Source organism: Ctenopharyngodon idella, chromosome 8 (genome assembly GCF_019924925.1).
Source record: "Ctenopharyngodon idella isolate HZGC_01 chromosome 8, HZGC01, whole genome shotgun sequence".
In the NCBI taxonomy this organism is placed as follows: Eukaryota; Metazoa; Chordata; class Actinopteri; order Cypriniformes; family Xenocyprididae; genus Ctenopharyngodon; species Ctenopharyngodon idella.
In genome coordinates this window covers 12642215-12786393 of record NC_067227.1, presented here as the reverse complement: position 1 = coordinate 12786393, position 144179 = coordinate 12642215, and the positions used below count along the sequence as shown (strand labels likewise).

The 144179-nt window shown below is 36.8% G+C and overlaps 6 protein-coding genes across 15 annotated transcripts; 3 read left to right on the top strand and 3 right to left on the bottom strand.

Annotated features, from left to right (window-relative positions):
- Window positions 1-8248: 8248 nt before the first annotated feature.
- On the top strand, window positions 8249-69588 carry gpat2 (glycerol-3-phosphate acyltransferase 2, mitochondrial). Of its 3 annotated transcripts, none has more exons than XM_051903974.1 (22): window positions 8249-8303; window positions 14399-14506; window positions 18319-18429; window positions 21900-21973; window positions 28811-28921; window positions 32780-32914; window positions 33536-33635; window positions 37011-37144; window positions 39586-39685; window positions 42532-42717; window positions 45878-45976; window positions 48211-48293; window positions 50075-50193; window positions 50298-50368; window positions 53408-53672; window positions 56674-56816; window positions 57234-57311; window positions 61507-61632; window positions 63281-63401; window positions 63558-63626; window positions 68066-68121; window positions 68318-69588. In XM_051903974.1, exons 2-22 carry the CDS (start codon window positions 14441-14443, stop codon window positions 68441-68443), a joined length of 2373 nt encoding a protein of 790 aa, XP_051759934.1. In that variant the 5' UTR covers window positions 8249-8303; window positions 14399-14440; the 3' UTR covers window positions 68444-69588. The 3 variants fall into 3 exon arrangements, with proteins under 3 accessions (XP_051759934.1, XP_051759933.1, XP_051759935.1); XM_051903973.1 differs by lacking the exon at window positions 8249-8303 and adding an exon at window positions 8319-8693; XM_051903975.1 differs by lacking the exons at window positions 8249-8303; window positions 18319-18429 and adding an exon at window positions 8319-8693.
- Window positions 69589-74123: 4535 nt separating this feature from the next.
- Window positions 74124-83941, bottom strand: fahd2a (fumarylacetoacetate hydrolase domain containing 2A). Of its 4 annotated transcripts, none has more exons than XM_051903968.1 (8): window positions 83831-83941; window positions 82529-82730; window positions 81247-81463; window positions 80918-80977; window positions 78390-78552; window positions 78160-78268; window positions 77669-77756; window positions 74124-74688 (listed from the first exon to the last, which is right to left on the bottom strand). In XM_051903968.1, the coding sequence occupies exons 2-8, from the start codon at window positions 82696-82698 to the stop codon at window positions 74626-74628; spliced, it is 870 nt and encodes a 289-aa protein (XP_051759928.1). In that variant the 5' UTR covers window positions 82699-82730; window positions 83831-83941; the 3' UTR covers window positions 74124-74625. The 4 variants fall into 4 exon arrangements, with proteins under 4 accessions (XP_051759928.1, XP_051759930.1, XP_051759929.1 ...); XM_051903970.1 differs by having other exon boundaries at window positions 82529-82791; window positions 83831-83933; XM_051903969.1 differs by having other exon boundaries at window positions 82529-82791; window positions 83740-83931.
- A 595-nt stretch (window positions 83942-84536) lies between these two features.
- Window positions 84537-95810, top strand: zgc:152830 (uncharacterized protein LOC767682 homolog). Its single transcript, XM_051902067.1, has 16 exons — window positions 84537-84739; window positions 85725-85766; window positions 87553-87643; window positions 87735-87883; window positions 88060-88168; window positions 89216-89337; window positions 89444-89543; window positions 89637-89712; window positions 90446-90531; window positions 90611-90715; window positions 90805-90880; window positions 90974-91092; window positions 93791-93874; window positions 93986-94043; window positions 94121-94302; window positions 95148-95810. The coding sequence occupies exons 1-16, from the start codon at window positions 84729-84731 to the stop codon at window positions 95274-95276; spliced, it is 1539 nt and encodes a 512-aa protein (XP_051758027.1). The 5' UTR covers window positions 84537-84728; the 3' UTR covers window positions 95277-95810.
- Window positions 95811-97995: 2185 nt separating this feature from the next.
- Window positions 97996-112187, bottom strand: rnf10 (ring finger protein 10). Its single transcript, XM_051902061.1, has 17 exons — window positions 111645-112187; window positions 109799-109989; window positions 109399-109604; window positions 107814-107904; window positions 107548-107732; window positions 104467-104603; window positions 104218-104375; window positions 102718-102852; window positions 101937-102135; window positions 101672-101805; window positions 101342-101459; window positions 100920-101021; window positions 100608-100745; window positions 100444-100535; window positions 100210-100267; window positions 99956-100120; window positions 97996-99185 (listed from the first exon to the last, which is right to left on the bottom strand). The coding sequence occupies exons 1-17, from the start codon at window positions 111787-111789 to the stop codon at window positions 99112-99114; spliced, it is 2328 nt and encodes a 775-aa protein (XP_051758021.1). The 5' UTR covers window positions 111790-112187; the 3' UTR covers window positions 97996-99111.
- A 195-nt stretch (window positions 112188-112382) lies between these two features.
- pop5 (POP5 homolog, ribonuclease P/MRP subunit) lies at window positions 112383-115444 on the bottom strand. The gene is made up of 5 exons (XM_051902068.1): window positions 115297-115444; window positions 115064-115206; window positions 114744-114893; window positions 114556-114639; window positions 112383-112801 (listed from the first exon to the last, which is right to left on the bottom strand). The coding sequence occupies exons 1-5, from the start codon at window positions 115425-115427 to the stop codon at window positions 112692-112694; spliced, it is 618 nt and encodes a 205-aa protein (XP_051758028.1). The 5' UTR covers window positions 115428-115444; the 3' UTR covers window positions 112383-112691.
- olfml2a (olfactomedin-like 2A) lies at window positions 115085-143628 on the top strand. 5 transcript variants are annotated; one of them, XM_051902063.1, is made up of 9 exons: window positions 115085-115223; window positions 118311-118332; window positions 135044-135307; window positions 137607-137714; window positions 137801-137980; window positions 138053-138320; window positions 139465-139698; window positions 140381-140566; window positions 142359-143628. In XM_051902063.1, the coding sequence occupies exons 2-9, from the start codon at window positions 118324-118326 to the stop codon at window positions 142961-142963; spliced, it is 1854 nt and encodes a 617-aa protein (XP_051758023.1). In that variant the 5' UTR covers window positions 115085-115223; window positions 118311-118323; the 3' UTR covers window positions 142964-143628. The 5 variants fall into 5 exon arrangements, with proteins under 5 accessions (XP_051758023.1, XP_051758026.1, XP_051758025.1 ...); XM_051902066.1 differs by lacking the exon at window positions 118311-118332; XM_051902065.1 differs by lacking the exon at window positions 118311-118332 and having other exon boundaries at window positions 115095-115233.
- The last annotated feature ends 551 nt before the right edge of the window (window positions 143629-144179 follow it).

Sequence of the window (144179 nt, the reverse complement as noted above, 5' to 3'; positions counted from 1 at the left end):
AGAGAATCATTCCTATTGTATTTGTAACTTTGCAGACTTTTTTCATGCTCAAACAGCAACATTACACACTAAAGAAATGTGAAAATGTAAAGCATAATAGGACTTCTTTAAGCTCTTTCTTGGTCATTCAAAACAATTAATCAAGAAAAAAAAAAGTGTTTTTATTGGAAAAGCATCTTGGTGCTATTCAGACACTATATGAATACTCTTCTATATGGCTACAATAAAACTTAATATAGATTCACACATGCACTAGACTATAAAGTGTTATGCTGCCAGAATATAAGATTAAAAGCTTCAAAGTAAACATAGACTACTATCAAGCCAGTGTTCAGATAAAACATCAGTTGAAAGTTGTCTTTATCTTATGCTGAATGTGATATCACTGGCATGCATACATTAGCAATCAGTATGACAGCATGACAGAAAGGCAAGACTGTTTCTTTACACTGCCTCTCATGGATGGCTGATTGTCAAGTGTTGCCCAGCTTATGCTATATGGCCAAAAGGTCACCCTTCAACCTCTGCATTCACATGAGCATAGTGCTTTAATCAGCGCTTGAAGAAGATCAGCAGGATCATAGATGATGTAAGAGGGAAGTAAATAGCAACGAGGAGAGGGGGTGGTGGGTGGGAATGTAATCAATTTATGAGATAAAGTTCGTTAAAGTAGGCTACCCGTGAAGTTAAGATCTGTGAAGTCTGTCTGTGCACAATCCACAATGAAAGACTTCCAAAGGTATTCAGCTCATGTGTGAAGCTCTTTGGCGCTTGCAAAAATCAAAGCTATTTTTTAAAAAAAGAAATTGTCCGTAAGACAGGGGTGTCCAAACTTGGTCCTGGAGGGCCACTGTCCTGCAGAGTTTAGCTCCAACCTTAATTAAACACACCTGAACCAGCTAATCAAGGTCTAACTAGGCATACTAGAAACTTATAGGCAGGTGTTTTGGAGCTGGTTGGAGCAAAACTCTGCAGGACAGTGGCCCTTCAGGACCAAGTCTGGACACCCCTGCCATAGGACAACATGACATTGCAGATTTAAAGGGTTAGTTCACCCAAAAATGAAAATAATGTAATTTATTACTCACCTTCATGCCGTTCCACACCCGTCCACTCCCTTCGTTCTTATATAGTGATGGCCGATTTCAAAACACTGCGTCAGGAAGCTTCGGAGCGTTATAAATCAGCGGTTCGGAGCGCCAAAGTCACGTGATTTCAGCAGTTTGGCGGTTTGACACGCGATCTGAATCATGATTCCATACGCTGATTCATTATGCTCCGAAGCTTCCTGAAGCAGTGTTTTGAAATCGGCCATCACTATATAAGACGTTATTTTGTTTTTTTTGCCGCACCAAAAATATTCTCGTCGCTTTATAATATTAATATTGAGCCACTGTACTCACATGAACTGATTTTAAATATGTTTTTAGTACATTAATGGATCTTGAGAGAGGAAATGTCGTTGCTGGCTATGCAGGCCTCACTGAGCCATCGGATTTCAACAAAAATATCTTAATTTGTGTTCTGAAGATTAACGAAGGCCTTACGGGTGTGGAATGGCATGAGGGTGAGTAATAAATGACATTATTTTCATTTTGGGGTGAACTAACCCTTTAAGTGGAAAAAGGGAAATGCTTTAGTTGCAAAAGCAATGTCTTGTCTAGATATTTGTTAGCTTGTTTTTCAAAAATTTTGTCATCACTTACCCTTAAGTTGTTCCAAACCTGTACAAGTCTCTTTCTGCTGTCAAACACAAAAGAAGATATTTTAAAGAATGTTGACGGTGGCCATTGACTACAGCAGTAGGAAAAAAAATGGAAGTCAATGGCTACCATCAACTGTCTGGTTAAGGAATTTCAGAAGACTGATTGGGAAGCAGTTGAAAGGAGTAGGCCAAGATCATTTAAAATGCATAAATGGAAAGTCCCCAATGCCTGTACATTGTGAAATCACCCAAGGAAAATCAATTGTGTGCAGGCTTAATCAAATTCCATGTACGTCTCTTGCTTTATTGGCTGAAATGTACAAATAGATATTTTTCCACAAGTCTCTTATTTAGATTTGAGCATTTGCCACTACAGACGTCTTGCTAGTTTGTAAAGTAGCATCTTGTGAAGTGCTGTGACCATGTAATGAATACATCAAATAGGCATGAGAAAAGGAGGTATTAAAATTATGGATGTGAATCATGTGATGTGGTTAGTGTTGATGGATAGGTGGAAGATTTGAATAAGACTATTTTGTTTTTTTCACCATTTTAAATGGAATTGATTCGTCAAGCCTCGTGACATGTAAACTTGTACTGTTGTGTGTGAGCCAGGGACATTTCTCAAGGAAAAAACCTACATGTACAACATATGAGCTACACACATTCTGTTGTTCATGACTTAGAGGAAATAGTGGACCTTATTCATGAAACATGAGAAAAATAAAGTTAATTCCTTCTTAAAAGCATTCGTTTGTAAGGTGGTGCATTCATTACTTAAGAAGGCTTTTATGATAGATTTACACAGAAATTTGTTCTGCTTTTGTGTTTCATGAATGAGGCCCAGTCTTTCCTTAAAGTCATGAACAACAGTGTGTGTAGCCTATAGACCTATCAGGCATATTATAACCACCTTCCTAATATTGTTTTATTGTGTTTTGCTGCCAAAACAAAACAGCCCTGACCCGTCGAGGCATGGACTCCACTAGACCCCTGAAGGTGTGCTGTGGTATCTGGCACCAAGATGTTAGCAGCAGATCCTTTAAGTCCTGTAAGTTGCGAGGTGGTGCCTCATGGATCAGACTTATTTGTTAAGCACATCTCACAGATGCTCGATTGGATTGAGATCGGGGGAATTTGTAGGCCAAGTCAACACCTCAAACTCGTTGTTGTGCTCCTCAAACCATTCCTGAACCATTTTTGCTTTGTGGCAGGGCGCATTATCCTGCTGAAAGAGGCCACAGCCACCAGGGAACAATGCTTAGGTAGGTGGTACGTGTCAAAGTAACATCCACATGGATGGCAGGACCCAAGGTTTTCCAGCAGAACATTGCCTAAAGCATCACAGTGCCTCTGCAGGCTTGCCTTCTTCCCATAGTGCATCCTGGTGTCATGTGTTCCCCAGGTAAGCGACGCACACGCACCCGGCCATCCACGTGATGTAAAAGAAAACATGATTCATCAGACCAGGCCACCTTCTTCCATTGCTCCGTGGTCCAGTTCTGATGCTGTTGGCGCTTTCGGTGGTGGACAGGGGTCAGCATGGGAACCCTGACTGGTCTGTGGCTATACAGCCCCATACGCAAACAAACTGCGATGTACTGTGTATTCTGACACCTTTCTATCAGAACCAGCATTAACTTCTTGAGCAATTTGAGCTACAGTAACTACAGTAGCTGTTGGATCGCATTTTAGTTTTGTATCAAAAATTGTGTATATGATTTCTATGTTAATTCCACATCTAGTTTAATAATTTATTAATATTTATTTTATTAATTTTATTAAATGGATTATCATGATGGATACTTTTGAATGAAGTTTTGCTGGAAATAGAAGAAATTTCTAAATATGATCCATCCTTTGGCGATCAATGCTGTGGGAAGTTTTTTCATGGACACATGAAATGCTCAACCCATCATTAAGCACTGACCATGTTTCAAAACAAAGCTGCTGTTTTTGACCCTGAGAGGAAGTTTGTTTAACACCGTGATTATATACAACATGAGACTTTGAGAACTCTGAAAACACTGCTGTAAAGCCATTCATTACATTCTGATGCAGTAAAATCAGTAACCCACTGGTCATTATCCCCTCATGTCATCTGCAGTAATTAGATCCCTCTTAGAGTGTCCCTTTAGCAATCCCTTCCAGTTATAGGGCTTCTCTCACCCTCTCTTTCCCACATTAATTACCACTGGTATACAATTAGCAACCCACCTTCCATGCCAGTGATTCCCATTCCCAATCTATTCCTGATTCTCAATGGTTCATCAGAGCCCACAGGAATTGTGGCTCAGGAAACAGTTGACTGGATAATGATGAATAGGGCTGGATTAGTTTGCTGATTTGGTATTAGTGGTGTCAGGAACTCTTATCTTCACACAGACATCCACAGACTCTGTTTATCGTCCTTTTGTCCCCCCACATATTTGCACTGAAACTTGTTCAATACTAATAGGGTTTGTAAGTATCCTGGGATGCCAGGAGCACTGTTTTAACCTACTGCTGTGTTTAGGGTAACGTGTAGACTTGCATATCACTGATTGTGTGGGTACTGCTCTACGTGTGCCAGTATATTACTGGCAAGTATATTATATATATTATATATTAAGTATGTTCTCACTGGAATTTGATCAACAAACACATTCTCTTCAGTATTAATGAGTTGCATGCGATTCTGTCTTTATTATAAGATGCAAGCTCACACTCATTAATCTCTGTGTCAGAAACACATCCTTAGCTCTCAGTAGACTTAAGATTAGCCTTTTTGTTGGTCTTACTATGAGTATTTCATCAGACTATATTGGAAATTCATTCACTAGGCGTCTACTCTGCAGTGTTTAATTTCATTAATTTAGTTTTTTATGGACAAATTTTGGACAAAAAGGGGGTGGGGGGCTTGACAGATGCAATTTAAAGGGATAGTTTACCCAAAAATGAAAATTCTGTCAGCATTTACTCACTCTCATTTCAAACCTGTATGACTTCCTTTCTTCTGCAGAACACAAATGAAGATATTTTGAAGAGCATTGATAACCAAACCATTTTGGATTTCAATATTGATACATTTTTCAAAATATCTACTTTTGTGTTTCACAGAAGAAATTTCCTGATAATTTACTCACCCCCATATGTCATCCAAGATGTTTATGTATTTCTTTCTTCAGTCGAAAAGAAATTAAGGTTTTTGAGAAAAACGGTCAAGGATTTTTCTCCATATAGTGGACTTAAACGGCTACCAACAGGTTGAAGGTCCAAATTGCAGCTTCAATACAGCTTCAAAGGGCTCTACATGATCCCAGCTGAGGAATAAGGGTCTTATCTTGCAAAACAATCTGTCATTTTCTAAAAAAATATATTTTTTTATACTTTTTAACTACAAATTGCACTAGCTCCAGGGTTGCCAGGTTTTCACAACAAAACTCGTCCAATTGCTAATCAAAACTAGCCCAATCGCGTTCCAGGGGGGTTCCCCGGTAAAAATTGTCTTCTGGGGGGTAAAATCCACGTTTTTGGCTATCCCAACGTTTTTGGATTCCCCTGGTGAAATTCACATTCCAGGGGTTAAATATCATGTTATTTGGGGTCGCTTCAACCCTTAGACATGAAAACAACCCACGACAACAGTATTAAAGTTGCAGAATTCCGCGGGAAAACAGCAGGACTTGTCAACACTGACTAGCTCTGCGATGCACTACGCATTACGTAATCACGTTGGAAAGGTCACGCTTGACGTAGTCGGAAGTACTGCGATAGGGCGAAAAACTCTGTCTCATTTTCTCCAACTTCAAAAACGACCGACATCATTGTTTTACCTTTTTTTTAAAGGCCATTTGACTTAGTCTTTGCACGTTTGCCTTGTAAACACTTGCTCGGTACTTCTGCTTACATCACGCGTGACCTTTCCAACGTGTTTATGTAATGCATTGCACATCATAGAGCTAGTGCAAGATGAGCATTTGTGGTTAAAAAGTATAATTTTTTTTTTTCTTTAGAAAATGACTGATCGTTTTGCTAGATAAGACACTTATTCCTCGTCTGGGATCGTGTAGAGCGCTTTGAAGCTGCACTGAAACTGCACTTTGGACCTTCAACCCGTTGGTAGCCGTTGAAGTCCACTATATGGAGAAAAATCCTGGAATGTTTTCCTCAAAAACCTTAATTTCATTTTGAATTAAGAAAGAAAGACAAACATCTTGCATGACATGGGGGTGAGTAAATTATCAGGAAATTTGAATTCTGAAGTGAACTAATCCTTTAAGATACTGCAGACTCAAATCAATTTGATTTTTATAATTTACTCAATATATTGTTTGAATTATGAGACTATAGCATTAGTCTTATTTAGGCTAATGCGCGTGTTATATTATTAATTATTAAATAATAATAATTAAAAATTCTCACCATAATGTAGTCAACAGCCCCCAGACCAAAACTAGCAGTGAAAATCATTGTTGAGAAACATTTTTTTTTCTTCCTGAATGTGTATATGTGTATATTTACAAATGTGGGCGATGATGAATGTTTTGGAGAGGGTGGAAAAACGGAAAAGTGCTTTTCTATACATAAAAACGCAAAAATCACTAAAAGGTCCAAGGGTGAGGAGAAAAAAAGAGAAAAGAGACAAAAGAGAGAACATACTGTATTGTTATTTTCAACAGACAGGGTCATATCTCATTTGTAAGCACCCACTTTTACACCTACATGGTGCACACACACACACACACACACACACACACACACACACACATGCACAACAGTGCGGTAATCACACACACGATGCGCAAGAGTACCTGCACTGTGCAAAAAATAAACCTCTTTGACAATGTCTGACATTGACGTCACACAATTTCCTTTCAGAATGAATGTTAATTGACAGTATCACCTATAAAAACATACATGTAGGCTACACTCACACCGTGTTATTCACAACACTTCAGCTATTTAGAGGCCTCTTCAGTCGATACTATCTGCACTAAGTATCTGTGTGCTGCTTTTGTCTTTTGAACCACAAATGCCTTTCGCCCTGTAAGCACCATTCAAAGCAACTGGCTATAGATTGGGTTTAGCTGTCGACTTTGTGTGAAGAAAATGAGTATGAATGCTTGAACTATATAGAAAAACAAGGGATGTACTTTAAAACAGGGGTTTTCAAACTGGGGTCTAGAGACCCCTAGGGGGCTGCAAGGGATGATCCGTGAAAAAGTCTACAGAAAAACTGATAAATAAAATAATAAAATATTGATTAAAAAAATCATTTTGTTTTAACAATTAAATAAATAAATAAACATTACATTTAAATAGATAATAAATCTCCAGTAAAGCACAGTAATATGGTGAGTAGAAAAAATGTAACATAATAGAAACTAAATATTTGGGGGTCCATGGCATCTAAAAGATCGAAAACCCCTGGTTTAAAAGGATTCTGAATGTGTTTAGGAGTTTATACTCTCAGTATCTTTATCTGCTGAAAATATTTTTGAAAATCCATTATTATTCATTTTTGACAAATCTGTATTAGTGCTGTTATGTAACCCCTTTGTTGTCTGTCTTTGTTTTATAACTGCCAAGATTCTTTTAAAATCTGTAGGATTTATGTAAATCTTATTTCAATTATGTTATGTCAGGAGATCTTAAAGTCTTTTTGAAAAAATCACCAGGTCTAATCCCTTATTACATCAACTTATTCATGTTTTGCCTGTAATAATAAATCCACTACGATGGAGTTTGTGCTTTTGGACTGAAATGAAACAGTGTTTGCTAATGCAATCAGCGAGCATCTCTTATTACCTAGGCAGCTGGCCTTTTATGTATCAGGTCACATTATCTTATGCCAAAGGATGGCACTGTATCAAAAGAAGAAAAAGACGTGGTGATATCTGCATGACGTGAAATCAAACATATCCAAAAACCTTTCAAAATGATTTCATTTTAAAAGTATTATAATGAAATTACCAGTTGGATTGTTGTGAGATGAAGTGACGGTAACCTTACAAACGTTTTCCAAGCCAGAACAAAGGTTATAAAATGGAGACCTGGGCTTCAAGAGGTCCTTTGAGCAAAAAGGGAACTTTTTACAATTTCCTGGAGAGGTAGGCAAACATGATGACTTATTCAACATCCGGACGTCTGTACCAGCATAAACCTGTTCAAATAAATAAGACAAGAGGCAGGGCAAATCAAAAATGTCAAAAAATAAAATAAATAAAAAGAAGACAATACAGCAGGGAGTGAAGAAGTTTTGGGGCTTGTCAAAATAAAGGAAATAAGAGAATAATAGAAACGCTGAATAGGCTACTGAAGGTCACGGTGGACCTAAAGTTAGGTGTGAGACTGACTGCAGAAAAATAATGCAGATGCTGGTTAACAACTGAAGCAAATAATAAACAGCATTTTAAATCAAATGTAATATAATTTATTCTTTTATCAATCCTATAACTCAGCAATATAATATAATATAATATAATATAATATAATATAATATAATATAATATAATATAATAATGAATGCAGAATAATCGTGAACTTTTACGTCCTCACCTGTAGGGGGCGATGAACGGATGAGCTGCATAAGTAACAGCAAGTTTAATTGCTGCAGGTGAGTGATGCATGTCAGTCATTCTTTCTTTACTTCTTCGAAATACCGATTTTATTTTGTAGCTTAACTCTTTTAATATGAGCAGTGTGAAATATTGGGTGATTTTGCTGAACTTTAACAAGCACCGGGTGATCAAGCCTCGTTTTGCGTGATTTCTTCCCATATTAATGCTGAGGCCTTTTTATATTATTAAATGCGCGTGGGTCGATTGGGAAGTGATTGTTGTTTTTCTCTTAGCCCTATTTCTGCATAATGGATAACCACATTTTAAAGGAGTTCGTACCCTTGAGCTGTTCTACTTTTGTCCGTCAAAGAATCAGACAGCTTTTGTAAGCTTCGTGCCCTGAATGTTTTTCTTAATACACTTCCATATGGAACTCTTGGGGCCGGGTGAGTAAATAATCTATATTATATTGTTCATTTTATAAATAAAATTATAATGACACACGGCAGTTTTTAAATGTGAGTCAGAGATCAAAAAGAAAAGAGCTGCACGTGTTGCTGCTGTGTTTTGATTGAGCGCATGCGCGTTGATGATCTGTGCGCGTGAAGCAGAGCTGACTCACGAGCTTCAGGTGCTCGCGGCTCATCAGTCTCGTGAGTGATGCGGGTTTGGTGAGTCACGCCACTTGCGTGGTAAACTAAAAAGACGCGGGTCATTACTGTCATGTAGTACGTTTTCATGTCAAATATTAAAGTCACCATGAAATCAAAATTGACAGTTATTATTTTTAAGTAATAATGCTGTGTTTATTACAAATTATTTACATCTTTATTATTATTTTTAAACTCATGTGCCTTCTTAATCTTTTAAGAGGCCGTTTTAATTTTGTTTTTGGGTCTACAAGAATAGGCTTTCATGCTTAAATTTTCAAAACACATTACTTTTCACATATTTTACATTGTTGCAGCACCAACACCCATAGATAACAATTCTGTCATTTACTCAATTGCTCACCCTCATGTTTTTCCAAACCTGTAAGACTTTCCTCTGTGGAACTTCTCAGTCACCACAATCATTTTTTGAAAAGTTATGAAAGTGAGTAGTGACTAAGATTTTCATCTTTCGTTTTCCATGTGAGAAAGAAAGTCTTTGAATTTGGAACAACATGAGAGCGAGTAAATTAGAGCATCATCCAGGAAGGATAATTATCCTAAACTAAAGCACAGTTATCAGTAAGTCTCAGTGATGCATTTGAGACATTTTGTGAAGTGATGTTTTACATTAAACTATTCTGTCCTGATAAATAATTTTGCGCAAATCTGAATTTCAAAAGATGATTAAAGGAAATCGATATGATACCCATAGAATTAATGAATTTAAATTCTACACAGTTGTTAGTATGGGTGTAAAGATACACTCGTCACGATTCAATACAAATCACCATACTGAACTCATGATACGATACTAATATATTCCAAAATTTTAAGCCAAAATAAAGAAGAGTTTATTATTATTATTATTATTATTATTATTACTTATATTGTAAAAAGTTAAAGGGATAGTTCACCCAAAAATGAAAATTTGATGTTTATCTGCTTACCCCCAGGGCATCCAAGATGTAGGTGACTTTGTTTCTTCAGTAGAACACAAATGATGATTTTTAACTCCAACCATTGCAGTCTGTCAGTCGTATAATGCATGGCAATGGTAACAAAATCTATGAGAGTAAAAAAAAACATGCAGACAAATCCAACTTAAACACTGCGGCTCGTGACGACACATTGATGTCCTAAGACACGAAACGATCAGTTTGTGCGAGAAACCGAACAGTATTTATATAATTTTTTACCTCTAATACACCACTATGTCCAACTGCCTTGAGCACGCGCACGGCACATGGTTTTATTACATCAAAACTTCATTTATTTTGTTACTTTTCGTAAGGGCAGCTTTACAAATAAAAAGGACACATACAAAGATCTTGTTCACATACCTCAGTTGGATGTGGAAAAACCATAGGCACAGCTGATGGTTTAAGTCGTACGTGATCCTCTCCTGGGTATGTAAAATCATCAGGGGAAAAATGATCACTGCAGACCCTCAACAACTTTAGTACGTTAATGGGTGTGTTGATATCCAGCCAAAGAGCAATCAACCATAACTTCAGGCGAGCAGGCTCAGAAGTTGGGAATACGTGGAAAGTCACCACTCCCGAATGAGTTCGCGTGAGAGAACATATTCTTTTAGTTTTAAGTTGGTTTGAACAATCCGGATAAGCGCAAGTAAGTACCATTTTGATTAGCCGTCGTACCTACAATGTTTGTGCACTGTGTAAACAATGAGCGATGTATACTTGCGAGAGATCACTGGATCACTGGATGCCGTGCGCGTGCTCAAGGCAGTTGGACATAATGGTGTATTAGAGGTAAAAAATGATATAAATACTGTTCGGTTTCTTGCACAAACCGATCGTTTTGTGTCTTAGGACATCAATGTGTCGTCACGAGCAGCAGGGTTTAATTTGGATTTGTCTGTGCATGTTTTTTTTACTCATAGATTTTGTTACCATTGACATGCATTATACGACTGACAGACTGCAACGGTTGGAGTTAAAAATCATAATTTGTGTTCTACTGAAGAAACAAAGTCACCTACATCTTGGATGCAGATAAACATCAAATTTTCATTTTTGGGTGAACTATCCCTTTAACAAAAAAATTAACTGTCGATTAAAATGCTACATTTGGTATGCACTTGGGGTGGTAGACTTGAACTTGGTCCTGGTCCCCAGTGCACTGGGCAATACCAGAATAAAGATATTCATGATTCTGAAGCTGAAAATACAGAATGTTAGACACACATGCTTGCACTCTCTCACTGACTACATATAAATAATGTAGGCCCCTTTTCACTTTTCACATTTGCCATTGTCAGGACCTACAGATATTCCCCCATTGTATTATTATACATTATATTCAACATTAGCTATATATAGTATTGTAATGTAGTACTGCCACTGTGAACATTCATTTTTTTTCTCACGCCGTACACTCGCGCTTTCAATGCAGACATTCGTTGAATCTCTTACACAGCCATGTGCTCACTATTTCCTGTCTTTCCCTGTATTAATGCACTTACATGGTAAGAATAATCCATCTAAAACACTTTTGATTATCATACTACTAAACCTAAATGCGATATGGTGATTAAAATGATGTTTGCGCTTTCACTGTGAGGAGAGCCGCTCCAGCGCGTATGAGCTACAGATGATCAGTACAAATTATCACAGTTATAATTGGAAAGCATGTCAAAATGACTATTCCCAAACTTTAAAGGGTTAGTTAATCCAAAAATTAAATTCCATTTACTCACTCTCAAGTTGTTCTGAAGTTCCATGTTTACTGCAGTATGTGCGTTGTAAGTCTGTTCCTGATCGGATTAGACCGCTCGACTGACTATTTTTAAGCTTTAGGGAAATTGACTTTAAATAAAGTGCCAGAAATCGCTCAGGTTTCATAAAAAATATATTCATTTGTGTTTGGAAGATGAACGAAAATTTTATAGGTTTGAAATGACATGAAGGTGAGTATATGATGACAGAATTTACATTTTTGGTGAATTATGCCTTATAAATACAGTGAGTCTTGGATAGAACTAATTCTCTGTTGTGAATCATATTGTTTACATCACCAAAACATATCGTCACATTTTTATATTGCAATATATCGATATAATGATATATTTTTACACCCCCAGTTAGTTGTAAGGTTTATGTAGCTTTATATAGATTCAGTAGTTTTTCAATATGTGTTCTTGTGAACTTATAAAGTGTCATCATTAGTAAATGTATTTCTGCTGCATACAAAGTGCTCATTAGTAGTGAAATGAGTGCTACTAATTAAATGGAATGTGAAAAACACAACTGAACAGCCACCGAGTTCAAAAGGTACTGCATTACAGCAATGACCCACAGACTTTTTTGTCCATATCAGTGCATAATTTTCAAATCAGGTTCCTGAAGGTTTTTTTTTTGGCAGTGTTGTTCCTCCCTTGGTTGGTTTTTAATGAAAATTGAATAATGAGAAAGAAACAAGGCCAGAAACATTTTAGTATGCAGATGCCAGGTCCCTTGAACATACTTAAAAGTGCACTCTTCTGTTGCTGTGGCGGAAACAAACTTTAGTACTCAGTGGGGTGATAGTTAGCTTCAAATGTCTGTGCCATTAAAGTGGATTTGTTATTATTCAGGTGGCTAGCTATAAACGTTGACTTTAAAAGGATAGTTCATCCAGAATAGAAGATTCTGTCATCATTTACTCACTCTCATGTCGTTCCAGAAGGTATTTTGAACAATGGTGTGAAGAAACCGTTTTGGTGACCCTTGAATGGCCAAAAAAGCAAAAAAAAACAAAGTATCTTAATGTTCCACAGAAAGAAAAAAAAAGTCATGCAGGTTTGGAAAACATATAAACTGGCCATAAATACAGTTTACACTAATGCTTGTTATAGCACTCCTTGTTTTGAGTTATGCTTTCTGACACGTTTCGTAATGCAACAATGCCCAAAATTAAACCAGCATAGTTGCGTCCATTTCGGTAACGCAGAGGCGGATGTGGAGAAAAGGAGTAAGAAATGAAAACAGGACTAACTAGAGATATGGAGATGGTTGGACATGAAATAATTGTAGCTACAGGGGCAAGGTTTGATGAACAGCGAGCAGGCCCGAATATTTTGCCAGAACACACTCTGCTTTGGAAAGAGATAGGGATAATGAAGTTTTTGAGGGTGCTGGGGAGAATGAGATTTTAGGCCTGGTCTTGTTTATGCTTGTTCTGTTATTATTGGAGAGAGGAAAGCTCATTGGATTTCAATATTTATGAAGACGCAGTGTTGAAAACTTCCAACATGTGTTCCCTTAATGTTCTAGAAGGAAACATTTCATGAAATAGATGCTGCTATGTAAATAAAAAAAATTGTAATCACCGTGAATTAAATATTACATTTCCTGTTGTGTTTTATGTTTGGTCAGCAGTTAGATGTCATCAGTAATTTTGCAGTCAACAGAACTGATGTTAAGCTTCATCTTTTTCAGATACAGTAATAGAGGTCATCCAATAATGAAAGTTATCATTATTTACTCCAAACAATCCAAACCCATATGATTTCGCAAAGCTCTTATATAGTGACCACAGCTACTATGCTTTAAAGGGATAGTTCACCCAAAAATGAAAATTATTCCATGATTTACTCACCCTCAAGTCATAGGTGTATATGATTATCTTCTTTCAGACGAACACAATCGGAGATATATTTAAAAATATCCTTAGTCCTCCAAGGTTTATAATGGTTGCGAATGGCTGCCCAGATTTTGAAGGCAAAAAAATGCATCTATCCATAAAAAAATGAATCCATATGACTCCAGGGGTTAATAAAGGTCTTCTGAAGTGAATCCATGCATTTGTGTAAGGCAAATATCCTTATTTAACAAGTTATAAAGTAAAATAATGAGCTTCCAGTGCGACAGCCATACGCATCCGATGTACGTCCAAAAAGCATTAACTTCCGCGACGTGACATAGTGTACAAGTTATGCTATAACGCGTAGTACGTCATGTCATTGTGTAGAACGAGTACATTGAATGCTTATGGCTGTTGCACCCGAAGCTTGTTATTTTACTTTATAAAGTTTAAAATATTAGCTTCAGAAATTAGCTTCAGAAGGCCTTTATTAACCCCCTGGAGTCATATGGATTCATTTTTTTTATGAATGGATGCATTTTTTTTTTTTTTTTTTTTTGTCTTCAAAATCTGGGCTATTCACAACCATTATAAACCTTGGAGGACTAAGGATATTTTTAAATATAACTCTGATTGTGTTCATCTGAAAGAATACACCTAGGATGGCTTGAGGGTGAGTAAATTATGGGATAATTTTAATTTTTGGGTGAACTATCCCTTTAAAAGGACAAAAAACACTCAAATATAAAAGGAGTATGGTCTTTTGCATTGTTTTCTTTCTCATTTAAAGATGTGCATTGCCTCTTCCTACTGGTTGCGGCAAGTGTGTCTTTGTTTAAGTGTCAGAGCTACTGAAACTCACCTCTTGATAAAACGGTATGCATTTTTAATGATCTATCATTTTATCTCTTCAGGATTTCTTCTGATGGTAAGGTAGCAGTTTGGTTCGAAGAATCATGGAGCCAGTCAGCGAAAATCCTTCCAGTGAAACTGCCATTTCTTTCCAGCCCAAACGCCCTGCGGTAAGACTTATCATTTCATATGACACATCTCACTGTTATATATGGGGTTATGTTATAAGATTGCAGAACATTTACAGTAGATTAAATTAACTTCAGGCTAAGAGGGGAAGTTAAAAGTTACTTTATCTCGGCTGTTCCTTACATTCAGCTGAATCTTTGTGTACTTTTCATCTCTTTGGAAATCTCTTTTTTTTTTTCTTCACACAATGCCATTAAAGGGATAGTTCACCCAAAAATTTAAATTCTGTCATCATTTACTCACCCTCAAGTTCTAAACCTGTAAAAATGTCTTTGTTCTGTTGAACACAAAGGAAGATATTTTGAAGAGCGTTTGTAACCAGGCCGCTTTGGGGCACCATTGACTTCCATAGTAGTAAAAAAAAAAAATAAAAATACTATGGAAGTCAATGGTTCCCCAGAATTGTTCATTTCCCCACATTCTTTAAAATATCTTCCTTTGTGTTCAACATAACAAAAAAATTTATATAGGTTTGAAACAACCTGAGAGTGTGTAAATGATGACAGAATTTTCATTTTTGGGTGAACTATCCCTTTAATGTATTGTCTCCCATGCAGTGGCAACTTAAAGGGATAGATCACCCAAAAATTTAAATTGTCATCATTTACTCACCCTCAAGTTGTTACAAACTTGTATGAATTTCTTTCTTCTGTTGAACACACAAAAAAAAAGATATTTTAAAGAATGTTGTTAACCAAACAGTTAATGGACCCCATTGACTTCCATAGTATTTTTTTTTTTTTTTCCATACTATGGAAGTCAATGGGGACCAGCAACTGACATTTTTCAAAGTATCTTCTTTTGTGAACTATCCCTTTAAGCCTCTGCACACTTGGGAATATATGTATATGTAAATATGTGCGTGTATGTGTGTATACACTCACTACCGTTCAAACGTTTTGGTTGGTATGTTTTTTTTTTTTTAGGTTTTTTTTTAGGTTTTTTTTTAGGTTTTTTAAATAAAGCCTCTTTTTTCAGGATTCTTCGATTAATGTAAAGTTCAAAAGCATTTATTTGAAATAGAAATCTTTTGTAACATTATAAATGTCTTTACTGTCTTACTTTTGGTCAATTTAATGTATCCAGTGTTAATATTGCCTGGTCAGTGCACAGTATACTCAACAAAGAAGCCATAATATCTATAAACGATAAAGGACTTTCACATTTTCACTCATCCCTCCTATCTGCAAATCCACCTACTTTCTAGAAGATAATTAAATTCATAACCCAGACCAGCTGCAGACGATTAGTCTAAACGCCATCCCATCTTCTCCCAGCTGTTGTTGGCAGTGTTGGTTTAGCCCTGAAGAGCTGCTGACTTTGAGTTCACCTGAACAGTGCTCATATGTAGATTATCTATGATTCAGTCCACTTGAGGGTTCTTTATTGGGTCTTTGATCATCTAGTAGTCCTTTATTCTAGGGCAGGTTGGATTTATAACACAAATAATGAGCTACTGTCAAGTCACCTTTATTTATATTGTGCTTTAAACTATACAGATTGTTTCAAAGCAGCTTTACAGTGATAAACAGAAAGATAATGATCACTGGTGCTAACAGAATTCAATTCTGCTGTAAAGCAACTTCAGTTCACACTGTCAGATTCAGTTCTGTTCAATAACTGTGTAAAGATAATCAAATATGGAATAAATTCAATTCAACTATAAAGCAGCTCTGTTGAAAACAGTGACGTCATCCAATAGTGTCAATACAGTCAAATCAATAATATTGCTGAATACTATATTATGTGTCCCCAACTATAAGCACTGTGTTATAAATTAGGAAAAATGTAAGAATGCACATGACATACGTCCTTGATGATTATACTAATGTTGACAATAAAAAGAACACCGAAGATGACAAAAGCTTTTAGATGGGCTTATTACTTTATTACTATGGCAACCTCTATAGATGATGACTGTCTAAATGAAAAAATCTGATTTCATCACTTGCAAAATTGTTTGAAAACAAGCTTAAATTGGATGCAGTGTGAACAAAGTCAAAAAGCTCTTTGATAAATTTCTCAGAAGCTGCTTCCCCTCAAACGCTGATGAAAATGAACTGAAATGTATTCCATTTTTGATTGGTTCATTAGCGTTGCTGTATCAGATTGAAAAATGTTATCTGTGTTTGTAATGATGGTGATTATCATAATCAGATTCAAAGCACAGCACCAGGTAAACGTAAGGTAACTCTTGCCGCCGTTAATGAATGCGTGCACACAGCCAAAAAGCTCACACACACGCGCTGTCATGAGTCAATCATCTGGAACCTTTGTGGGATCGTTATATCGTTTTTTTTTTTTTTGTTGTTTGTTTGTTTTGTTTTTATATATATAATTGATGCAAAATATACATGTACTCACCTGGTTGAAATCTTGTCAAATTAGAATATAGTTGTACAAGTAATAGCTCCACCAAATTATTGAATTACTCAGAAATGCACACAGTTTTCTGAGCAAGGGTTCAACAAGCAATTTTCCCCTTTTTTTTCCCCTGAGTCTGTTAGGTTGGAGAGAACATTTTCTGCACCGAGACATGACAATTCTAGGTAATGCAAGTGGGTTCAGAGCCTTGCAGACTTTTGCAGAAAGGATTCTTTAGAACAGTGTTTGAAGAAAGATACAAAAAGTGTAAAACTCTTGCAGTTCAAAAAGCTTACGCTACGTCAGAATTTCCCATCTCAGGGTAAGTCAACTCAAGAGTTCAAATTTTAACTCGGTGTTTGTTGAACGTCCTTTCTGAAATACACCCCTGATAGCAAAAGTGATTCCTTGCAGTTTTAAAAGTTGATCTGAGAAAGCAAATTTAAGAATTAGATTCCCATACAGTGTGAACAAAACCTTTTTTTTTTTTTTTCCTCATTCAGTCATTTAAATATTTAGTGACTTTGAATGATTTGCTTTCTAATTTATACTGTATATATATTATCTGTAAAATATTTCTCTTTTACTCTTAAAGCCAAAGCCTTTGATTCTTATCTGATCTGAAATTTGAGCTGAAGTAAATTTTAATAAAACATTACAGCCTAATGCAATTCTTCTGAATGTCAGACTATATTCTCTTCCTTTTATCACTCCAAAGACAGACACTATGGTGAGCCCAAGCTAATGAAACATTACCAGCAGAGATCATTTTCAGTTGAAAAGGCGATTAAAAGAATTAACCTGGGTGCTGGAGCCCCCTATCCATTATGCAGTCTTATTTAATAATTGATTGCTGTAAGTGATATTTCCCACACAGATGATTAGAGACTTTGTAATGGCGTCTGTTGTTGATACAGCTTTGATTGATGATAAATCAGTCCTACTGTCTTCAGCCATGTCTCTTATCCATCTGTGCTAAAATGTTATTATTAGTACCAATTTAAATTGATGTCATCTTCAGTGGAAATCTTTTAGGGGACGGCACTCTGTCACAAAGGCCCAAATTGATTGCGGTTCAATTGTTCCATCAATTGCGACACAGCTGTAGTAACTACTCATGAATAGATTTTATATTCCTTTCCTCTGTTTGCATTCAAACATTGATTCGTCTCACTTTGATGTTGGAAAATGTGAAACAAATGAAGTGATCATAGAAACGATAAAATTGGAACATGTTGCATCCCGGCGCAGAGAACAAGGGCAGCGCTATTGGCTACATCATTGTTTCTTATCTCCGCTTGAAATATGTGGAAAGTGCTGACACTTTTATCACGCTCAGTGCCGGTTTCAAATCCTCAGTTTATTCCTTTCTTTGTGTTTTCTGGCAAACCCTTTTATATGTTTCTGTGTGTGTTTCTCCTTTTGGTAGCTGTCATGGAGTGTGAAAATCAGGAGAAAGTTGAAAAGCGTGGCTCCTTTCCTGGGCAGGTTCAGGCCGCTGGTTGGACAGTGCTGTCACCAATGCACCCCAGAGAGTCTGGTGAGAAAACGTGAGGGATGAAAGGATTATTTGAACATAATAAAAGGACAAACAGCCAGAGGCAGATGGGGAAGTACACAGATTTAGGCTCACCTGAAAACCTCAGACACTGCTTTCACAAACCCATATCATGAGGGACGATCAAAGGGATTTCAGAGCGCCAGCAAACGTGTTACTTACGGTAGGAATAGCGAGGAAAAAAGGGATTAGTAGTGGAGAGAAAAATAATGAACACTCAAGAGCATAGTTCCCCACATGCTATGAAGGGCTTTTCAGAAAACTGCAGATGACTAAGCTTGTTTCCAGCAGCACTGGTCCCAGTGGGCACATCGTGCTGAGAGCTGGGATGTGAGGCTAATGGAGCAGTAATCAGAGGGCTATTGGATCGAACCTCTCCTGGACTAATCTATTAATCTCAGACCAGCCAGCCAGATAAATCATATTTGAGCTATCTGGTGTTTATATTAAAAGTCATTTAAAAAGCATGCATGGATTTTATTTAACAGCCCTGTCAAATAAATCTGTACAGAACTAGGGATGTAGCAGCCACCATAATTTTACTTATGAGTTGTCTGCATTTGCCCCCCTCTAGTTTTGCTGAGATAATTACTGACAATCAGTGCCTTTAAGGAATAGATATTTACTCACAGTCATGTCATTCTGTAGAGTGCAAAAGGAGATGATTAGCAGGATGTATCTCTTTTCTATGGATGCCTGTTTATGTCTTGAAGTAAACAAAAATACATATATATTTGCAACAAAGTTTAAAATAAGAAATAAAGGCCTGGTTTCACAGACAAGCTTAAGATTAAAGGTGCAATATGTAGAATTTTCTGTCCGCTAGAAGTCGCTAGAGGCCTATTCAAAACAAAGGCGTAGCTTGATGACGCCAAGTTTGAGCGCGGAATCTTGGGACATGTGGTCTATACCTCACAGGCGGTGGAAAACAATTGGGTTAGGACTCGGGAAGAAATCATGTTCATGGATGCAATTATTAACGTTACTGTAGTATGAAGCAGAGCAGGACCGAGTGTTGTGAAACTTTTTTTTTATGCCACAGTCGCCGGCGCCGCTTCCGCTTTTCAGGTCATGAGTATGAGGTAACGCAGCTCTGTTTATTATATTAGATACATTTGAGTGTGTTGAAAATGTTATAACGTTACTCTGAGCGTTCGCTCGGTGGCTGCTGTGAGACACTTGTTACACACTGCAGTAAGATAGATTGATTTTAGAATATCATATTAAATGCTGGATGGGCTGTGTTGATAAATGGCATGCAGTTACTTTTAAAACGTATTGTATGAGGGAGAAAATGCTGTATTACTGTTACTAAAAATATAACTGCATCTGATTATGCTATGTTAGCTACTTCACAAAATAGTGTTTTTCTCTGAGACATGGTAAAGCATGGTACTCACAAAAAATCAAGAAAATTAGATTTAAACAATAAGACTAAACGTGTTGAGCTATATAACAATAATTAGTTTTCTGTCTACAAATATATCAAAACAGTTGTTCCCTTGTCTATTAAAACGTAAATATTAAAGCGTCTTTGGTGTTTCCATGGTTTCTACAAAATAAAACCGGAAACCGAGGGTAACGCGGGTATGACGCAATTGACAGGCGACTCCTCACACGTCCCGGAGCCTTGGTTAAAATTGCAATTTTCTCACGATTTACAAATAGTTGTAAACATTTGGGATATTGTAAGTACTCAAGTGAACAAAATATATAACACTGGTCTAGTGGTTTTTGGATATTTTACTGCAAATTTCTTACATATTGCACCTTTAAGCCAGGATTAGGCCTTAGTTCAATTAGGACATTTAAGTAGCTTTTATAAATGTGCCTTAGAAAAAAAAAAAAAAAAGTGCATCTTGAGACAAAACAATGGCACTTACATATTTTATATGTCAGTGCTAGTTGCTTTCAGTTAAGACAGCTCAAAAATGCATTTTAGTCTGGGACTAGGCTTATGTCTTGTCTGTGAAACCTGGGGTAAGTTACATTGTGAGACAATCTGGTTTCAAAGACAGGGCTTAAATGAAGTCAGGAGTAGGTCTTAGTTAAATTAGGACATTTAATTAGCTTTTGTAAGCGTGCCTTAGAAAAAAAAAAAAACAGTAGTGGTGTGGATCTTGAGACAAAACAATGGCACTGACATATTTTAAGATAAAGTGCAAGTTGCTTTCAGTTAAGTCTAGGACTAGGCAAAAAAAACTCGCCATATTTGAATACCGATCAAAAGTTTGGGGTTAGTAAGATTTTTAATGTTTTTGAAGAAGTCTCTTTTGTTCACGAAGACTGCATTTATGGATTTAAAAAAAAACAGCAAAAACTGTAATAATGTGAAATATTATTAAAATTTTAAATAACTGTTTTCTCTTTGAATATATTTTAAAAATATAATTTATTCTGGTGATGGCAAAGTGAATTTTCAGCATCATTACTCCAGTCTTTAGTGTCACATGATCCATCAAAAATCATTCTAATATGCTGATTTGCTGTTCAAGAAACATTTCTTATTATCAGTTTTGAAAACTGTTCTACAGCTAAATATATTTGTGAAAACATTGATGATTCTTCAGGATTCTTTGCTGAACAGCGCAAGAACAGCACAAAAAAAAAAAAAAAAAAAAAAAATCTTACTGACCCCAAAATTTTAAACATATGTATGTGTATGCAAACACTCTTTCCCAAATAAGATTTTCAGTACATAGTTACCTAAATTTCAGTTTATTCTGTAAATAAACTAAAATAAAGAGTTTTAATTTGTTGAGGAAGAAACTTTTTAATTTCAAGTGCTTTCTATGCTGTTGCACAGAAAAGAATTTTTCAACAAACTTTTACAAATTAGTCTTTATTGCAGAAGTAGTTCGTTCGTTTGAAAGCTTTTAAGAACACTGATGGTGCAAGGGCTGTGATCATGTTAGTTATGGTTGACCTAAATGGCAGCAAAGCATTAAAATGACAGTACAAAAAATTCACATTATTCCAACTTCTATGTTCACAACCTTTCAAATATGTCTGTTCTAGATACTTTTTGGTGATGAATTGTTGAACTGTCATAGAGATTAAAAGACACTTTTTTTTTTTTTCTACTTTGTACAACTAAAATGTATTTTAAACAGATAAAAGGAGGCAAAAACAAAACAATCAGGAGCTAGCATTTTTAAACGTTTTATTGCATCATTTAGAAACTTGCATGATAGAATTACTTGCATGTCACCATATTTTGAGAAACATTTTATTTTGGAAGTATTTTATTTAGGCACAATTTTTGAACATCTTTCAGTCTATGATTTATAGTGGAACTAATAGGGTGCTATTTTGAACACTAAAAGGCTTCCCTAAAGTGTGTCATTATCTCAGCCTATATAGGACAGCAGAACAGACTCTCTGAACTGTGATGGAGGATGGTTAGCAAGCTTTCCATCAAGTTTGATCAAATATCCTCTTGCCGCTCTCAGGGTCTGAAGTTGCTGTGTAACACTCCTCCCCTGGGCTTTCAGAACCTGACGTGTGTGAACGAGACACACACCGGGTAAGTGCACATCCTTCACTCGACTCAAGCCCTCCCCATCCGGGCCATTAAAATAACAATGCACCTCTCAACTCCAGCTTCAAACTGCTCGAGTGTAATTACTGTTTGCGTTTCTGACTCGCGAGCCTGGCACATGTACTTCAGTTGCGAAATAAAGAGCTCTAGAATAACTTTCTTTTTTTTTTGTTTTTTTCATCGCAGACCCACAATCGAGTGCAGTTCTATAATCCCACTACCCTTTTGTAAAAGGGTTCCCTTTTTGTACACTTTCAGTCATGCACACACCAGAACTAGGGAAGATACTTTTAAGCTGCAGCTTTCAAAAGCACAAGCTACTTATTTAATGTAGTCAGCTAGTAAAACTACTGTTTTGAAAAATTACTTGGCTTCAAGCTACTAACAAAAAGTAGCTAACTACTGTACATTGAAGCTACTTAAAGGGTTAGTTCACCCAAAAATGAAATTTCTGTCATTAATTACCCTCATGCCTTTCCAAACTCGTAAGACCTTCGTTCATCTTCGGAACACAAATTATTTTTGATTAAATCCAAGATTTTTTTTTATTTTTATTTTATATCCCCCATAGAAAGCAACATAATTACCACATTCAAGGTCCAGAAAAGTAGTAAAGACATCAAATAGTCACATGACTACAGTGGTTCAACCTTAATGTTGCGAAGCGACGAGAATACTTTTGTATTCATACTTTTGCGCAAAAACAAAAATAACTTAAATTTCTTCTCTCCCGTCATTGTCCTATGCTGTTTACGTTGTATATAGACAGTGCAGGCTTCCGGGTTCTATGTCAGAATGCCGACTCAGTATTGGCCGCTCCTGCGTCAGTATCACCTGCATGCGTCATGCTGCTCATGTGAACAGCGTCAGTTGGCGTTCTGATGTAGAAACCAGAAGCCTGCACTGTCTTTGTGCTTTATTTAATATTAAAAGAATTTAATGTGAGTTTGAATATAATTTGGCATGATCTTTATAGTGAAAACGACAATAGATAATTCACCTCATATCTTGAAAATAAAGGAAACAAGAACGTTTAAACTGTAAACTCAGTATACAGTTATGGGCAATGTTACATTTAAAAGTAATGCATTGCTTAACTAGTTACTTGAAAAAAGCAATCTGATTACGTAACTAATGTGTATTCTATGACAAAGATTCTTTCACTCATGTATTTTAATAATGTTAAAAGCTGTAATATTTATGAATTTTATTATGTACTTACCCATTTTGTTGCGAGTGCAGTGCACGCCCACACATTCTTCTGATTGGTTGTGATTTTTGATTGATTGATTGATTGATTGATTTATTTCACATCTTATAGTCATGTCGCTTCTAAAGTAGACAGACAAATTGCTTGTCGTTGGAATCTTATCGCATTGCATAAGGTTAGGACACAGTGTAAAGCCTCATACAAAATGTAACCAACGATGGAGCATTTTGTTCTGCTGCAGTGATACTTTTTGAAATAATAGCTAATTACCAGAAAGCCTACATTATTTTGAAAAGAGCTACTGAAAAATGTAGTTTAAAAATACTTTTAGTTTTTCCCCAACAGTACACTTTTCAGCAAAATAGGTTTTGTGCATTTATGGGAGGGACTCCCTGTGGTGACCCGGGGTAGAATAGGTCCCTAGCACTCCCCTTGCTGTTTGTAAAAGGCGACGAATGGGGCAACTTGTTTGTCGTAAGTTGCAATTTGATATTTGATGTGGTAAGCTCTGACTTCATATAGACGGGAGGTTGGAAGGACCCAATCCAATCAAGCGGCTGGTCATGACATGCCCTTGGTAGTTTTTGGCAAAAAAAAAAAAAAAAATCATATAAACATGGCTAACAAACAAATGCCTAAAAAACAAATTTTGGATCAAAACTCAGATGATGATGAGATGCTAGATGCATGTTTGTCCAAAAAAATTACAATTGGTTAGATATATTCTTTTAGAGTCTTCATCGACTGTTATGGCCCTTACAAAGTGATCTCCTTTTTGTTGTAACCATGGAGAGGAAGGGCATGCAGAAACTTGTACAAAACCATCAAAATGCAGTAATTGCACAGGCTTCATCAAAAGACTGTCCTTCTTGGATCCAAAAAAAAAAAAAGAGGTGAGCTATTTGGAAGCAAGCAAAGAAGTTGAGAAGCTCCCTAACTTCAAATTTGAGAAATCCTTCGCCTCTGTAGTACAACCAACCATGCAACCATGTACCATGTCTCATTTCGTTCCACACCTGTAAGACCTTCGTTCATCTTCGGAACACAAATTAAGATATTTTTGATGAAATCTGAGAGGTATATGACTCTATAGACAGCAATATAATCAACAGAAAGGTACTAAAGACATCGTTAAAACCGTCAACGTGACTGTAGTGGTTCAAACTTAATTTTATGAAGCGATGAGAATACTTTTTCTGGTGCAACAATACTCTTTCTCTGCTGTATAAACAGCAATAACTCATTGAAGGCACAACAATGCTCTTTCTCAATGCTGCATGAACAGCAGGAAATGCTAAGAGATCGCGATCACCGCTGCCTCACCGTCACACCAACACTGGTAGAAGAGGCGTATTCCCGAAGAAAAAAATCATAGAATTAACACTCTCAGATGAATTGCAGAGCAGGAACAATTGAACCACTCGACTCCAAAGCCAAAAAGCTGAATGCGCATTGCAGAGCTCGCGATGCAAATCTTGCACGCCGATGTGCATTGGCTTGTTTGGTTTACACTTGAAGGTGATAGGGCTCTCAGGCGAGACCCCAATTTCGTCGGTACGTTCCGACTTGATGTCAGATGTGACCAAAGGGAAAGGAAGTAGGGGTTCCCCAATGAAGCATTCTTTTGGTCACTCTCTTCAGCATCAAAATAAAAAGTATACTTAAGTTTTATAGATCCTCATATTTTTCACAGTTTATATGTTGACGATTTGTCTATTTGTTATGGAAGAAAATATATGAATGTAATTGAAAGGTGAGTACAATTGTGCATAAATTTAAATGGCTAGTCAATTGAAGATGGGTTTACATTTTATAAAATTTAAATATAAAACAGTTTGTATGCATTTTTGCCTTCTCCAATCTCAACAACCTGATCCAAAACTATCCATAGAAGGAGAACCTGTCAAAACTGTTAAGGAAAGTTTTAAAACTTTGGATATTATAAAAGTACTGGCAAAATCAAAATGGGATGCAGATTTCACTGTACTTTTGCACTTTTACGAAGTGCTAGTCAGATCCCATTTAGATTATGGAAGCATTGTATATGGCTCAGCAATGAAATCTTACATAAGTTTGCTGGATACTATCAAGGGATACGTCTGGCCTTAGGAGCTTTTAGGACCTCTCCTGTTCATAGTCTTTATACAGAAGTCAGAGAACCTTCACTACAGAACATATGTCTGAAACTGACTTTAATAATATTCTGTCAAACTAAAAGCAAACAAAAGTAATCCAACTTTCTTACCAGTCTTTCTCTCGGATTATCTTTATTTATATGAAGCTAGACCTGGGTATATTAGACCTTTTGGAAGGAGGATAAACCTTACTTGGAGAACCTCCTCATCTTGACTCGGACTCTTTTTTTGCACTATTCCTTCCTGGGATCTGAATAGGCCAAATATTGTATCATCCCTGAATCAACACAAAAAGACAATAACACACTCTCATGAATATCAGAAGAAATTTCTGGAGTTAAAATGCTGTTTTCCTCTCCATAGACCTCTATTCACAGATGGGTACAAAGCGGATAATCGTGTATAGGCTGCAGCAATAATTGGAGATTGATGTCATGGCATGCGAATCCCAGGACAGAGTTCTGTCTTTACAGCTGAAGCTTGTGCTTTACTCCTAGCTGTAGAAAATATAGAAAATGGACAAGTAATTTCTTAATCTTCACCGACTCAAAATCCTGCCTTCAGGCACTTGAATCAGTAAAGAATGATCATCCCATAACTATATTAGCTAAAGTAGATCTTTTACACTAGAAAAACTTCATTATCTTTTTCTGCTGGGTTCCAGGTTATATTGGTAACGAGAAAGCAGATATCGCTGCAAAGGAGGCTCACAACTTGAATATTTCAGTGTCAAATTCTACCCTCTGATCTCAGACCAGTAATAATCTCTTATATTAATAACATGTGGCAGATAGAATGGGATGAAAGCCACGGAAATGAAATAAATACTTGGATAAGAAGTTTTCTTTTTTTTTTTTTTTTTTTACTCATTTCAAATCTAGCTATGATCAAGTTGTTTTTACTAGATGCTGTGTAGGTCATACAAGACTTACACGTGGCTATTTATTAAAAGGTGAAGAACCACCATTATGCCTTCCTTGTTAAACACATTTTCCTAAACTGCACTGTTTTTTTTAAATTAAAATAGATTCAGAGATGTCTATATATAAATATTATTCAGAGATGTTTAACCAATTTATTTAAAAAAGTATCACCTGATTGTATTTTAGAATTTCTGTCTAGTGTTAACCTTAAATGTCTTATATAGCATTTTGTTAATTGTACGACATGTTTGTTCTTTTTCGCCATGAAGATAGCCCTGCTGCTGACATGGCGTTAAAAACAAACAAACAAAGAATCAAACAAATAAACAAAAAAAATATATATTTATGGGAGTGACAATAACTGGGAAAAATGGCTTCAGTGTTTTTCTATTAAATTTTGTTAATTTGATATCAATAATCAATTTTTCTCTGGGTATAATCGAACAGACCCATCTATTTGTCCATGTTTCCATGCAAAACACACACACACACACGTTTGTTTTTGTGAATTGTGGGGACATTCCATAGGCATAATGGTTTTTATACTGTACAAACCGTATTTTCTATCACCCTACACCTAAACCTACCCATCACAGGAAACTGTGCCCATTTTTACTTTCTCAAAAAAAAAAAAAAAAAAACTCATTCTGTATGATTTCTAAGCCTTTTGAAAAATGGGGACATGGGGTAATGTCTTCATAAGTCACCCTCTCCTTGTAATACCCATGTCATACCCATGTCATTATACAAATTTGTGTCCTGATATGTCACAAAAACACACGCGCACACACACAGACAGAGAATGATAATTTAGGGAATTCACCCCTGCATTTAAAAACATATAACACTCTTAGGGGCCATTTACACAAAACAAGTTTTTGCATTCTGTTGCATTCCATTGCTTTTTATGTAAACATGCACTAGACCAGTGTTTCTCAAACTTTTTCTCACATTCCTCACTTTGGAGGTAGGGAAGGGTTCCGAGCCCCACCTGTCCCCAATCGCCCCAACAGAATGTTAATAAACTAGGCTTTAAGTTTAACTGTTAAAATGTATTAAAATTTATTTTATTAATGTCACATTTTAAAAGCATAACATCAAATAACGGCATTAAAAACTTTCAAATAGGGAAAATAAAAGTGCAATTATATTATCACTTTGCATTATAATTTATTATATATAAATTTTAAATTAATATTCTAGCTGAGTTTTTTTACACAACCGTTATTTTAGAACGTTTCCCCTTATTGTTTCCATGGCAACGCATCATGCTTGTCACACCGCAGCCACAATAACACTGTTTGACAGATGTAACGCTTTTATTTCCTTTCTCCTTGTTTTTTTTTTTTTTTTTTATTCAAAATATTCACAAACTTGCTTACCATGTCATCAACTATCTGATATTCCGATTCTCAAATATGTGTAAGTGAGTGTGTTTTGTCGTTTAAAAATGTTTATAAATGATCTTTGATCTATAATTCGATGTTTGTTTGCGCAGCTGTTCAGAGAGTCCTGTCAGTCGGATTTACAGCACGTGAATTCATCAGTTTCTCCCGAAATCCATGTAAGTGGCCAGTGATCTGGGAGAAAAATAGAGTAAACTTTATAGTTACTTACACTATGTGTATCTGATATGAATAAAAGACATCGGTAAATTATATTTGAATTGATTGTTATTGCTGCTTCCATAGACATCAGTGTGTACTTTACAAACTCTAAATGTATTGTTTTACTAGTACTTATGTATATTTAAATGTCTGAAACCTAAATTAAACATGTTGTTGAAAACACTGCATAATTGGGATAAATGACAAGCGCTGCTGAGCGCGTCCGTCTCTGGCTCTGCGCCAGCCAAAGCGCGAAAGCACAGTTTGAATCTGGCAGTTAAGTGACGTCTCTGAACTTTCTAAATCCCATATGTGGGACCGTGCCGCTCAAAAGGTTAATAGAGATAAGCACAAAAATGACGAACTTTCCTCTCATTTGTCATTTTTCATTCCACTGACTGCATCTCACGTTTTAACCACAAAAACGCATTCTGTGTGAATGGCCCCTCAAGCCATTGCTGATAAATCCTGACGTATGGTGATGCAGTCATTGTTTCTCTGAAAAGAAAGAGGGCTCTCATGAAGAAGCGTTTCTAACTTCATAGAAAACACTTTATTAGGCCAAATAAATGGGATTTGGCTCTCCTGCATCAAAACACACAGCGACAGACTCGGTGAGCACCCAGTTTATCTTCTTTTCAATCACCCCTCACTTTAAAATGTGTCAGAAGCTGAGCTCTGGAAATCCTGCCGAAGCGTTTAATTCGTCCTGAATTAATAGGCCCAAATCAGAGCCTGCTCTTTCGTTGGTTGAGCTAATTAACATTTTGGAGCCTGATTATGCTGAGAATATGATGTATTCACCTATTGCTGATTGGTCAGTGATTGTTTTCATTGTCCCAAGGTGAGTGAGACAATATCTGTTTACACAAGGGCTCCTTTTTATTTTGCTAATCGGGTAAAAGGGAGCGAGCGTACTTGAGTGAAGTGTGTATGTGTGTTTTCAGGTACCGTGGCTGGTTAGTAAGGAGGGTGTGCTGTTTGCTTTTTGTCTGTGGTCGTGAAGTTCACCCCAGTCCTGCTGGAGACAGACGACATAGAGTCCACGGCAGCGAGAGGTGCGGCTCGCTTGAGCACTCTTCTCTGATTAGATGACATGCCACGTGTAGTGAGAGAGAGTGAGAGAGGATGCAAGATTCATTTGAGGATTGAGAGGCACTCCCGTGAGGCTTCCATTGGGATTTAATTCGGTTGTCTTTCTCCTCTGTTAATATAGAAGATTGGTAGCCACTTAATCTGGCATTACATTAGCTCGCATGCAGAGATGAGAAAACCTACATATTTTCAATACCAACCAGTACAGGGGTTTTCAACCTTTTAGATTCCAGGGAGTTTCAAATATAATGATTCCCTTTGTGAGAGACCTTTCTAACATTTAAAAAAAAAAAAAAAAATGTAGGCCTAATATTTGGATTTATGTATTTAAATTGCATATCTCATCCATTTGAAATAAATTATTTTAATCCAATTATCAAGATTTTGAACGAGTTCATTTTTAAAATAAGATTACTTAAAGGGGTCATGAACTGCATTGTGTTATTGTTTTATAATGTTTCCTGGTGTGCACTTATAATGTTAGTATGCTTTTTGCATCAAAAATTGTCATAATTTAGAAATAAAAGGCATTTTTCCTACCCTGGTTTTAACCTTATTTGAACACTCTGTTTTAAGGGGCGTGTCTGCTGTGAGACTTCAGTGTAAACGCCCACTGCTGTGATTGGCTAACATCTTTGCAATATAAAATAAGTATTACTCTCTCAAACCTTTAGCATGTTTTTACTGTTACTGCTCTCAAGGTTAACTAATCGTGAAAAGTGTTGATTATAGCAGGGGTTCCCAAACACATTCCTGGAGCCTCCCCAACACTGCATGTTTTCCATGTCTCAAACACACCTAATTCAGATCATCAGCTCACTAGTCGAGACTCTTATATATCAAAAGCTCAAGGAAAAGTTGATTTCTCAATTCATGACCCCTTTAAATAAAATCAAACAGATGCAAATACTTAAATTATGCCATGATTATTTTAGAGTGTAAAATATAAAGGCAGCATAAAGACTAGTTTATACTATCTGAGACAAAATAGCAAACATGGTGTTGTAAAGACATGTTGTTTCCTAAGTTAACTAATTAACATTTATTTTATTATTGCTCTAAAACCAAAGCATATTATTAAAATATTATTTGTAAAATATTTAATAAATAATTAGGTAAAATAATTAAACATAACTTTATCTTTTGTCTACGGATTGCTAGTGTACATTTAGATAAAAACCATTTCCTTTTAATTCAAATGTAATTTGTATAATACTTATTACACATAATAACAGTTTTGACAGATCATATTAGTATAAAATACAAATACAACAAAACACTGCACTCACAAAACTGTCAGTTTACTGTCTTTTAAAAATGATGGCTGTCAACAAAATTAATTGCAATGGAATAAATACAGTATCTCACAGAAGTGAGTACACCCCTCACATTTTTGTAAATATTTTATTATATCTTTTCATGTGACAACACTGAAGAAATGACACTTTGCTACAATGTAAAGTAGTGAGTGTACAGCTTGTATAACAGTGTACATTTGCTGTCCCCTCAAAACTCAACACACAGCCATTAATGTCTAAACCGCTGGCCACAAAAGTGAGTACACCCCTAAGTGAAAATGTGCAAATCTGGCTCAAAGTGTCAATATTTTCTGTGATCACCATTATTTTCCAGCACTGCCTTAACCCTCTTGGGCATGGAGTTCACCAGAGCTTCACAGGTTGCCACTGGATTCCTCTTCCACTCCTCCATGACGACATCACGGAGCTGGTCGATGTTAGAGACCTTGTGCTCCTCCACCCTCCGTTTGAGGATGCCCCACAGATGCTCAATAGGGTTTAGGTCTGGAGACATTCTTTAGCAAGGCAGTGGTCGTCTTGGAGGTGTGTTTGGGGTCTTTATCATGTTGGAATACTGCCCTGCGGCCCAGTCTCCGAAGGGAGGGGATCATGCTCTGCTTCAGTATGTCACAGTACATGTTGGCATTCATGGTTCCCTCAATGAACTGTAGCTCCCCAGTGCCGGCAGCACTCATGCAGCCCCAGACCATGACACTCCCACCACCATGCTTGACTGTAGGCAAGACACACTTGTCTTTGTACTCCTCACCTGGTTGCCGCCACACACGCTTGACACCATCTGAACCAAATAGGTTTATCTTGGTCTCATCAGACCACAGGACATGGTTCCAGTAATCCATGTCCTTAGTCTGCTTGTCTTCAGCAAACTGTTTGTGGGCTTTCTTGTGCATCATCTTTAGAAGAGGCTTCCTTCTGGGACGACAGCCATGCAGACCAATTTGATGCAGTTTGCGGCGTATGGTCTGAGCACTGACAGGCTGACCCCCCACCCCTTCAACCTCTGCAGCAATGCTGGCAGCACTCATACATCTATTTCCCAAACACAACCTCTGGATATGACGCTGAGCACGTGCACTCAACTTCTTTGGTCAACCATGGCGAGGCCTGTTCTGAGTGGAAACTGTCCTGTTAAACCGCTGTATGGTCTTGGCCACCGTGCTGCAGCTCAGTTTCAGGGTCTTGGCAATCTTCTTATAGCCTACGCCATCTTTATGTAGAGCAACAATTCTTTTTTTTCAGATCCTCAGAGAGTTCTTTGCCATGAGGTGCCATGTTGAACTTCCAGTGACCAGTATGAGAGAGTGAGAGCGATTACACCAAATTTAACACACCTGCTCCCCATTCACACCTGAGACCTTGTAACACTAACGAGTCACATGACACCGGGGAGAGAAAATGGCTAATTGTGCCCAATTTGGACATTTTCACTTAGGGGTGTACTCACTTTTGTGGCCAGCAGTTTAGACATTAATGGGTGTGTGTTGAGTTATTTTGAGGGGACAGCAAATGTACACTGTTATACAAGCTGTACACTCACTACTTTACATTGTAGCAAAGTGTCATTTCTTCAGTGTTGTCACATGAAAAGATATAATAAAATATTTACAAAAATGTGAGGGGTGTACTCACTTCTGTGAGATACTGTAGGTGTTAATAAAATTAATTTCAGAATTCAAAATGTAGCAGAAATTTAAAGGTTCAAAAATTAACCTTTGGTAAGGTCTAAAAGTCCAAAGTTTTAGGATTTTGAAAAGTTCAAGAAAATGTCAAATGAAGAAATCACCCCATGCATTTCTTGGTTGCTAATCAAATAAGCAAACTTGGAACGGTGACCATGTGAACTAATTTTTATTTAAGTATTTTTTCACCATCCATTTAATTGTCCTTCTGACCCTTCCTGACCCAGAAAGCTGAATGAGTAAGTGTGTTAAAAAAATATAATGTTAAATTGAATGTCTCATTTCAACTTTGACAGCCCCAAAAATACATTTGGTGAAAGCTCTTTTTCTGGAGACTCGTAAAAGAGATGGACCCTAACTTGAAAACTTTTGGACTAGTTGGTAGGTTGCTTAAAAGACTAATCGGTCATAAAGCCCTGTATACAGTTACAGTCACCTGACCCTGACTGGATGCGTTTACATAAGATGCATTCTTGCATTCAAAAACAATTTAACAGAGCACTATTGGACAATTTTGTCTCATTCCTACTGGAATGGCATTCATTTTAATGTTGCCGTCAACCATATGCCATGCTAACTTTTCTTTTTGCTTCTCACCTTGGTTCAACCCTGCTACCACACCCTCCCGCTATTCACCTAACCCAATTTGGGCCCTAACATTTAAATAACCTTTTATAGTCTCAAACAGCATTGGTGTGTTTTTCCACTCTGCAGGCATAAGTGGTGTGTTTGTGTGGTGTTTATGTGATGATCCATCACACAATATCCCCTTTGTTTACTCTGCGGTCTGTTGTCCTGTGACTCTGTGTGTGTCTTTATCCAGAGTGAGGCACGCTCTGGTAACGGCATGTTCCCCAGATGAGACCAAGGTGATGGAACTGGTGATGCCTGAGGTCACAGGTCATTTAGGCAGACTTCTGGCCCTCACACAGACCTTCATCTCCCCCAGCTTTCTCAGGTCTGAACGTAATTCTCATTCTGAAAGGGTTCAGCCAGAACCCCTTAATGTTTGGGGTTAAACATTCACCTTAAAGGTGAATTTATTTTTTAAATATTTTTTTTTTTAAACTTAGCTAATTGAATGTTGAACATTCAATTAGCTAACAGAAATGTAAAATGTTCAACCTTTCTTTAGGTTAAAAAATATCCTTTGCTAAGATGCAAAGTTCCACACTGAAAATCTGAGATTTAAAATCTAATTTTTGAATTTTGAAAAGTTCAAGGATTTGTCAAATGAAGAAATTTTCACCCCATGAAAACTTGGGACATTGGCCATGTGAACTCATTTGTACAAGTATTTTCAGCATTTCAATTGTCTTTGAGGTGCTTTTTTTTTTTTTTTTTTCTCCAGTTCTGCAGTGTGACATGAATTTTTCAAATTTAAAATATTCCATGTAGCCTTTTAATTAATATGAGGTCATGAAGGGCTGCATAACTGCTCTATATGATTACAAAGAACTTAAAATATAGTATAGCTTTTAATGAAGGACAGCGTGACATTCTTTCGTCAATTACTTTATCCCTCTGCAGATAGATATTTTGAACTTTTCAATTGATGTCTCCCCAAACTCTCTTTCAGGATGGTGAGCTGGATGCTGCTGAAGTTCTTCAGTTTAATGTTCTGCAATGTACAGACCAACCTCAACCAGCTGGCAGCTTTACACCGTGCCACGCGACTGGTAACCACATATCCAGCCTTTATTTCTAAACCCCATTCTCTCATATCACCCGCTTTCCTTCCCTGTAGGCATCCTGTGGTTCATGGATTGCATGCTTTCATTCTTCTTATTTCATTAGCCTTTACTGCTTTTCTTCTTTCACCATTATTTCTCTTCAAATTCCTCTTTTTTTTTTTAATATATATATTTTTTTTACATTTGCAGTGTTTTTCTGACCCAAACTCAGTTATTCTCAATTTCGCTGTATGATATTGCGATTTAAATATATGAAGCTGAAGGCTGCTCTCTATATCAAAATGCTCTTTTTGTGTGAGCCTCTCTCTTTCTCCCTCTCTCAACCTATTGCTCCATTTATCCTGTTTACACATTTATTTTTATTGCAGTCAGGTTTTCCACCTCAGGCTTTTGGTCACACATAATCCTTTATATGGAAGTAAAAGCACATTTTGAAAGCTTTTTGTAGCATTTGATTGTGTGATTCTTTCATTTGGTGCAAGTGCGATATGAAACAAAATATCAGAGAACCGATTAGACCTCATCAAGCGTCTGATTTTATAAGCAATTAAACATGCATTCTGCAGCACAACCAGAAATCATCTCTTTGGCCTCAGTCTATGTGCATGACTCCTGAAAGTATTGAGCTCACCTGCAGATCAGATACTTGCCGCCCACCTGAATAGCACTAATACATTTCTGCACCACTCAGTTTAACTCCACAAACAGACAGTTTGAAAGATTCAGTACATATAATGCAAAAATCCTATTCATTATCAGCATTGTTTCCTTGTTTTAAATATATATATTTTTAGGCTGATATGAGTATCTTATGTGTGTGTGGATGACCTGTTCTTTAATTTCTCAGTTCTTTAATAGTCATCTTATTTTCAGATCATCAGTCATCAAAGCTTGGTACACACTGCAGGTGTCATGATGGTCAAAGACACTGAGATATACCTTTAATTTCATCTAACTGATTGCTCACTAAAAAACACTCACAGTCATTTCATGTTTGATTTTGACCTGATACAAAGTGATGAAGTTGGTGAGTTTACTTTTTAATTAGTCTTCCCATTAGCACTGCTTCCTGCTGGTGTCACTGTTGAGCAGTTACTTTAGAAAAATGATTTTATATTCGTGATTTTATATTTTCATTTTATTTATAAGCTGTTCATATTTTGTAATATTTTTTTTTTTTCTACCTCTAGTGAATAACAGTTTTTTTTTTGCAACTAAAGTTTTTGAAATGGAGACTCTGTATTCTAGGTATACATACTTTATGGTGGAATATTTTGGGTAGAATACTTAAAGGATTATTTCCAAGATGTTTGTCTTACTTTCTTTAGTTGAAATGAAATTAAGGTTTTTGAGGAAAACATTCCAGGATTTTTCTCCATATAGTGGACTTCAGTGGGTTAAAGGTCCAAATTGCAGTTTCAATGCAGCTTTAAAGGGCTCTACACGATCCCAGCTGAGGAATAAGGGTCTTGTCCAGCGAAACGATCGGTCATTTTCTAAAAAAAAAAACGGGGTAATGTGTTAGGAATGAAAGGATGCCACATCATTTGATGGAAATGAAAATTATCAACCTACAGAGGACTGAATTCAAAGACACCCCGAAAATCAAAGTGAAAAATGATGCAGCAGGCTAGTCCATTTTGCTGAAATTTCATTGCAGCAACTCAAAATTGTACTCTGTACAAACCATCACTGACCCACCACCAAACCGTTCTTGCTGAACGATGTTACAGGCAGCATAACATTCCCCACGGCTTCTCCAGACCCTTTCACGTCTGTCCCATGTACTCGGGGTGAACCTGCTCTCATCTGAAAAGCATAGGGCGCCAGTGGCGGACCTGCTAATTCTGAAGTTCAATGGCAAATGCCAATCGAGCTCCACGATGCTGGGCAGTGAGCACAGGGCCCACTAGAGGACGTCGGGCCCTCGGGCCACCCTCATGAAGTGTGTTTCTGATTGTTTGGTCAGAGACATTCACACCAGTGGCCTGCTGGAGGTCATTTTGTAGGACTCTGGCACTGCTCATCCTGTTCCTCCTTGCACAAAGGAGCAGATACCGGTCCTGCTGATGGGTTAAGGACCTCCTACAGCCCTGTCCAGCTCTCCTAGAGTAACTGCCTGTCTCCTGGAATCTCCTCCATGCTCTTGAGACTGTGCTGGGAGACACAGCAAACCTTCTGGAAATGGCACGTATTGGTGTGCCATCCTGGAGGAGTTGGACTGCCTGTGCAACCTCTGTAGGGTCCAGGTATCGCCTTATGCTACCAGTAGTGACACTGACCCTAGCCAAATGCAAAACTAGTGAAAAACAGTCAGAAAAGATGAGTAGGGAAAAAAAATGTCTGTGGCCTCCACCTGTAAAACTATTCCTGTTTTGTCGTCTCATTGTTGCTCATCTAGTGCACCTGTTGATAATTTCATTAACACCAAAGCAGCTGAAACTGATTAACAACCCCCTCTGCTACTTATCTAACCAGATCAATATCCCAGGAGTTTAACTGACTTGATGCTATTCTCTGATTAAAAAGTGTTCCTTTAATTTTTTTTGAGCAGTCTATATTGGAAAGGTCACTAGTGACATAGGCGGAAGTACCGAGCAAGTGTTTACAAAGCGAACGTGCAAAGACTAAGCCAAACGGCCTTTACTAAAAAAGGCAAAACAACTGTGTTGGATGACTTTGAAGTTGGAGGAGAAAATTTTTCCCTACCGCGGTACTACGTCACTCGTGACCTTTCCAACGTGATTACGTAATGCATGGAGCATCGCAGAGCTAGTGCAAGATGAGTATTTGAGGTTAAAAAGTATATTATTATTATTATTATATTTTTTTTTTTTGTTTGGTCATTTTCTAAAACAAAAACAATCATTTAGCTAGATAAGACCCTTATTCCTCGGCTGGGATTGTGTAGAGCCCTTTGAAGCTGCATTGAAACTGCAATTTGGACCTTCAGTCCGTTGGTAGCCGTTGAAGTCCACTATATGGAGAAAAATCCTGTAATGTTTTCCTCAAAAACCTTAATTTCTTTTCAACTGACGAAAGAAAGACATAATTTTAATTCTGAAGTGAACTAATCCTTCGAGATGTTGATGTGTTAATATAAACAATGTTGTTTTTGCTGTCATAGGGCTATTGTGGATTTTAACCTGTGCTCTTGGGTCTCAGTGTTTATGTTAAATAAGAAGGCACCAGTTTGGGGATATTAGCACAGTTGGTACAAAGGGTCTAGAAACACAAAGTGCCATTTTCTGAAGTACAAAAACAGTTCATTTACAGGTTCATTTTCAAGTGCGCACTTAGCACTGAACTTCATTTCTCCCTGCGCTGAAGTGTCCTCTAATTTTGTCTGTGTGTGTGTAGAAGGCGCCGATGGTCTATGTGTGTGTTCGGCAGAGCAGCATCGATCAAGCTCTCATTTGTCTGACTCTTTTCTGCCACAACTTGAGGGTTCCCTACACCATTTATCCAACCCACGTCCGACAAACCTGGCTAAGGTATATAAAAACACTCACCATGGAGCACCCACAGTTGCGTAGTTTGCTTAGAAATCTTCTTACCATGTACCCCCACAGTTCATTTCCCTATCTGCCCTCTAATAGTGTAAATTTACATTGCAGCTCTGTGTCAGCCGCACTGCTACTGTTAAAAAGAACATTCTTGTTCATTAGTTTCATTCTAGTTTGGTGCAAGCACAGCAGTTTCTAAAGCGCAGTGCACTTATTCAGTCTGTTACACAACCAACGGAAGCACCTGTACGCATTTAACAGGGCATAATGGTTTGGTAAGTAATGAAACGTACAATTCTTAAAGAATCATGACATAGAGTGCTGGAAACGGCAGTCGACCGCGGCGAGGGAGTGGTGGGGGTAAATAGTTTCCTCCTGCAGGTAACGGAAGACTTCGACTCCAGGCCATGGGGAAGTTTGTGCTTTGTTTACAAGGCTACATCAATAATTACTTAATAGCTGTTTATACAAATTGCCCTGTCAGTAATTGTTAATGTATTTATGATATGCTTATGGTGCAATGCTTGATTGATGTGGAGCACACATGAATACAAATTTAATGAAAAGTTAAATTTTTATTTGCTAAAAAAAAGCAAATGTGCCTCAAATTCACTGGGGAACAAAACAAACAAACATGATTGTTCTTGCTCTTTTGAAAAGAGAGTCAAATATGTTGTTGACCAGTGGTTCTCAACCTTTTCGACTTAAAGGCACCTCGTTGTCCCACAAAATATTTGAAGACCCCCCCCATATAGGCTAAGATATTTATAGCTGTTCAAAGCTGCTTGTTTTCAAAGTTTATTCACACAAACTAGGAGTATTTATATATACCACAATTCATTTGGCCATTCCAGAAGTTACAGGAACTGTATGTTCTTGAACAACAAAAGGGGAAACAATATTATTTCAGTTTCAGTTTTTTTAAACATTTTAATTTCGATTATTTTAAGATACTACTAATAAATTATTAACTTATGTCCTTTTAAGTAATCTTTCAGCCTCCTTTGAGGTTTGCTGAGGCCCCCTAGTGGGCCCTGGGCCCTTTTCCACTAAAATACTCTTTGACAGTGTTTCCTGCTGTTGTGTCATTAAATGTCGGTTATGTGCTGCTACCAAATTTACGTTCTAGTGGTGTTGTGAGCTTAGTCTGAATTGAATCTGATGACTGCGTGAGGTGAAATAATAAAAAAGACTTGTTGATGGGTCTAATGAGTTGGTGCCGTTCTTGATTTACTGAACTGCACTAACCCACTTCAAGTACTAAAAGAATTGTTAATGGAATCGTTAAGGGAACCAGAATCAGTACAAGAAATTGCCGTTGGATCAAGAATCGTTGATTTCTTTATGATTTCCATCCCTTTTCTCAATGCTAAGCTTCCCAGACCTTTTGAATTTTGCTGGTTTCTGGATTCTTAATTCATAACAATACAGCAGCAAAAAAATAAAAAAGTGGAAAATGGTCATTTTACATGGATGAATCAGTAAACACAATTTCAGGCACAAGCAAGGACCTTATCCACTAAACAACAGTCTACTCATGACTCAATTACCTGCGATCTGCCGGCGACACGATTATAAGGGTCGTGCATTAAAACGTAGCTGGTATTCATCAACATTTCTGACACCTTTGTTGTAGGTGTTAGAAAGTATCTCATAAAGTGCCATTATGAAATATGTGCTTGTCCTGCCTTTTTTATATTAAACAAAGCAGGAAATGTACATACATAACAGAATTCAGATATTAAACAAAACAGATATTAGTTCAATATTGCAAAAGATTTCTTAAGCAGCAATTCTGAAGGATCATGTGACACTGAAGACTGGAGTAATGATGCTTAAAATTCAGCTTTGCCATCACATAAATCGTAAATTAAATTGTAAAATACAAAAGTTATTTTAAATATTTCACAATAGTTTGTTTGTACTGTATTATTGATAACATAAATGCAGCATTCGTTCAACATGAAAGACTTCTTTCAGAAACATGAAAAAATCTTACTAACCCCAAACCTTTGAACAGTGGTGTGATTAGAAACATAAAAGAAAGGCTTGACTTCATACATTTTTGCCCATCCTGACTTGAAAGACACTGATGAAGTTATGATGACATTTCCTGCAAGTCAGTATAGCCTTGCAGGTTTTTACAGTGCATTCTGGGAATTTCTAGGAAGGAAACAAACATTGCAGTTGTGGAACTATTTACGTAATAAATGGGAGTAGAAATGGTTGAATCCCTTTGCAGTGCACCTACCACTGAATTTGGAAGGGATTAAGACGCACCCTAAATTCTGACCTTGTCTCTAAGTAGACATCAAGAGAAAAAGCATTATATGGCCCCTTTAAGTCTCCTCTATGTTATTAGTTTGGATGAATAACCTAAAGGAATGTCCCATTAGTTACTGTTAATTGAGGCCGTTTTGTCTTCTCAGGTCCATCCTTCAGAGGCTGGGTGTCGTCTTGCTCCCAGAAGGCACTGGCTCAGAGCGAGAAGCGGAGATGGACAGCCTCTATTCTCCAGTCATGACCTCTGTAAGCCCCCACAAAGGCTGAGTTTGCTGTTCTGCTTGAATTGCTCAGATTCAGCACACGATAAGACAAGTGAATCAGACTGTCACTTCAGGCGCTTAAGATGTTTGCACAGGCACATTGCTTTTGAATGTCATTGATACCGGTTTTAGTCTTAAGACAGACAGTCACCCGCGTTTTAAGGGCGGGTGAGGCTGCATTAGTAACCTGGCCTTGATGGGCACAGCGGTTCCCATGACGATGGGGCACCTGCAGACTGCAGATGTTTCGCTGGGAGGTTGCATGAGTCGCTGAACCCATTACTCTGCCTCACTGATGCTTGGAGGTGGATAATAAATCTCCTCTGCCTCCAGATTTACTGACAGGATCATACTATTATCTGAATTTCTCAGAGGAGCATCTTATTAGCAGTTTAGAAGAAACATTACCAGAATTTGGATGTTTTAATTGTAAGTAGGGTTTTAAAAAGGATTTGGCATAAACTGCATTTGAATCTTGATTGCAAGAAAGGCTGATATGTTTTAATATGAATGGCTTTGATTAGATATGTGCATATGTGCGACTTCTGACTGACGTAAATGAATAGAGGAAATAATCTGTCATGCCTGGAATAGCATATGAGCTTATCAGGCTTCTCAAGATGGATTTGGGATTTGAGTATGTGTGTGTGAGAGAGAGTTAAAGGGATAGTTCACCCAAAAATTAACATTTTGTCATTTATTCACCTTTATGAAGTACTTTCAGTCCCACTTTATATTAGGTGGCCTTAACTACTATGTACTTACATTTAAATGAATCATTTGATATAATGCACTTATTGTGTACATGTTTTTACATTGTACTTATTTTTTAAAAAATACCTGCATGTAATTACATCTGTTATTAATTTCTGTAATTACATTTATAATTACATTGTTGACCCATCCCTTACACTTTAGCCCACCCTTAAACCTACCCATACCACCAAACCTGTTCCTAACTTTACCCGTATCCCACCTCAATAGGAGCAAAAGTGTTTTGCAATACACTGAACACATTAATTACGTTGTTTTTATTTTTTGATGTAAGTAAATAGTAGTTAAGGCCACCTAATATAAAGTGGGACCGTACTTTCTTGCATGAATCACAAAAGGAGCAATTTTGCAGGGTGTTGATGTTGTACTTTCTCATATATTAAAATAGACAGAGAGCAGGGGCTGTTAAAGGGATAGTTTATCGAGAAAAGAAAATTCTGTCATCATCTACTCACCCTCATGTCATTCCAAATCTAAAAGACTTTTGTTCATCTTTGAAACACAAATACATTTTTTAATGGAATCTGAGAGATTTCTGTCCTTCCATTGAAAGTCTATTATACTAAAACTTTGATACGTTAAAATGTTCATAAAGTAATCCATATGAATCAAGCAGTTTAATCCAAGTATTCTGATCGTTTAACAGTATATGATGAACAGATTTAATTTAGGCTTTTATTCACACATACACACTGAGCAATGCACATACAGTACATAGAGCACTCAAATATGGTAAACAGAAGCTCAGCCATACTTGTCTGACATGCAAGAACAAACCGCATTGGTTCCTGCACATTAAGCAAGCGCATTTGAACATCAGCGTTTTGATGGAATGGACTTTCAGTGGAGGGACAATTTAATGGACTATCAGCAGCCAGAATGAATGAAGAATGGAATTGAAATACTAAAGAGACAATAATCAAAATACTAATAACAGCCAGATGAGCACAATGTTAACTGTGGAGTCTTTGACATATGGAAATAAAATCTAAAGGTGGGTAATATATCATTCTCTTCTCAGAATGATGAGCTCTATTCATCATACTAATGCATTGCCCTCACACCTGTATGGGAAATGTGCAATCGTGATTTTACTTAAAACCTATTCAATGCATGTAAGAAACAATAACTGTCATAAAACGTCTCTTGAAACAGCAAGTTTAAATCATTTTTTTAAATTTTAAACTAAAACTATAAAGTTAATTGAAAAAAAGCTTTGATGAAACATGAAATATAAGATGGAAAAAAAAACTTGAAAAACGTACGTATATTATTTTAGTTAGTTGCCATTGCAACATTTCAAAATTTTAAGTTGATGTATTAAAATTACTAAAACTAAAATAATTTTAAGCTAAATAGAAATATCTGACAAAAAAACTAATAAAAATGACAAAACCACATCAAATGACTAAAGCTCAAACTATTTAAAATGAAAACTGAAAATATATATTAAAAAAATATATATAATAAATACTATAATAATACTGAAAATAACATTAAAATGGTCTGAATATGTGCAAGCATGATTAAGATTTGACAGCTATATTTTTATAATGACTTAATGTTCAGTCTGACAGAACACTAGTAGGAATATGGCACATGACTCACATGAACCACTTCTATGGTATTTTCTTGTCTTTTTTGGACAAGCTTGATAGCCCCTTGTCACTGCATGTAACGTCACTAAAATTGTCTCCAGAATTTCTCCCTGTATGAGCCGTATGGGTTTAGAAGGACACGAGGGTGAGTAAATATGACAGTATCGTCATAATGCTTTGTCCAAGCATTAGAAAAGTACCATTTGATTCCACAGAAATGTCAGCTTGCCACTTTGTCTCTTGCAATAGCACATTTTATCTGTCTCTCCTCTCACATATAAAGACGCTTCCCTCAAATATTCACCAGGCTTTCAATTCATTTTTATTGGACTGATTTTGCAGATATTGCAGTTCATTTATTCCCTGCATCATATCTCTTCCACATAAAACTGTCCAACCTCTCTGTTTTTCCACAAACATTTTTATCCATAATTTCTCCTCTTTTGTCCCACTCCAGTTCATTGGCGAGCTGTTACGAGAGGGGGCCGCTCTCAGCGTGGGCATCACCGCAGCTAGAGGTCACGGCGGGCAGTGGCTGGCGCGTGTACATCAGGCCATCAGTGATGGTCTAGTGCCTGATGTTAGAATCGTGCCAGTGGGTGTTTCCTACGACTGCCTACCACGCCACTTTATACGTCCACAGGTGACGACCTTAATATTAACAATGCACACTCCATTACGTAATGACCCGATAGTCACCATCAGTGCATGGGGCTGTTAAACAGACCAATAAACAAATTACAAACAGAAGTAGATTCACATTTTCCTGATAAAAGCAAACATGATAATGGTGCTCATGAGCATAATGATCACAGACTATTTAAACTCTTAACTTATATTAAACTTGTCATGTAATTCAGTATGCACTATTGTGCTGCCGATATAAGTGATGCCTAAAAACTTTCAATTTGCGAAAACAAGCACCGACCAACAAAAGCTGACTAATAAACAGTAAATTCAGCGTTTAAGAGGAAAAATGTCTAATGCTGACAGGGAACATGACAATTTGAGTAAAGAAGAAACTGTTTCACTCTTATCTTTATAGTCCGAAATGTCCATTCAGTATAAACTCGATAGTATAGTCCACAATTTGAAGATGTGCAACACTAGAGCTTATGTTAATAGGTTGTGTGCTGCGTTTATCTAATCAATGACGCTGACACCCCAAATAAGAACGTTAACACAGGGTTTAGGAATATACGACGTGAAACATCCGCTTATAAATACCCAGGAGCAATTGTTAACCCCAGGTAAATTATGAGCAGTGTGAAACGTGAAGCAAGATAACCCAGGATTTCATTTACCCGGGATTTAAAAATGACCCAGGGTTAACAATTTCAAGTGTGAAAAGCCCTAGTGAGTGCAAAAGGGTGCAAAACCACCAATCTGTTCACCCACCTCTGCCTCTATTATCCTTTAGTTTTGGCCACTGTACAGAGCCATTATTTTGTTAGTCCTGAAACGGGAAATGTTACATTAAACTGTTAACTGCCTGGGCCTTTCTGTATTTTATTATATTTACATCCCTCTGGGTTTTTAGTCCAAAAGTGTGCTCATTCAGATACAAACTTATGGATTATCTTATGTTTACTTCAAATATCTTTAGAGAGCAGTATTTTTTTTTCTCTTTTTACCCAAAATAGGACAATGTGATTGTGAGCATTAGTGCTAAACTCTCGCATTGTAATTTGTTTCATTCTTACTCGACACTGGACACCGCCATCACACAAAGTCCACAAGTGAGACTCATGAGTAATAAGTTCCAGGAAATGCCTAATATGGACAAAGACATCCAGCAATCGTTGTTGCTGAAATGCAGATAGAGACATTTTGACTGATTAAATATGAAGAGTATTAACACACCATTGTGACAGTATTATGGTTTATCGGTTTTCTTCAAGCCATCTTGGGTGTTTTCATAAGTATAATGTATATTTATAATGCAATGCCAATTGACATAGCCTTTATCACTGTATATAATACGTAAAGAATAATTGACGACAGGCCGTTGAATTCTCCACGAAGCAGAGTGGCCGTTATACCACGGGTGTGCATTATTTTCTAAGAATTCAATGGCCCGGAGTCAATTATTCCGCTTATACTACGGTTATCACACCTAGACACTGTTCTAATGTTGTATTTCAAGACATTTGTCAGGTTTTTGTCTTTAAAACACTCTTGTGTGTGGGACTAATTTCTTACGCATCTCATCCCAAGCCTCCGTTGCTAATTCCAAAACATCATTTCAGAACTAGTAACGAAGGGCTTGAGTCTTGATAGAATACCATTGATACAGTTATTAACGCAGAGAGAGAGAGAGAAGAGGGAGAGAGAATAAGCAGCATATGTGAATTAGCCTACCTGAGTCTGTGCGTCTCTCATGGCAGCAGTGTATCTACTAATAGTGAAACTATAAGTTCGAGAACCGGACAGTTATTACCTTGCTGGTGAGTCATGTATCTTAAGTTGCTAAACTATTTTACTAATTAATTCGTCAGAGCAGCGCTGAGAAAACGTTTCTGTGCGAGTGTGTGTCCGTACTATACAGTAACGTTACGTGTGTACGTTTGAAAGAGAGCACGAGAGCAATAAAACGTATTTTGTGGCAAAAAACATGACAATAATTTGTCGTTTACATCCTATTGTTTACTATATTTATTTGCTTGTCGTGGGTTTTGGTTCTTTTGCGGTTGTAGGCTGTAAGAACCTATTGTAATAACTGAAAACATTTGAAGAAGTGATACGGAAATGCAATGCGGTCAAGACCTGCTAGAACTACTTTAGCCTTGCATTTCCCTGAAAATAATTGCACACCTTGACAACCAATCAGATTCGAGCATTTAACAGCCCTGTAGTATAATATAAAATTTCTTTTTAATTTCCATTTGACTGATAGCATTATTTATTTATTGATTTATTTATTCAAGATTTCGTTATCGTGAATTCTTTTGGCCACGATAACTATAGTGAAAAATCTGATATTGTGATATCGTGAATATCATAGAGCTCTATATTGTGCTTTTTACTATACACTGGCAACCACTCAGAACTCTTTAGCAACCATCCAGAGTAGCAGCCACACAAAACCACCAGAACACCTTAGAAAACACCTAGCATTATCCTAGCATCCACACAGCAACCACCTAGCATTGTCGTAACAACCACCCAGAACAGCCCTAGCAACAGCATAGTGACACCCTGGCAGCCACTGAAAACACACTATCAAAGCATGCTTTTGAGTCGGGCCAGGGTTTTGTGGGGCACCCAGCCATGTCTAAGCCATTAAGCAACCATATAACAACAGCTCAGAACAACCTTACAACCATACAGCAGTGCGCTATAAACCCCACAGAAGATTTGCACAGGAATTGCAGTCGTGTAGTTTTGTATTTGTAATTCCTGAGGTGAACTGATTCATTACACACTAATAAGCAGCAATATTCAGATAATTAAAACCAGACACTGTGGTTTTTTTTCATTTTGATTTGATAATTTTTAATATGCAGATTGTGAAATGGGTTTTCTAAATGAGCAATGGTAAAGACACAGCTAGAACGTTTCGTCTCACATTTAGAGAAGAAGAGAAAGATAAAGGGCTCGAGAAATCCATATTATTGTGTGCATCCATCTCAAATAGATGCCAGTTATTATAGTGATTACAGCCACTAATTTCTCCTCTAATGGCTCTTCACCATTAGAGTGCCGTGAAGATCAGAATAGTTTTTTCGAATTAGATCCAAGTCATTTCATCAGCTCGTGTGTGAGTGGCATTGTATTTTTTCTTTTGTTTGTGTGGTCTCTAGGCCGGCGTGATGTCTGCTCTGCGGTTTGTGGCCTCCCTGCTGAAGGGTGATCATAGAGGAAGTGTTAGGATCCATTTTGCACAGGCTTTCTCTCTGAAGGTATGACTCACACACAAGGAATTACACACACTCGCTCATCCGTACACACCAGCAAATAAAATATAATCATTTCATACAAATGCAGAGCCATAACGCAGTGGTTCTCAGCTAGTGGGTGGTCTGTTAAATTGTTCTGTTCTGACAGCAGGGAAAATAATACTAAATTCAGATAGTAAAATGCAAGCCATAAAATAATGCGTAGTAAGTATAGAAAAATAAATTGTCTAATTTAAATTCGCAAGTTTATCCAGAGTTTGGTAATATGGCTAATAGTGGAGTTTTCGCAATACCACAATTTCAATACCACTATTTTGTTTTGAAAGAAATGTATTCATTTTAGTACAATTAAAGGGTTAATTCATCCAAAAATGAAAATTCAGTCATTTATTACTCACCCTCATGTCGTTCCACACCTGTAAGACCTTCGTTCATCTTCAGAACACAAATTAGGGTATTTTTGATAAAATCCGATGGCTCAGTGAGGCCTGCATTGCCAGCAAGATCATTTCCATTTTCAATGCCCAGAAAGGTACTAAAAACATATTTAAAACAGTTCATGTGACTACAGTGGTTCAACCTTAATGTTATGAAGCGACAAGAATACTTTTTGTGCACCAAAAAAAACAAAATAACGACTTTATTCAACAATATCTAGTGTTGGGTGATTTCAAAACACTGCATCATGAAGCTTCGAAGCTTTACCAATCTTTTGTTTCAAATCAGTGGTTCAGAGCACCAAAAATCACTTGATTTCAGTAAATGAGGCTTTGTTACGTCATAAGTGTTTCGAAATTTCAATGGTTCACGTGACTTTGGCAGTTTGATACGAGCTCCGAACCATGGATTCGAAAAAAAAGATTCGTAAAGCTTCAAAGCTTCATGAAGTAGTGTTTTGAAATCGTCCATGCCTCTAAAAACACGAACGATGTAGAAGAACAACAACATAGTGATGAAACGCGCTCTGTAGAGTGTTTGTCCGTTTAGGGCTACTGTAGAAACATGGCGGCGCAAAATGACGACTTGACATGGAGGGGGGATCCATGGTGTATGTAGATAGAAATGGCTCATTCTGAGGTAATAAAAACATAACGGTTCATTATGTAAGGTCTTTATGCACCACTAAAAACATAGTTATGTATATTATATTGCATTTCTGTCAATAGATCCTCCCAAATTTTACACATTGCACCTTTAATACAATTGTAATACAAATTAAAACAAAATATTTCTATTTCAAATAAATGCTGTTCTTTTGAACTTTGTTCATCAAACAGTCCTGAAAAAAAAAAAAAAGTATTTCTACAATATTAAGCAGATATTTCAGTATGGATAAGGAGAAATGTTTCTTGAGCAGCAAATCAGCATATTGCAATGATTTCTGAATGATCATGTGACACTGTGTTTTTACTGTTTTTTTCATCAAATAAACACAGCCTTGGTGAGCATAAGAGCATAAGAGATCTTGCTGCAGACTTTTGAATGGTAGTTTAAGTAAACATTGCTTTAATTTCTACAGTAATTGTTTGAAACAAGTCAAGTGATTGCTATAATTACAAGCAATAGAACAAATTAAAAAAGTAGGACAAACATGCAAATAATATGCAAAATAAATGTAATAGTCATTTACCTAGATATAATACTGATTTGACTCTGTTTGACAGAGAAACAGGTCTTTTTACAGTGTTTATTAAAGCTACTAAAGTTATCCATCCAAGAATAGAGACGTTTCTTTCTCGCTAATACTATTGTTTGATTTAATATTAACTGTGTGAATGACAGCTGTTAAGACTGCATTTACACTGCAAGACCTAATGCATAGATGCACTATTTTGGGCATTCTTCATAGCATGGATACCCATATAAGCGACCACATGTCAAACAGCACTCAGGCATCGAATTGTAATGATATATACGGTACTTTCGTGATCTGTTCCTTTTGTTTTGTTGGACCTATTCTACATTGTTGGACCTATTCAGTTTGTGGTAATATTAATAAAATTCCATGTTTGAAATTGATTTGAAGTACTTTTCGTACAGTAAATAAATCTGGTACTTCCATTTGATGTCCAAAATCTGGGACTTGAATCGAAACTAGTTTAGCCTTAATGCAACATCTCAATTTTTGATGCTTATGTATGGGCACTGAAAAAGTCTTTAGACTCATTCTCTCTCTCTCTCTCTCTCTCTCTCTCTCTCTCTCTCTCTCTCTCTCTCTCTCTCTCTCTCTCTCTCAGGAGATGTGCGAGAGTGGAAAGTGTCGTGTGGATGGAGGGCGCCCCCTACAGGAACTGCTGTTGACCGCCATACTGCACAACAGGTCTCTTCAATCCCTCTGTTCCTGTATCTCATCTGCAGCATTCCACTCTTCATCCATCTCTTCCTATTTGCCACCCTAGCATCTGTCTGCCCATATGGTGGTCACGCGTTTCACTTCAAAGCATCCTGCATCTTTCACTATAGATTTTCCTAGTTTTTTTCTTGTCAGTCATGAAGGTCCCTGGGGTTCTGGTCCTCCAGTTCTGTTCTTTTTCACCTTTGTGTTATTTATCTGATGTGCCAAATTGGTAAGACAAAAAAGCAAGAAAAATAACAGGAAGAAATAGTGAAGGGAGGATTCTGGTTGAAGATGATGGACGATACCTTTCAGTCCACCTCAGCCAGTTCAACGTATCACTTTCTTTGAACTTTGTGTAACTCGAGTTGTTTGAAACAAGTGAATGACTATTATATAATTATCTAATATTTATTTTGCATATTATTTGCATCTTTGTCTTACTGTTTTTATTTGTTCTAGTTCTTGTTTTGTGATTATTTTATCACTGACTTTTCACTTGGTTTAAACAGTTACTGGAGAAATTGAAGAAATATTTACATACACTACCATTCAAAATATTGGAGTTGGTTAGATTTTTTTTTTTTTTTTTTTTTTTTATGTTTTTTGAAAGTAGTCTATTATGTTCACCAATGCTGCATTTATTTGATCAAATATCAAATAGTAAAACAGTAATATTGTGAAATATTATTACAATTTAAAATAATTTTTCTATTTCAATATAATTTATTCCTGTGATTCAAAGCTGAATTTTCAGCATCATTACTCCAGTCTTCAGTGTCACATGATCCTTCAGAAATCATTCTTATATGCTGATTTGGTGCTCAAAAAACATTTCTTATCAATACCATCAACAGTTGTGCCGCTTCATATTTTTGTGGGAACCATGATAGTTTTTTTTTTCTTTTTTTTTTTTCTCAGGATTGTTTGATGAACACACTTCTAAAGAACAGCATTTATTTGAAATAGAAATATTTTATATTAATTTGCATTAAAATGTTATTAATTGTACTAAAACAATACATTATTGTCAATAAAAACCACAAACTTAACAATAGTGTAAGTATTTGAAGACTATATTTCATTGTTTCATGCAGTTTGTTAATAATTATATTGATATTTAACTATTTAAAGGAGTGTGTTCAATAGCATATTAGTGTATTTTCATTTCAAACTGTGGTAAACAAATTGGTATTGAGAATCATGAAATTTTAAAAGACATTTTAGATATTGGTATCAACTATCTTGAATAGTAGCCATATTACCAAGAACTGAGACTCCAATCTGCTGAATCAGAACTCAAGAGGCAAGTGCATAAAATGTTTCTGCAGTGCACTCATCTTAAGCAACTCAGGTTCTCAGGAGAAGTCAGTTATTCCTACTCTGGCTCATAATGAGCTGGAATATCCTGGAAAATCTACAAAGAGCTTCTCATCTGCTCTTCAGTCTCTTCCGAGAGCCTCAGGGGCTGTTATATGTTTAAAGCGGAACATCCACAGCGGGGAGGCCTTATCATGAAGATTCAGCCCTGCAGGGCTCAACATTTGCATTTTGACAGCTAGTAATAATGCATTGTTGTAAAGCCTTTTGTTGTACACGTTAGGGAGTGAGAACAGTGAGCAGGTGATGCAGTCACGTGAGGCTTGTGGAGGAGTGTAATGTAAATGTAATGCTTGGATTTCAGAGAATGACAGTATGCACACCCCTATTCGTCATTATTAAACAAAGTATGTTGTAATAAAATGAAATGTGGTTTATTTCACAAGGATGGACTCCATCTTCAACCAGAAGGATGTTTCCTGGCTTCTCCCACCCGCTGTCATGTCTGAACTGCCTCCGGCTGATAGACAGCAGACTATCGCACTGACTCTTCATTTAATGTACTGTGAGTCTGATCAACACACGCAAGCTCTCAAAGATCAAACTCTTGCACTTTAGTAGTACTATTTATGAGGCTAAGTTTTGTGTGTTTTATTTTTTTTATTTTAGCTTCAACTACAAGTATGGCCGTCATGTCTACCAGTCTGGTGTCCTGTTTGCTGCTGCACAAGCATCGCAGGGTTTGTTTTAAAAACTCCTCTTGGACATCACATATACAGCATATATCACTATTAAGAGTGTTGGGGTTAAAGCATTACAAGTAATGCGAGTTACAGTATGTAATCAGATTACTTTTTCAAGTACTTTTAAATTTACAACAAAATATCTGAGTTACTTTTCAAATAAGTAACATAAGTTACTTTGTTTTCCCATTTATTGACTGACACCTCTCCTGTACCCATGTTGAGAGAAATCGGAAGTGAATGTGATGTTTATAATTCTAGACTAGAGTAAATGTGAGCATATATATACACATCTCAAAAACAGATTCAGTAGTTCTCAAAATGAATAAAAAAGGAAATACAAACTCAGAATATTACGCAAACCTTCTGTAATTAAATGTTAAATAACACAAGTGTATTTTATTTATTTAATCCTTATTTAATCAATGTATTCAAATAATGAATGTATGTATTTAACCAGTGTCTTTGCTGCTGACCTTCAGTGATCCAATTCAACCATACTAATAAGCAAAAATGACTTTAGTTAAACATCACATATGCATTTCATTTTTTTTGTTTTTATTGCTGAAATAAGAGTGTTGGTGTATTGATGTGTTGAAGTAACGCAACATTAATTTCCATAAAAAGTCAAATAATTACTTTTTAAGGAGTAATGCAATATTGTAACGCATTACTTTTAAAAGTAACTTTCCCCAACACTATTACTATTATATATGTACAGTGGGTACGGAAAGTATTCAGACCCCCTTAAATTTTTCACTCTTTGTTATATTGCAGCCATTTGCTAAAATCATTTAAGTTCATTTTTTTTCCTCATTAATGTACACACAGCAACCCATATTGACAGAAAAACACAGAATTGTTGACATTTTTGCAGATTTATTAAAAAAGAAAAACTGAAATATCACATGGTCCTAAGTATTCAGACCCTTTGCTCAGTATTTAGTAGAAGCACCCTTTTAATCTAATATAGCCATGAGTCTTTTTGGGAAAGATGCAACAAGTTTTTCACACCTGGATTTGGGGATCCTCTGCCATTCCTCCTTGCAGATCCTCTGCAGTTCTGTCAGGTTGGATGGTAAACGTTGGTGGACAGCCATTTTTAGGTCTCTCCAGAGATGCTCAATTGGGTTTAAGTCAGGGCTCTGGCTGGGCCATTCAAGAACAGTCACGGAGTTGTTGTGAAGCCACTCCTTCGTTATTTTAGCTATGTGCTTAGGGTCATTGTCTTGTTGGAAGGTAAACCTTCGGCCCAGTCTGAGGTCCTGAGCACTCTGGAGAAGGTTTTCGTCCAGGATATCCCTGTACTTGGCCGCATTCATCTTTCCCTCGATTGCAACCAGTCGTCCTGTCCCTGCAGCTGAAAAACACCCCCACAGCATGATGCTGCCACCACCATGCTTCACTGTTGGGACTGTATTGGACAGGTGATGAGCAGTGCCTGGTTTTCTCCACACATACCGCTTAGAATTAAGGCCAAAAAGTTCTATCTTGGTCTCATCAGACCAGAGAATCTTATTTCTCACCATCTTAGCAAACTCCATGCGGGCTTTCATCCGTCGGGCCACTCTGCCATAAAGCCCCGACTGGTGGAGGGCTGCAGTGATGGTTGACTTTCTACAACTTTCTCCCATCTCCCGACTGCATCTCTGGAGCTCAGCCACAGTGATCTTTGGGTTCTTCTTTACCTCTCTCACCAAGGCTCTTCTCCCCTGATAGCTCAGTTTGGCCGGACGGCCAGCTCTAAGAAGGGTTCTGGTCGTCCCAAACGTCTTCCATTTAAGGATTATGGAGGCCACTGTGCTCTTAGGAACCTCAAGTGCAGCAGAAATTTTTTGTAACCTTGGCCAGATCTGTGCCTTGCCACAATTCTGTCTCTGAGCTCTTCAGGCAGTTCCTTTGACCTCATGATTCTCATTTGCTCTGACATGCACTGTGAGCTGTAAGGTCTTATATAGACAGGTGTGTGGCTTTCCTAATCAAGTCCAATCAGTATAATCAAACACAGCTGGACTCAAATGAAGGTGTAGAACCATCTCAAGGATGATCAGAAGAAATGGACAGCACCTGAGTTAAATATATGAGTGTCACAGCAAAGGGTCTGAATACTTAGGACCATGTGATATTTCAGTTTTTCTTTTTTAATAAATCTGCAAAAATGTCAACAATTCTGTGTTTTTCTGTCAATATGGGCTGCTGTGTGTACATTAATGAGGAAAAAAAATGAACTTAAATGATTTTAGCAAATGGCTGCAATATAACAAAGAGTGAAAAATTTAAGGGGGTCTGAATACTTTCCGTACCCACTGTATATTATTATACAAATTATACAAATTTTTTGTCAATCTACAAATAATAATAATAATAATAATAATAATAATAATAATTATTATTATTATTATTATTATTATTATTATTATTATTCTTATTATTATTATATTTTTATTTACCAGGACCCAGGCTAAGCAGTTAATTTGCTGTTTATATAACAGATATAATAATCTTCACAATACAAAACTTGTGTGCTTAATGTAAACACTGTTACATTAAACAATTTCTATACTTATGTTAATAAAAGCCTAAATTAAATCTGTTCATCATATAAAGCAAATTTTGTCTCTTCAAAAGAACAGCTCAGTTCATATGAAATAATTTTATGTTTCTTTGAACTTTTTAAAGCTTGAAAATGTTGTGCGTGTGTGTGCGTGCGTGTTTGCGCGCGTGTGTATATGTGTGTGTGTGTGTGTGTGTATGTGTGTATATATGTGTGTATATATGTGTGTATATATATATATATATATATATATATATATATATATATATATATAATTATACCATAAAATAAAACATCTTTAATAACTGCCGATTGCTGTTTCGACCAATTAACATCTATGACCAGAACAATTTTATAGTAGTATTTTAATTGTTTTATTAGTCATCGACTAGTTGTTGATGATTCATACAAGCATCAAACATGACTCTGCTTGCTTTGATGATTTTGCGAATGATTGTAACAACCTTATCCCTCTTTCTCAGGGTGTGCGTGTATCCATGCTGTGCAGGGACATCTGTTGGCTGTTGGAGGAGGTGTTGTTCAGAAACACGGACGTAGGTTTCGGTGGCGCTCTGGTCGGGCTGGTGCATCATGCGCTCTCTCTGCTCCGCCCATATCTTCTTCTAGCTGCAGCTCCGCCCACGGGAGAACCCATCATCGCACCACGGCCTGATCCAGAGTCTCTGCTCACACTGAGTCAACACTGTGATTTGCTCACTCATGTCTTCATACACGAGGCTGTAGGAGGTGGGCAGAATGTGTTGAAAATTGGGTGGAGGCAAGGAAAGTTGGTGTTGGCAGGCATCATGCAACAGTCTTTTTTTGAAGGGCCACCAGTGGGGGTCTTGGCTTATTTTGGAGGGATAAGATATGACTAAAGATAAAGAAAACTTAGTCGTTTTTTTTATGTATAAGGCATGTTAGTCTATGTTTTTGATTAGCAACCAGGGTTCAAATTTTGCTTAATATTTTTGTGGAAACGATGACACATTTTCAAAAGAGCAGCATTTATTTGAAATAGAAATCTTTTGTAACATTATAAATGTCTTTACTGTCACTTTAATCAATTTAATGCATCCTCGATTAAAAGTAATTTAGAATAATTTTATCTTGAGATTATAAGTATCGATCATTCAAACAAAGATTGGAATTAATAAGAAAATCTATATGCATGGGTCATTGACGAATAAGGTTTTTAAAAGTGTAAAAAAACAATAGAGATATAATTAATTTTGAAGTTTTATTAAAGGGGACCTATTATGCAAAATTCATTTTTGCATGGTGTTTGGCTATAAATGTGTGTTGGCAGTGTGTGTACACAACCACCCTATAATGATAAAAATTCCTTTTTTTTTAATCCCCATAAATCATAAGCAGTGTCTCAGAACAAGCTGTTTCCAGATCCCTGGCAGTGTGACGTCACATTAGCCACAGGCCCCGCCCACGAATGTTGACAGACGCTGCCGTTTTAACATAGAAGTTAGAAACGCCCTGAGCGAGTTCACAGTGAGTTGTACAGTCCGCCATTGTTGCACTGACGAGAATGTCTCCCAAGCGTTTTAGTTGTTCTGTAGCTGGATGGATTAATCCATATAGCTCTCTCCATTTACTCCCTAAATCTGAGCCGCTGAAGACGAGGTGGATTAATTTTGTTTTCGAAGAAAATGCTCCCTCAACTCTACCAAAATTTGTTTATGTCTGCGCGAATCATTTCACACCGGACTTTGTGAACGAATGTCAATACAAACGGACAATAAAAAACAGAGGTTGTGCTAAAAATTTGTCACTAAAGGATAGATCAGTAACTCTTCGTGATCCAGCTTACAGTCTCCAGAGTGATACTGGATACGGCAGTAATAAAGGTGAGAGCACTTTATTACAGTTCATCGGAGTTGATTTGCGGATATAAAGTTTACCAGTTTATTAAGCACCACCCGAAAAGCCATAAGGTCTTTATATATTTGTTTACTGTTAGTTGTGACGAGTGTTTCTGTGTAATTGGCTGTGTATGTTGTTGATAATGCAAGGGAGAGAGAGAGAGAGTTTATGGATAATATTTTAATGCACACTTGCACTGTGTTTTATTAAGCTCTTACACTGATTTTCTAGAGTGAAAACGGATGCTTCATCTTTTGTGTGAAGTACAATAAACGTCATAAAACTCAGTCTAATGGAGTCCTGTACAACAGGCTTGTACTAATATAGTGGATAAAAACAAGAAGACAATATAAGTTGTAATTGAACTAAACTATACCTGTTCTATCTCCATGCAGCATATGTTTGCAGTTTCTGACATTATAGTGCGTCCTGACTGAATCCTGACACTGGAGAATGAGCTCTTGAAGCTCCGCCCTCTTAGGCCGAGTGCAGCAGCTCATTTGCATTTAAAGGGCACACACTGAAACGGCACGTTTTTGCTCACCCCCAAAAAGTGGCAATTTTAACATGTTATAAAAATTATCTGTGGTGTATTTTAAGCTAAAACTTCAAATACACACTCTGGGGACATCATAGACTTATTTTACATCTTGTAAAATGGGGCATAATAGGTCCCCTTTAAGTGTAAACAATGAGATTATGTGGTTTTTATAATCAGTTAACACTGCTTTTGTCATTTTTTTACAAGATGGACAAAATTTGTCACCAAAAAAAAAGTCATTCGCTTTAACCAAAATTTTGGTTTTACCGAATGACAGTTTTGGTTATACCGAATGATGATATTTTCAAACAATGCTAACAGGCTGATATCTAGCTAGCTAGCTAGTTAGCTTGTTAGCTAGCTAGCAAAAGGACAATTAAACATTTTATATTTAGTACAGTTTTTAAAAAATATTACATTTTCCATGTTTTATAACGGTTGTACTGAATGACCTGATGTTTCGGGACATGCGTATGAGCAAGTAAAAACAAAAATTTTTTAACTAGTTAAAAGAGAGTTAGTTACTTTGCTTCATGACTATGTGGTTCTTTGCAGGCATCTGAATGATGTCACATCCTGTCACATGATATTGATCGCATGACTTGATTCAAAATGAACCCTTTATATTGGTTACTCCGAATGACATCAGTTAAATTCATTTTTCCGGACATTGTTTCTCATAACAAAGCAATGACTTCTACACAAAATTTTAATACCACTATGTTGATATATGATGTTATAAAATCATATATATAAAAAATATATACATTTATTACATTTTTAAATATGTTAATCACAAATGAAATGGCTGTATTGGCCTTTTGGACGGTTAAACCGAATGACCTTTTGACACTTCAAAATCTTTAAAATACCTTTATATGTAGCAAAATATAATTAAAACCTTTTGGATTCAGTAAAAGAGATCTAGTTGTACTACCTTACATACTTTGTATATCATATCTTTGTTTTTTATTATTATCAAGGCCTTTGGACAAAGAAATGACCCGTCATGTCATTGACCCATATATGTTATAACTTGAATAATATTTTAATAATTCTTTTTACTTTCAAAATTTGCAGAAGATTTAGACCGATTTGATTCTCCAAATTTAGTGCATCTGTTTTAGACATTTTTTTAACAAACAATATTTGTGCAAATATTCCTTTAGTAATATGATACAATTTTTTTTTTTTTTTAAATTCACTCTGATAAATAATCTGATGTTTCTGCCGCTTCAGGGTGTTGATGTGTTTGGGTTGAGTCACGTTTGCACCACAGCAGGGATTATTGACAGTGCTAACCCTGAAGGCATGTGTGTTTGTGTGAAGCGTGTGCTGTCTCAGCCATGCTGAGTGAGGTTGTAGGCTGTGGAGGGGGTGGAGACCAGGAGTTTGATGTTGTCTTGGGTCAGGAGGAGCTGACGGAGAAAAGCCTCCAACTTTCACATTTACTACCACCCGGGTACATACCGGTGAGTCTCACTCAAACACGCACACATGACGTTTATAACCACGTTGATGCTAGTAGTGATTCATACAGCCACCCTGCTCTTCAGTCAGTCAGAAAAAAAATCTAATTTATTTTTTCATACAGTCTCCCAATTTCTCTCTCGCTCTTCCAATCGATCAGTTGCTCCCATCTGTTCCTTTTATTATTATTCTCTCTCGATGTCTCTTAAATCGAGTTTCCTGTTCAAGGGTTCTTCAGCGGCGGGAATAGCATGTGTAATTATTGCAGGCACATTTTACACTTGCATCAGCAAATAAACACTTGTAAAGGCTGTGAAATGTCAACAAGAACAAAAACACTACACAACTAATTATCTCTCCTCCTTTCTATCTGCTCTCTCTCTTATCCGTCTGTCTGTCCATCTGTTTGTCGCTCTCAGCCATGTCAGAACGCTCACAGCTTTGCTCTTGATGTGGTGGACAGCATGGTGCGCTGTGGGGTTCTTGTTATGGAGGAGGTAAGACACCTGCATTAACAAACAAAATTCACTCATTCTCTGATCACAGTTAGTCTTCACACATGCAGGATTTTTTAAATCCTCATCAGTGGTCAGTCGAAATTGGTTTTTTGTATGGTTAATCTTATATTTCTACAGAATAGAGTAGCCAAAGTTTGCTATTATGAAATTTTATATTATATAGTACGAATTCTTTGTTTCATATACTTTATTGTATCATATATTATTATTTTGGGAATATATATATATATATATATATATATATATATATATATATATATATATATATATATATATATATATATATACTACTCAAAAAAATTTAAGGAACACTTTTTAATCAGAGAACAGCATCAAGTCAGTTAAACTCCTGGGATATTGATCTGGTCAGTTAAGTAGCAGAGGGGGTTGTTAATCAGTTTTAGCTCCTTTGGTGTTAATGAAATTAACAACAGGTGCACTAGATGGACAACGAGACAACCCCCAAAACAGGAATGGTTTTATAGGTGGAGGCCACTGACATTTTTTCCCTACTCATCTTTTCTGTCTGTTTTTCACTAGTTTTGCATTTGGTTAGGGTCAGTGTCACTACTGGTAGCATGAGGCGATACCTGGACCCTACAGAGGTTGCACAGGCAGTCCAACTCCTCAAGGATGGCACATCAATACATGCCATTGCCAGAAGGTTTGCTGTGTCTCCCAGCACAGTCTCAAGAGCATGGAGGAGATTCCAGGAGACAGGCAGTTACTCTAGGAGAGCTGGACAAGGCTGTAGGAGGTCCTTAACCCATCAGCAGGACCGGTATCTGCTCCTTTGTGCAAGGAGGAACAGGATGAGCAGTGCCAGAGTCCTACAAAATGACCTCCAGCAGGCCACTGGTGTGACTGTCTCTGACCAAACAATCAGAAACACACTTCATGAGGGTGGCCCGAGGGCCCAACGTCCTCTAGTGGGCCCTGCGCTCACTGCCCGGCACCATGGAGCTCGATTGACATTTGCCATTGAACACCAGAATTGGCAAGTCCGCCACTGGCGCCTGTGCTTTTCACAGATGAGAGCAGGTTCATCCTGAGCACGTAACAGACGTGAAAGGGTCTGGAGAAGCCGTGGGGAACGTTATGCTGCCTGTAACATCGTTCAGCATGACCAGTTTGGTGGTGGGTCAGTGATGGTTTGGGGAGGAATATCCATGGAGGGACGCACAGATCTCTACAGGCTAGACAATGGCACCCTGACTGCCATTAGGTATCGGGATGAAATCCTTGGATCCATTGTCAGACCCTACGCTTGTGCAGTGGGTCCTAGGTTCCTCCTGGTGCACGACAATGCCCGGCCTCATGTGGCGAGAGTATGCAGGCAGTTCCTGGAGGATGAAGGAGTTGATACCATTGACTGGCCCCCACGCTCGCCTGGCCTAAATCCAATAGAACACATCTGGGACATTATGTTTCAGTCCATCCGACGCTGCCAGGTTGCACCTCAGACTGTCCAGGAGCTCAGTGATGCACTGGTCCAGATCTGGAAGGAAATACCCCAGTAAACCATCCGTCGTCTCATAAGGAGCATGCCCTGACGTTGTCAGGCATGCATACAAGCACGTGGGGGCCATACAAACTACTGAGTACCATTTTGAGTTGCTGCAATGAAATTTCAGCAAAATGGACTAGCCTGCTGCATCATTTTTTCACTTTGATTTTCGGGGTGTCTTTGAATTCAGTCCTCTGTAGGTTGATAATTTTCATTTCCATCAAACAATGTGGCATCCTTTCGTTCCTAACACATTACCCAGTCCATATCAGTATAGACATCCAGCATGATATTTTTTCCCCATTGAGATCTGATGTATTTTCAAAGTATTCCTTTGAAAATACAAGTGTTCCATGCAGTGTATATGAAATGATTTTTTTTTTTTTTTTTTCATTTCGTATTTCATATTCAATGTGATTAATGCAGCATCCGTTGTTCTGTCATCCTTTGCGCTATAGTATATGATTAGGGGTGTAAATCGGACGGTTCATCACGATACTATATCGATTCTCATAGCCAGCGATACGATATTTGCAGATACTGAAAATTCTGTGATGCGATTACGATACGATTCGATTTAGAGGTATATCGATCGATATCTTGATATTATATTATGTGCCTATTTTACACAACCGGTTACATTATTATCTCATGCCAAAATATATAACACATTTAATTGAAAATTTCTCATCCTGCACCCTGATTAAGACATCCACAAATAAAAAATTCAAGTCACACAGGAGATCAGTAATCTGATGACAGCTTGTATTTTAGGCTTCTGTGTTAAAAATGTGTAATGTTAAAATCTACAGAAAAACAAGTAAATATAGGCTATTTATATAAATCAATACTATAAAATTTAAAGACATTTCTTTTAAATGTATAGCGCAGCTTTTTAATGAGGCAACAACAAATTATAGATAGACTATTAATAATCTTTCATTGCGCAAAAGTATTATAGTAGGCTATAAAAGGCTCCAATACAGAGCGGTGCAAACATGGAGTCACAGCGCGCTGCGCTTCTTGTTGGAAAGTTCAAAAAAGATATTGATTTGTGGTGTATTAGATCTATGCAGTTTATTGAGCCTTTCTCTTTAACCGTTTAAATTTCAGTTACTGAGCGTGTGAAGAACAATTCATAGTACTCTCTACTCCAGTGTTGTGATCTAACAGACACCCGGTGGACAGTAACATGATTTACAAATAGTAATAAACTCTAGCAAGATGAAGTCATTTTATGCAAAATCATAGACCTTTATCTATTGAAGCACAAAAATAAGTAAAAGAAAACTAAATTCAGTGGCCTATTTGTGCACTGTTTGCGATGGGGCATTCTGTGTGTGCGCACTCCTCTTTCGTGTTATTTCTGCAAGGCTTTAAACACAGCAACTGATAAACTTTAGTGGCGATTTAGTACCCGATTGGACACTGACAACAAACAAAAACAAAAACACACAGTTATGTAAAAGTTCCCGTTTTGTCGAGTATCGTTTGTCGAGTAAGCACAGTCTTAAATGAGGTAAATGGTGTCAAATTAACGTAAAGAGTTGTGAGAAAATAGGATGTGTGTCAGATCCTCGTCATATGTGTCAGGTCTTAAAGTGACAGCAGCATTTTAAATATTTAATCTAACAGGTAGGAAATACACAGAAATTGAATAAAGTTATCAAACACTTCACAGTCTTCACTGCATAAATTAAATATAGATTAATCCTTATTAAAGCTACAAAAGTTCACTCAAGTGAGCGATTTTCTCTTTTTCTTTTGTTCTTTTAACATTAATGACAGACATCACAGCAGCAGGCTTATTAGGCTGCTGTTACTTTAAGATCTGACGCACATGATGCAGATCTGACACACATCCAGTGTTCTCACAACTCTTTACGGTCATTTAAGACTTTAACTCATTTAAGACTGTGCTTACGAGGATATTTGACAAAGCGGGCATTTCGGCATACTTTTGTGTGTTTTTGTGAAAGAGAATTCACTGCGGCTGTCTTATCGTGCTTATATGGTTTATTAGCACTTGAATGAATGATAGTGTGATCATATAATGTAATGCTAACTAAAGAATGACGGAAAAAAACGATGCTGCGTTAATTGTGTTAAATATTTTTAACGTGTTAAACTGAAAAAATTGTATGCGTTAAGGTGTTAATTTTGACAGCCCTAATTACAATATAAAAATATATTAAAAAATTCAATGTTAGGTGTGGTTATTCGCAATTAATTACAAAACAATGTGCAATTAATTTGTTTTGTTTTTTTATGATTGACAGCTATATACTGTATACTCAAAATTGTTGCTGAAATTAAATTCATTTTACACAGTAATTACTTAAAATTTATATATAATTTCCAATGAGAAGTTTTCAATGTTAAGATCAAAACAACAACAGTAAATTCACAGTGACATGGCCAAAAATACAGTTTTCACTCCACTGCTCAGACATCTAGCAAGCTCAGACTCGATCTAATCTCTGACACTGACCGTTCGGTCTGTGCCCATTTATTTTCAAGTGCCGCCATAGTTTTCAGCTGACTGATTCACACCCACAGAGATGAAAGTTATTTTTGTTTTTCTGTGGTTAAAGGTCATTTCAACCCTAAACTGATTGTTTGTATGTGTCTTTACTCTTTAGAGATGTGAATTTTGTGTGTATGCAGGTTCAGAAGGATACACCAGTGTGTGACTTCATGAAGAGGCAGGGTGTGTTATCATGGGCTGCTTCAGACAACCCTGACCAGAGCAGCGATTCAGACTGTGAGGAACCAGACAAACACTCATATAAGGTACACAAACCCACAGACCCATCATTAATAAAATATGGACATTTAGTGGGAATTTTTGTGTTTATTATCATATATTGAGATTTATATAGTACTCACATAATCTCTGGACACTCTGGATCTAGAGTTCCAGCGAGATGAAAACCACAGAAAAACATTAACACGCAAACCTCATTCATCATTTACAGACACACACAGACAGACATAAACAGCCCTACAACTAAGACAGACAGTTCTGCTGCTCTTGAAGTGTGCTTCTGTCTGCAAATTGCTTTTCTTTGTATCTGTGCGATGAATCCAGCAGAAAGAACAAGAAGGGAATGTCAATGGTGTGAGCTGCTGTGGATTGGTGTTGTCTGTTGCATCAGAACCTCAACCAAACATTTCGAGCACAGGTTTAGGCTTTCCTCAGGTTTTAGCTTATCCTTACTGAACTTTTGGGGTCATTTCTGTTTTACCTTTTGAAGCTTTTGAATGATTATTCAAGTGGTGTTTGCTAGCATCACTGTTACCAAACATCAAAAACAAACAAGCATCACTATTACTATTGATCATACTTCCCTAGCCCTTACTGTTGAATTCGCCCTATAACTGAGCATGAATCATACCTCATTTCATGTGGTTGGATTCTGTGATCCGACTAATTATTTTCAACTGGTAGACAATAAAACAGACAATCGCACAGACTTACATGAGGGACACTCTAGCTACAACTGAGAGACTACGCAGAACAGGTTTTTTACTATTATTTAGAAATTAACACTTAATTATGATTATTTTATTTGTTTTTAATGTTTATATTATATAAATTTTTTTTTTAAATAAATGTTATACATACTTTAAAATTATACATATTAAGAGCATAAAATTTAATCATAATTAAGTGTTCCTTTTTATAATATGATAACATTTTACAATAAGGTTGATTAGTTAAACATTAGTTAATGAAAATACAGTTGTTCATTGTTTGTTCATGTTAGTTCACAGTGCATTAACTAATGTTAACAAGATTTTAATAATATATTAGTAAATGTTGAAATTAACATTAACGAAGATAATAAATGCTGTATAAGTGCAGTTAATTATTAGTTCACGTTAACTAATGTAGTTAACTAATGTTAACTAATGAACCTTATTGTAAAGTGTTACCAAATATTAATAATCTGTAATTTCATTGCATTTCAAAAACAATTTGTGCAACATTTGAAAATGAGCATTTATATACATTCATAAGACATAAATATGAACAAAAACAGCGTTTAAAACTTTGGGTTGTTAAGATCTTTTTAATGTTTTTTAAAGATGCTCACCAAGATCAGAAATACAGTATAAACAGTAATTGCTAAGTAATTGCTTTCTATTTGAATATATATTAAAATGTAATTTATTCCTCTGATGCAAAGCTGAATTTGTCACACAATCCTTCAGAAATCATTGTAATATGCTGATTTGATGCTCAAGGAACATTTCTTATCAATGTTGAAAACAGTTGTTTTTTTTTTTTTTTTTTTTTCCACAGAATTTTTTGGTCACAATGTAAAAGTCTTTACTGCCCAAACAACATCTGTTTCCTAACTAATAATAACCTTTGCATGTTTTCTCACTGTCCTCTACCCTTCTGCTGCCTTTTCTCTCTCTCACTGCTTTCTAGTTGAGTCAGCCATCTCAGTGCCCAGAGCTGCTGTTCTTTCTCTGTAGTTTACTGAGTGTCCAGCTGAGAGCTCTGTGCTGGGCACTAGAAAGCCTTCATTACCTCCCCACACCTATCACAGGTGAGTACACACACACACACACTCAAACTCTGACCTCTGGCCAAACAATGCTGTTGCCATGTGTGATGAGCAAGTGTTCTTTGGCAGCATCGCTGTCACTATTCACACTGAGTGTGAACAGCTGAGTGTTTATAACCTAAAAATTGTTTATTTTAGAGACAGACTGTTTGAGCCAACTACACTCACACTTGAAGAACCGAGCTCAGCTGGACAAAACACACTATGGTAAAAAAACAAAAACATGCTTTTCATTTTCCATTCACCACCATGAAGCTAAAGGATTTGCTAGAGCTTACGCCTTAGATCCGTATTGAGATCTGGTTTCCAAGTGGTCAGCTCTAAATTCAGGTGTAAACAGGGGCCAAAATGTTTTTTCAACCACATTTTGAGATTGCTGAAAATGCATGTCAGGGCTCGAAATTAACTTTTTCGCTTGGTAGCACTGGTGCTCCCAACTTCAAAATGCTAGGAGCACCAGCAAAAATTTAGGAGCACCACAACTAATATATATACAGTATCTCACAGAGGTGAGTACACCCCTCACATTTTTGTAAATATTTTATTAATATCTTTTCATGTGACAACACTAAAGAAATGACACTTTGCTACATGTAAAGTAGTGAGTGTACAGCTTGTATAACAGTGTAAATTTGCTGTCCCCTCAAAATAACTCAACACACAGCCATTAATGTCTCAACTGCTGGCCACAAAAGTGAGTACACCCCTAAGTGAAAATGTCCAAATTGGGCCCAATTAGCCATTTTTTCTCCCCGGTGTCATGTGACTCGTTAGTGTTACAAGGTCTCAGGTGTGAATGGGGAGCAGGTGTGTTTAATTTGGTGTTATCGCACTCTCTCTCTCTCTCATACTGGTCACTGGAAGTTCAACATGGCACCTCATGGCAAAAAAACTCTCTGAGGATCTGAAAAAAAGAATTGTTGCTCTACATAAAGATGGCGTAGGCTATAAGAAGATTGCCAAGACCCTGAAACTGAGCTGCAGCACGGTGGCCAAGACCATACAGCAGTTTAACAGGACAGGTTCCACTCAGAACAGGCCTCACCATGGTCGACCAAAGAAGTTGAGTGCGCGTGCTCAGCGTCATATCCAGAGGTTGTGTTTGGGAAATAGACGTATGAGTGCTGCCAGCATTGCTGCAGAGGTTGAAGGGGTGGTGGGTCGGACTGTCAGTGCTCAGACTATACGCCGCACACTGCATCAAATTGGTCTGCATGGCTGTCGTCCCAGAAGGAAGCCTCTTCTAAAGACGATGCACAAGAAAGCCTGAAAACAGTTTGCTGAAGACAAGCAGACTAAGGACATGGGTTACTAGAACCATGTCCTGTGGTCTGATGAGACCAAGATAAACTTATTTGGTTCAGATGGTGTCAAGCGTGTGTGGCAGCAACCAGGTGAGGAGTACAAAGACAAGTGTGTCTTGCCTACAGTCAAGCATGGTGGTGGGAGTGTCATGGTCTGGGGCTGCATGAGTGCTGCCGGCACTGGGGAGCTACAGTTCATTGAGGGAACCATGAATGCCAACAGAGCATGATCCCCTCCCTTCGGAGCCTGGGCCACAGGGCAGTATTCCAACATGATAACGACCCCAAACACACCTCCAAGACGACCACTGCCTTGCTAAAGAAGCTGAGGGTAAAGGTGATGGACTGGCCAAGTATGTCTCCAGACCTAAACCCTATTGAGCATCTGTGGGGCATCCTCAAATGGAAGGTGGAGGAGCGCAAGGTCTCTAACATCCACCAGCTCCGTGATGGAAGAGGAATCCAGTGGCAACCTGTGAAGCTCTGGTGAACTCCATGCCCAAGAGGGTTAAGACAGTGCTGGAAAATAATGGTGGCCACACAAAATATTGACACTTCAGGCCCAATTTAGACATTTTCACTTAGGGGTGTACTCACTTTTGTAGCCAGCGGTTTAGACATTAATGGCTGTGTGTTGAGTTATTTTTAGGGGACAGCAAATTTACACTGTTATACAAGCTGTACACTCACTACTTTACACTGTAGCAAAGTGTCATTTCTTCAGTGTTGTCACATGAAAAGATACAATAAAATATTTACAAAAATGTGAGGGGTGTACTCACTTCTGTGAGATACTGTGTGTGTGTGTGTGTGTGTGTATATATATATATATATATATATATATATATATATATATATATATATATATATATATATATATATATATATATATGACAAGACTTTATGTCAAGCCTTATATATATATATATATATATAAGTCTTGTCATTTACTTGCCCAGAAAAAAAAAAATTGATTTTTATGTTGTAAATATAATTTATTCTGAAGCAATATTCTCATCAGTTTTCTATCAGCTTTGACATATTTAAAGGGGGGGGTATCACACACAGTTTCTGCCAATCTCATGTTAATCTTGAGTACCTATAGAGTAGTAGTGCATCCTTCATATCTCCAAAAAGTCTTTTAGTTTTATCATATTTATAAAAGATACATACGCTTTACCCAGTCTTTCCGAAAACAGCCGAGCGGCTGGAGGCGTGTCGTGTGAGCGGAGATAGTGACGAGCTGTCACGAGCACACGCAGCTTTTGTGTAGAGATTGTCTGCAAGCTAAACAGATGTATTTAAACACATGCAATACACCATCGCATTATCCCTTTTGAATCACTATAATGAATATAGCGTACAGTGAATGATGAATAATGAATTTATGAATTCACTACGTTCGTGTTGTTTACATTATATGCACTTAGGTGCCTATTGCTAACAAAACAGACATTTGAAGCAGTTTTACTCACCACCTGCGGTTCCGACTCATGACCGGGATCATTACCGCTGTGACCGCTCCATCCTTCAGTTTCAAATGATCTGTAAATCCAGCGAAGAACTGGGCCTTGTTTATGAAACCATAAGCGCCGATCCCGAGGGCTCAAACAGCCACGGAAAAACACGAGATATTCTCCATTCATTTTAACCAATAAAAAAGTGATTGCAACTATCAGTTTTAATAACAAATGTTGAGTGCGCATCAATGTATTGCGTGAGCACAAAAATCTCAGCTCTACTTAACGCTGGGTTCTTTGGGAAGCAAGGTTATCTTTCCTTGACAACCAAAAACACACTTCTTTGGTGACATTGTTGATTTCGTGAGGTCCTGTGACCTGTGCAGCGCTGCCGACGACTTCAGTAAAGCCGAACGCGCGTGCACTTGCTCTCTCGCTCTGGTCGACGTGTGTGTGCGCGTCCTTCCGGGAGAAGTGCCCGTACAAGGAATTCCGCCCCCGTTTACGTTACTCAGGCCTATACTCGGAAAAAAAAAACCCAAATCCTGTAAGGATTTGGAAGAGAACTGTTCTTGGTCGTGTGATGTTGTTTAACTGTATCATATGTTATAAATATAAAAACACCACATTTTGAATTTTTACCGCAGTATGTTAACTGAGTTTGTGTGTGCTGCGCTCATTTGTTTCCATTTCTCCTCGAGAGGCTGCGCAACCTTGTTACCTTCAGTACATTATATATTATTATTTCGGTCGCCACTTACACTAAATGTAATAAAATCTGAGTCATTCTCGCGTTTTGGTCATTCTCTAGTTTTTTTTAAGCATTCAAGTGTTAATGTCGAGCCCTGCTGTAACTGTTCTTTTCATCTTCTCTCTTCAGCTCTTTACATTTTGCACGCTAGTTAGCTCCCGGTCACGTGACACCGGAGCGCAGTGAAAGGGACATTGACGGCTATATTAACCAGCCTAAAGTCTGCTTTAAACTTAAGAACATAAAGTTGAAGTTTAATTGGTTATGTGATAGAACGGTGGACCGGTCACTGTATCAGCTCACAGCAGGCACATTGTAATTAGCGAACGTTTTGTAGAGAAATGAAAACAGGTCGCAACGCAACTATTATTTGCACTCGCACACATGCTCACATATATATTTTGAGGTCGCACGCATTAAATTTAGGGAGCATATGTGACTAAAATGGTCGCAGTTTCAAGCCTTGCATGTGACCTCTCCACTTCATTTTTTTTATTTTTTTTTTAAACATGCAGTTGCGTCACAATGCAACAGCGCTAAATCAAAATCCTTTTTTTTTTTCTTAAATTGACAGACTTGCCATAATGATGTAAAAATAGGAATTGTATTGGAAAATCACTCATGTAATTGCTAATTTGCATCATTTGAATGAAATTGAATTGCATACATTTTTTCGAAATAGTCTGTTACTGATTACAAATTACATGATGAAAATTGTAGTTAGTAACGTAATCTAGATTACGTTATAATGTATTCTGACCACTTTTTGACATTTTTGTTGTCAAAGCAGATAACTTAAGTGTCTCACCTCTTCGTGATCATTGATAGAGAATAAATGAAGTGGCTTTAACCGTTACAGTCTACATAGATGCTGACAGCTTCACTTCAGCTGCTGATGCGTTATCTTTAATGTATTATTAATCCCGCTGTTTTTAACAGACTTATGAATCATTTCTCTGTTACTGGGTAATCTAACTCTGCTGAAGACTAGAGCCTTGATGTTTTATAAGAGAGTTTCTGCAGATCAAATTGTGTTCCAGCATTATTAAATAAAACTTCAAGACTGAAGTCTTCGTGTCATGTGATGCTCCAGCGCTGTATATTTGATATGTTTGTGTGAATCTTCTTTAGAGAGCTCATCTATTGACTTGGTGAGAATGGCGCTTCGTACGTTCATTGATCTTGGGGTAAGTGATTCTATACATCCTGATTTACTGTATATACCCACACCCACACACACCGCTACATAAGCTGTAAATAAAAACACAAGGCCAGATAAACTGAGGACCGTAAAGTCTAACAAAATGTAGCAGGTGTTGTAATAAAGGACAGTTAATTTGGCCTCTCCTGACTAAACAACGTTTCTCTGTTCCTGCACTTCAGGTGTTGATTGAGGACAGGCAGAGAGAAGATGTGTATCTAGATGTCAGTCCTCTCTTCTCCCAGTGCGCTTACAAAGAGAAACTCTCACAGTTTTTCAAACAGTTCATAGCTAAAAGAGAAAAGTGAAAACTCAATGAGAAGTCAGTCTCAGCTGGGAATGATAACAATAGGCACTTCTGAGTTTACTATTCAGTTCTTCAGTGTTGTTTAAATAATTAATTATGATTGTTTTTGTTTTTTTGTTTTTTTTTGGTGTGTGTGTGTTTATACTTGCCTAGCAGCACACTTGATTTCTGTTCACATATATGTGATGCTGACTGAGGTTGATTTTTGTGTTCGTTGTTGTTGTTGAGAGCCCAGATTTAGTTATTGTTTAGATGATGACTATTCAGATGGTTAAATATTGTTTATAAAGAGCAGATAAATTGCATCAACAATTTTTTTTTTTTTTTTTTTTAATGATTCTTTTGTTCAACTGTAATGAATATGTAATGCGCTTGGTTCAGTACACAAGTTTCTGATAATTGACCCAGTTGTAGTGTTTCTGTCATGGTTTGATTTATAGTTTTGCCACACAGCACTGCATATGAATGTTCATATGCACAGACATTTTGCATTGTCTTCATTACCTAAAACATTAAGATGAATCATCACATTTCCTTCCTATGCATATTCTGCTTCCTTTAGTACAAACACTGAACACTATTAAGTGCAATTTCACTTCTTGAAACATGGGACAAAACATGTCCTGCTTTTACCTGTCATCAGTTTTGAGAATGACAACATTTGTACTTTTAAAATGAATTTGAGATTATCATTAGAATGTACATCGTATTTACTGTAAATCAAAATGATAAAATTCTATAAAAAAAACAGATTAATATAAAATTCTAAAAATATCTATAAAATAAAAAAACAGATCAATACACAAAAAAAAATCTAAAAATGTCTTATTTAAAAAAAGAAAAACAATACTTGATGTACATTTAAAATATATGAAGAATTCATGTACACAAAAAAATCTAAAAATGTGTCACTTTCAAAACAACAACAAACAAAAAAACTACAGTTCTAAAAGATTGATACTTTAAATCTACATCTTCTGCATTAAAAATATATAAAAAATACAGGAATATGTCATGTTCTGACAAAGAAGTGAAAATGTGGGAAAAAATACATAGTTTTTAAGGTTTCACAATCATGTTCATACTCACTGTAAGATGTTTATGAAAACATTTAAAAATAGTTTTTTTTATTTTAAAAATATTTTAAAAAGCAATACCAAATTCAACTCCTTTCCTTTACCACATTTATATATATATATATATATATATATATATATATATATATATATATATATATATATATATATATATATATATAGTAACTGATAAAAGGAACTGCTTCACACTGCTTTGGAGCTTTACGAATCGAATCAGTGGTTTGGAGCACCAAAGTCACGTGATTTCAGCAGTTTAACAGTTTGATACGCGATCCGAATCACTGAATCAAAACAAAAGATTTGTAAAGCTCCGAAGCAGTGTTTTGAAATTGGCTATCACTAGATATTGTTGAAAAGTCTTTTTTTTTTTTTTTTTTTTTTTTTTTTGGTGCACAAAAAGTATTCTCGTCGCTTTATAATATTAAGGTAGAACCACTGAACTCACATGAACTGTTTTAAATGTTTTTAGTACCTTTATGGATCTTGAGAGGTGCAGTAACATTACTGGCAATAGAGGCCTCACAGAGCCATCGGATTTCATCAAAAATATCTTAATTTGTGTTCCGAAGATGAATGAAGGTCTTACGGGTGTAGAAGGGTGAGTAATAAATGACATTATTTTCATTTTGGGTGAACTAACCCTTTAAATCAGCTTTTGAAACCATCCTGTAGTCTAAATTCATAACTATAGTTAAATATACTAGATTTACAGATATTTGACATTAGAGAATGTAATACTTTCGTATCTGATGCCATTGACACATGTAGTTATAAAAATAAAAAATAAAAAAGTCTGAAGCTTTTTTTTTTTTTTTTTTTTTTTTTGCACCAAAATGTAAATGAATACTTCAGAACAGGTAAATCCAAATGAATTCCTGTCAACAATCAGTGATTCCAGTGGTCCTGCTGAGTTTCAGGAGGTTATCACCAAATGGACTGTTGATAGGTAATAATCATGATGGTGTGTGAGGGGTCACTGCACTATCACTCACTGGAAATGACTTTGGCTCTATATATACCAAATACTTGACAATCTCATATATAAACACCCGTCCATGCAACATGAGAGCCATTCTAAATGTGCGTTATCCCAGGAACATCATTCTTGTGTATCTTAATACTGAGCAACACATGAGTAAGTGGCCTTGAACATATTCGTTTGAAACACAAAGACTAACGGACAGCTGCTGCTTGAAGTGCAGAAGTGCTGAATAAGCTCTCTAGACACCCAGACAATCGACCCACGGACTCGCCACACACAGTCAGCTATCAATAACACAGACGGCATTAGATGAGCGGGAAAGTAAAAGAATAGGGTAAGAAACAAGACGGGTTGAGAAATAACAGCTGGCCGCAACACTCAGCGATTCACTTCATTAACACTATGCTCTAAAAAATCACTTTCCTTCCTACATTTGTTAAAATGATTTAAAGTCAGAATGAAAGAGAATCTGTTTTGTGAATGAATCTTATTTTGAACAATTTTCTTCTTTTTTTTGTGCATCTTTGGGACTTTTCCAATCTTTTAGTCTGCTTAAACCCCACCACTTTCTTACAATCGACTGAAAACTCACATTTGTTTTTGAGTGCAATATCAATCCAATAAATAACTGATGAATTGATTCAAGTCACCACCCTAATCACTTTTTTTCTTATTTGATAATCTGTTACACACTCGTGTGTCACAATATGGTAGAAAAGATCTGTCGCTACTTGTGCATTATCATGGCTTTAAGATACACTGAAAATTGCATTTAAACATGGGCTTTTATTGGATTCAATTTTGTGTTAGATTTATGATTCACACTGAATCAAACTTTATTTCCGGGTTGATGACGAAGTAACACCAAAGTCCCTTTCAAGGAAAGTCTGTTCACTCAGTGGCCATATTTGCAATGCCTCCAGGCAGATATTTTGGGCATCTTAAGTCCAAGTCCCATCTATTTAAATAGGGGAATCCTGAAATCTCAAAAACAACTTGTCGAACTCGCAATTAAATAACATTTCAAACAGCAACAAAATCTGACATGAATTGTTCCATAAATGTTGTTTCTTCTGTCTGTTTTGCAGGCTAGACCAACAAATGCGCATGTGCAGTCCTTAAGTTTCAGGTTTCTATGGGAACCGGAGCTTCTAATGGCAGCTGCAGTGATGCAATGACTTTATCAATCAGCGATTGGCTCTTTTATTTAGAAGGCGGGATGTATTCCGCCATATTGCACATTTCTCCCATTCATAAGTAATAGGAGTGCACAGTCTTTAGATGCGTCCCAATTTGCGTACTTGTGCACTAAATCACTATTGTTCATGGAAAATTCCAATAAGAATAAGTGCACATTAAATACCCGAATAATGCACTTATTTAATCGAAAAAACAGTGTGGAATGTTAGACACATCATGCTTTCAACTGTCCCCGCTTTAATTATGTAACGGAGGGGGAGGGGCTATAAGACTCAGTTGTTGAAAGACAAAATAACCTTATAAAGTTTATACACTACACGGTTGAATACATAGTGTATAGTGCGTCATTTGGGACATGGTTTTGTATATACACTGATCAGGCATAACATTATGACCACCTTCCTAATATTGTGTTGGTCCCCCTTTTACTTCCAAAACAGCCCTGACCCATCGAGGCTTGGACTCCACAAGACCCCTGAAGGTGTGCTGTGTAAGTTGTGAGGTGGGGCCTCCATGGATCTTACTTGTTTGTTAAGCACATCCCACAGATGCTTTATTAAATTGAGATCTGGGGAATTTGGAGGCCAAGTCAACAACTTAACAGCCACAGCCACCAGGGAATGCCGTTTCCGTGAAAGGGTGTACATGGTCTGCAACAATGCTTAGGTAGGTGGTACGTGTCAAAGTAACATCCACATGGATGGCAGGACTCAAGGTTTCCCAGCAGAACATTGCCCAAAGTATCACATTGCCTCTGCTGGCTTGCCTTCTTCCCATCCTGGTGTCACGTGTTCCCCAGGTAAGTGACACACACGCACCCGGCCATCCACGTGATGTAAAAGAAAACATGATTCATCAGACCAGGCCACCTTTTTCCATTGCTTTGTGGTCCAATTCTGATGCTCACGTGCCCACTGTTGGCGCTTTGAGCACCCTGACTGGTCTGCAGCTATGCAGCCCCATACGCAACAAACTGCGATGTACTGTGTGTTCTGACATCTTTCTATCAGAACCAGCATTAACTTCTTGAGCAATTTGAGCTACAGTAGCTCGTCTGTTGGAATGGACCACACGGGCCAGCTTTCTCTCCCCACGTGCATCAATGAGCCTTGGGCAATTATCTCTTTATCCCATGACCTCTCTTTATCCCATGACCCTGTTGCCAGTTCACCACTGTTCCTTCTTTGGACCACCCACTAACAGGTGCCGTGATGAAGAGATAATCAATGTTATTCACTTCACCTGTCAGTGATCATAATTACCTTTTCCACCAGCACGAACCAGGTGATAGTTCAGAGCTGGTTCTAGTTCAGAGCTAGTGCTATTGCCAGTTCAGAGTTGGTTCAACTGACGAGCCTTCTAAGAACTGGTTTGCCTTTCCACTTGCTAGATAGCCAGCACAAAGCCAGGTCTTACGACATTGTATACGTCTCATCTTTCACAGCAATGCTAGCGTAGCAGCGGCAAACACAAACACACCTAGCTTGGTCGAGATGCATCGGCTTCTCGCAGACCGATCGGCGCATGACAAAGCAGCGTGAGAGCCGTGGGAGTCATATGCTCAACAAATGCTCCCGCGGCACTCCAATGTCACACGCCGATCGGTTCGCGAAGCACCGATGCATCTCAAACAAGCCTTCCATCAACAATGGCAGACGTTGCATTACTATTGATGCTTATGGCTTTGCGAAACTACATCGGCATCCGAACACGGTGAATCCAACGTGTTCGTGCAGCTAGCCGTAATTTTTATAGACGGAGATTACAATCGAGCTGCTATTAGCTCGATTAGCTGCTATTTCAAAAACGGCGGTCACAAGTTTCTTGTTTTTCATGTTAACCCTGCCCCTGACGCAAGTGGTTCTTACTTCTAGACCAACAATGTTTTGGTGCTACTTATTAACCAAAGCTGGTGCTTTGGGTGTCGAAAGACAAAAAACTGATTTGAAACTCTGAACCAGCAATCAAACTGCTTTGGTGGAAAAGGGGCAAATGTTATGCCTGATCGGCGTATATAGTCATTTGTAGCATGCGTGCTCCTTGCGCAGCACCTAATGAGCTTATAAGTATGTCCAGATGGGTTATTGAACCAAAGAACAGATTTGAAATGAATGAATCAAACCTACAGGCAGAGTTGAAAGTCAGCTTTTCAGTCATGCCCAACTCAAAAAGAACCAAATGAGCCGGTTCTAACTGTCAGTTTTCAGAGGATAACCCCAGGAAAACTGACAGAAACAGCTCTTTCGGGTCTTTTTAAGCCATACTTTTTTATTTGTTCATTACAAACCGGTTCTTTGGTTCAATAACCTGTCAGGACATGTTCAATGGCTCATTCAGTGCTGATCAAATATTTTATAGCTGATCATAACTAGCAAAATAGCAACAACAAAATCACTAAAGACTTTTTATGGTTTTTATTTATTTTAATGAATTTTCCAGATTTAAGAATCACAATTTTAAAGGTTTTCCATAAGAATCCTGCATAGTCATCTTAGTTTGAATGACGGTATAATTCAACACAGACACATAAAAATAGTTTCTGGGAACCAAGCCTATCTATCTCAAGCTGAGAATAGATGGACATGAAATGGTGAAAGCTATCGTACACAGGTCAGTAATGCCCTCTACTGGAAACTAGATGCATTCTGTATCCTGTGCATGAAAAGTTTGACATTTACATGGAATTCAATACTTTATGAAAAATACATGTGCCTGATTCAGAATAAATTGCTGCATTATTAAAAAAAAAAAAAAAAAAAAAAAAAAAAAAAAACTTTAAGAAGTGGCCCAGAGCATAATGTTTATTTTATTTACTTCAGCTAAAAAAAAACCCCATTGTTTTATGACAGCATGAAATAATTAGATTCCGTATTGGCACTTCTACATAGATAAAAGATCTTCTTGTTACACGACTGTGTTCCGTATCGATCCAATCTCATCAATCTGACACTCCACAACATCTCCCCTCTGAAACAGATCATTAAAATTCGTTCATTACAATATACTGACCTTCAGTAAATACAACAATAATGCAATACAAAGAGAAAATGTTAAAATAATATCTGCTGCTGAAAGGATAACACATTTGTGAACAATTAATAGGAAATCGGCAGCTTTTTTATTTCAGAAAAATAAACCAACTACATCTACTGGGACATAGATTTAATACACATGTTATATAAATACATATAATAATTTTTGGGACAGTAGAGTTTCTGTTAACAGCATCTCAGATGATCTAACAATGTGCTTTTTACCCAGTAGGGCATGTTTTCTTGTAAACCCAAGTGGACCAGATGAATTTAAATGTGATTAGTATATTTAAAGCCACTCAAATTAGTCAAATGCAACAGTTTTCTAAAGGAACTAACACTTTTCTGTTGTGTAAATTGCATTTCTAATCACACAGGATTAATGTTAGTTATTTTCTTAACAAGCTCATATTTGGTGTAAATGACGTGTGGCGTGGCGGCTGCTTTTCTCTTGGGCACGGCATGCTGCACGCTCAAAGTGTTTGTATGAATGAAGGATGACGATAAACTTTTTATTCAGGTTGATTTTCAAACAAAGAGTTAAAGTTCAGAACAGCAGCTGCTGCGTTTCTGCTATTACTATTATTATTAAAGGTACTGTAACCTTTTTTTTTATTTTATTAAATAATAATGTTAAGGAGAGGGTGCAAAGAAAAGTCCATCTTCCAAACCATGTCTGTTCCCAAATATATGTTGATAAACCTATAATAATTTTTTATATGTTAGAGCTGTCAAGACGGATTTTGCGAGAAATTGAAAATTTAATTCGGCGTATGTCACGTCATCTGTACACAGGTTGCTCTGGTCGTCAGTAGCATGAAGCTTAAAGTTTGTTGTCACAATGAATGAGAAAAAATGGGTAATTCAAAATGGCAAATCACATCTGCTCTGATTTGATGCCTTGTATCGTATCGTATCTGTGAGCACTGGTGCCTCGAACCACATTTATCTGAGCAGAGCCGAAGCACAACCAAAACAATATTCTCCACAAAATGCTTGCAATTTTATTTTTTAACTGCCAAAAAATTGCCAATCAGGACTCTACGCTAACATTTGCTCCTAATAAAAAAAAAATTAGGAACACAGTCAAAAATTTAGGAGCACTTTCTGATCAATAACAGAGGCTAACTTTTCCATTACAAGGCGATATTTGCCCCTTTAAATTAATTTCCACAGGAATTTTTACCATTATAAGAGCATTTTTCCCCTAATCTTATAAAGTATGCATCATATTTTGTCAATTTCTTAAATTAAAATAGAAAATTTGTTTTTAAATGTTAAACAATAAATTCAGTTAGAACAATAAGACCCAATCAGACTGTTACCTATCAAAATAAATAATCAAAAATCTTTGCACTGCAGAAGTGGCACAGAAGCTCCATCTTAAGTGGTATTATTTAGACATTTACATAGACTGCTTAATGCAGCTCATTGGTAAATAATGTACGAATATGTAAATAATGATTCTATACATCAACAATCCTTCCAAAACGTGTTTTTGTCTCACCCTGATTTACTATGGTAAGCCTATTATAAGTGTTTATATTTTAGACCTTATGGGATGGTTTTCATGGGAAATTGCATATCTATGTCACTCATCCATGCTTGTCTCGTCATAACCATAAATAGAGAAAAGTTGCTCTGGCTACTTTGACACGTGTGGGAGTTTTATAGGTTAGTTGTCACAACGAGCGAGAAAGGTTGACATGGAGCAGCTAAATCTCCAACCTCAGGGGAATCACCCGTTTTAAAAAATGCCAAACAGAGGAGAGTCTACTGGCAAAAAGAGAATGCGACAGAGCTCGTAATAAAACATAAATCAACAATATCATTGCGCCTGCTGCAGCCATGGTACGGCAGCAAAGTTCCTTGATTATTATGCCGGAATGAGAGTATAGTTCCTAGCCATATCGGCCTAGAAAACCGCAACTTTTAATTTTCCGTCGGTCTTGGTACACAATGTAACTACAGAAGAGTCAAGTTTTAAATAGGAAAAATATCTAAACTCTTTGGTCATTTTTGTGCGAGATGCTAACGGTCTAATCAGATTCAATGAACTATGCTAAGCTATGCTAAAAGTGGTACCGCCAGACCCGGAGATCGGGTGAATGGATTCGAAAATGGTAAAACTCAACTGTTTAACTCTAGGGGAGTTCAAAAAAAAAAAGAAAAGTGGAGTGTTCCTTTTAATAAATGCTTTAGAAGTATTGTTCATTCTAATGTCAACAAATGAAACCTTATTGTAAAGTGTTACCTTTTATTTCCTTCATTCTTTTTAAACATTATTGCTGGCTTTTTTTTGTGACGTTTCAGCTGATTCTGTTTTCTTATTTGTAGTTTCATTATATTTCATTGAACTGTCTACACCTAGAAAATATGATTAGATAATATGAAGAATTATTCTTTTATATACATTTTTTTTTTTCTTGATGAAGCGAGTGATCCAACTATGGACAACTAGGAAAACCTGGAAAAACAGCTTAAGTAGATGTAAAACAATAAGTCAGTAATTGCGTTTTTGCAGCGTTTTGTTCGGCCCTGTGACTCCGTCTGTAAATCAGCTTGAATTGGAATCAAAGTCAATTAGAAAGCTTAAACACTGAAGCCAGTGCCTCTTTTCTTTTTAAACTTTGGTTTTGTGTGAAAGCTGGCATTACGGCAACGTCAATGAGGCCATTACAGCTGGTCTTGTGTTGTTCTGCATTTCAGCTGTTCTCATTGTGTCAGCATCAGTCACACTGTTCTGACTGTTTGAACAGAAGGGAATCAGAGGTTTTGAAACCAGACTTTATCTGTGTAGCAAAACAAAGGTTTCAGGGAAGGCTCTAAACTGGTGTTAACAGCCTGCCAGGTGCAGTGATTGTGGGTTGTGACGTTAACCCAGCAATGTTGAAATATACATTGATTTTCCCCACCTTTAGAAACACAGGTGGATTTCTGAACACCCCCACACCTGGAGGAGTTCCGGTCAAAAACACATCGCCAGGACAAAGAGTCACAAACCTGCAGGAAAAAACAATGAGTCGAGAAGCAAATTTATAATAACTCTTAAAAGTCACAACCTATAGAATTGTCTTTTTTATGGTGGATATTAATTGAATATTCAATAATAATTTAATACATGTGAAATAATTGGATAATAAAATAATTGCAGCATTACTGATGAAGTACTTAAATTAATAAAATAAATTTAAATAACTGCTTAGCAACAAAGATAAAATGTAGACCAGAACAGCCCATAAAACCATGCATATAACACACAATAAATTATACAGTATATTCACTACTGTTCAAAATTTGAGGTCAGTATTTTTGATCAAATAAATGCAGCCTTGGAGAGCATAATGACTTTAATAAATTAATAAATATTATATTAAACATTTAAAACCAGAGTAAGTTTGCTTACTGTGAGACCCAAGCCACCAGCTTCTCGATGTGAAAGATCAATTGATTGGTGTTACTGTCCTGAACTGCGGCCCCATTCACCAGGCAGCGGATACCCAGGTTATGAACATCTGTTTGAACGAGTAGGATTAACTTGATTTAAGACCAGAAATAATATCACAAGTATTAATTCCCAAATATGATGTATGTCCTACTATTTTCACATTTTTGTATTTTGCACTTTTTAAGTACCTTTCAGTGCTGCAGTAGTGACCAGCGCTGGCCCCAGTGGACAAAACGTGTCAAATGTTTTTCCCAGCAGCCACTGCTTTCCGTTTCGCTTCATCTGCCAATCACGAGCACTTACATCATTCGCAATAGTGAAACCTGCAACATAGGAAAGGGCCTCCTCTTCCTGAGACAGGGACACATTTATTTGTCATGAATTAGGTTGGGACAATTATTTGTGATAATGCCAATAGGAACAGTATAAGATTTTCCTGCTAGGAGACTGAATTATACTTGACGCTTTATTTACTTAAAGGGGTGATTCATTGCGATTTCACTTTTTTAACTTTAGTTAGTGTGTAATGTTGCTGCTTGAGCATAAACAGTATCTGCAAAGTTACAGCTGTGAAAGTTCAATGCAAACGGAGATATTGTATTTTAAAGTTATGGCAGTTTAATGCCTACAAAAATGACTGGTTTGAATTACAATGAGCTTCTTCCTGGGTTGGTGACATCATAAACCCTGCAATTAACATAAACCCTGCCCCCCAGGAACATGCAACAAAGTGGGCGAGGCCATGTCGGCATTATGGCATTACGGAAGCGGAAGAGTTGTCTACACCGGATGCGCACGACACGACGCGATGCGTCAAAAGATAATAGAACCCATTATAATCAGTGATATTGTCTACACTGGATGCGGCGCGGAAGACAGCTTCCAGAATCTACACGAGTTCAATGCTGGATTTGCACAAAGGCTATTACTAAAAGATGAAGCAGTTCACACTTTAAAAGCAGAAGCTGTTGTTTATGTGCTCCAAAGTGTAAGTATGTTTTATTGTTTGTACATGTCTTTTAAATGTATAGTTCTGTTGCTATTTTTTGGTTGCATCAAGGACATAAACAAAGACCAACGCAGTTTGGCTTCACTAGCCAGTTAGTTAAATTATATTGCATACTTCTCCAACACGCCAACAAACTTACATGTTCATAGACGTGCTATAAATTAAACAATACCTTTACAAACATGCTACTACTCAGTCATGTATTCAGCTACAGTAAAGCTTTAATCAGGATAAAACCATATATTGAAAGCTAACATAAACAGCAGTAACATTTACAAGTGACAGCATATCTAAACACTTTGGCAAGCATTTCCTTTTGTACTTGTGTCATTCAGAAATGTCCTTTTAAAAGCCGTGCTTGCAGAGGTTCTGCTTGACCCTCTTCATTACTGCTATCTGGGTCTGATTCGGGCTCAAATTGATACAGCAATATAGATGCCATTATTTACATTTCCACTGAAAGCATGCAACTATTGCCCGTAATGGTAAGCGCCGTGGCGTTTCTGTACGACGTGCCCTAGATGCTTCAGCGAATCACAATACACTGGGCCAGCTAACCAATCTGAGCCCATTGCGTATTTCGGAGGGAGTGGTATCATAGAACCAGGAAGTGAATGGGCCGTTCAAATGACAATGGAGACAGCGGTGTAGAATTAAAGTAAAATATATGAAAAATACGTTTTTTTTAAAACTAAGCATTAAGATATGTTAATCTGCGCCCCATAAACACAATCAAGCCTAGAAAAAAAAACAGTGAACCACCCCTTTAACACTGTAAGCCTTGACATATGAAAGAATAAGGCAAAATTTTAAAAAAGCATGTTTTTTGTTGAGTATCATATTTGATACCTAATGGCTCATATAGTATGATATTGGAGAAAATGGAGCTCACACTTGAGGAGAAAAAAAATAATATTCAGAGGCCAAAAAATGTGTAATTTGGTGCAGATGTTATTTATATTGCCAAAAAGACGAAATTCTGGTATCTTGTAATGTAAATTAATGAGAATTATAACAGCACTACAGACTACTTGCATAAAATGCACATATACATATCAGTTGTTACTCTATATCTCCCATGACTTAGTAAGATGATATTTAAATGCTTAGTTTTATTATCAAAGCTCTGTAGAATTTATTGTGGGGGCAAAACTTATAATACAATACAATGATGACAGAGATATGTATCATTTTAGGTACTAACATTTTAAGTTGCTTCAGTCCATTAAGTGTTCATCTTAATATTACTAACAATATCAAATTCATTCTTACGTTTACTTTATAAAAATCTGTTAAGATTTTACAGCTAAAAGACTCGTGTACCACAACCTTTTAGAATGATATTAAAAGGCCTTTGACTTGCTAAAAAAAATATGAACATATGATCAATCAGAGGACAGAAGGCATGTAGAAGACTGTGTACAACAGACTTTTCAGCAAGGTTTTTATAATGTTGATAATTCAGAGGCCTTTGAAATTTGTGTATCAATACAGTAGATTTTATTGGGTTAAATGTGTTACTGTTTACATTTAGCGTTTGTCAAAAAAGCCTATAAATTCATCTCATTCACATGTGATTGTGTCCCACTAGTGCTGTTGAAATGATACCTACAGTGTTTAGTATAGTAAATCTGATCAATCAATTAACAGAACATTTTCATTTTAAGATATGTCAACAGATGGAGATATAAATGACTCTTTTACTACCTTAATATGCTTTCCTTTTCGTCCAATCACGAAGGCAAGTTCCACCTCCCAGTCCACTTCCTGTAAATGAGCCATCTCAATGTGAAACTACGAATTTTGAACTCGCACGTGGGAGGAAAAACACTAGTATTATTCTACATGTACAAAATCTTCAATATTCACTTTTGAATAAAATAAGATTTTGAAGTTGTTTATGGCAAACAAAAAACTGAATGTGCTGACATTACGAGAGTCAGTCTTATAGAGTAGTTATTCTGTATCGAGTGTCGTTGTTGGGTTAACGTGACACCAACTGTCTGTTTGAGACTGTATTAAGATCCAGAGCTCACCTGACTCTCCTCTGGTAGAATGATGTCATCATAAGGGCCAGTGATGGCGGAGGGGAACTTGCTGAATATGATGGGCTCTTTAGGAATCGGGGCGTTTTGCTCCAGGCAGTGGTCCTTATAATTCATACCAACACACACCACCTTCTCTGGGCCGGTCACAGGGGAGAGCAGCCTGATATCTGACTGCGACACCACATGCTGACCGCTGGACAAAGCCCTGACAGAGAGACAGTAATATAAACATGAATAACTTATGTTTTCTACAACCCGAATTCCGGAAATGTTGGGATGTTTTTTAAATTTGAATAAAATGAAAACTAAATGACTTTCAGATCACGAGCCAATATTTTATTCACAATAGAACATAGATAACATAACATAAATGCTTAAACTGAGAAATTTTACAATTTTATGCACAAAATGAGCTCATTTCAAAATGACTGTTTCAAAGTGGAAAAGTGTTCTATGGTCAGACGAGTCCAAATTTGACATTCTTGTTGGAAATCACGGATGCCGAGTCCTCCGGGCTAAAGAGGAGGGAGACCTTCCAGCGAGTTATCAGCGTTCAGTTCAAAATTTGAACAAAAAGTGTTTCTGTTGCTTCATGAAAACATCTGAAACGTCAGTGTATTTGACAAATATTGCATCTAATCAATTTCACCTGTGATAAAGTATGCAAACATCTTGCGAGTGTCACTACAGAAATCAGAAAGTGTTCGATCTCACCCATCGGTGGAAGCCTAGTATAGTTCAACTTGAACACAACTATGGTCAAGACGATCTGCTGAAGTTCAAACTGGGCATTAGAATGGGGAAGAAAGGTGATTTAAGTGACTTTAAATGTGGCATGCTTGTTGGAGCCAGACGGTCTGATCTGAGTATTTCAGAAACTGCTACTGGGATTTTCACTCACAACCATCTCTAGGGTTTACAGGGAATGGTCCAAAAAAGAGAAAATGTCCAGTGAGCGGCAGTTCTGTGAGAGAAAATGCCTTGTTGATGCCAGAGAGAGAGAAGACTCTTGTGCAGGAGTCCTCTGATATCATTTCCCGTTTTTTATTTCCCTTTTTATGCCCCAAAAATACATCAAATGAATTGTAATTCAGATAATAAAAATCATAGAAGTATGAATTGTATGAATTGCATTTTTATATATATATATATATTTTTTTTTTTTTATTTGTTTTTAAAATAAATGAATAGATCAGACAAAATGGCCGCTCTATTATCTTGCAGGTGACTGTAAAGTATGTGCTCTCTGTTGAGTTTCAGTGGTTTATACCTCTTAGCACAGTCCATTCCCTTTTGCCCCATTTCTAGAAACTCTCTCATAGTGGAAGGCATGGAGGGGTCGAAAGCTTTCAGATCAATGACCCCCTGACCTTCTGCCTGCTCCACCCCGACTCTGACGCTCCCCTCACCGCCTCTGTGGCAGAACTGGACTAGTCTCATAGCGGCTGAGCTTGCGGTGCCTCTGATGGTGCCTGCGGAGAATACGGCATTGAGTCTCCTCAAACTGAGCTGAGAGATACCCAGAAATCTCATCTATTAAAACAGAGGAAAAGAGAGAAAGACAAGAAAGGACATACAGCAGTGAAAGAGAGAAGTGGACAAACATACAGGATAAATAAAGTGCCCTTCAAGTGGAATCGGAAATGTTGTAATTGCGAGTTCCAAGCACATAAATTTGCATTATTTAAGGAGCAAAGTTGTATTTATGAGAGGAAACTCAAATAGATCATACACTAATTGTAATGTTTGAAGGGGCGTGTTGATTTAAAACATTGCAAAGGCTCTGATATTTATTATGGATAATATCATATATCTTTAATCTACATATATATATAGAGATCAAGTCTGAAAGTGAAACTTTTATATTTTATTATTTTTATATTATTTTAATTTTACATGCTGTATTTAAATAATTTTTAAAGGTGTGATGTACAGATCAGCTTATTGACAAGACAACATGTTTTTAAACCTTTATTAAGCCTCTTCAAATAGCAAACAGACATCATGTCTGCCTATACTATAGGCATCAGTGCTCAACAAAAATGAAATAAAATCCACGCAACATACACTGGACAAGAAAAATAAATATTAAAACAAAATAAATAAAAACCAATGAATTACCTACAAAATAATAAACACTGAAATATATAAAAGCAAATTATAAATTAAGTTAAACGTAATATTTCATATTTTATTTAGAGTTTTTAGGGTCTTGTTATGTTTCTGACTTGAATACCCGATTCGGAGGTACGAGTTTCCCAGGTGCACCTGAAGGCAGCATTATTTAAGATAAAGACATCAAAGCAGCCCAACCCAAACTTTAGTAGGTTTTCCGATTATGTAACAATAATAGTCAGCAATAGTCAAATTACGTATTGCTTAAGACAACCTATTTATCGCTAGAAATAAGATAGCAAGGCAGTGTAGATTAGAGACCACTTTTCCTTGCTTTCTATTTCTTGCAGTGCTTCATAATCCTACCTGATCTTCGTGCAAAAAAAAACAGTATGATCGCGCACGTAGAAAAAACGATTACAAAAATGATCTGTCTTGGGTTTAATTTGTTATTCACTAAATTTCAATGTGATTCGACTAAAACTGCACAGTCTTTGTACTTTGATACAGGTACAGCTCACGCTCACTCTGTCGTCGCTGTCATGTGACTTGTACTGATGTCCGGATACGTGAAAGAATCGTCTTCTGAGTCGGATCTTTTTATTGTGTCGGTTGAACCGGTTCACACGATTCATGAACTGTGGATTTCACTGATTTGAAGATTTGAAGCGTTCAGAAATATTGTTCAGGAAAAAAAAAAAATATATATATGTTCACGACCATACATCAAAAGGCATACGAAACAAATGTGCTTATAATACATAGCGTGGGTGATTTAAATTTTACTAGTATGAATAGCTAATAAATTCTAAATGACTTCACGTTTGTGACAAACTGAACTGGGATACATAACTGCAATAAACACTCTTCCCTGTTTATAAAACTTAATATAAAAACGTAATAAACAATCATATATGATACATGTGGCTAGATAGAGGATGATGTGCCAGCCACACCAGAATGATAAAAGAATTACGGAATTGTTCTTTGAACAGGTTTGTAATTAACTGTTCATAAGAACCGATTCGCAGAAATGAGTTGGGCTTGTCATCACTGATGACTTCCGGTTTGTATTTTGTAGTTTAAGGAATATTTGTTGAGAAGGACGTCATTTAAGGAATTCGTCATATTAAAATACACGCGAGTTAAAACATTAAGATGCGTATTAAAATCGCACATTTGAAATAAATTAATGCATTAATTCCACAATTTCTGTGAATTTTATTTCATTACAAAGTACGGGAAAACTACATTTTCATGCATCACGTGACACCATTGGTCATGTGATTAGTCTGTCAGCTCAGCTGACATCACGACTTCACTTTCTTCGCAAGGCGAGAGAAGGAAACGTGAGAATGTCTGTGAAGTAAGAGGATTATTTATAATTGTTAATGTTTAAAATAAGTTTCCATCATTACTGCTGTTTTTTGGGGTATATTGTGTTTGGAACGATTATATTTTTGTTTTTCAAATTCAGTTATTTTAATTAATAATTGCTAAAAGCTAGATATTGGTCTCGTGTTAAAATCTTTTCTGTGGAGATTTATTTATTCATCCGTTTCTTTGCAGGATAATGCAAATTATATTTGGTTCGGGTTTTGCGCTTTGCTCCAGAGCAGGGGGTCAAATTTAATGGCAGCTATTTTTATCGACGATTAATGCATTAAAAAAAAAAAAAAAACACTTTTCTAAGTTTTCCATATACTCACTATCACCCTGTCGCAGCCCCCATCTAGAGTACGAATGAAGGATAGCCTAATTAAATAGCAGTTTCAGCAAAACAGTTCCTCAATGCTGACATCGTTAAAAATAAATATTTGAATTTGCCATGTCAGCAGTGAGGAAATGTTCTTGTGGAAGCTGCAAGTGGTTTATTCATCCCTAATCTGAAGACTACTGCAAATGTTTCAATGCATTAATTCATTTGAATTGAATTGTCATTTAAATGCCAAACGTTTGCAGTTTTCAAAAGTTTCAAGAGACCTCTAAGATTCTGCACAATTTCTAGGATGCCAATCAAATAAGCAAATCTGTATATATTACCATTAGTTAAAAAAATGTCCTTAAATAGAAAAACAGAAGCATATTCACTGTCCTTTGTCATAGTCTCAGTCCTTTGGACCCCACTGTACCTAACTGCCAAATGACACTCAAATGTCAATCAAACATTATCAGAAATCATAAGAGCAGTTGAAATGAGTCGAGCTAAACATCAACTTATGTTTTAACTTTTGAAGAGCCTCTCATGACCGTAAACACGGTAACTAAGCAAGTTCCACTAAACCTTCAACAAAGCAAATTTCTCAGCACATGTGTAAAGTTTTTAATCTTCTGTCTTTCATTCCATCCAGTATCCAGCCTATCCAGTGGACCTCTGACTGCAAGGATCAGAAGTGAGTAAAGCCCTGTCTCAAACTCAATGTGCTAAATCTTGTGGCCTCACAGACATGCAGTATGGTGTCCCTGTCCCATTTGTCATTCATCATTGCCTGCTTTACAATCAACAATACACAGACTTCAGACTTTAGACTGCTTTCTTATCACTGATGTGTAAGAGTATAGTTTGTGTCAAGTCTGAATCTTTGTGAACTAAACTACATTTCCCAAAAATTCCATCTGCATTTTTGTCTTTATTTTTCAGTAAAATTGCTTAAACATCCTTAAAACAACATACCTGAACATATACATAAAAAGCAAAATTCAGTAATATAATAAGTAACGTTTTTTTTTTTTTTTTTTTTTTGGCAAGTCATTTATTCCTGTTTTAAACATAGTCAACAAATTTTGTTATTTTTTTTTTAATACATTTAAAGGGTTAGTTCACCCAAAAATGAAATGTCGTTCCACACCTGTAAGACCTTAGTTCATCTTCGGAACACAAATTAAGGTATTTTTGATGAAATCCGAGATGTATCTGACTCCTCCGTAGACAGCAATATAATCAACACTTTCAAGGTCCAGAAAGGTACTAAAGACATTGTTAAAACCATTGACGTGACTACAGTGGTTCAACCTTAATTTTATGAAGCGACGAGAATACTTTTTTGTGCGCAAAAACAAAACAAAAATAATGACTTTATTCAACAATATCTTCTCTTCTGCGTCATTCTCGTACGTTGTTTATGTCCAGCGCTTCCAGGTTCTACGTCAGAACGCCGACTCATCATTGGCCGGCTCCTGAGTCAGCATCACACACATGCGTTGTGCTGCTCATGTGATCAGCTTTGGCCAATACTGAGCCGGCATTTGGACGTAAACAGTGAAGTCTTCACTGTGCTTACTGCGTCAGCTGTGTAAGGATAATGACAGGGATTGTTGAATGAAGTCGTTATTTTTGTTTTGTTTTTGCGCACACAAAGTATTGTCGTCGCTTCATAAAATTAAGGTTGAACCACTGCAGTCACGTCGACTGTTTTAACAATGTCTTTAGTACCTTTCTGGACCTTAAAAAAAGTATTGATTATATTGCTTAATTTGTGTTCTGATGATGAACAAAGGTCTTATGGGTGTGGAATGACATGAGGGTGAGTAATTAATGACTGAATTTTCATTTTTGGGTGAACTAACCCTTTAATGAACAAAAAATATGCCAGCGAAAGCGGCTTATTTATATACCATTATAGAGGTTGTTAATATTTTGAATTAGCTTTTGCGTTTTCATTTTAGTTTAAGTTTTAGTCATTTTGTTGTGTATTTTTGTCATTTTTAATTTTATATATTTTTATTTAGCTTTAATTTATATTTAATTTTAGTACTTTAGCTTAAACTTATTTTATTTCAGTTAGCTGCTAAGGCAACATTTCAGTATTTTTCATTTATTTATTTTTTTCCCCAAATATTTATATTGTATTTTAATTTCAGCTTTATTTCAATGAACGAAAATGATTTTTAATAGGCATGTAAACAAGTCTTAATATAACCCCAACCTTTTACACAATTCTGTTTCACAAGTTTATGTGGTTTTAAGGATGTTTTTATATTTTTAATAATAAAAAAAAAAAAGACAAAAAAAATACAGATTAAGAATATCTTTTGTTTGTTTGTTTTTTTGCTGTGTAATGGTGAGCTATTACACTGTTTGGATTTACTGCGGATATTTTGCAGTATGTATATTAGAGCGAAAGTATGAATATTTGCTATATCGTAAAGGATGTTTTGGATTATTCCTCTCTTTTACAGTTTTGATGGCATTATCTTGATAACCCAAAGTTTTGAGGAGCTCCCTGATGAGCTGGAGTGTTTGAAAGCACCATTACAGGACTACAGTGCAGTGAGTTCAACACCACACACATCTAACCAGCACTGAGTTTTAAATGTATTTTTATTTTTCATTGCACACTTCTGTCACTCTTCTCATTTAGGTGGACTGTTGCTTCGGGGAAGAGGTCGTGGTTGTCAAGGCTCCTGGTCTCCCTGGAAACAGATTGGTGTTTGCCTGCACTGGTCCAGTGAATCGGGATTATGATGATGTCCGGCGGTTCAGTGACGCTGCTGCTAATGGCATTAAGAGGTGCTTATGCAAACACGATGCGTAATGATCAACTTACATCCTGTGAAAACAATATTGTGTCTTTAATGTCCATGTCCCTGACATGCTGTTCTTCTAGGACATAATTCTGTCTTTGAAGAAGACTTTTACTCATCTAAAGGTTTTGTTTCATTGATCTGAATTATTTTTTGTCATAGGGCTCTGAAAACTGGCATGAAGCGTCCTCTGCTGGTTTGTCCCCCACATAACAGCTATGCAAAAAACACCCTGGCAGCCGTGCTGGGAGCCCTGCATGCTCTCTACATGGTGAGAAGCATTGTTTTTATGTATTATTTATTTTTTAATTGTACATTTTTACTTTATTTTATTCAATCATTAAAATGGTCACGTTAAAAATTCAGTTTTCCCTAAAATGCACATTGACTTCCTCCTTTGGATCTAACTAGTGTTGTTATTGTAAACGAAAACTATTAAAAAATAATTTATGCCCCTATTATGCTATTTTAAAGTTTTCTAATTTTGTTTTGGAGGTCTCCTACAATAGGTTCACATGCATCCAAGGTCAAAAAACACTTTAATTTTCTCATAATATACATTGCACGTCAACTTCTCAAAGAGCAGTGTTGGGGGTAACGCATTACATGTAACTTGAGTTATGTAATCAGATTACTTTTTCAAGTAACTAGTAAAGTAACGCATTACTTTTTCAATTTACAACAAAATATCTAAATTACTTTTTAAAATAAGTTAAAACAAGTTACTTTTTCACATTTATTGACTGACAGATTTAGAAATAAGAGTGTTGAACTTCCTTCCCCTCTATCCTATTCAAATTTGTTACAAACCAACGTAGATTTAAGCAGGAAGTAAGACTGGAATTACAGTTCAGAATTAGAAATAGCTTTTTAACACACTTACATGAATGGTAATATCTGAAAAGCCTAATGTGGGTGCTTTAAGCTGAAATAAAAAAATAATATATATATTAGATGATGAAATGATTAACTTTAAAACTTAAACGAAACTTAGAAATGTAGCCTCAGCAACTAACTGAAATAAAATGTTTAAGTTAAAATGACTAAAACTGAAATAAAAATAAATCCAAACAGAAATATAATAAAAACTATAATAATAAAACTAAAAAAAAAAGGCAAAAGCACAATAAAATTACTAAAACTTAAACTAAAATTAAAATAAAAACTTATCCAAAATATAAATACTATACAAGTAATACTAAAGTAACACTGAATCTTATAGAAGTATTGCTCTATTATTTCTACCTCTCTGTTCTCTAGTTTTAGACTTTAATGCTTGTCAGTACCAGCGTAACCTAGTTAATATCTGTGTTGTCAGCCTCTAGAGGTGAGGGAGCCCAAGACGTCCCCTCATAAGGTGGCGGTGCTGGGCGTCTGGGCGAAGAACCAGACAGAGGGAGCCGCCATTACTGAGCTAGCTAATGCTCTGGAGAGTGGCAGGTATGATTGTGTGTTCTTTATTGTGTCCCCAATTTTGAGCTATCATTTTGACTAAGACCTACAGTGTACAATAAGCAATAAAAAAGGTCATTTGCGTATGGTGCAGGTTTGTCTATCGTGATATCGGTGGCTCTGACCCGGAGCGAATGGCTGCCCCACGTGTAGCTGAGTATGTTCAAGCAGTCTTCAAGGATAGTCCTGTAACGGTGAGTCTTTGAGTGAACATTTAATACAGTTTAAAGCTGTATCTCATGCCAATAAGAACTGATATGCTTCATTCATCTCCATGTGTTTCTTAGGTGACAGTAGTGAGTAATTTGAACATTCTGGAGAAGGAGTACCCCTGTTTGGCTGCAGTCAACCGCTGTGCTAACAGTAAGAGCACAGTTTAATATGGAATATATAGATATAATATCCATATAATGTAATGTGGATTTAATATGGAATTACAGAGAGATTTCACTCTTCAGATCAGTTAGAGCCAAAACTAGATCCCTCAAAGCACTGATCCATAACATCTAGTTTGAAAACTAAAAAAGAGAAAATGCAGGATTGATTGATTTATTAATAAATAAATTCATAATAACATTTTATTTCAAACACTGAATTTATCTTAAAATTTTCCAAACACAGAAAAAAAATATAATATATTATTTATTTTTTTTAAAAATTTAAGAAATTCATACTTTTATTCAGCAAGGATCCATTAAATTGATTAAAAGTGACAGTAAAAACATTTATAATGTCACAAAAGTTTTCTATTTCAAATACATGCTGTTCATTTAAACATTCTATTCATTATAAATTCAGAAAAAAAATTATCATAGTTTCCACAAAAATTAAGCAACACAACTGTTTTCTATATATATATAATTTTTTTTTTTTTTTTTTGAGCATCAAATCAGCATATTAGAATGGTTTCTGAAAGATCATGTGACACTGAACACTGGAGTAATGATGCTGAAAATTCAGCATAAGACCTAGATAAAGGCCACATTTCTGTGTTCTCCAGAGCTCAAGACTCCAACTCTGGATCTCATTAGTGACTGTGTTATGTAATGTATCATTAAGTTAAATAAGTGTTAAAAGGCTGATGTTTCTGCTTCAGCTGTGCCGCGCCATCAGGCCAGAGTGATCAAGCTGAGTTACAGTGGAGAAGGACCCATTCAACAGACTCTCATGGTGGTTGGCAAGGTAATATTTAGGTTAATTGTATTTGGACACCCAGGACAGAGCAGTTTCCAGTCCATATGAACATTGTATGTTGTTTCAGGGCATTACGTATGACACCGGTGGAGCGGACATCAAGGCCGGTGGAATCATGGCTGGAATGCACAGAGATAAATGTGGATCTGCGGCTGTTGCTGGCTTTTTCACGGTACTGATCCCATACACACCTGCTCATATTACTGAAGATCAGAAGAATATTAGAGTCTAATATCATTGTTGTTGTTGTTGTTGTTTTAGATCCTAGCCAAACTGAAGCCCAAACACCTGAAGGTTGTGGGTGCGATGGCAATGGTGCGGAACAGTGTCGGATCTGGTAAGCAGCTTTGTCTGCATGTGTTGACAGGTTTGGGTGTCTGTTACGAAGTATTTGTCATCCTTTTTTTTTTTTTTTTTTACCCTTTGGCAGATTGTTATGTGGCAGATGAGTTGGTGGTGTCTCGTGCCGGTCGTAGAGTCCGAGTTGGAAACACTGATGCTGAAGGAAGAATGGTCATGGTGGACCTGCTGTGTGAGATGAAGGAGCAGGTACACACACATATCAGCATATAGAATAGTATGCATTACTATTTTAAGATTTAAAAGGGTACTATCATGAGATCAAAATCATCTTGTTATATAAAAATATACCTTTAACTGTACTCTCACTCTAATTTGCTTGTGTGTACCACCTACTACTCTGCATATCTTTTTTTTAATAAGATGTTTAAAATGTTACATTTAAAACACACTATATTGCCAAAAGTATTGGGACACCCCTCCAAATCATTGAATTCAGGTGTTCCAATCACTTTCATGGCCACAGGTGTATAGAATCAAGCACCTAGGCATGCAGACTGCTTCTACAAACATTTGTGAAAGAATGGGTCGCTCTCAGGAGCTCAGTGAATTCAAGCGGTATATTCGGTCGACTGCATTTTATTTTGATGAACAGACTGTGATGTCAATTTAACAATCCAACTGATAGCCTGTTGTGTGTACTGTACAGGCATGAGGCGCCGGCGCGATCACTTTGATTCTTTCCTTAAACAGCAGTAGGCTATAATTATATTAATTATAATTGTATTAATCCTCCGTCATTTATGGTCATACAGATAACACATCATCATTGGAAACTTTAAAGCGTGCGTTTATGTTTATTTGTTAACACTTACAAATAAAAACAAAATACTGTGCTGTTGTAAAATAAAGAAAACAAACAGGATGCGCTTTCTATCATTTCCGTGAACAGGTTTGTGGAGCGCAAAAATGAACCAAAATTCAGCAAAGTCTATACTACGCAGTTTTTTTTTGTTGTTGTTTTGTTAATCTGTTAATTAATTGGAGTAACATAGACTATGTTGCAGTCTAAGAATTCAGAACAAAAAATGCGCTGTTTGAAAATACATATGTAGAAAATTATGCCATAAAAAAATTCAATTTCAAATGTCCAGGATTCAAGTTTAAAAAAATTCAAATTCAAATCTATATAAAATGGCACTTAATATTCAATTCTGTTAAATGACACTTGTCAATAATTCAAATTTACACAATTCAAATTCAGATCATTATGTCATATTTCTAGCTCCATACATTCAACGCATACGCTGTTTTGAGCAATCTCTCGCCACGAGTTACAACCCATGTTAACATCTTTGCTGGAGTTGTACAAATTAGGGTACTTTCTAACCTCTTTGCACAATCTCTTGTCTATCTAGGCTTCCATTATCGCTGTAGCTTGAATGTGTTCCTGTCTGTTCTGTTTATGCAGTTTTTCTTTGACTACCTTGTGAATCGACACCCCCAGGGCACAGTTGCCACCTTGTGGATAAACTAATTACTACAAAAAAATTAAATGCGCTTGTGCAACTGGTTACAAAAATTCGGTGGTGCACGTACTCTTCTGATGACGAAATTCGTGTCACACGCACTGTACGTTGACCCTCGCGTACGCGTAAAAACTGAACTATACTTTGGGCTTAAAGGAACACTCCACTTTTTTTTAAAATAGGCTCATTTTCCAACTCCCCTAGAGTTAAACATTTGAGTTTTACCGTTTTCGAATCCATTCAGCCGATCTCCGGGTCTGGCGGTACCACTTTTAGCATAGCTTAGCATAGTTCATTGAATCTGATTAGACCGTTAGCATCTCCTTAAAAAATGACCAAAGGGTTTCAATATTTTTCCTATTTAAAACTTGACTCTTCTGTAGTTACATCGTGTACTGAGACCGACGGAAAATGAAAAGTTGCAATTTTCTAGGCCGATATGGCTAGGAACTATACTCTCATTCCGGCGTAATAATCAAGGAACTTTGCTGCCGTACCATGGCTGCAGCAGGCGCAATGATATTACGCAGAAGATTAACTACAGAAGAGTCAAGTTTTAAATAGGAAAAATATCGAAACTCTTTGGTCATTTTTGAGCGAGATGCTAACGGTCTAATCAGATTCAATGAACTATGCTAAGCTATGCTAAAAGTGGTACCGCCAGACCCGGAGATCGTCTGAATGGATTCGAAAATGGTAAAACTCAACTGTTTAACTCTAGGGGAGTTGGAAAATGAGCCTATTTTAAAAAAAAGTGGAGTGTTCCTTTTAACATGGTGCTTCAAATAACGATTGTATCGATTACCTTGTTACGCCACCAGCTGGCGAAAAGTGACTGTTAAAAAAAAAATTATTTGTCAATAAATCATTCATTCAAGAGATTCTTTCAAAAACGCTGATTCATTTCGTAATGAAACAAGTGAAGTATTTATGAGCGAGTCATTGAATCATTCATTAAACCTTTTTTTTTTTTAATAATTCATTTAGATTAATTAAACATTTTGAATAGACTGCAACAATTAACATTTTTTCAGAACCTCTAGTAAATTACATGTTATTTTGTTTAGTTGTCTGTTTGGAATCGTGGGAGAATCATGATCTATGTTTGAAACAACAAAAAAATTGAGATTCTCCATTTAACCAGAATCAATCAGCTCTAAAGCTTATTTTATTGCACCCAATTGCTTTTTTGTTTTTATATTTTCAGTTTTCTTTTTTTTCTTTTTTAAATAATTTTATTTAGCTTTTTTAATTATTTTATTGGTATTTCAACCAAACTTATTTTATTTCAGTTCAAGTTAATTTTTTTCGTCTAATATTTCGTCTTTATTTCATTCTATTTCAATTGATAAGTTATTATATTAAGTATGACATTATCGTTTTTTTGTGGTCTGGACCTCTCGTGTATGTTTCTGTAGGCGTTGAAGGAGGTGTCTCCTCATCTCTTCACTATTGCCACTCTGACAGGACATGCTATCAGAGCCATGGGACCGCACTACTCTGTGAGTACTTCAACATATCTTCCCAGGGTAGAAAAAACAATGTTCATCACACATCAGTGCTACTGTGACCATTTTCATTTTGACCGTGTCACTCTCCATATGTCACTGTAGATCATAATGGATAACGGTGCTGCTCAACGCTCAGGAAACGCTCTGCAGTGGCAGAAAGGTAAGAAGAGCTAAGATGCGTTTGTTTTTGTTTCTATAAACGTAGTTTCATTTGTCAGAAATCTGTTTGTGTGGCAGCGGGAGAGGTGCTGGGAGATCTGTTTGAGGTGTCCACTATTCGTCGGGAGGATTATGAGTTCCACAAAGGGAAGTCTGAGTATGAGGAGATCCTGCAGTCCAATAACCTGCCCTCATCTGCCACACCACGGGGACACCAGACGCCCGCCGCCTTCCTCATCATGGCTTCTGGACTAGATAAGGTAGACGCACACACACTCACCTATAGATTCTATCTCAGCGTGGAGAACTATGGGAAGAACCTTATTCCTGATGTAGTTTCCTGATGTAGTAGATCAGTTTAGATTGATGAGATTTTGCGTTATTTATGACACAGCATTTCCCCGCCATTGACAGTTTTTTTCCGTTATTTATGACACAAGACTTCCCCACCATTGATGAGTTTTTTCGGAAATCCATGTTTGCACTGTTATTTGATAGAGGGCACTGTTTCCAATCGAATGCACCCTTCGAAGGATGCAGCCTCTGAATTGGGACGCAGCTCAAGTGTGCCACACACGACCTGAAAAGTGAAGCTAAAGCGTTTTGATCGCCCCCTGGTGGTTGGCTGCAGTATAGGTCATAAACCCCGCCCTCTCCATGTAATCGAATGAGACGTGAGCCAAACAAAAATCCAATCACACAATTTTTTTTTCCAAAGATGGTGTCTGTCATTTTAGGTAGTTCTTATCACACAGATGTATGTTCAAGTGTTCGTTTTCCCAATAAATTTTGTTTTAGTTAGTTATTTGATGCTATATAAATCCCGGTTTCACCTCAGGTTCACTATTGCACAGACTCAGGCTCTGAGTCTGATTTTTCTCAGCTTTTTGTTCAAAATGTTACCCACATTAAAGTGTTGATTTAAAAAAAAAAAAAAAAGAATGAATGAAGCTAGTAATTTTTTTTTTTTTTTTTTTCAAAAATGATTTTAAAAAAAATGATTCTGGTGCTGGCAACTTAATAAAATGCTGATGGAGAAAAAGTTAAAAACGTAAAATTTTTGCAAAAATGCATGTATTAACCATCTACCCCTTTTCCCCCTCAGCATGGAGTGGACTCAGACAAACCTCTGCCTTACTCCCATATCGACATTGCTGGATCCAGCGGCCCTTTCCCTGGTGTCCCAACAGGAGCCCCAATTCTTGCCATGGCGACAAAGTACCTGCAGCTGTAAACATACGTCCAATGATTTTCTGTTCCTTCATTAATTCATCCTGTGCCATTTATCGATTAATAGCTTTCATATCTGCTCCGTCTGACACGCAGTGTGGCCAAATATTGGCAATTTTATCCTTCCATCATGAACACCATCCATCTTTATCCGTTCGTTGTCGCTCGATATATACATGAATGCATCTCTTTACGTCCTTAAAAAACCTCTGCGCTCCTCTCACTCATACACATAATCTTCTCATTTTATCACATTTTTTAGTACTGGTTTTCCATATCTAAGAAGCATTTACTGAGATTAACCAAACAAAAGCGTTTCATTTCTGTTCTTATCCTGTAGCCTTACAGTTTTCCAGTTGATCTGACAATAAAGAGGGGGTGAGGAAGTTGAACCAGTGATTTGATATTGAATTGCATCTATGACTTTGTTTGGCAGTACTGTGAGAAGAATAATGCATTTGTGTAACCGCCCATTTTGTATAAGTACAATTTTGTGTGTAATCAAAATATGAGAATAAAATCATTTTGGCAAACAAAAGGAGCATGATGCCTTCTGTATCCAACTGGAGCAGTTGATCTGTGACCATAAGAATAAATGTCTCTGAATACTGAATAGAATATGACTTGAAAGTTTATGGAATGCTTAGTAGGGATGGGTGACATCGAAACACTGCTTCATGAAGCTTTGAAACCTTATGAATCTTTTGCTTTGAATCAGTGGTTTGGAGCGTGTATGAAACTGCCACAGTCACGTGATTTCAGTAAACGAGGCTTTGTTACATAACTGTTTCGAAATTTCAGTGGTTCACCGCTGGGGGGGCAGTGATCTCTGAACCCATGAGACATGCGATTTCGCTAAGATCGGACAAAATCTCTATGGGTTTTACCTGTAGACTAAATAATAGGTTTTACCATTTTACCTGATCTCTGGTCAATTTTATACATTTGTAGATGTTTTAATCAGACATTAGTATAAATTAAAAAAAAAAAAAAAAGATGTTTTAACTACATTTCAGTACATGAATTAATGAACAAATTATCTTGAATTGTACTTTTAAATTGAGAACTTACATTTTTTAGTTATATAGTCACAAGTCTTAAGTTAGTGATGGGCGTGATCATTTTTAAAGGTGCTTTATGTAAGAATGACAGCTGGTGGTTGAAATGGGCACTGCAGTCCAAATTCAAAATATTGTTTGCCTCGCCCCCTCCTCATCAGACTCGAAGCTCTCGCGGGTTGCCAGTTTGAAGACATGCAACAGGAGCGAGCTCAATTGACATTAGAAGGTGAGGAGACTTACACACTGTAAGATGATTAGTTGGTTTATGATGAGTTGATATTACGTTTTAATATGCTAACGTGCAGAGAGATTTTTAGATGGGTGCTGAGGCTTTTTAGGTCGGGTAGAATCTGCGATCTCTGACCCAGTTTGTTCGCTGGCTTCCATGGCTGCAATTCGCTGCGTGTGTTTTCCACCAACTGGCAACCCGGGGTGGCAAAATACTATTGGGTAAATTGTCAACGTGCAGTCTTGCCTACAGTCTATGGGTCTTGCACGGACCGAAACAAATGCTGTGTTCGAAATCACCCCCTATAACCCTCATTTACTATTCCCTACATTAGTCCACTAACATAGTCCACTTGAAGGAGTGAATGAAACGAGTGAGTGAATTCGGACACTGAGTGCACCGGAAGGGCTGCCGATTTCGCATAGTTTGTGCTGTTGTTTAATAATCACTTAAAATGTAGCAATCTGGCAGCTCCAGTAGTGATGAATATTTATGTTAAACTGCCATGAAAACTAGAATGTACAAACCTTAAACGATTTAATGATCAATTAAAAAGGAAATTATACCTGTATGATATTATACTGGACCAGCGCGGTTTGGAAAATGAATGGATGATTGATTCAACTGCGTGGCTCTCACAATGCATTATGGGTATTCTCTAGCCGTTGAGCGTGTATCGGTTGTACACTCGTTATTGCAGTGCATTGTGGGATTGAATGAGTGCACTCAACATCGTCCACTATGGTTTCGGACACCACTACAAATGGCTGTCCCTCAAATAGTGCCCTATTTAAGGGTATAGGGGGCGATTTCGTACACAGCCAAAAACAGAAATTCCGACACGCAAATTTCAAAGTAAAATAACTGGATGTAGCATTGGTTTTCAGAGAAATGAACATGTGAACTGAGCATGTTTAATAAATATCTACAAACATATTAAGGTAGGCTATTTTTATGCTTTAGTACAGTCAAAAACTTACATAGAGCACCTTTAAAGGTGAGCAGCTATGAATGGGAATGCTAACATGGGTTGTTAATTATGACAGAAATAATTATTTTATTCTTATTCCATAATTATTTACATTGATTATCCATAGAAAACCTACTATGCTTTTCTTTCAATCATAATGGACAACTGCAAGATGTGAATGTAGGAATGTGCAAAGGCGGCTTTAAGCAACTATAAAATTAGATTTTTGTTTTTTCAACAAACTTTTATACAGGAAGTGATGGTGAATACATACGTTTAAAAAAAAAAAAAAAAAAAAAAGTATTAATGCAAAAATATAAACATCAAAATTCATATAAACCTGTAATTTTTTTTTTTTTTTTTTTTTTTGAAGCACCATTTTTGTGATATGCAAATGTCCACAGAAATATCAATGGTCTTTTTAAAGGGTGAAATTAAAATGTTTTAAATAAGACAAACAGAATGCCAGTGCATAATAATCCTTTATTTATTCAACTTAATCTATATGCAGGTTCTTTACCACAGGTTTTTCATCAGAAAAAAAATATAGAGGGGGGAGAAAGAAAAAAAAAAATTGAACCCTCTACAAAATTTTATATAGCCTTTCTTTGTCTTTACATATTCAGTTCACTCAACACGCAGCAAGCAGTGGAGTCAGCTGGTCTCAACATCTGAACACTATAGAACATGAGCAGCTCTTTACCCTGTCTAATAGTTGGAGGTTCTAAAAGTCAAGTGCTTAAAAGACCCACTAAGTTCTTAGCTATTCCAGCAGAAAAATGATCTTGTTTGCATTTTTATGTATTATTAATGTGTCTGATTGTGAAAAGCAGTTCTCAGGCTGATAATGATAACAGCTGGTAAGTTGAATTCAAACTGAAGTTCACAACAAGAGCTCAGAGTTTAAACAGGAAGAAAAATGTGTGATGGCGTGTAAACAAACAAGCATGAATGTGTTACAATCAGCATAGTTTTGTGCGCATGTGCCTGACAGGAAGAATAACTCAAATGCATATAATCCTCACTTTAGGTTCTTTTTTTTTTTTAGCATTGCTAAGGTTTATTCCAAGATTCAAAGCATGAAGGTTGAAGTACAACGGTGTCATGATGAAGAGGGGGGGCAGGACGTCTCTGCAGCTGGCTGACTGCTACCTCATGACCCCCCAAAATACATCACTGCAACCCATAACCAACAACCATATCATTTTTCTCCATCCACATTCTGGACAGTAATGGAGTACTGAACTACAGCGCCATGTCAAATGGAACTGATCTAGACCTCTTTAAATGCTGATAAGAGAGACATACGCTGAAGTTACAGAAGTCTGTTCTTCCAGTACAACGCATTAAAGTCCCTTCTGTAAGAGAACTGTGGGACTGATCTCTAATACTGAGTCAATGGTGAGTACAATCACTGCTGCTATTGAACTTCCTGCAGGTCACTGAACGTCTGGAGAGGGTCTCGTTCGACTGGGGCATGAAAGGAAGGAAGCTGCTATTGAGGGATATAATGAAATCTAAGCATATGACAGGAATAAGGCAGAAGATAGTGACAGGAGTGAAGGGTGAACTTCAGTGTTTACTTGGTGTGAACCATAGAGGTGCTGAACAGAAGCTTCTGCTTTTTCTTTTTCTTCTTCCCTCCTTTCTCATCTAAAATGGAAAGAAAGGTAACAAACATTTATATATATATAAAAAAAAAAAAAATAAAAAAAAATGCCTGCTTTGTATTTTTTTTTTTTTTTCTTTGTTTCAGTGTGAGCTAGATGAGGGGAGTTTCACTTTAAGAGCTCAGTTTCACTTTAATGAATCATTTGAATGAATCAGCTGGTTCAAAGAAAGAATTTAGTGATTCATTTGAATCATGTAAGATCCCTGTATGGCATTTTATGCACTTTTATGATTTAACAAATGTTTTATTATTAGTGTTTAAAAGGAAACTTGTGTCTGAGTTTGATGCAGTCACCCCCATTATTTTTTTGCCAAATTAACGCTTCTTTTATTCTTTTAATTATTATTATTTTTTTTTTATAAATTACATACAATTATGACATTACAAAACTTCAAAAAGTTGGGGCCTGTGAGATTTTTTTAAGAAACCAATACTTTTAAATCAGCAAGGATGAATTAAATTAATCAAAAGTGACATTAATGTATAATGCTACAAAAGAATGATTTCTGAAGGATCATGTGGCACTGAAGACTGAAGTAATGGCTGCTGTAATTAACAGTTAACAATAGTTAACGGTTATTTAAAATAATATTTTACAATATTACTGGTTTTATGGTATTTTTGGATCAAACACAAGCAGCCTTGGTGAGCAGAAGAGACTTCTTTCAAAAACAAAACAAACAAACAAAAAAAAAAAATCTTACTGACCCCAGACTTTTTGAACAGTAGTGTACAGAAATGTTTTTCTCACCAGGGATGGGTAAAGCCTGTGCTGGGGTTTGATTTCCATTGTCCAGCTGTGACAAAGCCTGCTCGAAGGCCTGACTGAAGGAGTTTTGGAAACTGGGTACTGGGACCCGATCCGAGCCGTCACTCTCTCCATCACTGTCTGCTGTAGGAGGGGCCAAGAACATGTCTGTATGGAGGAAAACATGTCACGTTAGTTAACAGTGAGCCAGCAAGAAACAAGTGTATCAGTCAGTGAAGTGTTGACAGGAGGCTTACCTTTCTTTTGGGTGCTTTTAGGCCCGACATCCACACGGGCTTTCCCATCTTTCAGCATCTACACCAGAGAAGATCATCAGTAAGGTACAATTTGACACTCACAATGGCATTTTTTTTTTTTTTTTTTACTATATTCAAATTTAGTTTTAATTTCATTTTAGTGAAATTAATGTGATGGCTATGATATTGACTGTTTTGTTGTTATAAACATGAAAGAAAGTGCTTTAGGCAAACCTGAGCGAAGGACATGCAGTGAGAGTCCTCTTCCACACTGGCGACACTCAGGGACGGACTGTGCTCACTCAGACTAGGGAACATCACTCCATCTGAAATAAATGCAGGAAATAAGCAAAAAAGACAAAGCACTGAAGGCCAGGGCAAGAGAGAGAGAATGTTACCTGATGAAGGGCTGCTGCTCAGAGGAGACGGGGGTCCCAGCAGGAACTCTGGGAGCTGCATCTGTGAGCCGCTGTGAGGAGGAGATCCAAACGCAGGAAAATGCTGGAGGTTCTCCAGCCCGATGTGCATATCTGGATCTGAACAACACACCAAGACGTGTTCAATAATCACACCTTGACAAACCAAATACAACATCCTGAATTGAGTTCAATAATGATCTACAATTCGACATTTTGTCTAATTTTAAAATAAAAAATAAAAAAAATTGTTTCTTCAGAAACACAATAAGCAATGGGGAAGTAAATCCTCACATTTCCCCTGTTTCCTGTTTTCCTCTATCTCAATCCTCTTCTCCCTTCTCTTTTCATCCCTTGCTTTCTTCTGTCTCAGGCGCTTCCGTTTCTCCAAGTCATCTGGCAGAAAGACAAAAATGTTAAAAATAACTTTTAATAACTATTTTGTAGAACTCGCAAATACAAATCACCATTTATTTTTTCCCCCAAACTTGTATAGCAAAACATTGAATCATGACATATGTAGTATAATAAAGCATTTCCCATTTCCAGTTTGTAAATGTTTGTTTTCACAGAAAGGGCAGTTTTCCACCAAAATAAAAGCTAGTTGTTTTAACTAATTTTACTACAAGTGTAAACTTATTTAATACTTCTTTGTCATTTACACTTATTTTATAGTGGAGCTGTATTACTGTATTGTATTACTAGCATGCCTGTACCTGCGAAGCTGTCCAAGGTCTCTTTTGAGAGAATGGGCGGCTGAAGATTAAGCTCACAGAGGCTGAACTCACACGTGAGGGGCAGGTGAGAGAGGTAACGATGTCGACGGCGGATATCCTACAAATGAGGTCTGTGTTAATTAGTTCATCATGGTAGGCATTACTTAAAACCTGATCCTTTGAGAGCAGCATAAATTCACCCTAGTAAAAGATTCTTCATATACACAAAGCTGCAAAATTACAATTTTTAATGTCAGGATGTTAACTGGGCACTGAGGTCATGTGAAAATGTATGATAGTACTGTCATAAATGTGTGAGACTGTGAGTACCTCAGACACAGTGTGCCCATCAATCTCCACTACGGTAGCGGTGATAGACTGAGGGCTGTTCTCCAGGCTCCCGTACTCTCTCAGCAGACAGCGCACATTCACTGGGTGCAGAAACATCTGCTGACCATCCTCAGCTACAGACATAAAAGATAGAGTCATATTTACTCTCCATCGCTTACACAGAGTTATGGTGTACAAAACTAAAATGCAATGGGGAAAATGCAATTAACTGGTAGCTTTAAGCATCATTACAAATAACACAAACCTTGATAGAAGTAGTAATATGGGCCATGAGCAGCGGCCTGACTGGTCTGAGGGGTCTCTTCAACAGGTTTGTCCTCCATAGCCCCCTGAAGCATCTCTTCGGCCACCTCAGGAACACTCTGAGCGGCCATCTCTTCCACCGGCTCCTCATGAGCCTCCTGAAGCTCATCATCAAAAGCTGAGGCATACTGCAGGATGGGCTGCGGTGGGACACACTACATTAAGCCCAACCATTCACACTGATATTTGGTCAATATTCAGGTCCCAATTTATATTAAGTGCATAGTATCTACTATGTACTAACATTTAAGTGAATCATTTAATACAATGCACTTAAAGTATACATATGTTTTACATTGTACTTTTATTTGGGAAAAAAAAAAAAAATTACAGCTGTAATTAAGTTCCGTAATTACATCTATAATTGCACAGTTGACCCTTCCCTTCCACCTTAGACCTACCCGAACCACCAAACCTGTCGCTAACCTTACCCATATCCCACCTCAATAGCAGCAAAAGTGTTTTGCAATACAATATGAATAATAAGTACAACTTTTTTACCACCAGACATGAGCAGCGTGACGCGACAAATGCAAATATAATCCATTCTAATCAGTAATGCTGTCTATACTGGATGCAGTGCTTTGTCACGTTCAGTGTAGACGGCCTCAAGCTGTTGCGTTAGCCTTTGATTGAGACCATCATGATCATTATATTCTGAAGCCCAGAGCCTGTGGAGCAGCAGAGTCGTACTAAAAGAAAGGAGCATAGTTTCTACTGACCTTGGAGTTAGTGAGGTTCTTGACCACAGCCACCTCTGGAGAGGAGTTCTCAGATAGAGACAGTTTCCTCATGTCCACCCCATCGACAGAACCGCCATCCTTACGGCGACACTTCAAAAGACCCTCTTCCCGCTCCTGTTCAATCAGAGATAAAGTGTGTGGGTTACATGTTAGAGTGCAGTGTTTGGGAGGAACAAAATCTAACAACACTTTCAATAATGTAAAATAGCTCAACGATTTTCTAAATCATGTAGCTGTTCCAGTTTAAAAAAAAAAAAAAAAATTGATTAGCCTTTTTAAATGTCACATTGTATATATATTCAGATTTTTATAAAAGCATGAAGCACAAATGGTTTATAATAGATTATAAAATAAATTACACATTACAAGTTATTGTCCTCTTAAATGGCTTTAATGTAGTTTAAGATATTTTTGAGTAACATATAGCAAACTACTTGTTTATTAAAGGTGCAATATGTAAGAATTTTGCAGTAAAATATCCAAAAACCACTAGGCCAGTTTTATATATTTTGTTCACTTGAGTACTTACAATATCCCAAATGTTTCCAACTATTTGTAATTCGTAAGAAAATTGCAATTTTAACCAAGACTCCAGGACCTGTGAGGAGTCGCCTGTCAATTGCGTCATACCCACGTTAACCCTCGGTCTGCCTCGGTTTTCGGTTTTATTTTGTAGAAACCATGGAAACACCAAAGATGCTTTAATATATTACACATTTCAATAGACAAGGGAACAACTGTTTGATTACGTTTATAGTCAGAAAACTAATTGTTGTTATATAGCTCAACACGTTTAGTCTTATTGTTTAAATCTAATTTTCTTGATTTTTCGAGAGTACCATGCTTTACCATGCCTCAGAGAAAAACACTATTTTGTCAAGTTAACAATCAGATGCAGCTTTATTTTTAGTAACAGTAATACAGAATTTTCTCCATCATACAATACGTTTTAAAATTAATTGCATGCCATTTATCAACACAAGCCACCCAGCATTTAATATGATATTCTAAAATCAATCTAGCTTACAGCAGTGTGTAACAAGTGTCTCACAGCAGCCACCGAGCAAACGCACAGAGTAACGTTATAACATTTTCAACACACTCAAATGTATCTAATATGATAAACAGAGCTGCGTTACCTCATACTCATGACCGGAAAAGCGGAAGTGGCGCCGGCGACTGCGGCATAATAAAGGTTCCGCTGCTTTTTGTACATTTTGTAGCTTTTCCCGGACACATTGTTAAAATAAAACAGCTAATGAAACTGAAAATGTTTATTAAACTTAAAAATAAAAAATAAATGGCATAATCTATACAAGTTAAAAAATTCAAATGTTTTTGTGCCTTTGAATAGTTTCAATGTCAACATCTAAACCATTTGAGTAACTTACACCAACTACTTTTCAAAACAGCAGTGTGGCTTGTTTAACTAGTTTTGTCCAACCCAACATTCATAAGCCGGTGTGAATGCATGTGTACCTGCAGCTGCAGTAGGGCGCTCTGTATGAAACAGGCTTGTGGGTCGTCTTTCTCCTGGCTGAGCTGGGATTGGAGAGCCATCCTCTCTTCAGCCAGTAAACCCAAAACCTGCTGCTGAGACGCCAGCAGCAGCTTAGAGTATGCGCGCAAATGCACATCTGCAGAAAATGGGGGGAAAGAAAAAGTGTCAAATAAGACATACTAAAGTCAACACCACAAAAATCTCATGCAAACAGCAGAATGCCTCACCATCAAAATTAATGGGCTCCTCCACTTTAACCCACTGAGAGCTGGGAAGAGCCACCAGTGATCCTTTCTCTCTCCGCATCAGACGCATAGTGATGACGTTACCGGACACGTACTGACGGGTCTCCATGGCAACCACACTGAAAGTTGACAAGATAGGTTTCAATGACAACATAAATGAGACATTACAATTTGTTGAGTAAATTTGTATACTACTGATCAAAAGTGGAATAATTAAGGTTTTTTTTTTTTATCTTAAAGGGATAATTCACCCAAAAATCACTCACCCTCAAGTCATCCTAGGTGTATATGACTATCTTCTTTCAGACGAACACAGTGTTACATTAAAAAAAAAAATATTCTAGCTCATCCCAGCTTTACAATGGTTGTGAAGGGGGCATGAGATTTTGAAGCGCAAAAAAAAAGCACATCCATCCATCATAAAAGTAATCCATATGGCTCCAGGGTGTTAATAAAGGCCTTCTGATGCGAAGTGATGGGTTTTTGTAAGAAAAAGACTGATTTACGGTGAAGGAGTAACCCCTGACCCAACGCATTAACGTGGAAGCGCAGAGGAGAGAGCAAAACAAAACACTGGTCATGAATTAGAAGTCTAAAATGAGAATTTTTAAAGAGAAATGTCAGAAGATTCTGATATAAGAGAAGAGGAACTTGAGTTTGTTGCACAGTCCTATTTATTTGAACCACGAGAGGAGTCTACTCTCACCTAAGCTTACACTACTCCTACATCACGTCAGGGGGCTACTCTTTCACCATAAATCAATGTGTATGGCCGTCTGCCAGAAGCTAGTTGTTATAGTTTATAAAGTTTTAAATATGGATATTTTTCTTACTTTTGGGCTTCAAAATCTCACGCCCCCTTCACTACCATTATGAAGCTTGGAAGAGCCGGGATATATTTTAATAACTCTGATTGTGTTTGTCTGTAAGAAGGTCATACACCTAGGATGGCTTGAGGGTGACTAAATCATGGGGTAATTTTCATTTTTGGGTGAACTGTTCCTTTAAATTAATCTTACGCTCACCAAGGCTGCATTTATTTGATCAAAAAGACAGTAAAAATCAACATTGTGCATATTAAAGGATGGATCATGTGACACTGAAGACTGAAGTAATGGCTGCTGAAAATTCAGCTTTACAATTACTGGAACAAATTACATTTTACAATACATTAAAACAGAAGAGAGACATTTTAAATTGTGATAATATTTCACAATATTACTGTTCTTACTGTATTTTTCATCAAATAATTGCAGCCCTGTTGAGCATTAAAGATTTCTTTCAAAAACAATTTAAAAACTCTTATTTAACTTTTGATTGGTAGGTAGTGTATATGACACTTATGTACTAGGTGTTTTTTGTTTTTTTACCCTTTTTGTTATATGAGGTTTACATCATGGTGTTCACATTAAAGGTGCAGTAAGACATTTCTGAGAAGTGCTGTTGTAAATTTAAATCAACACCTAAACAAACAATTTTGTGAATTTGCGCTAGATTTCTGTTCTGTGTGTGACGGAAAAAAAAAAAAAAAAAAAAAAAAAAAAGTGGATCAGACCTATCAGACCGAGCACCATAACAGTCTTTTAGCCAATCAGCAATCCGTTCATGAGGAGGAGAGAGAGCGAGCGAGCGAACAGGACATGTGTAGAAAGAGAGATGGCTGAGATATTACCAAAGATGGAGCGGTCAGAGGAATATAATTGGAAGAAGGGTTACGGTCAGGTAAGAGCTAGGACCCGCATTAATATCGGAAAAGCTTTCCAGTGCTGGAGAGATGTTAGAGAGCGGGAAGATTGCTTTATTTCTGCTTGATACATGACACTTTTTTTCCAATGTTTCACAGAACCAAGATAAGCTGTCGTATGCTGTTGTTGTTGTTAAAGAATTGCAGCTGATTCATCCACACTTGTGTGAGCTGTCTGATATGTCAGCTGTTAGTGGTTGCCTGTGGTGCATAGAGTATATTTATTATATTAGGGGCGGAGCAATGAAGGAAGGGGTGTGTTTGTTTGGGTGTCGATAGGGCTGGGCGATACAGCTAAAAAAATTATCACGATATAATGTTTCATATTGATTGGTATCGATAATTATTGAAAACATTTTAGTGAAAAAAAAAAATAATTGAATTCAACCAAATAACGTAATTTACTAGAAGTTCTGACACAATATTAATTAATGCAGTCTATTTTAAAATTTTAAATATATTTGAATTAATTATTTTTTAAAAATCTGTTTGGATGTATGATTCAATGACTCGCTCATAAATTCTCTTGTTTCATTACTGGATGAATCAGTGTATTTGAAAATCTGTTAAATGAAGATTCAATGACAAATACATTTTTTAACAGTCACTTGTCGCCACCTGGTGGCGCCAAGTTTCCGAACTGATTTGCTCTATTTTTATCGATAACACAGACAATCTGAACTAACATAGACAATCTGAACTATAACTATAACTTTATCTGAACTATAAACTTTTATCTCAGTACTTCTGTGATCATTTGAATATTTGTAACACAGAAATAAAGATACTGTGTGGTTGAAAACACTTTATGCAGCTGTTAATACCGACATGACAACTGCTCTCTCAAGACGAACTTTGAAGTAGCCTAGTAGATCAACTGTAAGACGTAAGGAAACCATGAAACTGCCACGTCCTTTAATTCACAATCTCCTCGTCGCCGGCAGGTACAGCACTCATTTTCATGTGTTTGTGTGTTCTGATCTCACGTGGCAATTGCGCAACTGAACTCCACAGCAGCTTGTTTGCATGTCACTCATAGCACGTCTGTTTGTGATCCAGGGACGGAGTGAGCTTGAGAGTTGTTCATGCAACCGAATTTCATGTCTGTTTACATTTTAATCCATTTAAGTGAAATTATATCGAGAATTATATTGAACATTTTTTCTATCGTTATCGATTAAGACGTACCTTCGATAAATATTGATACCGTTTTAATCGCCGTATATATATCAAATATCAACAGTGTTTCTCAGAAATCTCTTACTGCACCTTTAACCAAAAGCAAACAAGCATTATAAACAGGCAATTTGGGTATGAACCTCTTGAGATCAGCGCTGTGCACGGCCTCATAGCAAATAGGGCACTTGGACCAACTCTTCTCACTCAAAGAGAGGTAGTGCAACATGCATGGCCAACAGTAGATGTGGCCACAGCGCGTGATGTGGGCCGCCACAGGGGGATACAGGCAGATCGGACAAGACGGCACCTCATGACTGTAGATGCGCTGTGTGGAATGAAAACAACGTCATAAGCAACATTTTAAGACAAGACAGCATATACAAGGAAGTGTGAAGTCTGAACTGACCACTTGCTGCACACAGTCCCAGTCCACCAAAGTGTCCGGATCAGTGAAGTGAGCTTGATAGTCCTGATCGTCAATCACCACAAACTGGCAACTTGTGGACAAAAAGATGTACTCATCAGCAAATCATTTTTTTCTTTTGGTTACATGAACTGACACAAAAGAACACCAGAACAAGTTAAACAATCACATTGACTGCAAGCTGTAAATCCAGTTTGGCCAAATGGAAAAAGGTGGAGCAGACCTAGACTGTTTAATCACCTTTAACAGTCCACCATTGTTATTACAGTTAATTAAAACTATTAAAAAACATTTATGTTAATTGAAATAAATGTTAACTGAAATCAAATTTAGCAATTTAGATAATACTTTCAGTAAATATTTTGGTTAGTTGCCAAGGCATCATTTCTAATTTTCATTATCAAAACTAAAAAATAAAAGTTCTTTGCATAAAAAAAAAAAAAAACAAAAAAAAAAAAAACTATATATATGTGGAAAAATGATTATTTTCAACTTTCATTCTGACCCTCTGTCTGAAATGATTTATTTTTAAGGGTGGCTCCTTTCACACGCAAGTTTAAAATATTCTAGCTGACACCCCAGTGTGAGTTATTCACCCATTTCTCCTGAAATACATGAAAGTAAGTGGCCGGTTAAGTTGAAAAAGAATAGAGTAAACTTTATAGTTACCTACACAATGTGTATCTGACATGAGTAAAACATGTTGTCAATTTATAGTTGAAAGGATTGTTATTGCCTCTTCCATAGACATCAGTTTGTATTTTACAAACTATAAATGTATTGTTTTGCTAGTACTTTTGTGTATTTAAATGTCTGAAACATTAAAAATAAACATTATGTGGTTGAAAACACTAAATATTTGTGATATATGACAAGGCACTGAGCCAGAAACAGACTCACTCAGCGCCAGCCAAAGCACGAAAGTGCATTTGAATTTAGCAGTTGATCATGTGATGCACTGAAGGTTCTAATCACACCAGTATGATCATATGCGTCAAAGGGCTAAGGCTTGTCAGTAAACGGCCACTATAATGACTGGACTGGTTATTGCATAACGTCATTGCATTGGAAACAGCATCAACGCCCACTCGCTAATGCACGCGAGAAAGTGTTTTGAAAGCATTATACTTCATTTACAGACAAAGCTTCATGAAATTATTTACTTATGGTTTGTGATGTAGCTGCAATCAGATCCAATACAGCTGGCTGCTTCATCTTTTAACAAGTTTCCTTGAGAATTCCCCATTACACTGTGCCTCTTTTACAAAACAAAAAGCTCAGAACGAACATATAATCCTCCGACGCGATTGAATGATGACATAATTTTCATTTTTGGGTGAACTATCCCTTAAAGCTATAAAACTTACAGGATGTTTTAATGGTATAAAGACCTTTTATATGTCAAAAAATCAAGGCAAATTTGATTTCTCATGTCATGACCCCTTTAATAAATAATATAATACTACATTAATGATCCTAAAAATAACACTGCGGTACACTAAATATTGTTATGTGCGATTTAATACCTATTCATATAAAAGTATGCAACACATTCTGCTGTACTCACTTAGCCTGTAGGAAAAGCTCCTTGTTGAAGGGCTTGTGTTTGTGACCCCACTTGTTGCGGCGACCCCAGCAGGAATGGCCATCACCTCCGGAGCCAAAATGGCCTCCTCTTGGCTCAAACGTAAAGTTGAGCAGGTGGTTCAGACTTATCTTTTTGGGTCCAGCAAACTGAGCCGGGCTAAATTCTGCCCGGCGGTTCTCTGCTACCTAGTGAGAGAGAACCCAACAGTTTATCCTGGTTACTCCATGTAACTACAGGTCTGTTTGTTTACTTTGTGTTATTGTCTAGTAGTTCATTAACCAACATGATTACTGCAATTTAACATGCAATAAAGAAGCATAAAAACAGCCCTTCATGAAAGCACAAATGAATCATAATCCAAAGGCTTAATGTAACACACCTCTTCTCTTCTCCCACCACCAGCGAGTCCATACTGTCGCCCGCCTCCGCCACCTCTCTGAGGGGGTCTCTTGTCAAAATTCTTACTTTTATGTGGCTGGGGGCGACGTGGGCCTGGAAAGCTTTCGGCCTTGGCAAAAGTAGGCTCACGTTTGCGGCTATAGCGCTTTGAGCCCCCATTATTCTTACCATCTAAAAGAACCGGAAGAAGAAGGATTTGTGTCAAAATACATGAATATATGACTCCAAGCAGAACATTTTATTTGATAAGAAGGTGCCTCCAGCAATTTCGGGAAAATATTGCATTTTCTTGATTGCAATACTGACAATTTGATATTTTTTCAATATTTTTGACAACATTCACACAGGCCTTAGCTAATCAATCCAGTCACACGCTGCACTTTAAAGTGTTTTAGAGGACCCCATGATAAGAGCAAGGGGTGTAAACACGCACAGCTTATCATCCGGCAGCAGAGATCCCTGTCCCATACAGTTCAGAAGCCTACATAAAAACACTGTCATAACTAAAACATAGACAACACTGTTTAAGTTTGTTATCTTTTACAGTGATTTGGTTCTGATATGCTGGAGGCTTTCTTGGGTCCATCCAAAAGCTAGAGGGCAACACAGCACTGAAGATTTTCTTCTGGTCACATGGCAGACTGCTGACAAGAATAGATCCTGACCATGATCCTCATGCATCCGATCAGCTACTAAGAGGAGTAGCAGATAAATTAAACCTAAATATGAATTTCCACTCGGGGGAATACGTTCGGAAATGTTGGGTTAGTTTAGGGGAATTCAGTTTTGATATTGGTTTAACTATATAAGTGAGTGACACACACACACACACACACACACACACACAACACCCATGTTGTGTTATCAGAACATTAGTTTATATCAGGTGGATAATGGATATGCACTGACACAGACGGACACCAAAATAAATTACATAAACACAGTAAATCCAGTCTGATCAAGTTGGGAAAATGTGGAACTCGTATTTTTGAATGCTATTAAATACCCGGATAACAAAATTATAAATATTAAATAACAGATTATTAAATGAGGAACTCACTTTGCCTACACATAAAATGAGCCCTTCATAAAATGTGACACCTTTTTATTTTTTTAAATTTTATGATCATGGTATTAAATAACATTGATAATACTCATAATTTAATGCTGATAAATTCAGTTCCACCCTTTTCCAAGAATTTACAGCTTTCGGCACATGTTTATGCAATTTATTGTGGTGTACAGTGCATATATCCATTCCACCTCATATATACTCATTTTCTGATAACACGTGTACTGCCATGTAGTCACTCCACTATATAGATAAATAAACATATCAAAAGATTTGATTCAAAACTTAATTCCAATAAACTACTAACCTAACATTTACCTAAAACAAACTTAATTCCACTAAATTTATGTAACAGCAATCATTAAATATATTTAAAATATAAGTATTTACATAGAATATTTAATTTATTTTTATATTCTATCATAGGAAAATCTAGTTTACTATGGATTTATTCTATGTTGATTAAAATATAGGTTAAAAAAAGGGTAAAATCCCTGAAAAACAATTCCAGAGGAAAATACTGCCTCTTAATGAATGGGAGTTCATTATCGACACGTTAAATACTAATCTTTATTAATATTGTACGAGTTTCTCCATTGTTTATGCAAGAAACAGGCCAATCGCTAGCCGTGGCTACGTCATCTCGGCAGACACAAACAAAACCATGCCGCAAGTCCCAAACACGTATATACACTTCCCCCTCACATTTGACCATGACAAGCGTTTGTTTGTGTATAAGACGCTGATTCTGTACCTGTTTTGGCTTTAGAGTCTGTAGGAGTCGAGCCTGTAGAGCTGGAACGGGGCGGGATCTTCGTGCTGCTGCTGTTGTTTGCGTTTGGGTTTTTCTCCATTTTGAGGCCGAACTCCGGGGAGAGAGCGTCGGAGCTCTTTAGCATTAAACGGGGTAAACGGGGAAAACAACGGGTTGTTGTGAATGCGGGTCAGGCGACGAAGGCCCTTATTCATTTCTGTCAAACGCGGAGACCCCATTACGGCGACATCTTAACCACAAACAAACCGAAAGAAAAACAGAGACACAATCCAAATGTCTCAGTTAAAAAAGCTGTGTGCTAACACAAAAAAAAACAAGTGCCCAAAAAGCGGGGCCTCGCCCCTTGAAAAGCGCAGTTTTTCCTCGGCGTGGGAAGTGTTGCGCCCCACAAGGCGTTAGCCGTTCTCCAAAAGAGGAAAACGGATGAATAAATGGGTTTTAACCCAAATTTTCCTTTAGCTAAATAAAGTCAGGCAGATGGCGACAGGTCGCCAAACGGGAACCGTAAACACCCGGATGAGGGTTATAAGCATAGCAGGGTTTACGAGGTGCGCATGCGCGGATTCACCGATTCTCATTGGTGCATTTGACTGCAAGATGTAGTGTAATGCATATGTAATCTTGCATACTTTTTTTTATTTTATTATCAAAACATTTGTTATTAATATTCGGTTTATTCGAAACAAAGGTTTAAAGACAGTTAAAAACAACAACAAAAACAGTAGTTAGTTTTAATTAGTATAGAAGAAAAAAAATGATATACACGTGACCTACACAACACATGGCCAGAGTTTATACAATAATAGCAGTAATGTAAAGATATACTCAATTTACAAATCGCTTACAGTGTGAAATTAAAAATGCTTCAAAAAATATTTTTTATTTTATCAGAAATGTTAGGGCTCCAGATGAACCATGTACTATAACGATTGTATAAAATAAAATATCAGAACATCTGATCACTGCATGGTTAACATTATGCCTTTAAGACCTACACAACAAACACAAAGTTTTATATGAGGGGCTTTAGATCTCTTCATCATCATCATCATTACTCCTGTCTTCGTGAGCTTCCTCCCCTCTAAGATAATCTAGGGAACAGCTCAGGATTGCTCTCCTAACCTCTTGTTTTTCATCTGTTGTGGAAGGGAAGAGAAAACTTGTCAGATAGAAAACTTTTCAGATTAAATTCCTTGCCTGCTCAAATATCACAAACTAGAGAAAGAAAAAAAAAAACACTTTATAATATTGTATTTCCAGAGATTTATGGTTTGCCACCTGGGGGAGTTGTTTTCCAACAGAAATAAATGTAGTGGTTTTGTGAAAAAGTGTCCATTTTGATTTCATGGTGACTGTAATTTTCTTGTGATCTTGACTTGTCTGTGTCACAATATATCGCAATACAAAAATGCAACAATATATATCTTGGATAGAGACAATATGTATTGTGTATAGTTCACCCCAAAATGAAAATTACTGTGTGAGGAAAAAATTCAAGTTTTAGTGTTAGAGCTACGTTTAACTACTATATATAATGTTGAATATATAATGTATAATAATGCAAAGGGAGTATTTGTGGGTCCTGATAATGCCAAATGTCTTATATTACCAGTAAAAAGTGGGCTACATTATTTGAAATACATCTAGTCAATGACAGAGTGCAAGCCTATTCATATTTTTCTTTATTTTCAGCTTCAGAATCATGAATATTTTTATTCATATCAACATATGAATATCAACATACGTATCAACATTGTCCTGTGCATTGTCCTATTCATTTCCACCCCCAATGTAATACCAAATTTAGAATTTTAATCAACAGTTAATTTTTTGTTAACCTTTTACCATATGTCTTGAAGTATCACAATAATATCATATTGTGAGTTCAGATATTCAAGATATTTTTGATGAAATCCAAGAGGTATGTGACTCATCCATAGACAGCAAAATAATAAACACTTTCAAGGTCCAGAAAGGTACTAAAGACATCGTTAAAACCGTTGACGTGACTACAGTGGTTTAACCTTAATTTTATGAAGCGACGAGAATACTTTTTGTGCGCAAAAATAAAACAAAAACAATGACTTTATTCAACAATATCTTCTCTTCTGTGTCATTCTCATACGTTGTTTACGTCCAGCGCTTCCAGGTTCTATGTCAGAACGCCGACTCATTATTGGCCGGCTCCTGCGTCAGCATCACACACGTTCACGTGATCAGCTTTGGCCAATACTGAGCCGGCATTCGGACGTAAACACGGAAGCCTTCACTGTGCTTACTGCATCAACTGTGTAAGGATAATGACAGGGAAGAGAAGAGATTGTTGAATAAAGTTATTTTTGTTTTGTTTTTGTGCACAAAAAGTATTCTTGTTGCTTCATAACATTAAGGTTGAACCACTGCAGTAACGTCAACTGTTTTAACGATGTCTTTAGTACCTTTCTGGACCTTGAAAGTGTTGGTTATATTGCTGTCTATGGATGAGTCAGACAGCGCTTGGATTTCATCAAAAATATCTTAATTTGTGTTCTGAAGATGAATGAAGGTCTTACGGGTTTGGGACAACACAAGAGTGAGTAATTAATGACAGAATTTTCATTTTTGGGTGAACTAACCCTTTTAAACATACATTTCAGCATAGACATTAAATTTTGACGTTAAACCCACTATTATTTTATATAGAATTGTTCTATAAAGAATTTCATGCAACTACATCAGAAGTAACTGTACAGACACGGTATGGTATTTAATTGCTGTTGGATAATCAAAAAAATATCTCATTTGTTATGTCTAGATCACGAGAAAACATGAAAGAAATATAACACATTTCCTCGTAGGGCTCTAATATAACTTACCATGTAACTTATAATGCAACTTAGAAAGAACATACCATCCGTTTTGCAGTCCAGCAGCATTCTGTTGAGCTGTTGTTTATTGTACTTAACAAGAAACTTCTGACAAGTTCTAATCGTCCCTGTGGAGGAGATCAGGCAAAGACATGAACAGCTGTAAGAACATACATGTAAAGACATTGTGGGGAGTTGGCTGTCATCTAGCCATCAAAACTTGGACCAGTACCTCCAACATGTAAACAGTTGAAGAAACACGGTACATTCTGGCCTCTGTTCTCAAGACAGGTGATGAAAGGAAGGGCAGACCAGATGAGTCGATAGTTCCATTTCCTGCAGCGTATGAAGACCACTCCGGTGAGGGCATTCAGGTATTTCACTACAGAAGATTTGAAAAGATTTTAAAATTCTGTAAGGAGACGTACGACTGAGCTAAATGAATTAAATTAATGAGTTAAAGTAACGGTAAAACAATGATCAGTCGGATTATTTCTTATATCGTTGAGATCTTCACGATGAGCACAAAATGAAAACAAGAGCAGCGTTTACCCAACACCCCTATGTTTAAGTGCGCTGTTCCGTAGTCTCCGTGTGCTCGGTTCACCGCTGCTTTCAACGTTTGGCTAATGGCTTTCTCATTCAACAGCTGCAGACTGCTCCGTTCAGAGACGCAAAGCTCGAGTAGCAAATACCTGTAGACGGTCCAAAGGTAACGAAAGGTCAGAATTGTTTAAAAGTTAAAAAAATATATATATATATTTCTTTCTTTCTTTCTTCATTACCTTGACTTGAATCGGACCATATTCCCAACATGTGCATAACTTGCTTTGAAAACACTGCACTTTACTTCCGGGTTTCTTTTGGCCAATAATATTCCTCGTTGGTCAAAGGGGGCGGGGTGACAGGTTGACATCAAAATAGCTGATGTATTGCTTAAAGGGATAGGTCACCCAAAAATGAAAATTATCCCATGATTTACTCACCCTCAAGTGCGGAGCCCCGCACATGACATGCAAGAAAAAAATGTTTAATCCTGCGCACATTTACTAATTCGTTCACTCGATTTACTAAATCGTGTGCACGATTTACTCTTTCGTTCCTTCGATTTACTATTTCGTTCCCTCGATGTATAAATCATGCGCATGATTTATAAATCGAGGGAACGAAATAGTAAAGCGTGCGCACGATCTAGTAAATCGAGGGAACGAATTAGTAAATCGGGCGCACGATTTAGCCTACTATTTTTTTTCCTGCATGGCATGTCCGGGGCTCCGTACTCAAAGCATCCTAGGTGTATATGACTATCTTCTTTCAGACGAACACATTCAGAGATATGTTTAAAAAATATCCTTAGCCCTCCAATGTTTATAATGGTTGTGAATGGGGGCCACATTTTGAAGTAAAATAAATAATGCCTTCATCCATAAAAAAAAGTAATCCATATGAAAAATATCCATATTTAAAACTTTATGACTACAAATAACTAGCTTCTGGCGGACGACCGTACACAGAATGCACAAATCGACTTACGCCAAATGAGTAATCCTCTGACGCGATGTATGATGCAGGATGTAGGAGTATTGTAAGCTTAGACGACTCTCGCGGTTCAAACAAATAGGGCTGTGCAGCAAATTTAAGCTCCTCTTCTCTTATATCGAAATCCTTCAATATTTCTCTTTAAAAATGATCGTTTTAGACTTAAAATTTGTGACCGGTGATTTGTTTTTCTCTATCCTCTGCGCCTCCGTGTTCATCATTACGTTGTACTTCTGCGTACGGTCGTCCACCGGAAGCTAGTTATTTGAATTTATAAAGTTTTAAATATGGATATTTTTCTTACAAAAACACATCGCTTCGCTTCAGAAGGCCTTTATTAACCCACTGGAGTCGTATGGATTACTTTTTTTAATGGATGGATGCATTATAAACCTAGGAGGAATAAGGATATTTTTAAATATAACTCTGATTGTGTTCGTCTGAAAGAAGATAGTCATATACACCTGAGGGTGAGTAAATCATGGGATAATTTTCACTTTTGGGTGAACTAACCCTTTAATAAGCCATTTTTTTACAGTATCACAATAATCATATAGCAAGAACGTTCTTCTGAACACATTAATACTGAAAAATAATAGAGATTTTCTTCAGTTTGTCGTCCTGCTATTTTAAATTTTAGTAGAGAAGGTTTATACAAAAAACAGGCTGAAATTTGAAAGCAGTACTTAATATTCATTAATGCACATATGCTGACATATTGTTCATGTATTATTTTCCTAATTATTCTATTTATTGATATTTTATTTAGCCTATTCAAATGTTTAATAATGTTTATTAACGTTTGTTTTTCTGAAAGTGAATATATGATTTTCTTATTAATATTAACTGTAACACTTTACATAAGGTTGCATTTGTTAACATTAGTTAACTACATTTAACGTGAGCTAACTATGTAACGTGAGCTATAATACATAACTAAAAATAGACCTACTTCTACAGCATTTAGGCCTATTAATCTTTGTTATTTTCAACATTTACCAATAGATTATTAAAATCAAAAGTTGTATCTTTTAATAGCCTATTATTTAATGGACCTAAACATTGCATTTTTATTTGCCAACTATTTTTATTAACTTAACGAAGATTAATAAACATTTAAACAAATGTATGGTTCGTTAGTTAATGTTAGTTAATGCATTAGTTAAAGTGATAGTTCACCCAAAAATGAAAATTCTGTCATCATTTACTGACCCTCAAGTTGTTCTAAACCTGCAAAATATTTCTTTGTTCTGCTGTACACAAAATAAGTTATTTGGAAGAATGTTTGTAACCAAGCAGATCTCGCCCCCCATACTATGGCTATACTGTGGTAATCAGTGGGGGGGGGGCGAGATCTGCTTGGTTACAAACATTCTTCCAAATATCTTCCTTTGTGTACAGCAGAACAAAGAAATTTATAGAGGTCTGGAACTACTTGAGGGTGAATAAATGATGACAGAATTTTTATTTTTGGGTGAACTATCCCTTTAAACCACTAAGCACTTAATTCTAGCATAACTGGCACATTTAAAAACACTTTATTCACACAACATTTTAGGAACACGAGATTTTCCCGTCATAATCATTATTAACCGAAAGAGGGCGCTAGACAACAGCGAAAACTTACCCTGAAGGTTGCTTTATGTTGCCCATTATTTGTCACTGAAATATCTAATACTAAAATAAATAATATCGATACGATTATTGTTAATAAGAACAATATGAAACATATAAAAATCTGTCTTAAATTATGTATCTAGCTAACCACGAGGTATGACTTACGCATAACTTTTATTATAGAAATATAATTATAGAGGTCAGCGGTCACTTTTAAATGTCCTTTGATATTTACACAGACGCACAAAACATAAATGTCCTTGTGGCACTGAAGTGGTGCCAGTGATTCCCCGCCTTGAATTGGCACAGACAGTGTCCGAGATGGTGATGGTGGGTGGGTGTGTGCGCGCGCGTTCATCACAGATCTGCGCGGAGCAAAGCTCGAGCTGCTGCTAAACTGAAGTTGCGCGTCACAACATACACAACTCTGCATGGCACCGACCTGTAATCATGGAGCCGTAAACCTGTGTTATAGTGGATCTAGGCTCATAATTCCAGGCTGAGGATACAGGTGCTTTCAGAGACGCCAAATTATATCAGGTGGAAGGTGCAAAAAAAAAAAAAAGGGGGACTTGGTTTAGCCTAGTTAATGAAAAATGTGGATCTACGCAAGTATTTTAACATATATGCTTCTTTTGGCCAGAGATGCAAGAGCTATGAACAAGGTAAGACATATTTAATTTCTTTTTCTTTTGAAGAACACACTTTAGGCTACATTTTACGCACATATTTCTCACAGCGTGGAATGGTTAATACGGTTTTGCAATAAACATAATTATTAGTGTATGATCTCGTTTACTCGATTACTTTACAAGTGCACTTATCATCTGATTAGATTCATTTGTCTTTATTATTGATATGCCATTCGTTTGTTTCGCGTGGTGTTTTTTGGCAGTTGAAGACTGGACATCAAACCTCCAGCCAAATTATAAAGAGCAGACAGCATTTTCTTGATTTTGTAATAGTACTGGATGGGAGTGTCTGTATTTGTGGCATTCGTGAGATTTTGAAATGGAAGTTCATCTGGGGATTGTGAAATGACGTGTCATGTTATTAGCGTTAATGAAACGTGAAATTCCACGAGGTCAAATGTATAATGTTAATCTGTCTTAATAAAGGGTCCGGGAACATGAAATATGTATGAAGTCATTATACACTACCGTTCAAAAGTTTGAGGTCAGTAAGTTGTTTATATATATTATATGCAGCTTTGGTGAATATAACAGAAAAACATAAAAAATGAACCAACTCCAAACTGTTTAATGGTATATTATGTTATATTATATTATTTAGAGATATATCGTCCAATAATCGGCATTATTGGCCGATATATCGGTGCATCTCTAAATATAATATAATATAGTTTAAAAACAGCTGATAGTCAGGGCCGATATATCCTGTCAATCAAAAGAGGGCAGAAAAATACACTGCATTTGGGCTTTATGTAAAGAAGATGCAAAGAAACCAGTTTGATGTTCAATATTAATAGCAATTATATGAATTAATAACATTCAGAAAGTTAAGAAATATTAATTTAATCTTCAGAATTTAGTTAATGTGTGTTAATATTCATTTGAGTTATGTGTTTGTTTGTAACTGATACCAGTTACTCCGAAACAAGTTGATGAAATAGAGAGAATAACGTTTTTTATTTGCATTTCTTTCAAAGTATAATAATTAAAAATATAATGATTATTAATTATAATGAAATTATAATTAATTTAAAAGAAGGTATAAAAGGCAGAACCCCCAAATTATCGGTATCGATATCGGCAGATATCACTCTGACTAATCGGCTATCGGTAGAAAAATTTAGAATCTGTGCATTTCTAATTATATTAAATTATATGTAAAATAATCATTCTAGTGACAAAGATACACTATACAACAGTTAGTTCCAGTCCTTGAATTTGATTGGCCAAGCTGCTTTCCAGGAGTGCTGATATTTAGTCCAACAGCACTGGGATTTGCATCACTCGACATGTCCGTGTTTACGGTGTTCCAAATCAGACTATGTAAGTGGTGCAACTAAACAGAAAAGCCCATGTGGGAGAAGGAAAGTTTTCACAGTCATTTTCACAGACAGATCATTCAGAATAACTCAAACAACACTTAACAAATCAGCATTCTCACACAATCTCCCCTTCCGAGCGGCAGACAACATATTCTGGCATATATGCCTTGGCCTAAATTACTCCTGGCACTGCTAGAACATTCCAGTCTTTAATCCTTGGGATGGCATGGCAATATAATTTAATTGGCATTTTAGACCCCTGACCTTACTCTAAATCCAGTCCAGGCCTTTAAGGCTAAAACTGTGAGAACCGACCACAATGCAGCATGCTTTGACAGTGCACCTGTAAAACACCATACTGAATATTCCTAATGTATTGTTTGTCCCTGTTTTAGACTCAGATGAGTCAGTATATCAAACCTCAACTGTGTTAACAGTGCAACTGAGGCTGCTGATACAACCAGAGACAGATGTCCCTCAATAAACTTTTTGGACAGACAGCACAGCCATCATTTCCTCAGAAAACCATGACATTTGTTTCAAACCTGCCCCTGATAGGGTGTGTGAGTGTGTTTTGGGCTCGGTGCCTAGTATGGTAATTGGAGTCGAGTTCTGCTGGGGTTAAAAACAATATATGTCTGCTTACACAGCTGTAGCACTTAAGAGCAGCCCTGTCGGTCCCACAGAAACATGCCCCACCCTCTTATGACTGTGTGTGAGTGAGTGTGTGTGTGTGTGGGTGTGTGTGTGAAAGATAGAGAGAGAGAGGTCTTGACTCGTTGTAAATGATAGTCACCAACTCAGTAACCCTAACTAATTGTGTTATGTTGTGAAATTTTTAAAAACGTCTTTGTTGTTGGTTACATGTGTGAAAAGGTGGAGAGGTTAAAACAGCATAGGCAGGGCTGTGATAACAAAAATGTGTTAATAATGTGGGATAATTAGCTGAAAATTTTTTAAAAACTAAAAATCGGTATGTTAAAAATGCCCTCAAACCAAACAGCCAAATGTATTCGTTCTTTAGGCATTTATCTGTCACCTAGTATAGAGGGTGATGATGAACTTTTTTTTATTTTCAAAAACATTTTTTGATGTAATAACTCATGCGGTGTAAAAAATCAAGTAAAAAAAATTAATAAGTTGAAGTTGAAGTACTAATGTTAATAAAACTGTAAATTAAAAGTGTAAAAAACTAATTAAAATGACAAAAGCAAAATATTTAAAATATTAATAAATACTATAATAGTAAATGATACTAAAATAATACTGGAGAATATACATCTCAATCATGTTAAACACACACACACATATATATATATATATATATATATATATATGTGTGTGTGTGTGTATAATATATAGTATTTTTTAAACATATATAGTATTTTAAAAATGTATATATATATATATATATATATATATATATATATAAAGTAACATGTACATATATATATATATATATATATATATATAATTTTTTAAAAATCAATTTTTTTTTTTTAATAAAAAAAAAAAATACTTTTGTAGTCACATGATTAGATTTGTCATGGCAGTGATTTAAAATTAAAATCCTATTTAAAAAAACATGCTATTTAACATTAAATATAAAATATACTGTCATTAGCACAACATACCAAACATGAGGATATGTCTTGGAAATGATGCCAGGCAGGGCAGGTGAGAAAGATGGGATGAATAAACAGTCTCAGAGTTACCATATCACAGAGAGACAAGGATGGAGGGATGAAAAATTATGGGGTTGATGCTGAAACAGAACAGAGGCAGAGAAAGGTCAGCTGTTGTGTTTTGTTAATATCAAACTCTATCGGTTGTAGTTTCTTGGGACATTACCTCACACATTGCCAATCAAAGACTGAAGCAGTTCCTGTTTATGAAACTGTCGTAACACTTCTACCACAAGATTTAAACTAGGAGTAACCGGGAACATCTGTGTCCCATTGAATCCGTCACATCTTTTACCAAGCCGTCACGGTAATGATGGCCATCATAGCTGAAGGGCTGTCATATTTTTATCCAGACCAGACACTGAGGCTCAAAATGCTGCAACAATGCCAATATTCTTTTATATAGACCTTTACATAAGAGTTGATCTTATGACCTTGGTGTGTTTAGTGAACGAACAGGAAATACATTGGTTGTGTGGCGAGCAAAATCTGGACCTTTGGTGGCCCTTCTATTGGCAGCTACTGACCATCCAGCACTGTTATAACTCATGGTCTGCCACAGCAGATGATGCTTGGTTAATGTTTATTTGCCAGGATGAACCTGGGCTATTTGCAGCACATTTGCTTAAAACATTTGGGTTTCACAGCATTCATTTTCAAGTGCTTTCTGCACTTTTTTTAAAATCAACAAATGATTGTAGTTTTTTGATGTTCATTTTAAATAGGTTTGGAAGTAAAAACTCAAATCATTTTCTCCATAGGGAATTTTTTTTAATGATAACTTATAAACCTTTAAAGACAGACCTACTGTGAGCTACAAGGTTGTTAATCAGTGGTATTTGCGTTTGTTGAAGCTGTCAGTCTGCATTAATTCAATTTATTTTTAAAATAATTGTGTTTAACAGCAGAATTCTTGGTGAAAAACCCATGATGCTGTACAGAAAATTCCACCAATCAGAGAGCCGTCACAAGCAAAATGTGCCAAAAGAGTTCTTAAGCTCCGCCCACTACCATGAAGCACTGCAAATGATGCAATAGATTGGTGCAGGTATGACGTCAGAACCCGGAAGGCTAATTCGGCACTAGTTCCTTCGAGATTTTCCTATAGGGTTTTATAATGGTTTTTTTTTTTTATTTATGTGTAAAATAAAGATTGTGGTAAACATAACTTGACTAGAATTTTTTGTTTTTTTGTTTTACAATGTAAATTACACACACCTACAGAGAAAATACAAATTTAGAACCTGTTCATTTTTGAAAAGCCAAGTTTTTACTAAGTAACTAGATAAGACAGTTTGGGGTGTGTGCGTGTGCAGTGTACGTTGTAGAACAAAACGTCAAAGTATTGTCAAGTTATGTTTACCACAGGCTTTATTTTACTTATAAATTGAAAAACCCATTATAAAACACCATAGGAAAATCTCGAAGGAATAAACGGCGAATTAGTCTTCCGGTTTCTGGCGTCATACCTGCACCACTCTATTGAGTCGGCCTCCTTACGCTCTCAAATTACATAAATATTTGGATATATATGCATATTTTGTAGTAAAATTAAAATATATTGTTTTTATATGTATAATCAACATTTTTATATAAATACTTTAATATTTCTCCATCGTTTTTAATTTGATTATGCTGTTTCGCAATGCTTCATGGATTTGTAGTTCCTTCCTTTACTTAAAGGTGCAGTAGGTGATCTGGAAAATGCTAACGTTAGCCTGCTAGCATTGAAAGCATATGATCCCACCCTCCCTGCAAATCGTCGTCCAAAGCCACGCCTCCTCCAAAACACATGAATGCACACACACACAACTGCTCTCTGCAAAGCATCACAAGAGACGGCGTTAAACTACCTCATGTCTCAAAAGCACATAACATTACAATAATAATGAACGTAAACAACTTAGTGAGCTCGTACCTGACTGCTGCAGATTAATTTCGGTGTTGATACTGTTGACATGGAAACGCATAATTCCGAGTCTGACTGAACAGCTCCAGTTAGAACGTCATGGGTTGCCATCTCTTAATTACAGTAGATATGGATGGGGTGAACGCAGCTTGTTGTTTTGATTCGGTAGGAACTGTAAAAGGTGCTGCTGTTTGTGGTGCTCTGCGACTGACATCTGTCTACATAAACTCTGCATAGCATGAAACACGCTGATGACATATGATGTCTGCGTGAACAGGTACGCGAGGGTATGTAAAAACATACGCTGTCAGGCAGGTAGGACATCATATTATTTTATTCGGACCGAATATGAAGATTGGATGAACATTTTATGGTCCTACACCTTCCACAGACGATATATATTTATAAAAATACATTTAGACCGTTTAATATATTGATTGCTATCAGGATAAAAGGAGACTTTTAACCAGTATAACAAAAAATGTTTCTGTACACAATCACCTATTGCACCTTTAAGCCTTTGAATACACAGTTTTGTTCCTTTGTATTTTTGTCCGAGTTTGTAGTGTTATGATTTACCTCGTAGCTGATTGTCTTGGTTCATGGCTTTTAACGCTTTAAAGAAGACTTTTTAAAAATCCCTATGTGAGTAATGAATGGAAAAAATACTTTCGGAACCACCGCCACTAAAAAAGTGGGTGGGCACTGTTGCACTCTATAGAACAGATAGGTCTGACTCTAAATTCTGATTGGATAAGCCATGTTCTATCCACTGAACACTCTATTTTAATGTGTCAAGTTGCCTGGAAACCATAAACAGCATACAGATTACATAAACAGCATTAGATTAGTGAACTATGGGTGTGTCTCATTTGGCCCTTAGTTCAGTCAGTGAACTGTCCAGGCAGTCTGACATTTCTAGGACAGTCCTAATTTCATTCCAGTTCGCTGAAACTTTGCTCCATTAAAATTTCCTCAATGCACTTTAAAAACTAGTGATAATACTCAGATGCATGATAAACAAAAACATGTGATATATAGCATTGTTGATACAAAACTGTGACGTTTTAATGCACAAATTATGTGTCCTAATGATTAGTGGTTAAAACGTTTCTGGTGCCTGAATGTTCATACCGAACTGAACTAGGCAGAGAAACGTCATATATTACTTGGCAAAATAGCTGGTTATGCTGAGAACTATTTAGTAATAAATGTAACACTTTATCAAACCATTGGCGGTTTTTATTATATTGTCCCTGTCCCAAATGGCACACTTCGCACTTGCGGTCTTGTGGACTTACAATGGCTGCCGCTTGCGCATGTCCATTACGTTCACAAGACCGCAGAGTGTCCTGTTTATCATTTTAGGTTTCAGAACAGTGCTCGAGAGCCGATTTTCCTCCACGATGTGCACTTTTGCAGATCCTGCGAGCTCCGCAGCAGACTTCTACTCAACAGTCAAAGCGGAATAACGTCACAAAAATGTGGACTCGGAGGAACATCGTAAGGGCTTAGGGTTCCGTTTGGGACAGGGCCATTGCTGTTGCTGTCGTCTCAGAAAAAAGAGCAAAAAAACTTGGCATCATGTCTAAGAACACCTGTCTGTGGTAAAATTACTATAACTTATGGCTTTAATGCATGCTATCACCTTCAACTTAAGTTTTGATATCTTGAAATTAGGGGAGAGGCAGATAAACCCTTGTTTTCAATTCAAAAAAGTAAGTGTTTGTGCTGCTTTAAAAATTTAAGTTTAGTCAACTCAAGTTGACTCAAGTTGTCAATTAGTACAACTTAGTCACTTAGTATTTCAAGTTGGCTAAACTTAAAATTTTAAGGCACCACAAACACTTAATTTTTCAAGTTGAAACTATTTTTTACATTGTAGCGTACTTCAAATCTTATTTGTTTGTAGATAATATAATATTAATGAAATAAAAGGCAGCATTAGTGTACACTTTCATTGTTTTCTAATGCAAGACTTTTAAAAAGTGCACTTTGCAATTATGTCAAATTATATGCTTTAAAGTATATTTTAAATAATTAATCATTAGTTGTGCTTTAAAGAAGTACATTTATTTTGATGTGTTGAATACTAAAGCACATGTAAACTACTTGATTATAAATTTAACTGAAGTGTGTTATTCAATATTAAATTTAAACTAAATATATTTTAAATGTGCTAAATTGCAACATCATCATTACGTGCAATATTTAAAACATGACGTATCAACAGAAATGACATTAAAGTATATATTAGTTTAACATAAATGCTTACACTTTAACCAGACAATAGAAGAAATTATGAAAAAAATTAAAGATGTACTTAAGTGGGTCAAAAACATTATTAAGTTCAACTAATTTTATTTAATGTAAATGTAAACTATAATACATTTTCATAATACATTTCAAGTGTCATCAAATATTACATTTCTTTCGCACTTAAGTATATTCTTCAATTTCCATAAAAAGTACTATTTTTAAAAGTGTGCTAAAGTGTACTAAAACTTGTGTTATAATCAGATAGCATTGAATGAAATCACAGTATTTGAGATACAGAATCTGTTAAGCGTGAACCATCTGTTTGACTTCCTCAGCCAAAACGTCTCACATCTCTTGGCTGTGCTGAGAGCATGAAGAGTTTGAGGTTCAGAGAGAGCTGTGACACATAAACAAGCTCATCTGGAATGTAGCTGTGTGTCCCCAAAATCAACAAGTGCTCGCTAAGCTAGTTTGGGGCTAATTGACACGTCTGTCCTAATGGCATGTGTGTGTCTGTGTGTGTCCTGTTGGAATGGAGTGATGGAGGTCTGTGTCTTCACATTTAGATTCTGTCTCAGTCTAAATGAGAAAGTGTCTTCAAGGCTGTGATAACTGTAGTTGATTCAATTAATACAATACTTCTACAGTGATATGTTTTGCTAGGATATGTTACTACATTGATTTATTATTTGTTTTCATTTATAATAGGGGTTGACCGTCTTTTCTGACCCCGGGAATGCCATCCAGACTCTCAACTAACCCAGGGATTAGATTGTCTTGGTATGCTAGTGTTGACTCTTTTGCCATGTCCTTGATTCATCATGTTATATATATATATATATATATATATATATATATATATATATACATACATACATATACATAGAAAATATATACACAACTGTTCAAATGTTTTTCTTTTTTTAAGGAAATTAATACTTGTATTCAGCAAGAATTTATCAAATGTGACAGTAAAGACATTTATAATGTTACAAAAGATTTCTGTTTCAAATAAATGTTCTTTTAAACTTTCAATTCAATTCTATTAAGTAATCATGAGAAAAATCATGGTTTCCATAAAAAATATTAAGTTTTCTTGAGCAGCAAATCAGCATATTAGAATGATTTCTGAAGGACCATGTGACACTGAAGACTGGAGTAATGCTTTTTTTATTTTTATTTTTTTTTATTTTCTTAGCAGAATAATGAAGGCAAACTTAATATGAACCATGACCCTGATGCACATCAAAGAAATGTAGCTTTGAAATTTCAGAATGTTCTAGACAGTTTCACGTGTTTTTTTAAGTGTGGGATCATCTTGAATTCTAGCCATAAACTTGCTTTATTGTTGTTTCAAAGCACTAGATTAAAGGAAGAAGATGAGCCGGCCATTGACAACACCTCATTGAAACAGAGATCAGACTCATAACCTGAGTGAACTACTTCAGGCATGAGGTTATTAGGTTAAGAGGCTTTTTCGGGAAAACGGCCAATGTTGACAACTGCTCCTGCCAAGTATTTTTGGAAAAACAACTATCTTATCTCAGGATAGTAGCCCATTCCATGTTTGGTCAGATCGAGGAACACTGGTACAGTTAGACCATATGTCAGTGTAGCAGGTTTAGATAACAAATGTGTTTGTTTGCATGACCTGTAACTGTTGGAATGCTGTTCTTTTAGTTGCTTAGACCTAAATCTGTGAGATATAGACCCCATTTTAATGCACACTTATTGGACAGTTAATTTAGTATTTACTGAGCCTCGCACATGTTATTAAAAAAAAAAAAACTAAATTGTGCGCACAATTTACTGTTTCGTTCCCTCGTTTTGCTAAATCGTGCGCACGATTTAACATTTTGTTCTCTCGATTTGCTAAATCGTGCGCACGATTTACTATTTTGTTCCTTCGATTTATAAATCATGTGCACAATTTACTAATTCATTCTCTCGTTTTGCTAAATCATGCACACGATTTACTAATTCGTAAATCGTGTGCACAATTTACTATTTTGTTCCCTTCATTTATAAATAATGCAGACAATTTACTGTTTCGTTCCCTCGTTTTGCTAAATCGTGAGTACAATTTACGGTTTTGTTACCTCATTTTGCTAAATCGTGCACACAATTTACTTATTCGTTCCCTCAATTTGCTAAATTATGCGCACAATTTACTGTTTCGTGCCCTCGTTTTGCTAAATCTTGAACAATTTACTGATTCATTCCTTTGATTTGCTAAATCTTGCGCACGATTTACTAATTAATTCTCTCGTTTTGCTAAATTGTGCACATGATTTACAAATTCGTAAATCGTGCGCACAATTTACTGTTTTGTTCCCTCATTTTGCTAAATCGTGCACACAATTTACTTATTCGTTTCCTCGATTTGCTAAATCGTGCGCACAATTTAACATTTTGTTCCCTCGATTTATAAATCATGTGCACAATTTACTAATTCGTTCTCTCATTTTGCTAAATCATGCACACGATTTACTAATTCGTAAATCGTGCGCACAATTTACTGTTTTGTTCCTTCGTTTTGCAAAATCGTGTGCACGATTTACAGATTCATTCCTTCGATTTACTAAATCATGTGCACAATTTACTGTTTTGTTCCCTCGTTTTGCTAAATCGCGCGCATGATTTACTATTTTGTTCCCTTCATTTATAAATAATGCAGACAATTTAGGGAACAGACAATTTACTGTTTCGTTCCCTCGTTTTGCTAAATCGTGCGTACAATTTACTGTTTTGTTACCTCATTTTGCTAAATCATGCACACACTTTACTTATTCTTTCCCTCGATTTGCTAAATTGTGCGCACAATGTACTGATTCATTCCTTTGATTTGCTAAATCTTGCGCATGATTTACTAATTAATTCTCTCGTTTTGCTAAATTGTGCACACGATTTACAAATTCGTAAATCGTGTGCACAATTTATTGTTTTGTTCCCTCATTTTGCTAAATCGTGCGCACAATTTACTTATTCGTTCCTTCGATTTGCTAAATCATGCACAGACTAATTAATTCCCACGTTTTGCTAAATCGTGCACACGATTTACTAATTCGTAAATCGTGCGCACAATTTACTGTTTTGTTCCCTCATTTTGCTAAATCGTGCACACGATTTACTTATTCGTTCCCTCGATTTGCTAAATTGTGTGCACAATTTACTGTTTCCTTCCCTCATTTTGCTAAATCGTGCACACGATTTACTTATTCGTTCCCTCGATTTGCTAAATTGTGTGCACAATTTACTGTTTCCCTCCCTCATTTAGCTAAATTGTGCACACAATTTACTAATTCGTTCCCTCGATTTGCTAAAACGTGCGCACGATTTACTGAATTATTCCTTCGATTTGCTAAATCGTGCGCACGATTTACTAATTAATTCCCTCGTTTTTGCTAAATCGTGCGCACAATTTACTGTTTTGTTCCCTCGTTTTGCTAAATTGTGCGCACGATTTATTATTTTGTTCCCTCAATTTATAAATCATGCGCATGATTTAGTAAATCAAGGGAACTAATTAGTAAATTGTGCGCACAATTAAGCCTACTATTTCTTCCTGCATGTCATGTGCAGGGCTCCGCAGTAGTTCATTTTTATGGAAGAAAATAACGACAAATGTCTTTGAAATAAACAAAAAAAAAATTCTGCCCCCAAAAATGCAAACCCTGAAAATACAATGCATTCAAATGCAAGCAGTTAACACAATGTTAACAATTTTTTTTTCAATTAGTGCAATTCAACATGCTATTTAGTTTTAAAGACATTTGTCATTAATTTACTTCCATGTCATTTTTCATCATCAAGATATGAACTTTACTAAAAACACTCCCTCATTGAATGGTGTGCTAGATATAATGCATATGTGCATGTATTAGAGAGTATTTGGGAAGCTATGTAGAGCCTACAAAGAACTGAGTATGCCTTGATGCCTGATGCACACACCAAAATGACCATAACACACTCTTTCATTCCAGTTAACAAGGGCTCTTATTGTCAAAGCCCACTAGGCCTTATAGACACTGAGTGTGTGAGAGAGAGTATGTTTGCTAGTGTTTGCAAGACTTTTCACCTAATTAACTCGTTTAGCCATTCTAAGGTAATTTTAACAGAGGATAAAATGTGTTTTTGAGAAGTTTGGCAAATTACTGTCAGACTAAATCTTTTTAACAGCCCCTATCAGTCTGAGCTTAAACAAAAGAACAGCAAAGCTTTATTAAATCCTTCCACTTCAAGCTGACAGTAGCCCAGTTTCTGCGTGGCACCCTGTGTGCGTTATTGTGTGGTTGTCATGGAACTACATAATGAAAGTCTTCACAAGGAAATGATGATTTAAAGGTATGAATTTAATTTTTTATTGAATATTGGATTAGCTCAATTTGAATAAATATTAAAGGGGTCGTGACATGGATTTTTCCATCCATGTTCTTTGAGGTTCACTTATAATGTTAATAAAAACAAACAAACAAACAAATATATATATATATATATGTGTGTATATATATATATGGAAAAACCATTATTTTCAACCCTCATTCTGACCCTCTGTCTAAAATAATTCATTTTTAAGGGGCGGATCCTTTAAAGCTTGTCAGTAAATGGCCACTGTTATGATTGGCTAACACCATTGCATAGGAAACAGTATCAACGCCCACTCTCTATTGCATGTGAGTTACATTATCCATATAAAACCTTCATTTACAGACAAAGCTTTATGAAATCGTTTCCTTACGGTTTGCAATGTAGCTGCTGTCAGATCAAATACAGCTGACTGATTCATCTGTCAACTAAAGTTTCTTTGCGAACTCTCCATTACAATGTGCCGTGCTGACAAAACAATCAAATTCTCCAAACAAGCATGTAATCCTCCGACGCAATCCATGACGCCATTAAAAATAAACCATCCACTTGTTCCTGACGCTGGTATCCTTCTGAAGTCTCTACAGAATTGAGCTGTTTAAACAGGGTGCGTCAAAGTGAACGTTCATTTATGCTTCCATTTACTCTTCCATTTGTCCCGCGTGTGGAGTGGAGTATGTCAGAAACTGAACACGCATCTGTATACTGTATCCAGTGTAGACAGCGTCCGTGATTATAATGGGTTCTATTTGCTTTTGACACGATGCAACGTGATGTCAGCCGCTAAGCTACTTTAAGGATCATGAAACCCCAAAACACATTTTTTGAGATGTGAACAGGTATGCACAGGCTGCACATCAGTGAAGACACTAAAAACACTCATAAATTTAACCAAAAAGTGTAAATTGGTTATTTTTGCATTTTTCCTAACAATTTTGTTCTTCCGGGTTGAAAAGCAAAGTCGAAGCAACGTCACTGAATCTGATGTAGAAGCATGCCTCCGGAGTGTGTGATTGGCTGCTGGGGCTGGAGCGGCACAAATCTACGTCATACGGTTCTTGAGCGCTTCTCTGCATTTATTCATGAGAATTAACTCTTAATCACTGCGCTGTATTACGCATGAGATCCCATTACAGTGGAGAATTCAAACAACATGTAATAACATAAGCGGTTTCAGCACGGAACGCCGCAATGAGTTTAACAACACTCGCAACGCGGATCAAAGATCATATACGGACTGGAGTAAGCCTGTTAAAAGTTTTTATGGACATATTTCACATACTCTAGTGCTCTAAGCACCATGTATGAAATATATTTAATCACATCTTCTTCAAATGAAATATATGTGCAAATAAGGACATCATGATCATGAATGCGATGACAAGAGGAATTATTCTGATACACAGAAGACAATGATGTAGACCGAAAATTCAAAGAGCAATGGACAAAAAAGTTCTTAAAAGTTCTTAAGTAGTATTTATGTACATACAACAACAACAAAAACATGTCAGCAAATGCTGTACCAGTACCTCTTAAGTAGTTATTATTCTTTCTTTCAGTGTTTTTATGGCATTTTTTCTTCAAGCTTTTGTCTCATAATGTATGTTATAGATGAAATGTTCAAATTCCCTCATAAACAACCTTTAGACATCGCACATGATGACCTCATGGATCAGGACAATGTTACAGCACATAACAACAAACAGGTGTTTAGGGAATCTCTGTGTCTTTTGTTGCTATTTATTGTTTTGAGAGAGAAAAAATCCCAAGAACTCCTTTTACCCCGCGAAGCCTTTAGACCCATTATACCCGACTACGTGGCAGTGCGAGATCAGACAAATGGATGTCTCAAAGATGGAGCATATCTTATAATGAAGAATTTCTGAAAGGCTGAAATCTTTCACTGCCTGTAAGCAGTTCCACATGTGCTATGGCTAGGCATTTATAGAGACCTCTAAATCTCAGTATAGATAGACGACAGGCCTAAGCTCTTTGGGCAAACAGTCAGAGAGCAAAAAGGCCACTGTTAGATGGAGGCGGAGTCCGATGTCAATCAAATACAGTAGGTCATAGTGTTTTGACTTTTATGCAGGGTCATACTGTCTTTATGTATTAATTCCAACCAGAAAGGATGCACTAGTCCTTGAGACTGTAGAGATCTTAAAGAGAGAGTTCACTCAAAAATGATAATTCTGTCATCATTTACTCACCCTTATGTTGTTCCAAACTAATTTTGGACCCCATTGACTTTCACTGTATAGACATAAACAGTCAAAGAAAGCGATACAGGTTTGGAACAACATGAGGGTGAGTAAATAATTCATGTTTGGGTGGACTGTCCCTTTAAAGGGGTGGTTGATTATGATTTCACTTTTTTTAACTTTAGTTAGTGTGTAATGTTGCTGTTAGAGCATAAACAACATCAGCAAAGTTATGACAAACGAGGGTCAATTCAATGCTGGATTTGCACAAAAGATTAACATGACGGCATATGATAGTCGATGAGTTGAATCAACTCCACAAGAACTACATAAATGTATCCACTAACCATTCAGAAACATCCAGATGCATTCTAAAAGTTGTAACTTCCTGAGTCTCTCCATCAGTGTCAGACTCCGGTTTGAATAATGTAAGGCTGAGCACGTTACTGACAATCCTCATTTTGGCTACGTGAGATTCTCCAGCTTTGTTGTTGTTGAGCAACCAAAGCGCAAGCTGTTAAAGCTCCACCCTCTTTTGGAAAGCAGGCCGGGAGCAGCAGCTCATTTGCATTTAAAGGGACACAGAAAAACTGTGTGTTTTTGCTCACACCCAAATAGGGGCAAATTTGACAAGCTATAGTAAATGATCTGTGGGGTATTTTAAGTTGAAACTTCACAGACATATTCTGGGGGCACCAGAGACTTATATTACATCTTGTAAAAGAGGCATTATAGGTCCCCTTTAAGACAAAGCAGAGCTTCTGTCAATCAGTAGAATGCAACCTAATTCATATTCATGAGCCAAGGAAATAAGGTTTTGTAAGTTTTTAGATAATTCCTACAACCATGTCTTCAGTACATACTCAAAAGCAGCAAGTTGTTTTGGCAGTCTGAGAAAAAAGCAGCACATCTGTGCATCATTTACTTCTTCCTTAATAGTATGTCATCATTGCGCATTTGTCCGTTCTGTGGGTTCTGCCCCTGTGGCTTCACATATTCCTTTTGCTTTTACTGCTACTGTTCATGAAGCTCGATTTATTGGTGCTGTCAGAGACAGGCAGGTATTACAAAGACAAAGAACTCCTCAGCTTTTTGAAGTACATGTGGCCGACGTCTCCGAGAGCGCGGTACCATATATGGACAACCTCCATATTCAACAACACCTGGCTTTCATGATGCATCATATCAATCCAATTATTGCTTTATGGCGCAAGTACATACTCTGTAAATGATATTCACATGTATCTCACTGGATGTCATGCAAGGCTGTTATTGAGAAATGAGAGATGTTCTGTCAAACTGTGAGTGCTGCAGGATGTGGTTTAAAAACAAGTTGTTTATGGGAGAAGGTGCAAATCCACTCAGGTCCCATCACTGTGCTGAATTTATGGGAATCTCAAGCCCCAGGCTGTCTTCGAAGCCAGTGCCATGGTAAAAGCTAGCGCTAACTGACAACAGATGTGTGCGTGAGAGAGAAAAGAGTAGTTTTCTGTATCATCTCCAAAGTGAGTAGTTTTGATTCATAAAATGTAGATAGATTTTTGTGTTTTGTGTAACTTGGTACTTCAGATAAGACTTTAAACATATATAAAATAGCACAGACCCATCAAGTAAAAGTATGTGTTTATGAAGGTCTGGTAGGGAGTTCAAATTGTGGGCAAGTGTTATAGGGCTTGGTAAAGTTTCACTAGTGGGTTCCTCACAGGCCAAAGTGTAACGGCTGATCACTTCCAGAGCACCAGGGTTCAAGCCTGTCAGGGTTCAGAAGTCTGTTACGGTGTTCAAGGTAAATTAAAGTGCAGAAAGACTTTAATCTGATGATTGAGGAGGGACGTGAAAGGGTTAAACTTCTTGTTTTGTTTGCAATTGCATCACGTGTCATTCCGTTGACTCTTGAAGGATTTATATTGATCTTCATGTTCAGGCTGGATATTATAAGAAGTATTTCATATATTGTACTTCACATAATTCCATAAAAAAACATATAAATGTTTACACCATATTATATGAATATGACAGTCATTTAAGTAAGCAATAAGGTAAGAGAGACTGTGCTGTATCGTGAATAAGTCACGGCTGAAGAGCGTTGTTAGGCATGACGCAAAGCGACCTTCAGCCGTGACTTATTCACGAGCAGCACTAGCCTCAAGTACCTTATTGCTTTTATAAAACAGTTACCACACAATACAAATATTGAAGCCAAAAATATGTAACAATGCAACTTTTATGATGTAAACTCTTACTAAAAGCCTTCCTTCTGCCAGAAAAAATAGTCCCTGACCATGAACAGTAACAAAAGTGACATTATTACGCCATTAGATGGCGGCAGAGACTGTCTTTATGAGTGTGCCAGTCAGTAGTGAAGATTTTTACATTGAAAAGACTGAATTGTTGTGAACACGGAACAAGACGCAACTGACAAATGCTTTGACTACCGCTGTCAGTCATGGAAAACCCCTTAAATGTTAAAAGGACAAGATAATACATCGGACATTTAAACAGTTTTTTTATTATGAACATAGGACTGACCTGAAGGAAAATGCTAAATCTGAATGCAGGTAATAAACTCGCTCAATCGATCTCTTTCTCACAATACAGTACACTACATAATACAGTAAACAGCAATGAACAATATCAATTGAGAACATACAGTTTACGTTGCTAAGAGTGGTAAAATTCAGCTTTGCCATCACAGGAATAAATTACATTTGAAAATATATTAAAATAGAAAACAGTTATTTTAAATTGTAATAATATTTCTATAATTTTAATATTTTAATATTACTGTTTTACTGCAGCCTTGGTAAGCAAGAGTGACTTCCTTCAAAAACATTTTTTAAAAAAACTTACCGACCCTAAACTTTTGAACTAAAGTTTTATCGTAAATGTGTTTTATATTTTTTCTTTGACGTTTGACTTTATCACATTGTCTATCTCTGTCAGATTTTTGGTGAGCCGGAGCCTGTCAAGATGATATCTGAGGGTTCAGACTGCCGCTGTAAGTGCGTGATGCGACCGTTGAGTATTGAGGCGTGCACGAGGCTCCGTGACGGAAGCTTGCGAGTGGATGATTTTTACACTGTGGAGACGGTGAGCTCAGGCTCTGACTGTAAATGTTCTTGCACGGCTCCTCCCTCCTCACTCAACCCTTGTGAGAATGAGTGGAGAACAGAAAAACTCAGGAAACAAGCTCCTGAACTACTCAAGGTAAAAAAAATTTTTTTTAAAAAAAGTGTAATTCTTTTGATTTTGGTATTTGACTAGATTCTGTATTTGAATCTAAATAGCATTTTTATTTTAGAGCTTTCCTTTAAAAGAGTGTTCCAGATACATGAAATTTTTGGCATTAAGTCACCAGTAGGATATAAACTGAAGTACTTTTTTAAAAGAACTGAAATGGGGATTTGGATCGTACCACCACCTCAACAAATCTGTTAAATTTATATTCAATCAGTCCAAAAAGTAATGTTTTAAACAGTATTTAGACACATTTTAGTAACAGTATAGCAAAAAAAAAAATGCAAAATGAATATAAAATAAGTTTAAATAAAAAAGCTCATATATTTAGTTTGACTTGAGGTTGGTCATCGACATTTTATGAAGGTTAACTTCTTTTCATTTACCGTTTTTATTGGCTTTAAGGGCGTTACCGTTAAAGGGTTAGTTCACCCAAAAATGAAAATTCTGTCATTAATTACTCACCCTTGTGCCGTTTTACACCCGTAAGACCTTCGTTGATCTTCGGAACACAAATTAAGATATTTTTGTTTAAATCCGATGGCTCAGTGAGGCCTACGTAGGGCGCAATGACATTTCCTCTCTCAAGATCCATAAAGGTACTAAAAACATATTTAAATCAGTTCATGTGAGTACAGTGGTTCAATATTAATATTATAAAGTGACGAGAATATTTTTGGTGCACCAAAAAAACAAAATAACGACTTATTTAGTGATGGCCGATTTCAAAACACTGCTTCAGGAAGATTCGGAGCGTAATGAATCAGCGTGTCGAATCATGATTCGAAGCGCGCGTCAAACCGCCAAACTGCTGAAATCACATGACTTTGGCACTCCGAACCGCTGATTCATAACGCTCCGAAGCTTCCTGAAGCAGTGTTTTGAAATCGGCCATCACTAAATAAGTCGTTATTTTGTTTTTTTTGGCGCACCAAAAATATTCTCGTCGCTTTATAATATTAATATTGAACCACTGTACTCACATGAACTGATTTAAATATGTTTTTAGTACCTTTATGGATCTTGAGAGAGGAAATGTCATTGCTCACTATGTAGGCCTCACGGAGCCATCGGATTTAAACAAAAATAAATGACAATAAATGACAGAATTTTCATTTTTGGGTGAACTAACCCTTTAAGGCTTTAATTTGGCATTTTTTTAAGATGTCCAGACCTTAAAGGATTAGTTCACTTTCAAATGAAAATTACCCCAAGCTTCACTCACCCTCAAGCCATCCTAGGTGTATATGACTTTCTTCTTTCTGATGAACACAATCAGAGATATATTAATAAATATCCTGATGCATCCAAGCTTTATAATGGCAATGAGCGATACCAACGAGTATGAGCTGAAGAAAGTGCTTTTATCCACATCCATCCATACATATTTCACACAGCTCCGGGGGGTTAATAAAGGCCTTCTGAAGCGAAGCAATGCATTTGTGTAAAAAAATATCCATATTTAACAAGTTATGAAGTAACTTCCCTTCCCTATTCAACTTACGGAAAAAAAAAAGCTTAACTGATGCGATGTCAGTTTACACTTTCTTCGTAAGTTGAATATGGAAGGCGGTCTGATGGAAGCTAGATATTTTACTTCATAACTTGTTAAAAATGGATATATTTTTTACACAAATGCATCACTTTGATTCAGAAGGCCTTTATTAACCCCCCGGAGCCGTGTAGAGTACACATTTATGATGGATGGATGTGGATGGAGACACTTTCTTCAGCTCATACTCGTTGATCCCGCTCACTGCTATCATAAAGCTCGGATGCGTCAGGATATTTATTTATATATCTCCGATTGTGTTCATCAGAAAGAAGAAAGTCATATACACCTAGAATCTGGCATTTTCTAAAGATGTTTAGGCCTTACTTTGACATTTTTAGATATTTAGAGCTGAATTTGTAAGAGGTGCAAACAAAAGATAAGCTCTCCTGGGAATCAAAATGATTTTCTGTTAATGGAAAGCATGACACAGATGCTGTTGGTTACAACAGAAAATCATTTTAACCATTCAACTGGTAAAAACTAACAAAAAACACATTGACAGAATTAGTTTGTTTTTCCAAACTGAAAGAGTCAAAATTATTTTCTGTGGTAATCAGCAGCATGATGCAGATGCTGCCCACAGTGCTTAACACAGCAGTGTCCAAGAGCCATGCCAATATATATATTTCTCTGGATATAAATACTCAGTGTAGTTTCATATCGAATATCATATTGACTCAAACAACCATTCTTTATTATTCTGTTTGTGTTTAGCTCCATTCCATGGTGGATCTTCTGGAAGGAACATTGTACAGTATGGATCTAATGAAGGTCCATGCCTACATGAACAAGGTTGTGTCTCAGATGAACACATTAGAAGAGGTAACCATCTGATTGATCAAACTTGTATGTGAAACCTTCAAGAAAATTGCCAGAACTATGACACTATTTTGATAATCTCTTCATAGACCATAAAGACAAACCTTACCAGGGAAAATGAGTTTGTGAGAGACAGTGTAGTGAATCTGTCTAATCAGCTAAAGCGCTACGAGAACTACTCCGACATCATGGTGAGCATCAAGAAAGAGATCTCCAGCCTGGGACTACAGCTGTTGCAGAAAGACGCAGCCTCTGACAGTAAAGCACAGGTAACACACAGTTTCTCCAACACACACAATTGCACAAGATCAGCCTTGTAATTCAAAACTGTATGATTCCAGGGCACAGAGAGTAAAAAGTCCAAGGAGGTCATAAAACCACCCAACAAGAAACCCCCAGCTGTCAAACCTCCACCCAAACAGCCTAAAGAGAAACCTGCCAAGACCAAGAATGAGGCTCCTGCTAAAGCATCAAAACCTGGAAAGCCAGACCCCACCACCAAAACCAAGACCTTAATCCACCAGAAGGGAGTCATCAGAGGGACCACATTCTACAAAGCGTCTAAGACAGAGGACTCTGAATCACATTCAGCAGGGAGAGGAGAGAGAGGTATGGAGACGTGCACATCACATCTGTATTCAATTAATGTCTTCTGAAAGCCACATCAGTATAGTTCTACCAGAGCCAAAAGCAGCTGGCTTTACTGTGGGCGATAAAATGGGTACAACACTTCAATATACCTGAACATCGTAGAGACTTGAGGATGGTAGTTTTGATTGACCTCATATTTATGTACTGCTTTGCTGAGATTTAGGACATGTTGTTTGCACCTGTACCTTTTTGTGACCCAAGGCTATGAGAACGAAACAGCGAACCTGCACATAAAACATTACAAGCAGAAAGTTGAGAGAAACATTTTATTATTTATATTCCACAAACCTCTTGTGAGACTGGATCTCTGACATATCCTCTATAAAATTCCTCCATAATCCCTTACCTCTTATATTTTATTTCTTGTTAAAACACTTTAGTAATGGTGAACACCAGTATAGCCCTTGGTTAGGAAAAGGGGTTTCCTTCTCGTGAATCTGGACCTGAAATCTACGGTATAGTCGTTTTATAAGTTTTGCTCTTGTTTTAAATGCATCTCTTGAGAGGTGGTAAGAAACTTTAGTTATTTTAGTGAAATGCTGGTCTGTATTTCTTTATTTCATCAGCAATATCAGTAAGAACTTTCCACTGGCAGGAAATCATTTACAATGCTGTCCAGAATCAAATATAAAACAGTGACATGCAGGGAAGTGAAAATAATCAAACGTTTATTGAGGTGTCCAAAACTATTACAGTAATGGCCCTGTGTCCTTGAATGACAGATCACAGTGATGGAGTGTGTATTAATATCTGATGTACTTATGTCTGGCCCTCTCTCCTGCGCTCATGTCCACATGTTTAATGTTCCAGACGCTCCCACAGTGCAGGAAGAGAAAGCTCAGATTAGGGTCTCTCCACTGACATTGTCTTACGGAGATCTGTTGTACATGGCATGAGATGAAATGGGCTCAGTGTAGGAATGTCGAATCCAAGCATTGCAGGCAGAGACTGGGTTACAATGCAGGAAGTTTCTTCGAGTGCAACATCTCATTAATAATTCTTTTGATGTGAGGAATCTGAAATGCTTGGGGTAAAACTTTAGGCCAAGAGTTGTAATCCTCATTTCAAACCCTCCCTGTCTTTCTCTTTCTGCTGTTTTCAGAAAACCCAGCCAAAACCCACACTGGCCACCAAACCGAGGACAAAAAGGTCTTGGAAGCCTCTGAAATAACGTCGACTGTACCACCAATAACAACCACCACTACACTTTCTGTGACAACAACAAGCACCACACTAGCAACCACTAGTGATGTGGCCATCATGAATTCAACCCTGTCATCACCAGCACCAGAGAAACCAATAGGCAGTGGAGGAAAGACACACTTGCATAAAGCAGGTACAGTTTATTTATATATAAATAAGTTAAAATTCTGTTCTTTTGAGCTTATTAAAGGGTTAATTAAAGGGTTAGTTCACCCAAAAATGAAAATAATGTAATTTATTACTCACCCTCATGTCATTCCACACCCGTAAGACCTTCGTTAATCTTCAGAACACAAATTAAGATATTTTTGTGAAATCCGATGGCTCAGTGAGGCCTCTATTGCCAGCAATGACATTTCCTCTCTCAAGATCCAGAAAGGATCTAAAGACATATTTAAAACAGTTCATGTGACTACAGTGGTTCTACCTTAATATTATAAAGCGACGGGAATACTTTTTGTGTGCCAGAAAACCAAAATAACGACTTTTAAACACTATCTACTGACGGCCGATTTCAAAACACTGCTTCAAAGCTTTACGAATCAGTGGTTTGGATCACATAAACGAAGCCTCGTTTACTGAAATCATGTGAATTTTGTGCTCCAAACCACTGATTCGAAACAAAAGATTTGTAAAGCTTCAAAGCAGTGTTTTGAAATCGCTATATATGTATAGATATGTATGTATATACTTTCATGTTAGATGCGATTAATCGCAATTACTCGATTTGACAGCACTAATAATAAGAAAAAATACTTCAAATCAGCATATTAGAATGATTTAAATGGATTTTTTAAAAATTATTATTTGAATAGGTAAATCTCTAGACTGTGAGGGCACCCTTGCTTCAGTTGAGATCCCAGAGAAGCATCACAGTTATGGACGGAATGAAGGAGCCTGGATGAAAGACCCAGTGGCCAAAGACAACAAGATCTATGTTACAAACTATTACTACGGCAATAACCTGGTGGAGTTCCGCAACCTGGAGAATTTCAAACAAGGTAAAAAGAGCTAAACAAAAAGAGGTGAATTCACTAAACAACTGTGCTACTTTTGAGTGGTAGTTCAGGGCTTGTTTACTGCACATCCTGATTTTTGCAGAGTTAGACGTTGTTCCAGGATCAACAAAATATGTTGACCCAGGAACACATTCCTGTCTGAAAATGTAGTCCTAACTATATCCCTACCCCTAAACCTAACCCTACCCATAAGTTATCCCTAAAATCAGAGGGAAATGAGAGGTGAATAACACTGAAGTAGAAGCATCTAACCTTGGTTGTTAAGCCTAAACATAAACTGTAAATTTCAAATCCTCAAATCTGATTATTTGATTGGAATGTTGTTCCAGGAAGATGTTGATTCATAAACAAATTTTATTACTGATTTGTATAATTTCTTTAGTAAATCAGGCATTAAAACAATGCAGAGAGTAAATTCCCCCATAATGGTTTCAGTTGAATGCAGTTGAGAATAAGTATGAGAATATCCATGATGGCCTGTTTTGTGTGACTACAGGGGTTGGACAATGACACTGAAACACTGGCCAATATAGTGTTGGAGGTTTCATGCCTATAAATGCACTACTGGTGGCCAGTCTTCACTAAATTTACATTCTATCAGTAAGACCAAAGTGTGAAGGTTGAATAAGCACATAGTTAGTACATAAAATATTGCAATCCACACAACATAATGGGAGACATATCAGAGTTCAAAAGAGGACAATTTGATGGTGCTCATCTTGCTGGCTCATCTGTGACCAGGACAGCAAGACTTTGTGGTGTATCGAGAGCTATGGTATTCAGGGTAATGTCAGAATCCCACCATGTAAGGATGAACCACATCCAACAGGATTAACTGTCAATGCAAGAGGAAGCTGTCTGAAAGAGATGTCCAGCTATTAACCCGGATTGTATCCAAAAAACATAAAACCACAGCTGCCCAACTCACTGCAGAATTAAATGTGCACCTCGACTCCTGTTGGTGTCCTCAACACCAAAACTGTTCTTGGGAGCTCCACAAAGTCAATATTCATGGTCGGGCTGCTATAGCCAAACCTTTGGTCACCCATGTCATTGCCAAATACTGGTTTCAATGGTGCCAACAGTGCAAATCTTGGGCTGTGAACAATGTGATACATGTATTGTTCTCTGAGAAGTCCACCTTCACTGTATTTCCCACATCTGTGGGAGTTACGACGTGGCGAAGCCCCAAAGAGTTTCAACACCTGGACTGTTTCTGCCCAGAGAGTTCTGCCATGGCATTTCTTACTGTGCTTGATGGGCAGGTCACTGCCAAGGACTACCACACCATTCTGGGGAACCATGTGCACCTAATGGTTCAAATATTGTACCCTGAAGGGGGTGTCGTGTATCAGCATGATAATGCACCAATACACACAGCAAGACTTGTGACAGAATGGTTTGATGAACATGAAAGTGAAGTTGAACATCTCCCATGGCCTGCACAGTCACAAGATCTAAATATTTTTGAGCCTCTTTTATGGTATTTTGGAGGAACAAATCAGAAAATGTTTTCCTCCACCAGCATCACATAGTGACCTGGCCATTGTTCTGGAAGAGGAATGGCTCAAAATCCCTCTGGCCACTGTGTAGGACTTATATCTGTGATTCCTAAGATTAACTGATGCTGTATTGGCTGCAAAAGGAGGCCCTACACCATACTAATAAATTATTGTGGTCTAAAACCAGGTGTTTCAGTTTCATTGTCCAACCCCTGTAATAATAAATTGTATAACAAATAATCAAGATTTTTTGAATATCTTCATAATCATAGGTCGCTGGAGTAACCTCTACAAGCTTCCCTACAACTGGATAGGAACTGGTCATGTGGTCTACAACGGTGCCTTCTATTATAACAGAGCCTTCACCAAAAACATCATCAAATATGACTTGCGCATGCGCTACGTGGCAGCTTGGACTCAGCTTCATGATGCGGTCTACGAGGACACAACGCCCTGGAAATGGCGAGGCCATTCAGACATCGATTTCGCCGTAGACGAGAGCGGCCTCTGGGTGATCTACCCAGCGCTGGATTACGACTACTCGCAACACGAAGTCATCGTCATCAGCAAGCTGGACCCAAGCGACCTCTCTATGAAGAAGGAGACAACATGGAGGACTGGGCTGAAGCGCAACTCGTACGGAAACTGTTTCATCGTGTGTGGCGTGCTGTACGCCATTGACGTCTACAACCAGAAAGAGGGCGAGGTTTCGTACGCCTACGATACGCACACCAACACGGAGGCCACTCCACGTTTGCCGTTCACGAATAAGTACGCCTTTGTGACCCAAGTGGACTACAATCCCAAAGATAAGGTGCTGTATGCATGGGACAATGGCCATCAGCTGACCTACAATATTCACTTTGTTGGCCAATGAAATTCTGGACGCGGTGGGCGTCTTCTTAATTGGGCCTGGTAAATAGGGAAATAGACCATTTATATGAGCACATTGTTTTCTTTATTGGTATAATGATTGAGATAAGGTGCTAAACTGACTCAGCATTGTTTGAAAGTATATTTTTACCCTCAACTAAAGAGTTTAAGGACTTGCATGTCTCATTTTTATGTAGTTCATTACCAGTCCCCAAACCTTTACCACTGTAAATAGGGGTACAGTTAAGGATACTGAACAAATATAAAGTGTAACCTGAATGGTTTTACACAGCTTTATGCCAAAATGTTTATTCTTACATTCAAGATTCACAAAATGTATAGTAATATCATTTAACAGCAACGTAATATCAGTTTTTGGGGGGTGGGATGTTAAATGTTATGTAAATTTCATTATTTTCGCTATTTTAACATTTTGTAAAATATTAAATTCTTATTGTAAATATTTTCAAGAATAAGTTGTGGTACAGTATTCATATTATAAACCTCAGATTTATCATCCCCAGATATTTAAGTTTGTAGTCACTCAACATAAGTGGTTATGTATGATTACTCCTGGATGAGTTACAGTGTTTTGTATGTTGCATTTACAGTATGTGTAAAATTTCACATTATTTGTGTAAAATAGTTCAAATAAACTTTCTAAAATCAGTTGCTGTGTTTGAATTTGCTAACACACAATGTAATGTTTGTATACTGTACTTCACTATGTGGTATATAATATAGTATGCAACCATACATGATTCAGATACAGTAAATCATTGTCACTTGACATACAACTCCCCATCTCCAGATGTCTGACATGTTTAAAATGTTGCAATATATGATTGAAGACACGTTTTACATAGTGGGAAATAACTTTAGGTCAGAGCGTACAGTAAGATTTAGATTTGTTTTCATTTTTAATCCTTTTAGCCCTGTGAAAAAGCAGTACACTTTAGCCATACTTATTATGAAAATAATATACTTTAAAAGAATATACATTAGCGCAAACTGAATGTAATGTTTCTGCATGTCAACAGCGAATAAATAAAAATGTATAATAAAAAGCAAAATAAAAGCTTTTCAAGTATTCCATAAAGTTTTAAGAAAATACATATTATTATTGACAAATATGTATCCAAAAATACTGTGTTGAGTCAGAATTCCATAAGAAATTATTACGGGTCAATTTAACTCCCCTTTATGCACTCTTTTGGTAG

Bases quoted from the DNA above. Each gene is read 5' to 3' on its own strand.
- olfml2a (XM_051902062.1), top strand. From the start codon at position 118,264: ATGTGGATCTACGCAAGTATTTTAACATATATGCTTCTTTTGGCCAGA. The intron at 137,715-137,800 runs GTAACCATCTGA...ATCTCTTCATAG, and splicing joins AGATGAACACATTAGAAGAG to ACCATAAAGACAAACCTTAC. The intron at 140,567-142,358 runs GTAAAAAGAGCT...TCATAATCATAG, and splicing joins CCTGGAGAATTTCAAACAAG to GTCGCTGGAGTAACCTCTAC.
- gpat2 (XM_051903974.1), top strand. From the start codon at position 14,441: ATGGAGCCAGTCAGCGAAAATCCTTCCAGTGAAACTGCCATTTCTTTC. The intron at 50,369-53,407 runs GTTTGTTTTAAA...CCTCTTTCTCAG, and splicing joins TGCTGCACAAGCATCGCAGG to GGTGTGCGTGTATCCATGCT. The intron at 57,312-61,506 runs GTAAGACACCTG...GTGTGTATGCAG, and splicing joins GGGTTCTTGTTATGGAGGAG to GTTCAGAAGGATACACCAGT.
- rnf10 (XM_051902061.1), bottom strand. From the start codon at position 111,789: ATGCTAAAGAGCTCCGACGCTCTCTCCCCGGAGTTCGGCCTCAAAATG. The intron at 107,905-109,398 runs GTGAGTACAGCA...TTTGTCCACAAG, and splicing joins GAGCTTTTCCTACAGGCTAA to TTGCCAGTTTGTGGTGATTG. The intron at 102,136-102,717 runs GTCAGTAGAAAC...GTCCCACCGCAG, and splicing joins AGAACCTCACTAACTCCAAG to CCCATCCTGCAGTATGCCTC.
- zgc:152830 (XM_051902067.1), top strand. The intron at 87,884-88,059 runs GTGCTTATGCAA...TTTTTGTCATAG, and splicing joins GCTGCTAATGGCATTAAGAG to GGCTCTGAAAACTGGCATGA. The intron at 88,169-89,215 runs GTGAGAAGCATT...CTGTGTTGTCAG, and splicing joins CCCTGCATGCTCTCTACATG to CCTCTAGAGGTGAGGGAGCC.
- fahd2a (XM_051903970.1), bottom strand. From the start codon at position 82,791: ATGAGATTTCTGGGTATCTCTCAGCTCAGTTTGAGGAGACTCAATGCC. The intron at 78,553-80,917 runs GTAGTAAAAGAG...TCCCTGTCTCAG, and splicing joins GAAAAGGAAAGCATATTAAG to GAAGAGGAGGCCCTTTCCTA. The intron at 78,269-78,389 runs GTACTTAAAAAG...TCGTTCAAACAG, and splicing joins CACTACTGCAGCACTGAAAG to ATGTTCATAACCTGGGTATC.
- pop5 (XM_051902068.1), bottom strand. From the start codon at position 115,427: ATGTCAACCTGTCACCCCGCCCCCTTTGACCAACGAGGAATATTATTG. The intron at 114,640-114,743 runs GTACTGGTCCAA...TCTCCTCCACAG, and splicing joins CAACTGTTTACATGTTGGAG to GGACGATTAGAACTTGTCAG. The intron at 112,802-114,555 runs GTATGTTCTTTC...CTTCCACAACAG, and splicing joins GCTGGACTGCAAAACGGATG to ATGAAAAACAAGAGGTTAGG.